This window comes from Anguilla anguilla, chromosome 16 (genome assembly GCF_013347855.1).
Source record: "Anguilla anguilla isolate fAngAng1 chromosome 16, fAngAng1.pri, whole genome shotgun sequence".
Taxonomy (NCBI): Eukaryota; Metazoa; Chordata; class Actinopteri; order Anguilliformes; family Anguillidae; genus Anguilla; species Anguilla anguilla.
In genome coordinates, this window is record NC_049216.1 from 19,979,344 (window position 1) to 20,123,522 (window position 144,179).

The following is a 144,179-nucleotide window of genomic DNA, read 5'->3' on the forward strand; positions in this document are numbered from 1 at the left end:
CTTTGGTTGCAGCAGCATCAGCCGTTTTCAATTGTTCACTCGCTCACATCATTCTGTGCCTGAGGGGCATTTCTCTCTTACTGCCCCCTCTCCTGGGACCCCAGATTTTCGGGGTTTATCCATTAGCTGTGAGGTAATCTCAGGATAGAGATACTATCTTCCCTTTCCGCTGAGAAAGCCCACAGGCCTCTTGAACCGATATCTCCTCAGCTGGGGAGTACCACGAGGTGCAGGGAGGGATAGCCGGAGGGTGGGACTAGGAGGGCCTCTGTCAAATTATGAACTCATTCCCAAAATACACAGCAATGCAACTCTGAATATGTTAACTTACCCACGACAGCCATAATTCTTGGAGCCGGGCTATTGCATGACAGGAAAATTCTGGGAGTTTTTACTGGAAGGAAAAATGCAATTACAGGAAGTGATTTTCTGGACACTATTAGGGCTTTTCAGCCAAATAACTACCATGTCCATTCATACCTGGTCAGCAGCAGTATTGCAACTAAAATAAAAATGAATTCGACCAGAAATACTATTTTGTTTATAAAGATATACCAGATCACATATTTTTTGAACATCTTTCTCTGGCTATCTCTGTATGTGTGGGTCATACCATTTGGGAAAACCAGTTATATTCAACAATATACATATGTGACTATATATTGTAGTTAACTGTTTCACTTGGAATGGCCTGACTCTAAGACAGTTTTGAGTGTGGCTCAACCTCATTAATACATTGCACTTATTTAAATGCTTTCATACAGTGAGCACTCTTTCATAAATGCATTGACATATTTATTTAAGGCCTTGAACTGGAGGACTAAAATTGCACCTGGGATGCATCACGTTTTGTTTTGAAGAAGTAAAAGTACTATAGTACTCTGTGGTATGAATGCTTATTTCGAGCTTGGAACTGCTTGTGAAATTTAAAAGTGATGTGAAACTACAAATTTTAAGAAATTGAGAATCCTTTATTTATTGTGGTCATGTATTTCAATTACAGTAGCCTCATTTTAAAAATAGGCTACTCTTATTTTGTAACTATAAAAACTAGTGTAAGCGAATAACCAATAACATAACAAACAGTTATCAGAAACAATCAGCGTATCATTGGAGCACTACTTTTTTCTGTGTTGGCAGATTGTCCAGAGGATTCGGTATTTGGCTATAAGAGGAGACAAATAAAGGGGCGCACATTACTGCAATAAGAGCGGTTCAGTGATATATACCATGGAGCCTGCAGTTGCTGATTTTATCATTCAGGAGACTGCAGTTGGTAATTTTTGCAGAGTTTGCAAATCCCACAAGTGCTTTCCTTGACTTATAAAATGATGCCTCTCAACTTTACTACCATGAAGGCTTGGCTACAGACACTATATATATCCATAGGCTACATATATATGGCAGTCTATAGCCACAGATTCGTACAAAGGTATTTTATTGCGACTCAAAGACCTGAAAGTTGATGTGAAATGCAGCCAGTTGTTGGAGAGGACAGGAGACCCATGGGAGAGCTCTGAGGTGTTCCTCATAAAATGCAAAGACCTACAGTCATCACAACCAATAACAGGTCCAACATAAAAGATACACAACACCTTAGAACCAGAAAACACCTGAATAAGCACAGCATACAAGTGTTTATAAACATGAATGCAAACTTATATAGCCTTAACATTTCAGAAGAAAACATAATATAGGAGTGATGGAATTTATGATATGGATAGGGTCATACTGTACAGCATCGTATTCCAGTTGATACTGGCTTGTGTAAGCATTTATGAAGGCTGATGTAGTGGTTTTGTCAGTGTTGTGCAGTTTTCATGTGGAACACTTCAGAGAAAGTAAGCACTTCCACCCTGATCTGCTTTTAACATTGAAATGCAGGCACTGTGCTGTATATAATGTACAGTAGAAATTATGTTAATTAGCTGTGTGTTTAGTGACTCTGCAGTTGTACATAATGTGATATACCACCATCCTCCATGTTGGAGGATCTCAGCGGATTAAATTAGTTCTATATATAACTGTGACCAGTTCCAGCAAAATGAGGTGCAGCTAGTTCTGATCAAAAATGGCATTTTTGAGATGACAAATTCCAGATATCAGCAGCCGTGAGAAGATACATTGTTGGTTCCCACGTTCCTTATATTTCCATGTATGGTACCAAAATGTTCAGAATAAAATTCCTTTTCATGTCAGTGAGTCATAAAGAAAGTTAGTTTTGAAAAGTTTTTTATGTTAAGGCATTCACCCTTTGGTTAGGTTTTTCAGTCTTTGACTGATAAAAAAAAGACATGGGACAGTGGGGAAGGTTGTGAAGTTGTCTGTCCTGAACTCAGTCGAAATCCAATGCACTTTGGGAAATGCTGTTCATGGGAACATTCTGCAGGAGAACAGGCCAATTAAAGGGGGATCGTGGGCTGGTATTGTGAGCCAACTTACATGAAATGTACGCTTAACAAGACCTGTTAAAGAAAGAATGTGAAAGGCCATATTTAATGTGTGATAAGGTAAATCTAACTTCTGATGAAAATATGAAACACCTGAAGCCTTAATTCTGTGGATTGCGGCTGTTACTCAATTTTACATTTTGCCGTGTAATATACAAAGCGGCTCTTAATGTTTTCAAAGAATAATCAATTGATATCAATAAATTATCTATCACAGTCCGGATTAAGTTCTATGATCACATTTTTGACCACATGCCTCATTTTCCCAGAGGTGCTCACAGATATAGCTGAATTCCTACCTTGAGTATTTCTTTTATAATCTGCTACATGATGTTTAGTACAGTTGCAGTTGCAGAAAGGGAAAAAATAGGGATAGGGAAAAGAGCTAATAAAAGCAAATGTATTGTATGAAGGTCTATCAGCAACTTAAACAGCATTCATACTGAGACAGTAAACCTGAAAACTCTAAGCTTTCATAAAGCTCAGTTTTCCTGAAGGTTCTTTTCCTCACAAACCCAGCAATTAAAGGAACCAACCAAAGTGGCAAATGTGTCCATAATAAAAAAACACTAAATATTGCCTCATGGAATTCTGTGAAAAGAATATAAAAATAATTTTCTATGTTACAATTGACCCTTGGCTTGTAAACTCCCAAATGCACTGTAGAGTCACATTCTGTAGTCCACAAACAAAAACACACAACACCGCTCTTTTTTTTTTAACAATAAACTAATCTTTTTTGTTCTTTTTCCTTTTGCTATTTACATTGGTACCTAATGTGCAAATTAATAATTTAAAGTAGTGTAAAACTGTCAAATGAATACAAAATAATATTTTACATTTCTAATGGTGAGAGTCCATGAACCTGTTACATACGACCTGTCGAGTAGAAACATGGAAACAAACTGAAAACACAGCCCACATCTTTGGCCAAAAGGCAGGCGGTTAAGGGCAGCATGGCACTCAAGCATATTACAAGTACAAACACAACAGTGCAAAGATGGGATGCTATTTTACAGTGATTACTGTTTTGATAAACAACAAGGTATTCAAATCAAACACGGTTCGCTTTTTCATCGAGGAGCGGCAAGTGATATGACAAGTTTGTGGTGTTGGGAGACTTATCTTCTCTGAAATGCACCCACATAATTCACAGGCTTCAGCTGACTGAAAAACTGAAACGGGGAAAGAGATGAACAGATTTCATCACAGGTCGGGACCGGTGAAACGGCTGCTCGTCCCTGCATGCTGTTTGGGCCCGGGCCTTGTTTTTTACGTCAGCGAAAGCAGTGAACGGTGAATGGCACAGCGAAAGACTGCCAATGAATGGCGATCATCCCTGACTCTGACGTCCGAGCCATGGCGGACGGAATGTACTACAGTGTGTCTGCAGTGGGCAGAGGGAATGAGGTGGAAATCTTTATTTATTTAATCATTTCTGCTTTCCGTGGTCATTCCGACTTCACTGATTCAGTCAGTTATATTCATTTTCCAAGGAAGCTGCTTCTCAGTTTTGAGTACCTGAGAACGATGGAGGACATTCTTTTTGTCTGCCTGTTTATTTTTGGTTGGTGTTTTTGGCACATCATATTTTTCCTGTCAAAATAATTTTGGCTTGATAAGCGGGAACTGTGCCATTGTAGATTAATGCCAGCGTGTGAATGCTAGTGAGTGAGGAAGACATCTTATTACAGCACATATACCTTTCACCACAAAGTCCTCTACTCGAATATGGCCCACAGTACTGAGCTATGGGATGTTAACCCACAAACAAGAAACTAAATGGCTTTGACTTTCATTCCAACAGACTTGCATCTTCTGCAGAAGATTCATAAGACATTTTAACGAAGCCAGTTAGAGGCTGTGATTCAAATCCCTTAATCAAGGAGAAAAAACACCCAATTGCGCAAATGCATAGACAAATTTAGAAAAAGTTTGCTGACATCGATAAACTTATTGCTTTTTTAATGTCACTCATTGCCTGTGCATTTGCCTCTGTGTAACATTTTTTGGACAAACAGGGGAGCAATATTTTTCTATTTGGAGACTTTAAGGTCTGGTCTGTACAGTATTGCATTTCATTTGATTAGAACTTTCTCTTTATTTTGACCCGTGAGAAGCCGTGCATATGCTTCATCATTTGATCTTTCCTACAACGTTATGATTTTGCAATATGGCTTAAGGGCAACCAGCAAAGAACTGAGCTCTCCAACCACTTAAACAACTGCATTCAGGTAAAAATGTGATGATGGGTAGTGAAAAACCTGTGGCCAAAGCTGTGGGCTGATTTCAGTCTGCCCCGCCCTTGTTATCAAGTAACATTGACCTTTCGATATTGAGAGAAAGGTAACAATAATAAAAGCAAAACTGCTCTTAAACAGGAGTAGGAAATTTGTTCTGGTCTATGCTTTGCAGTTATCTGGTTATTCGTGGAGCGAAGATGGTCGTCTTTTTGTTTCTCTCTCCGAGGACATCTGCGATGGTTGCTGAGGGCCAGCTGGTTAGCCTCTCTCCGGCTGGCAAGGCGGCGTGGGCTATCCAGGCCTCTCCCTCTCCCTGCGCTTCAGCTCCTCCCTGTAGCAGTAGGAGCAGTAGTTCTCCGTTTCGGGCCGCCCGTAGAAGGAGCAGTTCTCCCTCCTGCAGCGCTTCTGCTGGGGGCAGTAGAGGGCGCTGCGGCCTTTGGTTTTGTCGTGGCTCAGCCACCCCCGGGGGGAGTCCTCGTCGGCGAACGCCAGGCAGTCCCGGACGTCGCTGGCGTTGAAGCCGTTGGTGTAGGTGTGCGACTTGTGCTCCCCGGGCATGTTGTAGGACAGGGACTCGGCCGTCTCGGCGGTGCGGACCCCCGACATGCGGGCGGGGCTGTAGCTCTGGGAGGACAGGGAGCGGTTCTGCTGGGGGTAGGTGGCGCAGGTCTTTAGGGTGCCCACCGCGGGCTTGTAGGGGTCATCCTGGAAGTTGGATGACTGCAGGTTGACGTCTCGCAAGTGAATGACGCTCTGCCTCTGAATGGGCGGGGTATGGCTGTAGTGGGCGGACACGGGGACGGGCCCCGCCCTCTTAGCACCATTGCTTGGGGAGGAGAAGGGGGCGGGCGTGGGGCTCTGCCTCTCCTGGATCTTCAGGGCCAGCTGGGAGTTATGGCTTTGGTGCAGGACCGGGGAGCAGCCCTCATTGGGGGAGCTGTCTGACCTCTCCGACCGCTCCTTTTGGATGGCGCTCTCCTGCTCGGGCTTCTTCAGGGTCGTCCCATTGGCTGGGGGCTTCTTCTCCGCCTCCTTCCTCTTCTGGTCCTGCTCTGCGCTGAAGCGCTCCTGGGCGCTGCTCAGGTAGAAGCTGATCATCTCCTCGTGGAACTGGTGTCGGTGGCTGGTCAGCAGCAGACCGGCGAAGATGAACTTCCTCTCGCCCTGCATGGCCGCCCGCAGGATGTTGAGGCTCAGCTTGACGTCCGTGCTGTATTTCCACTGGTCCGTCGCCTTGTCGCCCGACGCCTTGCCCGAGCCGCCCTGCTTGTCCACGGGGGAGGAGCCTGACGCCCTGTCCGTGGGGGAAGGGCTTGTGGCCTTCTCCGATGAAGACGTGCTGGCAGACTGCCCCGACTCCTCCTTGCTCCCCTTGCGGGTTTTGGAGTCCTTCTTCTTGACCTTCTCGCCGCTGCCCGAGTTGGATCTGCTGATCTTCCCATGGACCAGCCCCCCCAGGCCCCCCATGTTCTTCTTCAGCTTGATCCCCAGGGACTTGCTGAGGGTCCCCAGCTTGTTGGCCACGGAGTCCGTGCGGTTCTTGTCCTTGCGCTGCTTGTCCTTGTCCTTCTCCTTGCCTGGCTTGCCGCCGTTGACATTGGAGTTGCTGCAGACGGACTCACGGTCTGAGTCCATGGAGTCAGCCAGGGACTGCACGTCCTCTCCTGCCGACGCCGTGGGAGACTCAGGCTGAGCCAGAGGGGCCTGAGAGAGAGACGGGGAGAGAGAGAGAGAGGGAGGGAGGGAGGGAGTGAGAGAGAGAGAGGGAAGAATAAGTAGTGAGCACTTTGATTTCTTTTATATCTTGTACAGTATACCACAGAGAGATAGAGAGAGAGAGAGGAAGAGGGAGCAAGAGAGAGAAAGAAAGAAAGAAAGAAAGAAAGAAAGAAAGGGAGCAATAGAAATAATACAGCTGCCTGAATCGCATGTATAGAGACTCAGCTGCCAAACCCAGCAGAAAAATAAATGTTTCTAAAGTAATATGTAATTTATTATAATGAGCTTGCCACACTTCATATATCTTTATGTATGTTGACTTTTCACTCGTGATATGTGATATAATATCTATAAGTAGGTTTTGTCTAGTCATTAAAATCTACCCTTCTAAAGAAAACAGCTAAATAAAGTTTTTAAAATACGCTGTAGTGGGGAGGTATATTTAATACAGAATAAGAATTCATGTACAGACTAATTATAAGAGCAATTAGTCATTAAATATTCAAAATATCTCTCCCATTATAAATTTCAGATATTTCACAGTATTCCCACATTAACAAACAAAAAATACATACTACAAGATTGTTAAACTGTGACTAATGGGTAACACAGGCCAAATACAGTCAGCACAAGACAGCTTTTTCCTTAAGGGATGTAAAAAAAAATATGTACCCTTGTTTCCGATGGGATTCGAATCCATGTTACATTCATGTAGTTGTGCAGAAGGTTGAGTTTGGCTTCCAAGGACAGGATGAGACTGAAACAAAGGGGAGAGAGCATCAGCACACCACAGTATTGAAATTTGATTTCATTCCCAACAGCAGAAAATCTATGCAGTGCTTTCTGTGTCCTGTGCCTGAACACACTCTGGAACACACAGATCCACTACAGGTCCATCCCCAGACATCGCTTGGGCTAACCCCCCCCCCCCCACACCCCCCCACCCCCCTGCAGGAGTGACTCTACAGGTGTCTTCCTGCTCATTTGCATCTGACATACCCTCATATACAGCTGTTTTTGTCTCAGAGTTAAAAATAAAATTAAACCCACATAATTGCCACGTACAGAGGCTTTCACATGAGTCATGTGAGCAGAACTGCTTTACTCTAATGTGCGTGGCAGATGAGGTTTTACAGGCCTGGTTTTAACACTGACACTCAAGTGAGTGTACTGTTCCTACACCCTCCCCCTTCCTCCTCTTCAGCTTTTCTATTAATTTCATTACAGAAAAAAAGCTTTGCAAGTATCACACCTTATCCCAAATATGTGATTAGAATGTTCTAATGCTGATGTAACAATCAGTACTGTTGCTGTTGATTCCTAGAACACTTGGAAATACTAAGAATTTTGAAAAAAAAAAAAGCCAAAAAACCTACTCTTCAAAGTGTCCAAGCAACTCTGACTCTCCAAACCCCTGTCTGCTCATGGCATATACAGGCATCTCACAGTAGGCTCATACTGGCATAGTCTGAAGGGTGAGCATTTTAATTGGGGGTCTGGGGGAGGTGTTCTACACAAACTACTTGGGTAACAGACGGACTGAAGGATGCAGAATCTGGGCGTCTGGCCCTCATTTCCTCTGCCTGTGTGAGCATGTGGGTGTTTATGGGCGTTTAGGAGGCAGACGGGGTTCAGGAGGATCTGCTGTCGACCCTGAATGGGGTTCTTTGGTCCTGTCCCCTGTGTGACTGAACCACCTGATGTTAGAGAGTACACAGCAGCACGCTGCCCTCCATCCACAGAGCAGGGGACAGGCTTGAGGGCTAGCAGGCAGAGAGTAGAGTACAGTGTGTAGAGAATAGAGGATAGTGAACAGAGGATAGTGGGAAGAGAACAGATGATAGTGGAGGATAGGGGTAGTGGATAGTGAATAGAGGATGGGGTAGTGGATAGTGAATAGAGGATAGGGGTAGTGGATAGTAAATAGAGGATAGGGGTAGTGGATAGTAAATAGAGGATAGGGGTAGTGGATAGTAAATAGAGGATAGGGGTAGTGGATAGTGAACAGAGGATAGGGGATAGTGGAGGATATGGGTAGTGGATAGTAAATAGAGGATGGGGTAGTGGATAGTGAACAGAGGATAGGGGATAGTGGAGGATATGGGTAGTGGATAGTGAATAGAGGATAGGGGAAAGCGGAGGATAGGGGTAGTGGATAGTGAATAGAGGATAAGGGTAGTGGATAGTAAATAGAGGATAGGGGTAGTGGATAGTAAATAGAGGATAGGAGTAGTGGACAGTGTACAGAGGATAGGGGAAAGCGGAGGATAGGGGGAGTGGATGGTGAATAGAGGATAGGGGTAGTGGATAGTAAATAGAGGATAGGGGTAGTGGATAGTAAAGAGAGGATATGGGTAGTGGATAGTGAACAGAGGATAGGGGATAGTGGAGGATAGGGGTAGTGGATGGTGAATAGAGGATAGGGGATAGTGGAGGATAGGGGTAGTGGATAGTGAATAGAGGATAGGGGTAGTGGATAGTGAATAGAGAATAGGGGTAATGGATAGTGAATAGATGATAGGGGAAAGTGGAGGATAGGGGAGTGGATGGGGGTTGTGGGTAGAGGACAGTGTGTAGAGGATCAGCAGGACTTACTTGGCGAGCTTGGCATTGTCATTATCATCCCTCCCCCACTCCCAGTCCTTCCCTGGGTCCACAGCAAAGTGAAGGGACAGCAGCTTGTGTTCAGAGTCAGTCAGAGGGATGACAGCTGGAACACAATGTAAGGGACAGGATCATCTGTATTAATCTGAGCTCACACATACACACACACTCACACACACACTCACATACACACGCACACACTCACGCATACACACATACACTCACACCCTCACAAACACACACGCACACATGCACACACACAGGCTCACACACACTCTCCGTCTCACACACACTTGTACACACATTAACACACACTCACACACACACACACACATACACTCACAAACAAACACACACCCAGACACACATAGACATACAGCACACACACACAGCTCAAATCTGATAGCTCAAAATAAGTCAACAACAAAACAAGTAAAAGAAAACTCCCAACACGATATGATATGGGTTGTTGCTTCTTGTGTGGTTTGGCTGACATCCTCGTTCCAAAACAGAGTATGAGAATACCTGCTGCTTTAATCCACTAAAAGACTCTTTCACAGACAGAGAGGAGAGGGCCTCCCACATGTCAGCTGGGCTGGGAGACAATGGGGGACGATCCAGCCTTGGCTGTCTGGAACTGAGGGTACAGGCAGTCTTCGCTGCTCGGGGCCCTGCCAGCAGCACCCGCTCTCTCCGGGGTACACAATGTACCGAGGCACTCAATGTGTGCTCACAGTCTATGCTGAGCTCTAATGATTACTGTTTCTCTGTGTGAGGGAGAGAGCATGTGTGTGTGTGTGTGTGTGTGTGTGCACTAAAACCTAATTGCAGTCTTGCCAAATGAGATGAGCAGTCAAATGAAATAAGCCATTTTAACTGTATTATAGTTTAACTATTATATAATACTTTAACTAAGACAAGGGAACACTTCAACAGATGAAGTTCAAGGTGGTGGTTTTCTTAAACTGTGTGTGTGTTGATAATGCAAAGTCATAATGTACCTCCAACAGGAAAATCTAAGGTCAGATTATTCTAGACACGTCTGTTCCTTTTAATCACTATGTAGCACTTTTGTGATTAGTTCTGTGAGTCACTGTATTGCTGCGTACTTTCTTTTCTATTTCAATTTAGTATCGTTTAGCATTCTGTCTGTAATACATGCTCTGAAGTGATGTCTTGGTTTAGAGGACAATAGTGCGTCGAATTCGACTGAATGATCAATTGATGGTTATCCAGCATCCCACTCCAGCTGATTTCAGAGAGGCTACTCATTAAAAAGGGCTTGGCATCTCCTTTAAAATCAGCAACTAAGCCCTTAGGGAAAACAATAGAATACCCAGCGGTACTGCAGCACCAGTGATGTCATCACCAGCCCCCTGCTGAGCCCATCTTTAAAAACTCGTTGCCACAAATTTAAACTGATCGCAGTGCTTTTCCATCTATCCTAGACACAGAAAAGCCATCAGAGTTGCAGAGAGGGTAGGCACTGAGAAGGTAACCTAACCGCTACCCAGTATTAAAAAAAAACAAAACATGCCAGCTCCAGCCGTTAAAATCAAAGACTGGAATCCTTTCTACGTGTTTGTGTATGTTAAACCAAAAAAAAAAAAAAGACCCGGGCTTCGACTGGAAAGGTGAATAAACATGCCTACTGCCTAAACGCAGTCAACACAAGGAACACATTTTCACTTCATTCTGCTGAAGATGCATTTTGAAGTGGGCAATACATGTAACCAATAAAAGTACAGAGGTCTGGCCACTGGCACGAATGTCCTCCAGGGGAAGAGGTCACGTACCTGTTTGCTTTCCGCACTGATTTTGGTTTCCTGGAATCTATCTGTCCAGAGAACAAATGAGAACTTACACTACCAAAAATACAACCCCCCTACCCCACCCCAACATCGCACCCTGAAAGTGCTGTGCTAGCACCGGGGTGGGTACAGGCTTGTGCCTTTCAGCAGGGAGCTAAGCTGGGCTAGAGCAAACAAAGGCGCCAGGGAGCGCCAGGCGACGGGCAGAGGTGTGTGAGCACACAAAGCCTCAGACAGGTGTGCGAGAGCGTGGCAGCGAGGGCCGCGGGGGTTTGACGGGAGCGTGTTTCCCCCCGCGCCGCGCCGCGCTGCGCTGGCGGAGGTCTGAATCAGACACCGCTCTCCCACACTGCAGCTGTCTCGAGCTCCTCGCGGACCCAAACCCGCCGCGCACGCCCCGCTCCGGCTGCCTCCCGCGCTGGGATTGGCGGGAACCTGGGAGCTCCGCATTCGCGCTGCGCGTTGGCAGACACGCGCTGCTGTCCTCGGATGACCTTCCCCAGTGGAATTAGCATAGCCCGTGACATCACAGGCCCCCCCCAGAAATGCGGCAGGGGTGCCAGTTGTGACTTGGACGGCTTGTTTGGAAAGGCCAGGGGGTGGGACTGAGGAAGAACTGATACAGGGAGGCGAGGGCACTCTGTGTGGTGGGGGGAGGGGTTTTGAGGAGGAATAAAAGGCAGAGCTGAATTGATAGGGGTAAACCAGTCTCATCTTGCTCTGGCATGTCGTCACAAGCACCACTTCCAGTTTCTGAGGTAAAGACGGCAGGAAGAGCTCAGGCATTCCTGGTCGATTGATTGTGTTGGTCACAAGACCAGACAGACAAAACAAAGCGCGGCTGCCAGCGCAGTGATCAGCACACTCACACGCCATCCAGTCCTGAAGAGCAGTTGCCATAGCAAGCTTCTTAGACAATACACAATAACTCCACAGAGGAAAAGACCCAGGCGCACAGCGCGACCGCACCCGCACCCACACACACGCACTTACACACCCACATAAGAACAGACAGGCACACACACACACACACAAACACACAAAGAACTACATATTCTAGGCGCACATGCACACACACCCACATAAAAACAGACACGCACACACCATAATGCAGATAGACATACAAACACAAACACGCACACACACACAAACACAATCACACACACACACACACACACACACACACGCACACAGACTGTCCAGGCACACAAGGTTCATTTATTGAGCCTTGCTTCTCTTTATTACTCTCTTGATAAAGACAATTCATACATAGGCAGCCTTAAACGATTATATGTGCTTTGATCACCATGAAGTTTTCTAATCCTCTTACAGCTCTGGTATTGAAGGTTTACATACCACTGACCCATGGTACACACCACAGTTTTGCACAGGGGCTTTTAAAAAGGAGAACTAAGCTAAAATTAGGGTAAAGGTACAGATACCACCACAACCTGTTAGCACTGGCAACTGCCCTAAAAATAAAGAACACTTCTTCTCCCTGACAATAATGCAGATGGCAGTTATTTCGCACATCCTCATTGTTTCATACTACACTATCCACAGCTCCCCCTTGCAGTGCTAAATAACGTGACATTGCTTAATAAACCATAAATTGTACATGCATTTGGAGGTAACTAATATTAAGCAGGTAATAAAAAATATTGAAAATGTATGTTATAAAAATCTTTTTAGATTTGACATTGCACCAAGGCAGAGCACATTGGCGGGCGCTGCCCGTTTCATGTAACTCTAGACAGTGGCGCCCACTGGTGGATATCAGCCAACATGACATTCTCCTCAGTGAAAGGGGTTTACTTCAGCTTCAGCTCCTCAGCTTGAAGCAGCCTGAAGGCTTGCTTTGAACACATAATGACTCGTTTAGTACCAGTGCCCTCGTCTGTTTGGAAGATATCAAGGTTAATATCCAGGAGAGTCCACATATGTATGCACAGTATTTAAAGGGGTATTTAACATAATTGAATACATTTTCATGTTTTTATAACAGGGGTTCTCTCATTGAAGTCCAGGGACCCCTAGATATCTGTAATGCCTGAAAATTGTAAAACTTTTTGTAAACATATTTTGTTTATATTTCCATATAGTATGTATTTTATGTTTTCGACTTTCAGAAAATTTTAACAAATACTGGGTTTACACATCCTTTCTAATATTGCGATGATTGTGGTCACTAAATATTTATATTGTACAAAATATGGATCCATGACATAATGGCATTAATTTATATGTGCGTTAAATAGTCACTGAATTGCAGCCTGTTGTGGGTGTTGCATAAAGTATCATGGGTCACAGGGTGCACATGTTAGAAGACCTTGAGATGAAAGTTTGGGAACATCTGTTTTAATACAACGTACAGTTACATTTTTTACTAAATTTGGTAAGTGTTGAAGTGCTACTGTGTAAAAATGGCTCTTTTATACAAGGTTGAAAGGGCCATTATGTGAGCTCAGTGAAAACCCACGGAGGTCTTTTTAAAAGTGGAAGTAGACCTAAAAATAATTCTAGACATTTACTTGGCCCAACTCTCCTCATGCTTAAACCACAGCAGCAAAAACAAGCATACTGAAACCAGCTCTCCTCCCGTTCCACCAGAAAGCCAGGTCATTCAGGTAGAGAGAGCGTTCGTCAGTCTGTGTGTGTGTGCGTGTGTGTTTGCGTTTGTGTGTATGTTAGGCGGAAGAAGGTGCGTAGTCTAAACAGTGCACATACTCTGGGGGACTGTAGAAATGTGATACCAGTGAAAAAAGCTATAATCTATATTTTAAACCTTTTTGCTCCATCAAACGAGCTGTGTGCTATTAAAGCAAACTTTGCAGTTCGCCTGACTCTATACCTAGCCAACCTTTTTCCTGTTATACTGTTTTTACCACATAAAATAAACTGAGCTAATATAACTGGAATGTGGATTCCAGCAGTGAGATGTCACTGTGGTTTAAGTTCCATATATCAAACACCTGGCGGCATCTTTAAGCCCAGTAGTTGGCACATAATCACATACTGTATACACACATACAAACACAGGTGCACACATGCACATAAAACCTCACACATGCATAGGCTCAGACACGCAAACCCACACACATGCGAAAGCACAAACAGTTAGAGCCTTCCGGAACCTTCCGGGTCATCCGGTGCACAGAGAGAAGGGGAACAGGCTGGTCAGGGGTAGGAGAAGGGGTGTGGCCCAGCTGTGGCCTGACAGAGCAGGCGGTGCCCAGTTAGCTGTAATTAGCAGTGGCAGAGTGCGCCTACTTCCCTGAAACCTGTTCAGAATGGGAGGGGGGGGGGGTGGTTGGGTGTGTGAGTGTGTACTTGTATAAGTGCATGTGCGTGTGTTTGTTCATGTGTGCATACACAAGATCTCCACCCACCTAACGGAGGAGTTCTAGTTGACTCAGGGCCTGTAATCAGTATGATGCTGTACTGCTTAGCTTTAAGGTGCTACCACCAAGAGACAATCCAGTTTATTACACACCCCTCCAAAACTCCCCCTGGAAGCAGCACAGCTGGGGGTGTAACACCATCCCACGGAAAAAAAGCCGGGCTCTCAAACTCTTAAACAGAGAGATGACTACAGATCACTTTATATTACTTAAAAGAAGAAACTCTCCACAATGGCTCACATATCATCCATGCAGACATGTTAGATATGAAGAACATTTTTAATAACACAGCAGCACAGTGTCAGGGATGGGAATCTGTACTCTAGTTAAAAATTGAGTTTCTTTACTGCAGTGACACATAGCTGCCCTGTACGCAGAGAAACAAACCAATCTGTCTGTTTTGCACTGTTATCTATTGATGGAGCCAAAGCAAGCTGACTCTGACGCTCATAATTCAATCAGCGGTTAATTCCAAAGCACAGTGGCTCCTGATACGCTAATATATATTGGGGAAATAATCTCACTGCTGCCTGCGCCTCAGAGGGGAGTCAGAATGTTGTGCTGTCGCAGCTGACAGCCGTCAGTTCAGGAGGTCTCTGTTTAAACCCAGAAGAAGTGGATGGACAATGCTGCCTGCTAATCTGGGCCCTGATGGCAGCGCCTGTGCCCACAGCGCTCACATTACCCACGCTGTGTCATGCGGGGAGGGCCGCGCTCTGTTGAATGAAGCGGTTATCATTTGTCCCCGAAGCGCTGTGACATGATGGCATGCAGATGACTTTGCCTGTAAGGGAAATCCATTCTTCAGCCCCTTTCGGATTTCCTCTCATAGCCCTTAAGCTGTTGGCCGTTGCGGCTTTGGCGGTAACTTGACAGACGCTATTGGGAATGGAGCCGACCCAGACCGGGTTGTCCTGAGAACACCGGGGCCCGTCCGCTCAGCCAGCAGCACAAACACCCCGGGCGGAGGGTTTGGAGCACTGCCCACACTGGCAACCGGGGCCCTGGGCTGACCTCAGGGGACTCCTATTGGCCAGCGGCAGGAAGAGGCGTGCCAGAAAGCCTCTGCTCATTCACCGTGCTTAAAGCGGGAACTCCTTCAGATAACTGTTTCTAGGCTACATGGAGACTGGACTACCAGTCACATGTTCGTTGACTGCCTTTCCTAAATTATCACCTTATTAGGTAATTAGGGAACAGATCTGAAAATCTGGTTTTGGTAGATGTGTGTTTGAGCTGGGTCTGTGTGCCACTCTCAGCCCTCTGAGTCTGTTAGACCTGTGAATCTTTAGTTTCCATCACATCTCCTGTACACAAACAGAGCTGATCTATATGCTTCAGCAGTATTCTGGACATCTGTGCCAAGACTGGTGCTTTTCAAACTTCACTCTGCCATGTATATCTGCTTCTGTCTGGCTCCAGCTTTTCACTCTGATTGAGCACTCTATACTTTGCTCTCTGCTCTGATTAGTCAGTTGGTATTTTTCTCTGTGCTCTGACTGGGCAGTTATACATTATACTTAGCACTATATTTTTACTAGTCAGTCCACAGCTTGTTCTTGGGTTGTTGGGCACACTCAGTAATTTGTTCTTTGCTGTTGTTTGGCACACTCAGTAATTTACTCTGTGCTGTGATTAGCCCGTTCATACTCTCTAATGTGCCTTGACTGTACAGACTGTACCTTTCTTTTTGCTGAAATGGGTCCAGCTTGTACCTGGCTTGTTCTGTGTTGCAATTGGTGAAAGAGTACCTGGGCCTGTGCTCTCATTGTTCAGTACATACCTTGTTCTCTTTGCTGGTCCTTCTGCTCCATGGACACCAAGGCGGAGAAGTGGGCCTGGTCATAGGCCAGGACCAGAGGAGAGCAGTGGCAGCGGTTGGGGGGAACCTCCAGTGGCAGGTACAGGCCTCCGAATGGTATAGGAGCAAACGCTGCAGTATAAAAACCAAACTCCTCTTAAATGACACATAAAGAATGAAACGCAGCTTAAATAAAATAATGCACAAGAACAATAACAACCCCAATTCTCAAGACAGCCTTGACTTTGTGTTCCAGGTGGATATTCGTAGTGAGGCTTTTTTAGTGCAGTTGGCAAGCTGTGTAACAACACTCCATCTGCTGCTAAACACTGAGAAGGTAAGACCGGAACTGAACCCGGCCCTCCCCATCACTGTTCACAGTGAGCACCCAGGGGGAGAGCCTAGCGACTGGGGGACAAGCTCCGCCTCGGTCCGCAGACGTTCGTCTGGATCTGGGCAGACAGCAGCATTCAGTGGGACGCCATGCGCTACGTGTGGCTCTTTGGGAAAGCGGTCTCGCTGCACCAGGCCATAGCTGTGGCTGGCGCCAGCTTGTGCTGGCCTGATTAGAGCAGGACTGTAGGGCAGGAAAGGGAATTACCCTGCACCACAGCCATTATACCAGCCACAAAACTCAGCTCCGAATGCTGCCTTCTCCATCTAGTGGGAACTGCTGTGCTGAAATTGTGTGGCGAGGAGGAACCCTTCTGCCATCCAGCTGGAGCATGATGACTCTGATCATGGGACTTGGGAAGGCAGTTACAAGCTGATGTGCTTTTAATATCTGCTTCCATTGAATTATTAGGAGACACAACACAGTGTTTCCCAAAATTCTTAGATAGTAAATATATATATGCACACTATTCAGAATAATAACAACTGTTATTGGCACTGACCACTGCCAATTGTTGATTATGTGTCTTTGGAATGACTGGGTACTGTTTCAATCTTCAACATAAAATGTAAATTACACTGGCGGTTCATGTGCAGGCAACCATTAAAATAAACATGTACCCCAGTCTGAGTATACAGAGATCTGTTATTCCTCCAAACCACTAGAGGGAGCACACTCAGTAGGTGAGTACTGAGATGCTGGCCTGTGCTTACCCTCTCCACCGGAGTCTCGGAGCATGGTGTCAGCCACCACCACAATGGGCCTGCGCAGGACGTGGGCCAGAACGAACACATGGAACTCCTCCAAGCTCTCATAAACCGGGTCCTCCGAGTTATCCACACTGTAGGAAACATATTCACTCATATTGAACCTTACCATCAGAGTGATGTAGTCACCACAAAGTTTCTACAAGCACACTATACCACGATCAAAGGAGATTCCAGAAGAGATGAGAAAAAAAGGATTTCAGTCTGGAAAGGATTACAAAGCTTTTTTAGAGGCTTTGGGACTCCACCGAACCACAGTCTCCAAATGGAGAACAACTCGAATAGTGGTGAATCTTCCCCAGAGTGGCTGACCTACCAAAATCTCTCCAGGTGCACAGCGACAACTCATCCAGGAAGTCACAAAAGATCCCAGAAGAACATCCAAAGAACTGCAGGCCTCTCTAGCCTCAGTTAAGGACAGTGTTCATAACTCAATAATAAGAAAGAGACTGGGCAATAAAGGGATTCTTGGGAGAATAGCAAAGTGGAAACCACTGCTAACCAAGAGAAACATCAATGCTCATCTCACATTTGCAAAAAAGCACCAAGATGATCCCAAAGCTTTTCGGGATTATTTTCCATGGACAGGTGAGTCGAAAGTTCAACTTCTTGGACAACATGGGCCCAATTATGTTGGGTGTAAAGCAAATACAGAATTTCACAGCATGGACATCACACCAACAGTCAAACATGGTGGTGGTAGTAAGATGGCGTGGGGATGCTTTGCCTCAGGACCTGGACAACCACTATATGAATGTCTCCTTCTGAATTGCTGGAAGAAAGTCCACATCTGAGTGACTGAAGCAGTTGTGCAAAGAAGAGTGGGCAGAAATTTATCCACAGCGATGTGAAAGACTGATATAAAATTGTGTTTTATGTTTTTAGTGTTTTATACTTATTTAGGTTCCCTTTGTCTAATATTACATTTTTTAATGATCTGAAGTCATTCAGTATGACCATTTCAATAATAGAGGCAATCAAGAAGGGGGCAAATACTTTTCAACAGCACCTGTAAATCCACCATATCCCACAGCCTGGGAAGAATTATCCAGAGTAAATAAAAGCTGGCATTGATTTAGCTCCATTAGTATAGAAGAAAACTGCAGGAAAGGTACATATGTTTACACACAGTCAGATTTGCTGTGAAGCAGATTTATAAATGCTTGGGTGGATCAAAAAGCAGGATTTTCTGAGATTTATTTTGTAGCAAGAACCACCATGTGGCCCTTCTCCCCTCAGGCTGACTGACTGAGGACTGCTCTGTCTGGACCCTCTCAGCTACGGCTGGCCCTGGGGCTCGTCTCCTCATGGCCAGGGAGGGGGCAGGGAGCTCTGTTCCTTTCACGGCTGGTGAGCGGATACGCGTGTCTGACTCAGGCTCCCCTCGCTGCCTTTGTGAGCCCCCCGCGTGCCGCTGTGCTCGCACCGTAGCCGCAGATGTGTGCAGTCATTTCTGCCGGCTCGCGGTGCCAGGCACAAAAGCAATTTGCCGCTTTTTTCCCGGAGGCCGGTGGAGCGTGCCACAGCCCAGCCGGGGCTGCCTACCCACCAGGGAAATACAACAATGAAGTCTTCTCACGCACACAGCCTGCATGCCAAATCAATGCTAATTAAAAGCTTTTTAATATGCCAGTTCTTCTTTAGCCCTGTGTACGGGCTTTTCGCTGACCAGGACCATGCAACAAAGCGCTGACAACTCAACTCCTGCAAAGGGGAGGAGCACAAAATGGGAGCAGACCTTAGAACAGAGGAGGAGGAGAGCATGGGGGAGAAGAATAGCACAGGGGGATGAGCAGTACTAGGGAGGAGCACAGCACAGGCGAGGGACATAGCACAGGGGGAGGAGCACAGCACAAGGGAGGGGCATAACACAAGGAACGAGCATAGCACAAGGGAGGGGCATAGCACACGGGGAGGGGCCGAGGACAGAGAAGGAACATAGCACCCTACCAACAGCACTCAATTCTTTTTAAACCAAAATGAATGTTGTCTCTGGCAAGATGACCTTAGGAAGGAGTTAAATGGATAGTTTTAAAAGGCCATCAGATTAAAGCAGCAAAATAATTACATACAAAGCACACTTAAATATACGTATGTAATATATTTATTTAAATAAATGGTACTAAAATTTCTAGTATATAGTAATAATATTTTCTATGAATTAATACCAGTAGACATTTATTGTTTAAAAGACTGCCTTTGAAGAACTGAAAGATTTGAGGGAAAACATTTGCAGTCATGTGCTGGGTAACTCTCTGTAAGCACAGTACAACTGAATAATTCAGGTTGAGCATCTTAATCCGCTTTTAGATTAAACGCTTGATGAAACTCTTGGTGCCCTAATGATCAACTACAAATCCCAAACATTTGTAATTAGTAAGTGGGTCAGAGTTTCGATTTGATTCCAGTGTAAACCTGCCGATGCCGGAAGCACAGGGTATTGAAAATTCCCTGGCCACGGTCAGTGAATTGCTGGGCTGTTTTTGAGTAGGGGATAAATTCTGGTATGAATACATCTGCCTTCTGTCATTGAAGTGAGTGTGGGATTTGATTAGACTACTGTGACAAGGGGGTTTGTGCTTGCACATGCAGGCTTCAGACAGTGTGTGGGTGTTAGGTGGTGTGGTCCCAGTAGATGCGACACACCAGGATGTTTGGCAGACAGCAGTTACACACAGACACATCGTCAATGGGTTGCCTGGCGACTGGGTTTCACTTTATGCGGTTACAGTTTAGGGAAGTGCGCTATAACGGTAATTTTCTTCTGCTGAAAACTTCCCAATAATGGCACAGAGGGCTGTTCTGACAAATCACGACTAGTTTATCACATCGTTACCATTGGGGCTAGGCTGTTTATCGAATCATAGCGCAGCATTAATTAGACGTTTCCAGTAAACAGGAAGCAAATGCAACGTACTGCAGTGGTGAGCTCAGTTCTGGTATAGACACACCCAGCTGTTTCCTCTGAGAAGCAGATTCAGTTGAGCGCTTTGCCACAGAGGCCAGAAAGACTGTAACCGCTGCACGTTTCGCAGTGCGCTCGAGATTTGCAGCGAGGTGGAGGAAACTGCAGCGGAAGAGGTTATGGTTTCCATTCCTTTATCTTTTGACCTGAGATATGAGGTCATTTGTAAGCGCGGCAGAATGTACACTGACACAGACCTCTCCTGTATATCATGTCCATGAAATGAAATTTAAACAGTACTGCTACTCCTCCCAAGGCTCGCTGACCTGCTGGCCTTTTTCACACTATCCTTGCAAGCAAACGCCAAACCGCTGACAAGGTTATCAGAATGATCACATGGTTATTTTCACACAGGTGAATCTCCATTTTACCAAATGTGCTAGTCCTTTCTGCATGAAAAGTTGGCTAGAGCAACATAAGGGATGGAGGTGGGGGTTGAGTAGGACAACAGGGTCCCTGTTATTAATGAGTTCCATGAAAAGGTCAGGGGATTAATTGAGTTCTCTGACTCCAAACACCTAACCCCCTCACCCTGTGCTGTTAGCCAACATTGACTTAAAATAAACTCAGTGATACACTCCAGTCTGGAGCCTAGTGGTGCTGGAGCAGATGCTGGGGGCTGGTTGTACTCTGCCTCTGACAACCCAACTGAGAGAAGCACGCTATTGAACACAGGCATGATCTAAAGGAGTCATTTTCTCTCTCGCTCTCTTACGTACACACACTGTAAAAGCAGCAATTGATCACGACCATGCTCCGAACCTTAACCCTCTCCTCATCTTTCTCTCAATTCAAACAGAGTGCTGAATAAATACCCAGGCCCCAAGTCACCCAGGCCCAGCCCACACCCACACTCCCCTCCGTGGCACAGCTTTCTTACTCTCCTTGTGTTTTTACTGCTGTTCTTCTCTTCCTTCTTTTGTGCCTGGCCCGTGGTGTATCCAGAGTCAGAGAGTGAGTATTGGCTTGGCTGCTGAAGGCGGTGCGGATTTGAAGTGTGCTGTTTTGGTGGCGTGGCTGTGTTGGACACAAACAAGAGTTACTCACCCCCCACTGGCATTGCCGTTCTTGCTGAAGTGTGTGCGTGGCTCACTGGACGCCAGTTTCAGAAGGTCGTTCCACTCCCTCTCCCACTCCTCCTCCGTGTACACCAGCCCTGACTGCACAGAGAGAGAGACGTTACACATATACACACACTTTCACACAGGCCTGCAGGCTTGCACACTTACACTCTCACATACACATCAACACACTATCCCTATCCCTGGTTCACACACACTGTCTTTCATTGCACAGACAGCCATTATACTCACTCACTCACACACACACACACACACACACACACAGGAAATCAGTACACACCACAGCAATGGTAGCATCTGCACACATATGGCCTGAAACTCTTTTCCCCCATTTTTTCCACCTCTCTGAGCTTGTCTTCTGATGTGCACACTTGCTGTACGGGTGCAGTGTGTCTTGTGACAACTGATATGACTGCCAGCTCCACAAGCAGCTGAACTGAATGCTATGCTTCCTGAGCATCCCCGTGAATGGACCCCTCTCTCGCTCTCATGCACACACCACTGCAGGTGCCAGAGTGGCGTTCCTGGCTGCTCTGCTGGATTGTTCCACAGGTGCCTCAGGGGCTAGAGGGGAGTCCGTCGTAGCGGGGCAGGGCGAAACAGGGCGCGGCAGAGCAGGGCGTGAGGGGAAGAGGGTTTCATTCCTGAGGGAGGACCGTTCCCCCAAGCTGACCCTGGCTTGCATCACAGCACTCACAAAGCCATAACTCCTCACAAGCTGCATTCACTGTCTCCCATGCAGCATAATGGCTGTCTCACAGCTCCATTAGCGCCCAGCCATAAAGCCTCCCCAGAACTCACACTCAGGAAGCCCGGAGCCCAAGGTGCTGAGCTCCTGACATGTCTGTGGTAAGTGAGGCATGAATTATAAAACTTGCTTTGGAATGATTTTAACTGGACTCCACAATTTCTGGTGTGACGACTTACAAGAACATGAGTATTACGCTCCGCAATGTCTGTCGTGATGCTCCTGCCTGCTGTTTTTCAAGGATGTGGATGGGCAGTGGGCTGTGTAGGTGTGTTTGTTTACAGTAGGTGTGTAAGCGCAGTGTGTGTGTCTGGCAGGCAGGTGAGAGGCTGTGTGGGTGAAGAAGGATGCTGACCTCCTTGTTCTGCTGGGTCTGCTGCCATCTCCACCTCCTCTTCAGAGCCTCTCTCTCTGCCCCACTCTTCATCATCGCATACAGAGACTTCCTCAGAACCAGGTCCCGGTCATGGAAACCCCACATCCCTGCAAACACACACACACACACACACACACACACGCATGGTTTTGGATGATAACACAATTTCTGTTCCATCTGCGTCATTCTTTCGTTTATTACGGCCATTGGTTTTTTTATGCGCCTTTTCTTCAGTTATTACGGCCATTGGTTTTTTGTGCGCCTTTTCTTCAGTTATTACGGCCATTGGTTTTTTATGCGCCTTTTCTTCAGTTATTACGTCGATTACGTTTTCTTCATTTCCTTGATTGAATTATACGCGTGCAAATCTCTTTTTACTATTTGCACCTGTTGGCTTTCTATTTAAACCCCCCAGCAAGCCGATAAACTTTGCTTCAGTGCTACGTTACACGAGAGCCGGTAATATGTCAAGTGTGGTAAAGGTATAGACGCTTTCATCGGACGCACGCGCGTTGCCGAGGTTGTGCGCTTGGCCCTAAATTAACTTCCGGTCTGTGTTTGTTTATTATTGGGTTTGTGTTTACTGGCTAATATGGCACCGATTACAAACGGAGTGAAAGTTAAATCGATGAGCAGACTGACGTTGGGCTCAGGTTGTTGTGCTGTGGGGTGCAACCTGGAACAAATGCCATTTCGAAAATTTGTAAAAATGCATTATTTAACTTTGTAACCCCACTAGGGAATTGTGAAACGAATTGCTTGAATCCCTGCGATTATTATAGCTGGTGCTTGCCCATTGTTACTTCGTATTTTTGAGAAATAACTGGACATCGTTACCTATTAAAATGCAAGTCCTGTAAAAATACACAAACTGTATAAATAAATAAACCAACTTCATACATACACATTTAGTAATACTAATACAGGCCTATATCAACTTTAAGACAAGCAACACGCTCGTAATTATCTCATCGTGACCCATTAAAGCCAACGGCGCAGACGTTGCTTCATACTTTCAAACTGCTTTCCCAACGACTATTTTGCGTCCTGCGACTTGAGTTACGACAGTGAATATGTACGGATTCCTAGACGTGCTGATAGCGACCACCCGTTCTCATAGTAACCTCAAATACGCAGGACAGGACACTTATACAGTATGCTAGCAAATGTATGTTAAGTTCCATTCATTTATATAGGGTTGTAGATACACGTCCCCTTAGCAACCAAAAGCTAGCGTTGGACCACTTATTTGCCGGCACAGAAAAAAGAATCGTGAAAGTGTTGAAAAAATAACCACGGGAGGATAACAAGGACATTTTTTCCTACTTAACTAGGTACAGGTTGTTAGCGATATTTCACCTATTTCATATATAGTTGCAAATCAGTTTACGTTTTCCTGTCTGTCGAACGAAGGTGGTCGAATAGGTGCTCTCACTGTAGCACTGACATTGTTTCAGGTAACAAACTCATGATAAGCGATAGCTAATAGCTAGCTGACCAGTAACAAGCCTTCAATAGTTATGAACGAGAATTAGCTAACTAAATTGACTGTAGCTAGCTAGCTAGCTAAATGTAGCTAACATTGTATAAATGAATTATACACAGAAACGTTAGATCAATGCTAGTAGTTGATACGCTATAGCTACGTTTTGAACGAACGCTATGATACCTATTTCCAATGACTTGACAAAGTTACACTGCCGGATCATTTTTGTTGTGGTAACCTAGCAAGATGACCCAAACTATTAGAGCCACGATGTTTTTCCATCAATGCATGCTATACAAATAAATACCTATAGTAATTGCATTGGCTACACATGCTGCCCAGCACTAGCCCCATTTTGTGTCTCATGTAATCATCGTTTTTAAGCAATGTAATAGAAAGAGTGCACTTTTTACACAAGATGTGCATGTAACCAGAAGAGTTATGGATTATGCAAGGAATGTATGATGCTCCGCAAGGTGCAATACTGTCAACAGTTATGTTTCTGTCGCTTGTTTTTCTGGTAGTGGAACGTTATCGCATTTAAGTTTGGCCAAGTAACGGTTCTTTTCTTCGACTGGTAACCCCAAATAATACTGACTTGACATAGTTTTAACTAGCTAGCTAACATAATTTACTTGTTATTTATTTTGCTTGTTATCAGAAATAGTCTAAAGGGACTCCGTTGTTATTGATTGTTTGCGGAAGTCTGCCGGAAGTTAAGTTAGGGCCAGAACAACGCACACGCGCAGTAACGTTAGTTTATGTTGTTACCGTTGAAAGCGTCTATAGGATTAAAAGTTTGCGATATTGGATTGTTGTGGCTATAAAATTAGCACAACAGTCTTTAGCTTAACTGGTTGTTGGCAACAAGTTAGTGCCACAACCTAAACTCAGAATTCTTATTTTAGTGTTACTTTTTCAGCCTCGGTTCGAGGTCTGTTTTCTTTGAGTTACCCCGTTTTCTGCACAGGCAGTTTTATTTTCAGAAAGTTCATACTCCTTAAGCTTTTGTTTTTTACCCAGTACGCGGGTTGTTTAGAGCTTTTCTTTGGTATACTCTCCCTTAGGAGTATTTTTCTTTTCGTTCTTTTTTTCCCCTGTCCTTGTCTTTTTCGAGAATTAGTGGTTATTCTACCTCAGGTGAATGGCTTAAAGAATCCCTGTTCAGTTGCATTTGGTCTCCCAAAACCTCATACACCTTTTAGCATTAATCTTGAGGTATTCATCTTGAGCTGAAAAATCATGAAGGACAGGCTGCAGTAAGCTGCTCTCAGCACTAGAGGGACCGTTTCTCCCTATGTCTGCCTCTGGGACCAGGCTCCCTGCTCTGCTCTGTCCAGCCCGGTGTTTGCAGTGCCTGATGAGGCTCACCCAAGGATGCAGCGTGCAGTAGGCAGTTCCCGTCCCCCGTGGTGGCCAGTGGAAGAAGACGCTTGCAGCTGGTACACATGGTGGACCACCAGTTCAGTCGACCTGAAAATAGGGCGAAAGCATTGAGCTTTGTCAGCATTTGCTCTCACCCTGTATGCTGCTCACTGCTCAGAGAAAGAAGAATGAGCGTGAAATGGGTTAGGATGTACCTTGTGCTCAAGGCTCTGCCTCTGTACGATAAAGTGCCCTTCAGGGAAAGAACTGGACCAGTAAAAGGTCTTTTATTAAGGCTGATGTAAAACCTGCTTCCTGGAGCTATCTGCCAGGCTATTAATCATTTACCCATGTGCTCTGAGAGGGGCTGCCTCTGGGAGAGCATGCTGGGAATGCAGCGGAGCGGGAAAGCCTGGGCATGTTACAGAGCAGGGGTGGACAAAGCACAAACTGCCCAACCCGTCACACAAACATGAAAACCAGCCACCTCGCACTGTGCGGGCTATGGGCCAGAACACTGCTGACACTGGGTCATAGTCGGCACGCCAGGTTAATACCAAAGCGGGCCTTCAGACAGCCAATACTGCCCCCCAACTGTGCCTGCCTATGGAGAGCGGTTTACACACTGTAAACCTAATGCTTAGTGAAAAATCATATTGAAGCTTAATGAGCTTACTGTTAACACAAAAGGACAGCTGTATGCTTCTGGATGTCTGCTGGGACAAAGATCCCCTTTCTCATTTTAACTTAAATGTCTTTTTTTTCTCAAGCTCTAGGATATTCTCTGATATCTTGAAGATATTGTGTGTAACCGACCTGCTCGGTACAATGAAACACATTTACATTCAGTTTCTTAACATTTGTGAAAATGCTATGCTTTGTTATAGAGAAGCATGTAACCGTAAACATGGTTTGTTCCAAATGTAAAGCAGCAGTTTTTATCGTTTATGATACTCCCGAGTTTGAGGGAGCATGTGACTTACGACGCTTATTCACACACACCTGCGGGGTGAGATTTTGGTGGGTCTGGTGATGGGTCTAACGGAGGAATATAGCTGGGGAAGATGAGCAGAAATGTGCAGTGGGAGTTCTGCAAATCTCCTGAACAACAGTCAGCATAAATGAAGGAGGTGCCTAGGGCCTCTCAAGGGCTGTAAGACTTGTCTGGAGACTAACATGCAGTTAGTGGGTTTAAAAAAATATATATATATAGGTATTTCAGGTAACTTATGTTCCTTGGTGCTTTAGCTGTTTACCCTTCTGACTGATGGAAGTGCATGTCTTGCTTTGCATGGACTACTAAGCATTTGTGATGGTGTACTCATCAGTAGTGGAACTTGCACACACCTGAGCCCCACGAGAGGGTATTGTAACCTGGGAGGCTGGGGTGGTGAATCTGAAATGTATTTTGAGTGTAATTGTGTAAGTAATGTTTGGTTGTTGGGGTGGAGTGGCTGTTATGGGTTATGGGCTAAGTAATAACTTTGGCTGCATGTGATGAAGGGTTATGCACTTACAGGTATGCCCTGTGTGCTAGAGGGGTGAGTGACATTTTAGGGATAATGTACTGCATGCGTTTGATTAGACTCAATATGCTGTAGCCTACTTGGCCAGCCTCTGGTGGACTGGAACCTTCTTGTGATTCCACTTCTCGTAGAGTTTAGAACTGGTTCTTCATGTGGTACAACTCATGAATGTTCTTCCCAAACTCATAAGGTGCTACCGTTAAGTTAAATATCTCAAGTGTAGCCTACCTTCAATAAATGAATTTACTTTTCCATTTTTGTGGTGATGTGGCGTACTCTCATAGACTCTGACTCTGGACCCAACCCCCTTATTTTATTAAATTTTTTTTGTGTTCAATAAAGTACTCAAACCTCATCCAGTGCATTCAGATCATTCTTTAAATATTCAATACAGTTTGTGCTACATATTTCAAATAAACTTTAAATCATGGTAAAATAAGGTGGAATAATTTGCAGGGCCTTCATGAATGCAAGACATGTGATTGTGTACACTGTAGGGCAGACGCAACTCCCTTGGCTGCAAAAACGCAGCTGAGCTAATGAGCGTTTGTTATTTGCTAACTGACGTGATTCCTTATGCCCAATCGAAAAGCCTTTTTAATTCCCATCTTAATCTGTGAAATGTCACTGGAAGAACCAGCTCCGAGTGTTGCTGCTTTGACTTGCTTGTTTTGACAAATGAAGAGATTGGGCCTAAGCTTATTTGTGAGCTGAGTCACATTAGCCCCACGTCCCTCTGCGGAGGGGGATTGATGGAACATGGAAGCGCATAAAGGGAGCGATGCCTCTTACAAATGGAAGCAGATGCTTACTGCTGAAGTCCTGGGGAAGGGATGTGAAACGGTCATGTAGCCTGTGGCCTAAACTGCCTGTTCAAACAAGAAGAGACTGGAAATGTGACGCCGGGTGCTAAAAGCTCTGCAAAGGCCATGTTTAAAAGTCTCTCTTAAGCATCATCTAATGCCTTCAAAGACCCCTGAGACCGCACCCATGCAGATATAGCCTACTGCTAGTGTAATGGGCTCCATTATCATCCATCCATTTTGTAAACTGCTTACTCCTTGTCAAGGCTGAAGCCTATCCCAGTATGCACTGGGTAAAAGGAAGGAATACACCCTGGACAGGTCACCAATCCATTGTAGGGCCCACACACCATTCACTCACACATTGAGTAACGGAGTACCCGGAGGAAACCCATGTGGATATGGGGTGAGCTAGAAAACTCCACAGAAAATACCTTGGCCGGGATTCACTCAACACCTTCTTGGCTTGAGGCAAAAGCGCTATTCGCCTCCATTATCATATCAAAAGGAAATCTGGGAAGCTTGGTTTGGTCTGTCACACTCTTTTGGTTTCTCATAACAGAAATGCTAGGATTGCTGCAGGCGGAAACACAAGCGCTGCATGTTAACACACATTTCAGAAAGAGAGTAATTGAGACAGTTTTTTCTCTCTGTGTTAGAATATGGAGACATTTACAGGCATGCATTCATTACCACCGTTAAACCTCTAGGTACCATTTACCACTCAGCTGTAAGATTCATTACAGGTGATAAATCTGGCACACATCACTGTCTTCTTTATGAAAAGGTTGGCTGGCCCTCTCTGTCTGTGAGACATTGTCAGCACTCTTGTTTTCATCTATAAAGCCCTGCAGGGTAGGCCACCAGCTTATCTATCTTCATTTCTGAATTGAAATTATCACACACGCTCACAAGACTGGCTTATACTCCAGGTCGCCAAGAAAAAGTCTGACCTAGGACAGACCGCTTTGTGCCCCTCATATTTGGAACAATTTGGAAAAAATAAATAAATTTAAAACTTCAAAACACTTTCAGACCCAAATATTAAATTGTATTGATTTTGAATGTAATTGTTTTGATTAATGTTTTAATTGTTTTATTACTGCTTTATTTATTCATTTATCTGTTTATTTGTTGTAATCTTTTTAACATTAATTAAAATTAAAATGTAATTAAATATAATGTGTCCGTATGGTTGGCTTCCATGCCTTATTCATCGCCTGCACAGTTGGTTAGAGCGCTCATGGTCTCAGCATACTGTTTAAATGTATGAGCACATGACACAATCATGGCTGTGTTAATCAGTGGATGTCATCAGCAATGTGACGTGCACCGCACACGGTGAGGATGGGCGTGGCCCCGAGGCAGCGCACAGATGGGAAGGAGGAGAGAGATTCTTCCGGAAGCGGTCGGTGCTCACCGGCCTGCTCCAGGGCCACCATGGTGGACTGCTCGATGAGGTCCCTCTCGATGAAGCAGCGGAAGTCCTCGCTGTACACGCTGAGGTCGGGCAGCTGGAAGGTGTAGATGGGCATCTCCAGGGGCAGCTGCTCGCTGTTGCACTCGCTGGCCACGTGCGAGCGCGCCAGGGACACGATGGCCGAGCTGGCGTGGGAGATGCCCCGCGACAGGCGCTTCTCTGGAGGGAGGAGAGAAACGTGCCGAAATGCTCGCGTCAGAAGCAGCCAAGATGCATTCTGCTGCTGATCGAGGACATTGCAACGACCGGTCAGCAGACCCAATAACACCATGTTGTCATCATTGGAGGAAAATAAAACGCGGATACAGAGCTGTGGGGAAGGAACTGGCCGAAGCGCAGGTGCACTACCTTGAGCATTGTCCTCCTGCCTCTGGCACGGACGCTCCACCTTGGCCAGGTGTTGGGGCGTGTCCCGCTCAGGGGGCTTGTAGTAGCGGCCCTCGTTGAAGACCTGTGGCAGGTTGGCTGTATGAACCTGCCGGAGCTGCTCAAAGTCACTGAGAGCCGCGCTCACATCCCAGTTTTTACCTGCACAAGAAAAACACATGTAACACAGGTAAAATGATTAAAACACAGGTAACACACAGATAAAACAATGAAAACAGTTACAACGCAGGTAAAACAATGAAGACACTGATAGAACAGGTAAAATGCAGGTAAAAGGTGTCAGGATCAGCAAACCTTTCTTCACCACCATTAGCTGTCCAGAGCTTGCGGTGTGCCCTTATGCAACTAGCACCCTGCTAGCCTACTGCCCCGACTGTGACTGAAGCAGAGCACTGCAGAAGTCTTTTACCAAGCCGTCACTACGCTCACAGAAAAGAACACCCCAAATAAGCTTTGGGTTAGCCTCTGGATGCCATCCATTTTCAGTTCTGACAAAAGTCGACTAAATGAAAACTGGATTTATAACGCAGCTAAGCACACGTATTGTATAACATTAAGTCATGCTGCATGGTGATCTGTGTAAACCTGGTTTAAAACACCTTGTGAAAGTGGTCAGGAGATATTCTACCTGCGAAGCAATCTGATTAGAAACAAACAGCAGGAAACTGAACAGTGAAATAACATCCTTTCTGTGGTTGATACTCTGGCTGAAGCAGAAAAGCTGTTCACAGACAGATATAAAAGACAAGCCAGCAAACAGGCAATTAGTTGCAATATTTCTGAGTTAAAAACTTCCTGCTCATGGTGGTAAAAGTAGGCCCATATATGACTAAAATGGCCACAAAGCAGCTCCTCCCCCAGTCAGCACATAATGCAGGCCTAGCCACTGTCACCCTCGCGAGGTGCGATTGTTTTCTGGTTGCCCGTTTGCACACTCATATCAGAACATCATTGGCCAACAACAACTTCTCCCATTGAACCACCAGGAAACCATTTTACTTTTTGCATTTTATGCTGTAAAAATGGGATGCTAGCATCTGTGCTTGTCCTTTTCACTTCTCCCACACACTAAGCCAAATACAATTCCACAGTGACACAAAGGAAAGGCGTGAGGAGGAAAGATGCAGCTTTCTGTCGTGCTGTATAGATTAGATACAATCTGTACAGAGAGGGAGAGTGGGAGGGAGAGTGAGAATTCTGAAAACAGATTCACTATATAGTACAACAGTAGCCAAACCATTGATTTCCTGAAGTGCAGTGAGGATGCATAAAATCTTCCGTGAAGCACCACGTATGTCTGTGAACCCCTTTGAAGAAAATAATATCTGAAATCTGTATGGTATGGAAAAATGTGAATGAAATATCCTTCCACTGCAGGGAAGGCATATGTGATGGTTGTAAGAGTTGGTAGTGACAGAAGTATAGAAAAACTGTTTCTATCAGATATTTAAGATTCATTTATGACAAGCGGGTCCCACATCCCCACAGTGAAGGGCCCGAAGACTGGGGCGAATGCAAGCACTGTTTACGGCCACTAGATGGCATGTCTTTCCACATATAGCTTTCACATTGCTTATTTGCTCAGTCGGCACTGTCGTCCAGGGTAGCCAAACTAAGTCCACTGTTTTTACACATTACTCAGTTATACAGCTGGATATTTAATAAAGTGTTTGGAGTAAAGGGTGTCACTGACGGGCACTATGGCATTAGCAGTGCCTCACCCAGGATTTGAGCCTGCAGCCACCCATGACTCATATACTATGTCATATTGCGACTCTCACACAAACAAGCTCACACACACACCCATGCACATGACATACGGAATCGGACAGCCTCTCATACGCATACGTACACACTTGAACAGTGACACGTATACACACGCAGGCATGTACAAATGGAAATACAAACATATACACGCATGCAGACATGCACACATGTATACACTCGTATGTGCATGTGTATACTTTTGCGTTGGGAAATGCAAACATATTTATGCATACACACATGTCTACACATGCACATATGTACATATACCCAAATACATACACACACATATATCTAATCACACACTGGCAACAGGTCTAAAGCAGAAGTGTTTATGACCACACTTGTAGACAGTTAATGAGCCTGGCCTTTATCATTCACAGTGAGGGGGGGAGGAGATTACTGCACTGAGCTCTGGGAGAGTGACAGCTCCTCAAACAGGACATGACCACTGCCTCAGGGCTCCTCCAGCTGCCATCTGCTCTCCCTCACCACTGACCTGAGATCAGCCACCCCCACTACATCTGGTCATGAGACCCACCATCACCACTGACCGGAGATCAGCCTCTTACTTTATCTGTCCATGAGACCTGAGGATCAGCCTGATTCACCAGATTCTCACTCTTCCCCTCACTGCACCAGGCAAAACTCCCATTAATAGTTTCATGTATAATGAAATAAGATATATATTCGCATTGAAAGTATTAGTAGTATAAAATGTGATTGACAGGTGGGTAAGCACTAGCCAATAAGATTTGAATGAACAAAAGGCTGCCATCATTTCAGATGACGGAAGTGGCGATCAAGCTAAATAAGGGGCAGTTACGCATGTTTTCCTAATGTCACACTTACGGTAAAGCCTTACTCTGCTTCACATCGAATTGATTTGCGGGATTAGGCTGTTGGTGACGCGCTTTATTTCCACAGTGCTGTTGACGGAGTGTGAGCTGGCTGGTGAATGGAGAATGGGAGGGTGGCGTCTGGTTTGTCTCCAGCTCTCCATCAGTGGGGCTTACCCTAAAGGCTCCTCAGTTTGCTGACTGCAGTAATTATCAGTCGCCAGCTTTCCTGTACACAGTTGGCAGGAAGCTGGATGTATAACTAGCGTAGACAAAAAAGAGCTGAGACATTATGTCAGCTTCCCAACAATAATATTACCTCTGGGCGTACAGACGTAGTGCCTCACTCGGTGCATTGTTGTATTTAGGGCTTTTACGTATGTTTGCTTCTTTATAAGTGGTGAGTTATGATGGGGGATATCACCACTGAGGATCAGAGCTGAGGGAGACATACTGTACAGTACACAGAGACACACACACACATGTTCACACGTACCACACTTACTGCAGACACAAGTACGCACATTAACGCCCACACACGAACACCTATGCATTACAATGACAACTTTGCGCGCACACACACACACACAGTCTAATTACTGAAAAGCAACTATCTGTAAATGCTGCTAAATTAAATGATGGAATCAAAAGTCACAATTAAATGGCTACTGTGTGGGTGGATCACAGGAAGTGAGGAAATAGGATGTGTGTTGAATTGGCGTTTTCATGCTCTGCATCATGTGACTGAGGTGAGCATCACCACGGCATCATCCTGCCAGAACAAATGGACGACAGGTCCTGAACTTTAGATCAAGGTTTCCACCTTGGTTTCGAAATGCCCCCCTCCCTTTAGCTGGGAGCGAACACCGCTCTTATCCTCCCCTCCTGTTTTTGCCATTCGTGCCAGTTTTCTCATCCTGTCCTTGCTTTGTTCGACATCAGATCAACCCCCCCCACCAGAGGCAGCGTACGCTACCACGCTCAGACTGCGAAACCTCAGATCACGCGCGGCAGTACCTCTGAACAAATCGATGCAAATCGTATCCACTACATTGATTACCGCGTCATTTAGCGGGCCAAATCTGAAATGCAATTAACGCTTTAATCCAATGGCTGCTCTGTACAAATCTGACACACACTATCTGTGCCAGATTAAAGCAAGCATTTCCTATTTCCAATCAGTGTCCACAAGTATGCACAGCACGAACAGTTTCTTACAGTCCATCGATTTTACTTTGACGCATTCAAAGGCTCTCACACCAAACTGAAAATGACAATTACAAGCTCTTTCTGACTATTTTATTTATTGCTACACAAATACCTAGCCAACGATACAAAGCTTTTGTCAGTTAAAATTATAGAACTTTGTACTATAACCCCTTTATCTGAAAAGACTTTATTTTTGTCTGGGCAAAAACAGAGCACTGATCCAGGTGTGTTGGACAGCACTTGAGCCATGCTTGCTCAGTCATGCTGATGGATAATTGAATCATTTCATCTGAATGAATCCTTATGCACAAAAAAATGAATAAAAGAGAATGTGGTGTCGATTTCTGAATTCAAACTGGCCCTATCTCTTCCTCGCACTGAGCCTGACACAGTGGCAGTTGCCATGGCCACCGTGATGAGTGTCCTTGACAGGTCTGTGGAATGAGCGTGGCTCTAATTCCCCCACCGGTTTGAGTCTGTTAAACCCACCCAGATTTGTTGACAGTGCTTTCAGCACTTGCAGTGGCCCCAGTCAGCGGCACATTTCTACATTATGCTAGCTTTGTACAGGCCACCACCTGCTGTGAATCAACAACAGGTTTTTGAAGCTCATGATTTTTTGTTAATAGCATTGCTATAAAAGGCCTTTTGTCAATCAGCTGGAGTACTTATGAACCTGATTTACATCATATCCACCCTGCTTTTTTTGCATGGACATTACAAATGGGATTTGGAAAATTATGCCACTGTACATAGATTTCAGAGGTGCACAAACTCAAAACCAAGTATCTTCCTGCCTGCAAGTGCCCTCTGTGATTACTATGCAAATCCCACTGTTTTGGCTGTGTGTGCTTTTCCAGGAGATAGCCTAATCCATGAGTGAGCTTGTCAACCCCTGTGTCAGTTACATTCTATAACCACAAGAGGGCTCCCAGGGCAGTTCCCTGAACAATTATCTGAGAGAACCGTCTGAACAGATGAACTTGATTTTTTTCTGAAGAGCATCAGCAGAGAATGAGGCTTCTTAGCACTGATGGTGCTAGCGTGTGCATTTGAAGTGCAACACGCCAGATGTTCAGCAGCGTTCAGCAGTGTTCAGCAGCGTTCAGCAGCGTTCAGCAGCGAGCTGCAGAGCCAGCAGTGTGGCTCAGGGCCCGCGCTCCGAACCTGAGGAGGAGAAACCCCAGCGGGAAGACAGCGCCATGCTGATCCACGCCAAAGGGATCCCGACCCCTCCAGCCACAGACACCATTCATCAATCAGCCGGCCCTGGATACGAGACCAAAACCGCCTGGGAGCTCAACCGCTGTAGCGCCGCACGCGAGCAGCAAAACACCTTCCACACCCACCTGGCAACGAGCCAGCCTGCACGTCCCACCCCCCCTCCCCGTCACATTCTGAAGGCTCTGTGAGACATTTAGGACCAGGTCACCGACCACTTGGGACGCTGTGAGGGGGCTGTTAGTAATTGGGGTGTGTAGTGGGGCGTGGGCGGGGCTAGCGGAGTGAATCATGTGCTGGGGCGAAGCCAGTGTTCTCTCGTCTGCCTGCGAGCACCATCAACAGGAATCAGTGCAGCATACACAACCAGTTCTGCGCTTTGTGTGAATGTGGAGTCAGTACAGCACTGCTGGTGGACTCCGGGCGGCTCACAGCTTTATGAAAGGGAATGCCGACCTGCATAGGCACACACAGACAGCACATGGGGTGAGAGACTACTGCGGGTTCTTGAACCTGCGCACCATCTCGGATCAACCGATCAAAAGAGTGTGCTGTCCGTAGCGGGAGTGCTTGCAATTGGTTCAAGACGGCAAGTCACCGATAAGGTAGCTCCACCCATGTTGGGGTTCATGAAGAACCCGCCCTCCCCCGGGCACACCAGGCGTGCGTGTAGCAGAGGTCGCGTAGCGGTCATGCAAACAAAATAAATCCCCGTTAAAGCCGCGGGGCGTAGCGCCGCTCCGCGACCTTGAGAATTCTTCTCAGCGGGAGGTGGAGAAGCAGCCGCCCGGTCACCGAATTTTGACCCGGCGCGTGGAGACGCCCCTCAGTGGCCGCCCCCCCCCCCCCCCCCCCGGCCTGCCATGATTTACATCAGTCAGGAAAAAGCACCTTGCCTGCTGCAGGCACAGTACAACCCCAGTCTGATGAGCAATTTCAGTTCTATTGCATCAATGTGTCTGTCATCCCAAATGCTGCTGCAGCTTCCAGTCCTTTGTTCACAGCCTGCTTCTACACTGACAGTGTATTCCTGCGAGCTACTGCAGGTTTGAGCCCCATCACAGCCACTGTTACCAGAGACTTCACAGCCTCATACATGTAAAGAAAACTCCCATGTAAAAATTCAGGAGGGAAAAATAAGAAACAGAATGTTGGGAGTATATTTCCCTTCTGCAGACTTTATGAACATGTGCGTTTGATGATAACAATAAATCGGCTTTTGCTTTCCTGGAAGCAGCCTAGTTCTTGTTTTTTTCACCAGCCTTGTGGGCTACAGTACGTTACATAACCGCAAAGTGAAAACTGTTGAGTATTTCATATGGAATCTAAATTAGAATCCCAAGGATATGATCTCTAAGGGTGCAGAGATTTTTTAAAGCAGTCTGCGGGGTACTCTTTATTAAAAACATTCCTGTTTTGATTTTGCAAGGTGCATGGCAGAGGGGAATGAAGTTTGAAATAATGGCCTCGTCAGTGTGCGTCTTCAGCTGAACGACAAAGGCATTGCTCTGAAATCTCTTTTTTCCCCTTATTGAAAGGACAATACATTTCCAGTTTTCTTAAAAAAAAAAAAATAAAAAAAAAAAAATTAATCTTCACCTTATTTCTGTTTTGCGCACCAGAATTTCCACCAGACCCGCCTGGGCTGGGAAGCACGGTGTCTTCACCCCTTAATGTGTGAGCACAGCTTGGCGTTAGAGACAAAGTCCACCATCTTGAGCTCATTCTCTCCTTACAATATAAGTGAGCAGGTTTCATTAAGGCGGGAGCTGCTCTCTCTCCTGTTCCTCGCGCATGGAGTGTCGGAGCGTATGGCGACATGTCCGCAGAGCGCACGGCGACATGTCCGCGGAGAGGGCCCGTTAAAACCCCGTTAGTGGATGACCGGCGCTCATCCATAACTGCTCCGGAGCAGTCGGGTTGGCGCAGCTGTTCAGTGAAAGCTCTTTCACGCTGCCATTCTGTGCGCTTGCCTATTTACAGGGAAGCTCTCGCGTGCGTGTGCACGGTACGGGTACGGATACGGGCAGCGCGGCCGGCACAGACCAGCACGTGGAATGGCCGCTGTGTAAAAGCACTGCTGAAAGGCCTGATGGTGCTGGGCTACAATGCAGAAACAGTGGCTATAAAGGACTGTGATTGCACTTATGGACTTTGAATCCCAGGCAGCAGGGCACTTTCCACATACCCACTAAAGCAGGTACCCAGCTGGAATTGCTTCAATCAGTATTTACTATTACGAATGTAATAGACCTTTATTTAACCAGGAGGGTCAATTGAGAAAAAAATTCTCATTTACAATGACACCCTGCATAGTCCCAAGCTGCATATCTTTGGACTGCGGGAGGAAACCCATGGCAACATGGGGAGAACATGCAAACTCCATGTAGAGAGGATCAGGGTCGGTCGAGACTCCAACCCAAAACCTCCCCCTTGCTAACTACTGTGCCGTCGTGCTGCCCAACGTAGGAAGACGATGTGAAAAACATAAGCTGCTGTAAATCCAATGAATATGGTCAACATGTAGGAACGTGCAAAGTGGAATACTGGTGACTGTAATCACCCGCAGTTAGGCTTTCTGTGTGTTTTATGGGGTGAGCGGGCCTTATGAGTGTACTGGGAGGGGCCCTGATCCTAAATTAGTGCTGGAATTGGGAACAGGGGTGCCCCTTGGCGACGGAGGAGGGTCGTGCGTAAGCTAGGCAGGCCCCTCAAAGTGCAGGCAGGCCCAGGCGGACGTAGCCTAGCACCACAGGAAGAGCTGTGGAAAGCCACTTCCTACCCACAGCCATGACAACGGTGGCCCTGACTACCAGTATTTATGAGCTGGTACGCTGTTCTGTTCTGCCATTTGTCTCATCAATGTAATGTCAAACACGACAACACGTAGGTACAGTTCGTACAGACAAGACAAGGACTTCCTCTTCCTGTTCTTCATTATTATGGTGCATTTGATAAAAGACTGGGATTAAGAGTCACGAGTGTCCTGGCACAGGCAGACAACAGGCTATTATACTCATGTGCACGCTTCCTCCTGTAACAGAGCTTAAAAGGCACAGCTGATGACGGTTTGCAGGCAGAGAGAGAGGCGATGTACAGCAGGCGATTTTCAAGTAAAAATATGAGCCCCTTTGGTCCCCCGTGCCTGTTTTCCAGACTAAATTGGACTCTGGTGTCAGCTTAATGTGGTAATGCCGTGAGATTAGAGGCCCTCGGCGAGTGCAGACGTGCTCGTCCGCTGCTGCGCTTGTCCCTAACGTGCTCTTAAATGGAGAGTGCTGCACAGTCCTCATTCTGCGCGTCGGTGAAACAAGCCAGTGAATGGCTGAGAGGTGCAAGAGAGATCATGCTAACAAGTAAGCCTCGCCCCCTTGCTCAAGCCCCACCCCCGCTTACTCGCCTAATTGGTCTCATCGAAACTCTTATGTCTACCTCCCCGAGGTGCTGTATCTTATTGAATGCTAATCACCACATCAGACTGTAAGGCAGAGGTGTAATACGAACAAACAATGGAAAACAAACTGCGGCTGGCCAGGAAACAGGACAGGTTATGCCGTTGTCATGAGTTATTATGGGGGGGGAGACATTGAACTCCCGCAAATGACTGGTCCAATCTGTCTGGACCCCAGACTGGATTCATGATAACAACAGACTAAATTTATATATAAACAATAATCACAATTTTTAACCACAGTGAAGGGGGGAGAGGGCTAACCTAGCCTATACCGCCACTATGCATAACGCCCAGCTGAGTGATGCACCAGAATGCTCACCATACATCGGCTGAAGTGGACCGAGAGATGAGGCGGATTCTCACTCTTACCTTCCAGCAGGTCTCTTGCCAGACCAGGTTCTGCCCCTGTGGACCGAACAAAGTCTGACAGGACCGCGTCCATGTCCAGAGTCATGTGACCATGTGGATATGCTGCCCAGTGAGCAGCCGTAGCCTCTGTGGTCGCCAGGCTTTTACTGGATCATCTGCAAAGAGAGGAGGGCAGGAGAGATGGTCAACTGCGCAATTAAACAGTCAAACACACCAACACCTGCACACAAACACACACACATGCACACGCACACCCACGCAGCAAACCACAATCCACAACAAAAGGGACTGCAAAGCACAATGCACTAGCTAAATATCAAAGAAAACTGTTAGATCATCTCAAGTGCATTCGGGGCTGTTCACTGATGAATCATACCTTATAATATATAACATGTCAGTTTGAGCTGGAAAATGACTCATTTTCCTCCCATAGTCAACCCCAGTGGCTTTCACTCCCGTACCCCACATTCAGAATGTTCTCCACCTGCATTCCACCAATCAGGCCTCCGCCTGCTACAGCCCTGGATTTAGCTTGCCCCCGGGGGCCTCTGACACCCGCTTGCAACCATTTGGTATTCCTGGTAGGGCTGGAGAACCGTACTGTTTAGTTTCTGTGGCTGCTGAAACTACAATGTCGCCAAGAAAAGGACAGTTATTGTCCCTTATGTACAAAGACACCCTCAGCCCACTGTGCCCAGAGGTCAACGGAGCCGCTGTGGATGCAAAGAATGGGATAAACATGAAACGCTATGAAGATGTCTCCTGCGGCTCCTCGTGTGCTATAACAGCAGAGCTCCCACTCACCAAACAGAGTACAGGCCCATTAATGGCTAGATATCACGTGTGTACCTGATTGAGCACATTCACATTGTTCAAAACGTGCACTGTTTCATCCACATTTACAACACAGGCAACAATGACTATTTTTTACCTGCATGCAGAATGTACCTGAGCTGACCAGACACACAGACAAAAAAAAGACAAAGAGATAGAGAGAGAAAGGGAGGAAGAGAGTGAGATTAATGAGAAGAAACAGACAGCTGCAAGGAGAGCGCGAGAGAGAGAGAGAGAGGCACCTTGATAATTCTGCAAAAAGAGAGAGAGAATGAAAGATTCTCTGAAAGATAAACCGAAACAAATTTATGTGAGAGAGAGTGTGACTGGGAGGCCCAGTCAGGAGGCAGACAGTGCAGTGCAGCATGCCCTTGCACACCTCCTATCACCCCCCCGTGCCTCTGTTCCTCTCCCCATTTGCATACTGCCGACAGCGCCGGCACACTAATGACCTCCAATCAGCTGCAGCCACCAGCCACGCTGCTCGTCTCACTTCCTGGGTGGCACACAGTGCCGTCTCGCACTGCCCGCGCCCTGACTGTGCAGTCCGCTCTAACCTTCCCCCAGAGGGCATGAGGGCTGAATATCTGCCTCTTATCTGTGCGTTACGGACCAAGCCTGACCCATTTTAACAAACAAAAGGTCACGCAAATTCTGTTCCAGAGTCACGCAACCGTTCCTGCAGTTTGGCCGTCGCTTACCCAGAAGGAACAGGGGCGTGAGAGGAATGCCTGAAACGCACTGGCTGCTCGTGCAGGACCGGAGCCGCGGTTTCTGCTCCGCCGCACCAGAGCGATGGCGGCTGGCGGGCCGCAGCTCGGCAGGGTACACGGCGATCCGGAGGCCTTTACTGCCCTCAGACACGAAACAGCTCTCACAACCCGGCCTGGAATCCTGGCACAGCGTCCCCCCCACCACCCCGTCCTGCCCGGGCTCTCCCCGTCCAAACGCACATCTCTCTGGCACTCCAATCCAAATCAGCACAAATTTAATCACTGGCACATTAGCGGTTCCCGCTCACAAGCTGAGTGCTCACCATCGCAGGAATCCCTTGAAGTCTGATGGGCCGGATACATTTATCTGCCTGACGATACGCGCGGTGGAACTGATTACTGCAGTTACTTACATTGGCCAAGCGGGCAGTAGCGCTGTGCAGTGGGTCTGGGCCTGCAGGTTTGAGTCCCTGGGAAGGCACAGCTGTTGGACCCTCTGACATGGCACATAAACTAAATTGCTAGAGTATATATCCAGCTGTGCTAATGGACACAAGGTCCAGTAAAAGCTTGTGTAAACTACTCTTGGTTTTGACCCAAGTGAGATTCAGGTCAGATGTGGCTTTTTGATGACTCTGGATCAGGGAATCAACAGCTGGACAACATTTCTAACAGTAAGACTCCAGGGTCAAATCCTGAGACAGTCTGCTGAGGACAACCAACGTGACAAGACACTGTGGTGACCCATTCCTCAAATCCAACGGACAAGAAAAGAGACAGCTTTGATGCGCTTGATCTGATCACAAATATTCACAGCTACCTGTAGCTGTCTTTATAAAGTGGAAGCGTACCACTGTATTACTCTGTAGCATACAGCTATCAGATCAAACACCCCCCAAATAAATAAATAAATAAAACATAAGACAAAGCCACATATCACACATTGGCTAGTATCATTTCTAAGCAAACTCTGTCTTCATTTAGCAGCAAGACAAATATCTCTGTTCTGAACAAAAAAGATATTACATGTATAATTCTCTTCATATGAAAACACCAATCAGGTTTAGGTGACCTACATACTGCAGGTAGTTAGCATTTGTTAACATTGTGTTGCTGGGGCGCATCGTATCTTTGCCATAAAAAATGGAGGAGTGGACGCACTCTGACCATTACAGACATGGTCAAAGCGACACTTTATGTAAAGCTGCAGGGATAAGTCACAGGATTACAGAGTCAGAGGGGATTCAATATGGCTTTGCTTTTCTTTTTTTTTTGTTGAGTTTTTTAAAGTTATTGTCCCATTTATCATATTTTAACCTAGTTTTTGAAGAGCTCACTGCAGCATTACAGGAACAAGAGAGCAGTGTCAGGAAAACCCGTTTTCTAAAAATAACTCCTTAATGAGTGTCTGAAATGGGGACTTTGCATTATGGGAAAAAATATTACATTTTCCCTGGTTTGAGATCTCACAAATGTATAATCCCACAGAGACCTACCCATATTTCTTGAAGATAGCAAAGGGATGAGACAGAGATTTATTACCCCTGGCTCTTCCTAACAACAGGTACATCTCTCACCAAATAGACATAAAAATGCCTGGGTCCAGCCATGTAATGCTAGCAAGGCTCATCTTAATTTGAATCATGTTCCATGGCAGCAGAGGTGGCAAACATTGCAGAAACTGTTAGTCACTCAAAGGCAGCGCTTAATTCAAGCCGTTTTCCAGTAGCCCAAAGGGTGTGCATTTGTGAGAGGTTGCAGTGGCATGACTCAGAGATTCCTTTGAGTCGTGCGTATTGCCAATGGCATATGCTAAGAACGGGCTAAAGCAGCGTCCCACGTATTAGCGTTAATTTCCAAGGAAGCCAGGCCTCCTCTCATTAAATATGGCCTGGCTGCACACCAGCGACAAAGAAAGCAGTTCTTCCGTTTTCCACGGCAAGACCTTTGCAGTGTCAACGGCACAGACCAGAGGGGGGGTGCGTCGAAACTGGCTCTGCCGAGGAAGAGTAACTCAATAACAAGCTGCCTGTTCCGCCTGGTCAGCTAGAAAAAAAGCTAGCGGCCCAAAAGAGAAAAGGCATGCGTAAGAAGATTAGAAGATCACAACAGAAAAGATGATAAAAGGGCGAGTCAGGGGCAGGCGCGGTGTTCACTCGGCCACATGCGCTGGAAAGCCTCAGGAGAGCCCCCCATGTGATAACAATTACAAAAGTTCTTAGAGAGTCTGCAGTGCAGAGCTGATCCATAATTGAGCATCTCGCTGTTCCCACTCATCAATCAATGGGCGCGCTGCGGTCGTTCATTTGGCCTTGATCACCGGGGCCGTAACTGCAAGCTGACCGGTCCGGGCGGGCGGGCGGGCTAGCCCGGGCCACGCAAGAAACCGCTAGGAAGATCGCTGCTGGGCGTTCCCATGCACTGAGACGTGGTGACTTTTAAAAAGTAACCAGGGAAGGGTATTGCAACATGTTTTTTTTGCCAAATAAATGTCAAAAAAGTGTTATTTATTTGAGGACTTCCTGACCCTCCTAAAATGAGTTAATTCAGCATTAGACAGTCATTGCAGTTCACCTCACACGGTCTGACAGTGGTGGGGAACCCCCTACTGATTTCCCCGTAAAAACACAAAAACAAAACGTCAGCCCCCCCACTCCTGAAAGAGCAGTGTGCTTTTGAAGAGATGTTTACTATAGTGAACTACACCACTACTATCAATGCTTTAGATATATTAATAACAATAGCTTTAGTAAGCATAGTGACAAAATAAAATATATAAAAAACATTAAAAATGTGGAAAAAAAAGAATATAATAAAAACATATAATTAAAACAAAAAATTAAAAATCGAATAAAATAATAATTTAAAAGAAGGCTAGTTGAACTCAAAGCATTTTCCAAGCATAATGAAATAAAATAGATAAAATATAGCAAGCATAGAGTACAATATAATATATATATCATATTTGAAAGACAGTCCACGCTGACTGATATACAGTAAGTGATGAAGGAGAACATTATCTTCTCCAGATTTTGGGAGCATGGTTTCCAGGTCACTCTTCTCCCACAGGGCTGATGGGGATTGTGAGGACAGAGGACAGAGCACTTACGTTCCCTTTATTCACTGAGGGGTTGTGAGCTGCCTCCGCGCAGGCATGGCTGTCTCTGACGTCAGGGCGCTCTCTCTAGTCCATAGTCCCGCAGATGAGGGCGATGCAGTGCAGAGGACTGTCCCTGTGTGGCCTGAAATACAAGAGGAAAAAACGATAATGTCTCTGCAGACAACAAAATGAACTGCGAAATGAACAATTCATTATTAATAATAATAATAATCTTACTACAGCATAGAAGCCAGCAAAGATAAAATGTGAAGAGTTAATTAAATCCAAATCAATGAAATGGTGGTTACTGTACAATTTATCTGACAGTCATCATGCTAGAGGAGGGCAAGACCTTCCAGTACAACACCACTATCAGAGGCTGCAAGCTCATTGGCTGCCTCCATTGAAACAGCGAGTGGGCAGAGCGAAGGAGTGGGGACGCTGTGGAACGGAAACTTCAGTCAGTAGTTGTCGCTCGAGCATCCAGACTAAAGTAAAGTCGCAGGAAGTGGTCAATGCACGCTGCCCGACTAAACAGGATTACTTCTAAACCACACGCCGTGGGCGCTGGTAGATGCGGGGACAGGGTTACAGCCTCATAAGCCATGTTTAAAACACCTCTGGGTCCTATTCATAATTCAGAGAAAGAAACAAGAATGTCACAGATGTTAAACTGTGCACATCATTTTTCCATTGGGTAAACTGGAAATGAATGCCACCGTCTTAAATGAATAATATATCAACTTTGTATATTGAGGGCAGGGCATGCTATTTCACAATGAGGTCAACAGTCGTGGTGCAGGCTAAGCAAAAATACAGTATGTGGTGTTGTCCAGGGAAAAGAATGACAGCAAAAACCAGGAGGGTGGAACCATATAAGGGAAAGATACAGGAAAATGCTCTGTAAAATAACCTGGTCCAATTATAGCAATTTTGATCAAGCAAACAAAATGTTATGAGAGTATTGTCTCCCTGAGCCGCTCCTTAAGGTTACTATCACCGAGCATCACTGTACTGTTTAATAAAAAACACGCGCACACACACACACACACACACACACACATTTTGTGCCCAATGCTCCAGAGGGTTCTGTCTTTGCAGTAGCTGAGTATTTTGTGGGCTATGAAAAGCCGAGAGCTGGAACGTAGCCTTGTCTTGATGAAACCTCGTCAGGCTTCATGCACTGCAAGCCCCAAAATCAGCGAAACGCAGAGACACCGCGTCCTCATTAAGCCTCAGCTGGGGCTGTGCGACCAGCGGCCAGAGCCCCGCCATCCATCACAACTTTCCCACCCAGCAGGACCTCATTCCACTACATTCACAGCGCTGTAACTCCCCAAATGCACTGTTTGTTTGTACATCGGAAATGGCTAAAATCATTATGAATCTACATTGACCGATCACCAGGTTACTGTAAATGTACATGATTCTCTGTACTATGCGGCCCCCTGGTGCTTGTTTCTTCAGCTGCCGATAGCGTTGCGATGGCAGTGGTGTTTCTGCTCGGGCTGTGGTCTTGCAGGACCACCTGCAGTGGAAATGGCATGCTTTGTGGAGCAGAGGCTGCAGCTAGGGCCCTTGAAGTGAATCCTTTCTTGTCTTTCCAGTCAAATTTCTAAACGTATACAGGTCACCCTCTGGTGACGTAACATGAGCATCAGTGACTCAGTGGGGGGGAAAAAACGTCTGTTAGTCAGGTGTTATCACAACAAGACAGTTGTGATGGAACATTCCAGACTGCAGCATAAGAAAGTGATCATTGCAACCTACATGCTCACAGAACTGCACAAAGCACATTTTAGAGGTGAATTGTTTAGGGTAATTTCTTTCTTTGGGATCAAATATCTCATTTAACTGGCCTCTCTCTGTCTTTCTCTTATGAGTGAATCACTGGGACACAGGAAGCATTAATATTATTCTGTAATAATGTAATACATTATTACATCAGATAGGAAATGATTCAAACTCAAAGCCATTATCTGTACAGTGCATTCTTAACATAGAATTCACACTCTCTCATCCAGTCATGTGGTTTGCTCTGAGCATGTGACCTCAGCCATTCTGAGGGGAGACATTCACTCTGACTACCTGCTTGACTATGACTGCGGGGCTGGGGCTTTGCCATTCTGCACACAGTTTCCCTCAACACAATTCAATCAGTTCCTGAAAAAAAAGATCAGCAAGTGCACTCTCTGAGCGCAATTTTCAAACCCTGAACCCCTCAACCATGACCAGCTCAGTAAACTAATGTTTAATCTCGACATGTACAAACCAAGGGTGTTAGCTTATGATTTCAGGAATGCCAATTTGCTGCTGCTTGTTCTCAGTGCCAACTTGGGTGTGCCCTCAACAGGAAGTTAACCAAATCAGCAGCAGAAACTAAAGCAAAGCATTTTTTACTTCATGACATACCCTCCCCCCTGTCTACTGTGAGTACAGAAATTCACGTGCAAAGACGAGCAAGAAAAAAGAAAAAGAAAATGATGCTGGTAAGCAAAACACAACAGGCTGCTGTTGTTCTGGGGCCCGCAAGCCGCGCTATGGCTGACCTCGGTGCCAGGCACACGTGGGGGGGGCATAAATTCACATTACACTCGCTGCCGTGCAGTGCTGCTTCTCAGGGAGAGAATAAATACCCCACAAAGCACTCAGCGGACACCTGGGCCTTTCAGGTGGCCACCCTGGTGCATCAGAGGGGTTTTATTTGTTCAGACTCAAACCTGGGATAAATGGGAGCAATATAATTAGCTACATTTCCTTGTAGTTTTCTATTATTGTTGCCAGCGGTGCTGGGCTTTCTGAGAGGTTATTATCTGGAAGGCTCCCAGGTCACAGCATCTTCTTCATGCACGATGAGATTCTGCCATGTGAGTGGACCAGAACCCCAGCCTACCTCGGAACACACAATTCTTCCTCTTAAAAAACAGGATTTTTTTTTTTATGTGGACATTCAGCCTGGGCACATCAAATTTTGTTACTCTCAGAAACTTAATTTGATGGTATTTCTATGACGTCCATCGGGGTTAACTGATGCTCACTATGCAGGCAACGTGGTACCATGAATTGACAAGAATGGTGAATCTACAAGTCCAAGATTTCACCCAGGTTCTAGCACGCCTGATAGTAAGGAATGCAAACCAAGAGAACTGCCAAAATGCATTCAAGAACCTTTTTTGTCATCTCCTGCAGCAGCCAGGAGACATACATAAACATGCGACGCCCACAGTTTGACCTCTATCTGCCACTGTTCCATTAGCTGACTCAGCACTAATTGGCCTCACTTAGCATAAAGCATCTCTGCTGAAATGTTTAAAACAGGGAGAGCCATCTGCCTGCCTTTCCGCAATCTCTCCAGAGAGCATTTCATCGATGAACAGCCCTGCCTTTCAAAGGGCCTTCAGTGATATTCACATAGGTGTTGCGTGTGTGCTGGAGAATTATGAAAGCAGCTTGAGACTAGCAAGGATGGAGCAGCATTTGACTTCACATCAAGGTTTACTGCCATCAGTTGGTGAAAACTATTTCTGAGCCAGGTTGCATATTAGGTAACTTCTGCTGAAGCTCACTGCTGCCCCACCAACAAGGTATAGAATTATGTGCCGTCTCCACTCTCCAGTGCAGCCACCGAATATCCAGGGAAACATAATATCAATTCAGTTACTCTGTGGACCAAACACAAGAACCAGACTGTTCTTTACAAGTCTTCTAGAATTTGTGTCAGGAGCAAAGAGCTGTTAGATTCTATACATAATTTAGACGTTGAATGTTTTAGGGATTGCATTTTGGGCCTACTTAGGCTCAAATACTCCATTCTTGAAAATGGAAAAATTATATGAAAGTCTTCCTGCTGACAGAATCCAACCAACACATAGGTGCTTTTGTCATATTTTACCGAAGGTCTGAAGAATTCCTTTATATGACTAAAGAAATGCCTGTGGCAAAACGTATGTGCATAATAAATAAATAATTAAGTGAATGAACCCTGATTTCTGAACAAGAAGACAAATGTTTTTACCTGATTGAGGGTAAGGAAAGATGCTGGCTTTTGCATGTGTGTCTACATTTTGTCTGCAAATAATGTGCAGATATCCTCCAATGTTTTTTGTACCAAAAATCTTGCCAAACTCTTGTTTCACGAAAAATATGCATTACAGATCCATTATAAACCGTCCGCAACAGCTCTATTTGAGATGTCTTCAGACAGGCGAGAACTGTAGAAGAGTAACTTCTGAGAAACTACCATGAAATATCAGTGATGTGTGTGCTGGGAACAAGCTGGCATCCAATTTCTCGGCCAAGAAAATATCGCTTGTGCCCTAATGAAGTTGCTGGTTACATTGATGCAATAATACTTGGGGCTTTTTGGATGGTTCTCAATGCTAATTAGCATTTGCCATCTCCTTGCCTGTTCTAAGTAATATTCAGAAGTTAGTCTATATTCTGTAAAAAAAAAAAAAGCAGTGTAAAAGCTACTGACTTAAAAAACTGAATTTGTGCCCAGAAGGTTACAGGTTCAAATCAGGTGTGGGGCACTGCAGTTGTCTCACTCATTGCAAGTACTTAAGTCAATAAAATGTCTTGTTGCCAGCCAACTGCACAGAAAGGATAACATATTAGACATGTAAGCTCTAAGCCACAGTGATTGATGGTATTTGATAAACAAATTAAATAAATAATGCAAAATCTGATTGCATCTGTCTCTCTCTCTCTCTGCAAGTAACCGTGAATGCAGCTCTGTTTATTTTTCTTAATCAGCTGTTCCTTTGCATAAAGAGGAACCTCTTGTCCAAGACTGCAGCATTCGAGGTTAAATAGGGTTTTTTCTTCCCTTTCTTGAATACTGCAGGACAGGAACTGGACAGGAAGGGGAAACTGTAGGGCTCCATGCCGGTACTGAGCCACAATGGAGGCCGTTAACTGGCAGGTGTTAATCCTGTGGCTTTTTTAAGAGCATCTGCCAGTAAGCATCAGGTCTCCTGATAAAATGAGTCGTTTTCACACCTTGTAAAGCACATGATTTGACTGATGGTCTTTCTTGAATGGAAGGGTTTTAGTTACTGTTCATAAGGTGATAAATACTAAACATCTCTTTATTCACATTAACACATTTGTGTTTACCCTGAGAAACTTTTATATAATAGATCTTTACTGCTGAATATAATCAGGTCAGATTCATTTGGTTAACATTTTAAAAATCTGTTTAGAAAAAAAGAATAGGGTGGCAAGACCTGTTCTATAACTGTTGTATGTTGAACAGATGGCCTTATATTTATCAGAGGCACAAATAATGGGATAATAATAATAATAATAAATGGGACAATATCAAAACATTTTTGCAATACACTGAAAATGGTTGGTGGCTACATGTTCTACCCAAAGGTTCAAGCATCAAAAACATTCAACTGCACACCTCTGTAAAATACATGCGGATAAAAAAATAGAACACAGCACAAAAGTCAAAAGCACAGCATAGTTAGCATTTTTCATCCAATCTGCACAGTCTCTGCACTCTCACTCACGCCCACTGCGTCAAACTGCTCCAGAGAGAGCTGAGGATGGTCCTCACACCTCTCGGAACCACAGAGTTTCCACACTAACCAACGCTGATCCCTCCCCGAGTGGCAGGTCAGTTGATTCCGAGCTTGCAAAAGCACGCGGCAAGGCACAGCTTGCACGCGCGTGGATGCAAACTCACCAGGGGCTCACACAACAGCGAGGCACACTCCTGGGGATTTAGGGAAAATGGCCAGGTGCTTCCGTTCCCCGGGGGGCCACAGTAACACCAGTCTTTCCTTTGCTATTCTGGCTCAAAATCAGCGCCTCAAAAGAAAGAAGCTAAAAGGTGCCTGTGCATACATCACTGTGCTGTATGGAGAAGGGCCCAGGTTCACACCCCGGCCGGGGCCTTTCTGTGTGAAGTTTGCATGTTCTCCTTGTTTCCGTGTGGGTTTCCTCCCACAGTCCAAAGGCATGCAGGTTAGGCTAACTGGAGACTAAATTTCCTGTAGGTATGCGTGTCTGTGAAAGGAGTGTGTGTGTGCCCTGGGATGGATAGGCGACCTGTCCAGGGTGTATTCCTGCCTCTTGCCCAAGGCATGCTGGGGTAGGCTCCAGCCGCTCTGCGATCCTGACCAGGAATAACTGGGTTGGATGATGGATGGATGGATGGAAGTCTGTATGGGCTCTCTGGACAGTGACGTACCTCACGGCCCATGATTGAATTCTGATTGTGACAGGGGTCACCGTGGCCTGGGAGTCCCATAGGGGGACAGGCCTTTGGGTTGCCTAGGGAGGGAGATTTGGAGTCTGGATGCTACTTCCTGCTTTACGGTATAGCCACAGAATAGAAAAAAATGTGGGACTAAAGCTATTAAAAATAGCAGTGTGCTTATTTTCTTGCAAAAGGCAGCAGTATTTCTCTACAGTTAGTAATAGTATTGGCTGTATTCAGAGATTGACAATGAGTTGGCATTTTGATGATTCAAATCCAGACCAGAAAAAACGCAGAGAGAGAGAGTGAGAGCAGAGCCTGAGATGTTGTTTTCTGTTGGACGCGTTCAGTGAGTGCTTCCCCCACCTGTTTCCACCACCCTCACTCTGTGCAGTCTCACCAGTGGGCGTAGAACATGCGTCACCCTTGACAAATTTGGCCGTCCTACAGACTGGTTGGCGATAAGAGCCAAAAGGATTGTGAAAAAAGTAACTTGTAACTCAAATGTGTTGCTCAACATTTAAGACTAAAGTGTTCTGTGGCTGAACTTGATTCAAATCTTTTGGTGTGAGAAGAACTTCACTCAAGAACGATGACAGATAAATGGAAATTTCTGTTGCGCAATTGTGGGGTTTAGGTGACTTTTCAGACTGCATTCAATAGCAAATACTTCATACGAATCACCTGTTAAATGTCCAAAATTACTTTAATAATTTCAATGTTTTTCCGGAATCTTTTATACATTTTAAAATGATATACAAAGCATTTGCTAAGGCAGTACTTATTGATGTACCTCTGTTTCTTTCTCTTTATCTCTCTCAGACACACACACGCACGCGCGCACACACACACACACACACACACATATGGACAGCACTACGTATTCCATAACACTGTCTGTTTACCTCTGCTGTGTGGAGGCCTGTCAGCAAGCGGAGCTATGAGAGGACCACGCGTGTTTCACGTGTGAACGCTGTGATATCGCTCCTTCATTTCTGCAAGATCAACCCCATTTTAACCTGACGATGTGAAAGAGTCTGTCAGCTCTGCTGAGCAGGGCTGTGCAAGGCTGCTTTTTAAAGTCCACACTTCGCATTGTGGGGAGGTGCCGCTGGACCTGCTGCTGGTAACCCATCTGCTGCTCTTATCCCTCCCACCCAAGGGCTGGGCCCTTTTTCCCACAATCCTTTGCCAGTCTCCTGTCTATTGGAAAAAAAGCAGGCACTGCCATGCTGTCACCATGCTGAGAAGACCATGCAATCACTAGCTCTCCAAGGGAGTTTGGGGGGGGGGGTATCAGTGTTTTGCAAGAACACTCATGGAGGATTTCCCTGCTCTGCTTTATAAATCAGAATGGTTCGGATCTCTTCATAAAAACCTTTGCAGCTGTTTCAATCATGCCATTTTTTTCTGAAGGTTAAATACACTATATGACCAAAAGTATCTGGACACCCCTTAGTCTAGGATTTTTCTTCATGGTCTGGGCTAGGCACCAGTGAAGGCAAATCTTAATGCTACAGGATGCAATCACATTCTAGATGATTCTGTGCTTCCTCAACAGTCTGGGGAAGGCCTTTTCCTGTTTCAGCATGACAATGCCCCCAGGCACACAGCGATGTCCATATAGAAATGGTTTTGTTGAGAACAGTGTGGAAGAATTTGACTGGCCCACACAGAGCCCTGACCTCAACCCCATCCAACACCTTTGAGATCAGCTGGAAAGGCAACTGCGAGCCAGGCCTAATTCCCCAATCAGTGCCCGACCTCGCTAATACTCTTCTGGCTGAATGGAAGCAAATCCCGGCAGCAACACTCCAACATCTAGTATTAAAGCCTTTCCAGAAAAGTAGAGGTTGTTATGGCAGGGCGGACCAACTCCATATTATATAAGGGTGGACCAACTCCATATTAATGCCCATAATTTTGGATGATATGTTGGATGTCAGGTGTCCATATACCTTTGGTTATACCTGGTATATGATTAAATATATTTATGGCTTTTATTTGCTTTGTCCCTCTTTTCACCTGCACCTTCAAATCTAAGAATAAAGTGGTGTCTTCACATGGCCTTGGAATTCAGCAATACAGCAAAACATAAAATAATTTGCAGAGCCTTCCACGAAATCCCCTTATATCACATAATATCACAAAATAATCCACTCTCTCCTCAGTTTTCCACTGCAGTACACAAACTTGTCTGGATGGTCCCATTGTTCTCCTGAGGCAATTTGTACCTTACTCTGACCAGAAGCCCATAATTCCTTTTAATAGACATCTCAAGGGGACTGCAGTTTGAGTTTGAAATAAGCACAAGTTGTGGATGTACTGAAACGATCACCTTGGGATGATTGGTAATTAAACCAGGAGGAGAGGGCAGCAAAGGGGGGCTAATAGCATCTGGTCTAAGCATTGTCAGAGGAATCGGCTTCAGATGCAAACGCATTCATTATCGCTGCCCCATATTTTCATTTTACTTCTGTGTCAGTAACAGTCTTTGTGGAACACCTAAGAATCTAAGTAGGAAGTAATGCCAGATCTGTTTGGGGGTATTATTATTATAATTATTATTTTCCCTAGTTACCCATCATATGTTAGCTATAGGTTAATTGTGATGTCATGCCCTGTGTTGCTGAGTTTGGGGTAATCTAATCGTGTTCTTTTTAGAAGAGAAAAACAGACTCCTCTCCTTCCTGTTTTCATATATGAACTACATCCAGCAGCTTGTAGAAGGCCTCGGTCACAGTCCCCACCTACAGCCAAGAACAGCAGATGGGCTATCTGCAAACCCGCCACGCCAGCAAAGGCTTCTGACAGAGGCAACATATCCCATTTCTTTCATATTAAGCCAGAAGAGAAACCTCCATCATTCCTCGACCTCCTTTCTGCTTCTCTCAACACGGCTCTCTTTTGCCCACTCCGCTATCCATCAGCGGGGACAGATGAATTTAAACCACCATATTATTAACCACCAGGGAAAAGAGAAACGGAATCTGTCGACACGCACCGCTCAGCATGGTATGAAGACACATGCCTTTTAATTGGACATTGTTCTTTAAAGAGAGGCTCTGGAACGTATGGAAAAAAATGAATGAATTAATCAAATTGCCAGTTAATTACAGGAAGGGGGAAACCAGAAATGGCTAAGAGGAACCTGGGGTTTTAAGGCCATTTCACGCTTCAATACCACAGCGACTTTATTAAGGAAATATTTAGCATATCAAATTATCAGTAACAATACCAGATTTGCACAAACGACATTAGAATGCCAATTTGCATTTTCTGTACCATTTAAAATGTGTGACTTACAAATAGGTTAATCGAGTCATCACATTTTGATGGAGAAAACGAGGAAAAGGAAATTTGCTTAGCTGTACATAAATGTAGTTTTCTGTTTTCTAATTTGTTACATTTCGTCAATAAAATGAGTGCATTGATTTAAGACATATAGTTAGATGAATTATGTAAAATATCCGGCCTATTGCTGATATTCTATCCGCTGTCATACACCCCTAACAGCACCTGTTTTGCTTGAACCAGATCAGTGCATTCCTTTATAACCATCATGGACCCCAGCTCTCCCTTTTCTCTCAATTTGGGATGTCCAACTGTTTTAGTTCCACTCACAATTTCGGACAGCATGCACTCTCCTCCAAAGCTAGCTTGCCTTCCTTCCACTCCCAAAAAACGACTGCTGACATTACAAAAAAAACTTTCTCTGGTGAATGCACTCTGAACACAGGAACCGGCTTCATGCATGAATGCAGTGGAGCCAGAACACTGTAGCTATTTGCAATACGAAACACACCTGACTAGATATTGTCATGCATTTGAAGTCAAATTTATTTTTTCGTAATGTATTCCCAAGCAAAAATATGTTTTACATACCAAAGCAGAGACATAGACAAGACATACAAGACATATGATCTGAACTCTATAGTTAATTGATTAAAGCAGTTAACGGCTCTACTAAGGTTATGTCTTCTTACGCCCATTCGACAGTCCCCCGTACCTAACAGCTAACTGCCACGTGCACCCCTCCCCCAGGGCCCTAAATCACACACATTGGACTTTGCCAATCTTCAGATTTCTGCAGAATCACAGAAGGGGACGAGTTACCTTCTCTTTATCCTTCAACATTAAAGTTCCCAGCAGTAGTTAAATTAATCAATTTTCAGCTACAGTTATGTTCTGTGATGACAAAGGTAAAAAACACTAAAGAGTGGTTTACGTAGCCAAGATGAAGACACCCCAAGACAGTGATGTTCTGCTTCAGCCGGCATTCACATGAGCTTTACTGAGGAGTGCTAAGGCATAAATAATTTCAAAAATAAACAATGACTCACTGCTTTAACCTCGTGCTCATTTGCTGTCATTATCAGGATAAACATGTACCGTCTAACGGGCTGTCACCTCACCGAGCAGGGAAAAGAGAGCGTGGAGCGACCGCGTTTCACACGGAGCAGGCTACGCGCTTCCGCAGCACCAGGCCCCCGCGCCCTACACTCCTGAATTTCAATGCAGGGAGAGCGGAGGAGAGGAGGAGAGAGGGCGAGGGGGAGAGAAAGCCCCGCTTGTTTTCAGCCTCAGAATCAATCTGTCAGTCTGTGCCAGTCCGGCTCTCCCTCCCTCTCACAATGACCTGCCTGTGCCTGTTCTGGGGGAGGAGGCGGAACCTGCGACTCGGGCAGGAAGGAACTGGCGGGGAAAGGGAGACGGTGGGGGGTGCGGAGGAGGGGGTGAATTCAGGCCTCTGCACCCTACTGCTTTTATCCTCTCTGGCTCCCTCCCTCTGTCCGACTGACCGAGGGAAGATCAGAGCTCGTTTCCTGGCAGGATGGTGTGTGGGGTGGGGGCGGTCAGCCTGGGTGACGTGAGGATTTGCAGGTGGGGGTTTGGAGGTCAGATGCTGTGTGAGCACGGTCCTCAATTCTGAATGACACTCAAAAGAGAAATGACTTCAGGTCATTTTTCTCCTTGTATGTGCACAGGAGTAAAACGTGCACGCTGCTTTTCAACATTCTCTTGAAAAACAGGCCCAGTTCAATTCAGTCTACTTTAAACAAGGACAAGGAACTTACATTGTCTACAAACATGCAGTTGAAGCTTACATTTGATGTTTGACCCTGTTACTCAGAGTAAACTTCAACTCTACAATCTGAAATCATTCCCTTGAGTATAGTATAGTTCTGCATTTAGAGAATAATTGATTTAATTTGTTTGATATATAGTAGCCAAGCTGGGATTTAATTAATTCATCATTAAACTGTAATGAGTTTGCCAACACTATACCTTATGTAACAAGCCATTTACTTCAATATACTTTACAGTATGATAGATATAGGCTATTTTCTATACACATGCTATACAGGTTAATACAGGAATCCCCAGGTACTTTGCATAATGCATGTGTGATGCATGTACCACGGAAACGTGCCGTGTTCTCCATGGGAAAACGAAGCTCATTTCAGGGCCACGCTGAGCGCTGCATGTAGAATGGCGAAATAATGCACACGCAGCCAAAATGCTGTTCTAGGCCATGAAAATAATGACTTCACCCCCATGCACTTTGGAGAACAGTGAGGGATTTTAAGCTGAAGCGACCAGAAACTATACTTCACTTGGAGAAACATCACTGTCTGAATATTTGATTCCCGCTTAAACGGTGGAATATCGGAAATGGATCTATACATTTTTTATGCTCGCCAGTCGCATTAGTCACAGTGGAAGCTTCTTCTGCTCTAATGAAAATATGGAGCTTGATGGGGAAGAAAGAACGGCGTGGAGGTCTGCTTTCAGAAGCCTTGCTGTGGGAGATGGTAAAAATTGATTTTTTAGGCCTAGCTCCTCCACCTGCAGAGGCCTGAAATCCCAGCATGCTCAGGCTCAGATTAATAGACAGGCAGAGCCACAGAGGATTTCCAAGCAGCGAGGAGCAAGGACAGATTAATTCATGGATTGTTTCACCCCCTTGCCGTGTCAGTTGTCACACACAACCAGATTACCTTCCGTATTTTTTCATTTAACATCACTTTAACATTCTTAGTCATAAGTGGAATGCTCTGAAAAATAGAGAGTTTGTAAATTCTCTCTTTGGAGATACTCAATAATTAGCATTTCTGTGTATTGCTGAAACTGTCCCTTTGTGCTCCATAACTAGAAAATCAAAGGAAGACGTCGAGATAATGTAAAACAAGCTGGCTTGTATTCTCTGTTACATTATGCAATCAATTAAATCAACAGCCCACATTGAAAACAGCATGTTGCGGCACTGAAAGGGTTTAATTTAAAAGTCAATTGGTATGAGTCATATTTCACTGTAACACTTCAGAAAGAAAAACATGGTGGCGCAAAGAGTTTCTCTTTTGTTGGGTACGATCTTTGTACAGGGGGCTGCTGGTTTTGACACTTTGAAGGCAACTCAGCAAGGAGCTGGGAACATCAATATTGAAAGAACATTTTTATTATTTTACTGCTGTCTGTCACTGAATTTTTGTGTCCATGCTTGGATAATACTGTACTTTCAAACAGTAAATAGACCATTCCACTGTCATTCTCAAGTGTCCTTCTCATCCCACTGTTGCGCTGCCCACGTCCATGTAAGAAGCACCTCAGCTAAAGCACAGGCATTGCCCAGATGCATTTCTGTAAACTAGCGACTATTTCCCACACAGTACTACAGGAGTGGTTTTGGTGATAGGAGACGCACGTCTGAGAGATGTGTCAGTGAGAGATGCCAGGGAGAATCCTGCGCATGCCTGGCACGCTGCTACGATGAGCTCATTCAGCAGTAGCCTTTGCTCATTTATATACACCTGGCTGGACCATGACAGTTATAGCCCACTGCTGCAGACTCCTGGTAATAGGCGGCTTATGGCATTGCCCGGGTTAAATCCTGCAATGTCTATACTATAGTGTGCCAAGACTGTGCTAACAGTCAGCACTAAAGTGCCCGTCATGAATTTTGTTTCTTTTGGGGGTAGGAGTCATATCTTGGCTACTGCAAATCGTATTCAGTTACTTGCCCATCACTCCCCTTCTTTTATTTCTGTTTTTTTTTGGCTCTGCCTTTTAGACATGGTGATCAAGTCTGTGGCAAGCTTTAGGTAAAAGGTAAATGTTGAAGCCCCCTGTGGCTGGGAACAGAGAAACCCAGACCAACATTAAGGAGACAATGTAGCATATGCTGCAACTGCAGAGGTTTAAAGGGGACATATGATTCTGGTTAATTTCCTTTTTACCTTAGGTAAGATATGGCACTGCATTCATATCTGAAATTGGCCCGTATTTGCAAGATAAATAAAGTATGGTTTGTCTCTGCCACTCAAGCTATTCCTCCTACCAGAATTGCTGACTTTCAATGAGCTCAACGAGGAATCTTGAGGAAACAACAAAACACAGAACCCAAGGAGGGTCCTTTTGTATTGCTCCAGGATGCTCAAATGAGAATTACTGAACAAAGCTTATTAGTTCTCACAAATTCTCTCTTCTGCACCACTGGCTGGCTGCTCTGAAAAGTCCACCTGTGGTCCAAAAAAGAAATCATGTTCATCAATGACCCCTTCACCTGCGCTATCTGATTTAATGATACAATGGTCACTGCTGACTGCGGACTCCGGTAGAATCTTAGTTTACTTTTCTAGCAAATACAAGTCACTTTCAGATTAGAATGCATGGCCATATCTTACAGTACCTAAGGTAAAAAGCAAATGAACCAGCGTCATATTACCACTGCTTAATGTCCCCTTTAAAAACAAGCATCAATTATTAGGATGATCAGAGAAAAAGGTTCCCCTAATAAGGGAAGGCAAATATATCCTCTGGTCCAATGAGACTATGGCATATCACCTCTTTCGGTCTGAGAATACTATGGCCTCCACTAGCATCAGAAACTAGTGAGACCTAAATAAACCCCTAAATGTTCAGAGCTGTCTGTTTTTCCAGTGTCTCACCAACTTCAACAAATCCTCTGTGCTACAGTAATTTGATTGGTTCACGTGAAGTGATTCACAGAGCATGGTAGCTCCACCAACACGAGTTAATGAAGCCTCACTCTCCCATTACTAACTATTCACTGAGTACCAGTTCAATGTCAGTGCCTTCTCCATGTATTTCAGGTGGAACCCATTCACACCTGGGCACTGTGGCGGACTTGATTAGCAAAGTGTGTCAGGAGCACGTCTGGAGTAGAACAGCTTAGTCCATTAACATTTATCTCCAGAAGAGAACCTGCAGCAGTAACACAAATGCACAATACTGCTGGCAGTAGAGGTGGGACACAGACAATAGCATATTAGACATTTTATGGGCCATTACAACAGGAAACAAGGGCTTTCTCTTTCTCAGCCTCACTGCAATGTTTATGAGGAAGTGAGGTCATTGGTTCTGACACAGATCTCACAAAGCAGAATTAGGATTTTTCCAACCGTTTTGTGCTCAAAAACGTAATGCATTTCCAAGGGTACGCAGTACCTGAATGCCCCATTTCAGCCTCATAAAATGTGGATACATTAGAGACACTGGCCAGGATAAAATCAACTTTGCATTTGCAACTAAATGCAAGGGTATGTTCTGAACTTCACCAGCAGTTTGCCAAGTTTAGCAATCAACAAAATTAACTCAACAAACTATGTTTATGAAACTATGTTTATGTGAATTGAAGTTGCTTGTCATTCCTGCTATGTCGGTAACCTTTTCAGAAAAACAAAAAACACACACGCACATGCACAACTGTCTGAGAAAGGTCAGGATTTACATTACCAGGCAAGAAGTTCAAAAGAAGGGTGAGCTATGACTCTTGTTTTCCATCCAGTGCTAACAGTGTAGAACAAACTCCAAGATCTGTATGTGATAAAGGTCAGATTTTTCAGCCTCTGCAGTTCCATCTTCTCTGCTCGCTGAGCACAAAATGGATCGGAAGCGAGATTTGGTTGAGCCTTCAGGTTAATGTGCATCTGAAACAGTCCACGTGACTGACTGACGATGCGGCTATGGATATAGCCTCTGAGAATGGCGGCCATGTGCCTGTGATATAAATAAATGAGTAAATGTATTAAAAAGGCCGTTGTACTTCAAAGAGCAAAAGCTGGCTGGTCTTTTTCCACTCTGCGACCAGATCCATCCACCTAAATCCAAAAAAAATGCCCATGTGTGAGCATGTACGCGTAAGAGGGCATCGTGTAGGGCAAACCGATTGTGTGAGCACTGCATTGTGGGCCACCGATGATGTAACCAGCAGAGGCAGTGCTGAGAGGGGAGCTGCCAAGTTTCTTTCACCTCTAATGTGGGTGGAGGTGCTAGTGGAGGTGGGGGGACTTTGATGAATGGGATTTTCTGCCTCTCATCTCTCCAAGGAGGGAGTCCACCTCTTATTCAGGCCAAAGAAACAATCTACAGCAGCAGCAGCAAAGAAGGAAGCACCAGAATAAAGGAGTCCAACCCATTTTCTGAGTAGCGTAGTTGCTGGGGTTTAGCCATGTTTAGCATTCTTAGGTTCGACACACAACGACACACCAAGTCAGACATGAGAATGAGCCATTTTGTGTGTTTTTAACAGTGACATTTTACAAAAGAAGGAGAGAACCTTTTGTTTTGGCTTACATGGCTGCCTATCAGAAGAATCTAATTTCTTGCTCCCTTACTCTCCCACCCCAATTTCTCTCTCCTGTACCCACTTTCACAGATGATACCAGTATGTTTTACACCACAAGAACTTTAAGTGAAAAGCTCTTACATTGTTAATGCGATGGTGAACGTCTCACAGACTCATAGGTTTGTCAGCCACTGTAATCCCCACGCAATAAAGGCTGAGATTTTTTGGAGCACTGTCAACTTACACTCCTCAGAACGTCTTATTTTAGCAGCCCAATGTTATTGGCATTGAAAAGGCGTAAAACACTTGGGACAACAGTGTTTCTGTAAAGCCACGCTCCTTTTGTGGCTCCAGCTGGAATGTTGTGGCATGCGGTGGAAAAATATGTTCTTAGAGAACAGTGGTCCAGTGGGTCTAAGGGTCACGACCTTCACGAGGCCAAACTTCAAAAGCAGGGTAAAGATTCAGCAATCTTGATTCTGCAACACACTGAGTTTTCCAGTCTGGTTGAGTTGAACCTTGGGAAACATATGAGAGGTGCAGCACAAATGTGGCCAGCACTATGGTTGACCTCGACGGGGATGCATGAATAGGTTTAATTTAACAGTAGGTAACCTCAGCTGGCCTGCACCTCTTTTAGAGGAGACAGCAAAACAGAGCATGATTGAGGGCAAGCAGGAATCTATCTACACAGCAAATATAAAATAAAATATAAATAAATAAAATGGACAGTGACAATACATCATATCAAATGTGTCAGGATACACATATGAAATTTGTAATGTGTTGGCACCACATTATAATGCCTATTTCAGTTATTCTAAAATAATTAACACAGTGCTGTTGCAGAATATAGCAGTGTAAAAGAAGCCCTTCACTAATATGAAATCATTAACCTGAATTCTATCATCAATACCATGATTGACGGCTGTCATTCCATCAAGACATTCTGTCTGGCATTTCATATTAATCAAAAGTGGGGGGTAAGCAAGGCCACTCTCGCAAATGCTCATACTGTGGTTTCTAGAGGTGTGAAAAAGAACCTGCTTCGTGTTTATGTTTACCTCCCACATGCTCTTAGCTTGAAATCTGTGGATCCTACAGGCCTTTCTTGCTGTATGGTTTAGGGGCCTTTCTTGCTATGTGTGTAACAAACGAGTTAGAGATTTGCCTGAGTCCGAGGTGGTTATTGAATCCAGACCTCTCACGCGTCCATAGATTTCTTAGGCAAATGCCTTACCAAATGGCTAAAGGGAAAATCGACCCTGGCCAAGGGCAACATTGTCAATATTGAATCTGAGGATTCCGTTGTCAGATGCTGTCACGGTAACCTGCAACAAGACCTTCGCTTTACCGCACCTTTACTGTGCTTCACTACTGAACTAGACAAGCTACACCCCTACATATGGTTTAGAGGTCTTTCTTGGTGTATGGGTTAGAGGTCTTTCTTGCTGTTTTAGGTTAGAGGTCTTTCTTGCTGTATGGGATAGGGGTTTTTTTTCCTGTTTTGGGTTAGTGGTCTTTCTCGCTGTATGGGTTAGGGCCTTTCTTGCTGTTTTGGGTTAGAGATCATTCTTGCTGTATTGGGTAGGGGCCTTGCTTGCTTATGGGTTACTTCTTGCTGCAGTACACAGCCTGTATGCAACCAATAAATAATAAAGATAATGGAGCAAAAAGTGTGTGGCTCTCTGTAGTCATCACTCTGTGCCGTGGTAACTGCAGTTTAACGGCATATCATGCAGCCTTTCCTGCAGCCTTACTTTGCAAAGCAAGCCACAAACCAGGAAGGTCCTGAATCCCATCTCCTCTTAAATCTCCTTTTTCTCTGACAAAGTATGTGATTGCAGTACTAACTCGCTTACTTCAAACATTAATGTCAATATCCTACAATATGAACTCTGCAAATATGTTAATGTAATTGCATTTTCATATACCAATAACCAGGGTATACAAACAGGAATCATAATGTAAAATCCCAGTGGGAGTAGGAATCAAATCTTGTATAGGAATAGGAATTTTGTATCTATGTGCAATAGCACAATGTGTTACTTGGAGATCATATGAAAACGGGGAGAGGCACAGAGGAAGAGAGAGGTAACTCCCAGAAGATTTTTTTGCACTGAATATAATAGGAATAAAATAGGAGAAGAGATAGGAAGTATGTATGTCAATATCCTACAATATCCTTATATACACATGCACACTTAAGCGCACACACTCACACACACCCCAGGCCACACTGAGAATAGAGGGGGTTTGGGGAGAATCCAGCCACAGTTTTAACATGGTTCAGAATCTTAGACATACTTCCATTTTTGAGTGATGAACAGTGACAGTCCCTACCTGCCTGGGTCTCTGTGTCTCTCTCCCTGTCACTCCCAGCTCAGCACAGATTGCCACTTTCAACTCACTGCATATTTTTCTAGCAGACATGCCACATTAGATTTAGCAGCAAGTAGCTCAACTGCAAGTTGCCCAAATAACATTATGCTACAGAGTGTGCATTGGTGCACAGTGTTCTGTACAATTAGTTGAGGTGACCAAAAAAACGGATTCCAGTCCAGGTCCAGTACTCACTGCCAAATTTTAAACAGAAGTGCAGTATCATTGAAAATTATGCACAGCGTGAACTCTGGTGATTATTTATGCAAACACATATGAGTATGACTCACGTGTATGTGAAGGGCAAACCTGAAGGTCGATGAGACGAAGAACCACGGCCACGCACTCACATCCTGTCACGCATGGGCCTGCCCCCACACCCCAGCCCTGCATTCCCCCTGGGAAACAGCTGTCACGGTGACGCCGGCCAGGCCCAACAGAACCCCCTTTAGCCGTTAGCCATTCTAATCACTTTCCATCTCACCTCAGTCTTCCACAGTCATACTGTCCTGTCCCAGGTGGCTCACAGTACAGCCTGACCTGCAGGCATCCTCTCACTCACCATTACTACTGATGCCTCTGTGTTGGTCTGATACCAGCCAATAATGCATAGATCACACTGATGCGTATTTGTATGTGATGTTCAGTTAAGCATATGTGACTGCATTGACTTCCGTAGTTTTGCAGGATCTCTGTATAATAGATATATTTATTAAAGCGAAGTTGCGGTCCTGTTCCCACCCTACTTCACCATTAATGGAGTATGGGGTATGAACTGGTTAAGCATGCGCTAGCATATAAAATTCTCAGCTGTCTTTTGAATCTGAAGTTAGCGCCAATGCGAGCATCTCGTGTTGTCGAGTACTATTGCAGTTATCCATTTGATCGGTGTGATCGGGTTTGATTGCATCCTGTCACAGTCAGATTGCAAAGGTTACAACTTTCATGTGGGAGAAGACACAAGCCCAGATCCTGCAGTAGCTCTAATCCTTCATGTCATCTCTGTCTTTGTACATCTCTGTATCTTCTGTCACTGTCCATTTCCCTCTGTACATTGTTGTAATTCTCACTGACGGAGCAGGACTACGAGTGACACAGATACCTGTGTCATGTGGATTGCCGAATGGCGGCCATGGATTATCACTTCAACCTATCCGTACACTATAAAGGTCACTGGATCCAGCTCCATAACTGTTGTATCAAAAACAGCTAAACTTGTGTGATTAACATTTCTTGCCCAATAACTGGAACCTAGGATTCAAAATGGAGAACCATTTTTGGAAGCAAAGGAGATTACTCCATTCCCCTCTGTGGTGCACCACTGTTTGTTTGACACAAATACCCAACACTGAAAATACAAGTTATAATCATTGTTACCCTCACCTTTCAGGTGTATACTTAAACAAGTCCTCAGGATAATTGATGGTTTCTGACCTAAATTAATTATTTTCGTACACTAGAGGTAACATTCGAAGCATAATGTGTGAGAGAAGTGGCACTTGAAACAATGGACCCTACTAAACCAAGCTCTTATAAAAAAAGTGAATCAAATTAGGTCACTGATAAGCAAGCGGGTGTTTGCTCCAGTTCTATCCAAGGGAAAACTTCAACTTCAGCAGAAGTTAAAACACTTATGGTTTCAGATGCAGGTCACTCAGTCGAGTCAGGACATGGGGACTGTAGTAGAATACTGCAGCAAGACGACAGGTTCGGTGTTACAAGCAGTATTCCATTACACTGGATACTGACAGCGCTGCATGCTTGAGAGAGAATCTACCTCAAACGGAACGCCAAGGGCTTAAGGTTCCATTATTCACTGCTAGAGAAATGTCAGCCGAGAATGTTGTTTCCCATAAGACAGCGGGGGAAGTGATTCATGTAGCCATAGCCTCAGATGTCATGAAGTGATCTGAGACAGGGAATTTTCTTACAAAGGCCTCAGTGATACCACAACATTGCATATTTTACATGTTACCAACAGTGGACTGACACTAAGGACTTTGGATAGAGTTTTTAATCAATTTCTGTGAAATGAAGGTGGTCCAGGTACAAAAATAAAACTCATGGACAGCAAAATCATTGTCCAAATCCAGCTCTGCAACACTGAGCATAATACTAAGCATAGAATAAGGGAGCAATTTCACACCCAGAAAGCCCAATTGTTAGGGCTTTACCCACAATCCAATTGATTATTGTCACAATTTTCGTTATTTTATTCTCTAGATTTTTGTGGTCGTTTTCATGACTAAATTTCATGGTTATAATCAGAATCTTCATTATGAATTAGGTGAAATGCTGTGTTATTGAGTAGAAATAACCATCTCATAGCAAAAGACCATAACCCTTAACCCCTATTGAACTGGCTAGATTATGAGACATATTTATTCATTGTTGCAGCTTAATGGTGTCATTAATAATCACTGCATCATAAATAAGCAAGCTATGGGAAATACATTTGTTAAGAAAGTAAAATCTATTCTTCTGTGACTGTATGCAAATACAGTGACTGATACAGAGATAGAAATTGTGATACATGTTTCCGTAACTGCATGATTTGGGAGCTCCTCCACTGAGCAAGATGTACTCATCACTGTACTTGACATGACTCATCCTGTGCCACAGCCATGAACAGTGGGTCCTCATATACTGGTGCTACTGCCCTGCCTTTACCCCCCCCCCCCCCCCCTCCCCTCCACACACACACCCAGGTGGAGCCAGGCAGAAACAGCTATTACTACTGCTGCTAATAATAAGAAACCTAGATTTTGTTGCTGTTGTTATGATCTCAAGTAATCTGCAGAGGAGCATGAGCTTATTTTAATGGGACATTTTCTTTAAATGTGCCCACGACAGCCAATTCTTCTTAATGTAAATCACAATGGATAAACTCAGTAAGCAGTGTGCAGTTGTATAAAAATGACCGAGGTCATTACCGAGGAAACACACACAGGTCTTTCTGAGCACCAGAGACCGTCGGTGGCTCCAGCAAACGTCTTCCACTCCCTCCTTTCCCATTTGGCCTCTTCCTGCTAACAGTACTGGCACGATCCTTAAAAGGCCATACTCCACCATGTCAGGTGAAATGCGATCACAAGCCACAAACTGCTGCCTGAATCAGCATGTTCCGGGGCCAGCGTTTTTTTATTTTATTATATTGTACCTTCATGCTTAAGTGCTCCTGCTTTGCTGAGGCAGTCCATGCCAGCCACTCACAGCTTCCCCATTCAAGCTGTCTCCCTCGCTGACGGTTAAATTTCTCCATGTCATTGCATGGAGTCTCTGTGGCAGGTTGTCTACAGTGAGCAGAGTACACAGCTTTGACTGGGAAAGACTCCTCAAATCTAATTTATATATAGACACAGATACACGCACATGTACACATATACGTACATGTGCACATACACATACACACACACTGTGCCCATGCTAAACTTAAAAATACCATAACAGATTCAATTCCTTAGCAACTACACAGTTCAACCACTGCTGTATTTCCATAAGACAAATTTTAGAAGTTCCCCAAAGCATTTCCGGACCAGTGCTGGCGAGTAATAGCCAATCCCATGGGAACGCCTCGTCTCCACATTACTGGTTTAGCCCAGCCCATTTTTTATTTGCTATGGGCTTGGTATGATTCTTGGTGAAATCTGCGGCATGGATGTTGAAACTGCACCTTGGCTTAATGGCCTTGATGGTGTACACAGCTAGGCCCTGAGAGAGAATGTTTACCATGTAGGAATAACTACACTTACAATGAGTCTGCTTTCACAGTAGTCTGGAGGGATCAAATCCAGGGTCTTCTAGAATTTATGCCCCCAATTTACAAAAGCCAACCGTGACGATGTCAATCCACAACGTCTTCATCCCTCTCTGAGTTGTACACACAGCTTCAGAGAGAAATGACCCCTCTCACTGTCCCTCAACCCCAGACTCCTTCAAAAACAATTGTATTCCAAACCCTAAATCCTGGTTTTCACAAGAACAGGATTTTACATAGCAATTATTTAGGTTTCCTCTAATGTGCTGGCACTGTCTTTACAGCACAGCTTTGATTTTGTACCATACTAGAGTGAACACAACAGTTTAAAAATTGACACTCTCAAATACCCTTCTTGTCATTTAAGAGTGTCAATGTACAACTATGGCTTGCCATGCTCAGTATTAGTCATTACCCCCCACCATTGTCAATTCTGCTCTGATAGTTCAGACTGGTGTCTTTGGGGGAGGGGTCTCTCTCTCTCCTGTCCTTCTTGTGTTTCTGCTTCTTTCTCTTGCTTGTCCCCTTTCTCTGCCTCCCCTCCTGTATACTGTATATTCATCTCACTCTATTTCTCTCCTCCCTTTTCACTATTTCCATTGTCACCCTCTCTTCTCTGTCTATTTTCCCTGCCTCTCTTTCTCTCTCTTTCTCTTTCAGCCGTCCTTCATGTGTGATTGAAGCCTCTCTCTGCCGTCTGTCTGACCTAATTAAGGCGCTGTGGCTGCAGACAGAGTTCTTGACTTTGCTCCTCCACCTGTGGAGATTAGAGAGGAGCGCAAGGCCTCAGCGTACACTCAGCTGTGATTGGCCTCGGCCACTCCACCCGTCCCACCTCATCTCTGCCACAGAGATTTTGGGGGGAAGAGCTGACCATAAAGGTGCCTTTCACTCTGAGAGGCTTCCTTCCCTACTTTATTATGTTCAAGTTGATCTTTGCAAATAACAAACTAATTCCTTTACAGACACACACACGCACACACACACACATACACACGCGTGCACACACACACACACACACACGCACGCACGCGCACACACACACACACACACACACACACACACAGGTTGATTTATTGAATGAAATCTGCAACAAAACTCTTGATATGACCTCGTTTGTGTGTATTGAGGGTTTGCATTTGTGTTATTGTAGCACAAGCAGAGTGGATTAACAGACATGTCATTGGCTATTCATACAACAAAATTTGCAGTGAGTGACAGCTACCAATCTACAACATGTCTTAATACCTCATGTTTCCTGCTCTAATATGGAGAACTTTAATTTGACTGTAGCCTTGATGGTTTTCTGGATTTAGAGTCTGAGGACAAATGGCTTTTGGGGCAGTATTTAAATAACAGCTTCGTACAACATCTCTGTTATAACTTCAGCTGATAGGGATCTCATTTTTGTTTGAAGAATGTCAATAAGCCTTAATGAAATTGTATATCCTGGTTCCATCTGCATGGTAATTCAAATAGCTGTCATATTTTGATTCAGCAGACAGCAGCCATCAGTTTGATGGAGCCAAACTTTCTCTTTCTCTGGCACGCATAAAGCAAAAATAAATGCATTTAAAAGGCAAAGAATACATTCTAGTATCTTCCATAGCAACTTTGGCCACATCTTAAATATAAAAGCTTCACCTGCTCATGTGTTGTAGGTTAGAACATATGTTGGCTGATCAGTTTATTTATCGCCTTATACGAAAATGTAAATCTTAGTTGCGATAGGTGCTGTGGAAACTTTTAAGGAACTGCAAGAGTCAGTTCTATCCTTTTCACCCAAAGGATAAAAGCTTCTACCTCCCACGTTACAAAAATTAATCCCGAAAATGTGGCATCAACTCCATTTATCTGAATACATTCAAATGGAAAATTGTAGCTTCAAAACTCCTATGAGCATACCTTAAAAATCATGTACACATTATCAATTGGAGGTGATCTATTCTGCTCACTGCATGAACATACCACTTAAAATGATTTTAGAGCAATGATTTGAGAACAACCATGACCATATCCATGATCAGTAGCATGCTTATGCACCCCCCCCCCCCCGCATTCACAAGGCAACAAATAAACACAGTGCAATCTTGCATTCTGAAGGCTCAGTAGAGCCCTATTCAACCTGCGACAGACATCTTAATGGCTGACTGTGTCAATATGCTTGACTATACAAATATATTATGAACACCACATGAAGGGCACATGAGGAAAGGGCTAAACCAAGTTTTTTGCTGCTTTTTATTGTATGGATGCACAGAAAAGTGGTCTGTAAAAACCTTTCTATCTTGACTGTCTAACAGCTTCACCCAAGAAAATGGCTATAAAAATATGTCTCTGGTGAACATGTTTCTCTAGGAATCCACACAAAATGATCCCGGATACTGTGTCACACTTTCCCTCTCAACAGGTCTCATGAAAGTCCTGATCAAATTACCATGCCCCACAAAAAGAGATTCAAGTTTCATTGCTGAACCTGAGCCAGATGAGCAGTCTGCCGGGGTTGAAAAACAGTGGTATTTGTCCGGCAGGTATGCATTTTGAAAAGGCCAACAGTGGCACAATTCAAGGTTTCAACAGATCGGAAGCCAGAGCCAGTCCCTGGCGCCCCCGTGTCCGAGGGACCGCAGAGCGACCCGTTCCCAACTTGCTGCCTCGCCCTGGACCCCTACTCTGATTCACATGAAACCCGCACAGCGAAATACATTTACAGAGGGACAGAGCAGAGAGCTATGACAACGAGGCTAAAGTCATCTGCACAGAGGCACAATCTGTGATTACGAATTAGGAGAAAACCAATTGGGGAAAAGCAATTATGTTTCAATTTTTCTTGACAGAAATGTTTATCTGTGTTGTGGTCAAATATCTGCTAAATGCCTGTAATGTAATGTAATGTAATGTCGAACAGCACAAACATGTTTTAAGTAGGGTTAATTTGCAGTCTGTAATCCAGGGCTGGACTTTTTTGTGATGTAGGATTGCACTGAACGTTCTTCAGCCTTCAAACTGTCACCATGCCAAAGCTGGCACATGGACAGCTCCAAAGATTACAAAACATTACATCATTTTAAAGCATCAACAAACTTCTTTTATCCCTCTCTAAATATGGACACATCTGAGAGGATTGACAAGGATGACAGAATCCTAAAGGAACCATTTTGAAAATCCTGGTTTATTTGGATGACACCTTAATACACATTTTTAGGATTTGGCAATGAAATCCCTGTGCAGTTTTTGTTTTGCTTTTTCATTTTATATTATTGCTGTTTAAATCACAATAAAAAAACAGAATGGATTTAATCATGGATTAACAAAATAAAGGAATAAAAAAGTTAACTTCTATTATACCAGTCTAATGCCCCAAGGACAGAAGTTTACCAACAGCAATCATTGATATCAGCTCCACAAGAATTAGGTACAACAAAACTACTATATTAAAGTATCCATTCTGTTTCCAATAACCCACGAAAATGGGTTAATATTAGTCTAACCCATCAAAATGGGTCATACTAATATTAGATTTTCATCTTTCTACTTAAATAGGAATATAGGGACACAGAGCCATTAAGGAGCAGTTTTCTTTTAAGACAGAAAGGTTTAAAACTGCTCACAAAATACAACCACAACCAAACCTGCAATTCCATTCGCTAATGGATTCTATTTTTCTGAGAAAAGTCGTTCAGGTACAGTTTACATACATTTACTGTGTAGCATATGAGTATGCTGCAGAAAATCTCTATAGGGGACCTGCTTTTCTGTGATTGGACGCAATAACTGCCACCATTTGTGTGGAATCCATGGTCTGGGAGGTAGAAATAGATAATATGGTACTTCAGCATGCCATTGAGATAGCACCTTGTTCAGTTACTGAATGTGAAGGTTAGATAGACTACTTTCCAATAAGAATTTGAATGTACTAATCAATTGCCCATACACTTATCACAGCACTGTTCTTCAATTACGACTTTCTGGAGGCCAGATTCTACTTAAATGTGATATATGCAGACCAAATATTTTTAAGACTCAGTTTTATAAAACAATATGTGAGTAAAATACACTGCACACGCATACAAACAAAATAGATACTTTCTTAGAATATGCATGGCTGTAGCTCATTCACTAATCACTAGTGGGAAGTATGCTGACACTGTGCACATGCATATCTGGACACCATCCTGCAGACATTAACTTTTCTTCTCGATAATCAAAGGGAAATGACTATGTCCAGGGCAAGCCACATTTCACCCCCAGGCTGCTAAGTTGAATAGTCTTGCTCAAAAGTAAGGTCGGTAATTATTTCTAGCGTTGAAAGTGCACATTACTGCACTGCATTTGATACCAACCAGGTTTTTTTTGTCACAAAATTACCAGAAATCTTACTTTGAGACAAGTTAGAGCTTACAGTGTATGTGCACACAACTTATAATGCTACCATTGACATAAACTGAAAAAAAATAAGGTTGGATAGGATGGACTGGGTTTTATTTTTGGAAAAAGCATACATTGCTTAAAAGATAGCATGTGTATTTGGGCCTACATTATAGCCAATAAAACCATTACTGAAAACACCTGGAAACAAATAAATAGATACAGATCTGACAACACTGACATAAGAAGTTGAACACCACTGTGACCATATAAAGCACAACCAGATTTTTTAGCAACTGGATAGTATAACCACTTAATCACCACAATATGATTTACCCAAAGATGACCAAGTACCTAAAGGTTTCCTTTAAAGTTTAAGTTATTTGTTATAATAAGCAGCTATTGTGCTAGTCTCAGGGTCCCACCAGGAAGACCCGTCAGCCCGTCATGTCTAACCTGGAACTTCAGCTGGTTGTTGTAGTTCTCCTACCACTAGGCTATGCTGCTGTCTTGGTGTGTAGTGACTGGGTTCAGAAAATGAGGAGTCAAATGGTTCCACCTGGGACCCTTTTTATGAGGGGAAATGCTCTCTCTCACTGGGGGACTGGGAGATGTGCCACACAATGAACACCTCAATGTCTCTGAAGTCAGGAGAAATGCTCCATCATGGCTGCTCTAATGGGGAAAAACAGTAGACTTAACTTGGCAAGGAGAGAGATAGAGAGATAGATATATAGATCAATAGACAGATATACAGACAGATAGATAGAGAGAGAGAGAGAGACCAACAGACATTCGGCACAAATGGAACAAGACGGAACTAATGAAGCCTATTCTCATTGGTTATGGGTGAAAGGCAGCCTCACAACATCTCACAAATTTAGGTAAACACAAGTGGACAATTTTTAATTTACTTGTTGGATGCTTGTTTTTTAAATATTACGCCTGGGTCAATTTTAATATTGTATTGCAATTTACGTCATTGGACATCATTAGAGACTCATCTTTCCTTTATGAAACATTTAAAAATCTTCTAAAAGTGTACGCTTATCTGTTGTTGCTATAAGACATGTCTGCGACCTATGCTATTTAATCCAGTGCATCTTTCTGTATTATAACTGGGCCATGGATGATTGGAAGAACTCTGAGCGGTTGTCAAATGGGAGTCAGATTTAGAAATCCAAGATAAAAAGGCTACCATGAGCCGAAGATATTACTGCGGAGGAAAAAATATTAAACCATTGACTGGCTTAAGAGCACACTCATCCTGTTGCACCACATCACAATATACTACAGCTTAATCCATACGATGGGATAGACTGAGCTGAAATGATTATTACGAAAGAGAAATAGAATAAACATTTTCAGTGTAGTGACACATCCTACATCTGGTATGACGACCTGGTTGTGCCAGCAGCCGCACATGGTGTCACATGATATGCAGGGAGGAGGGGCTTTGTTCAGGATGGTTGTCTCCTGTCCTGTCCTGACTCTTCTGGTCATTCGGGATCTGCAGTCTGGCTGTGCTGGCTGTACAGTGCACCCCTTTGATACAATGACTGTGCAGCTCACCTGTGTCAGACTGAAAGTTGAGCAGAGCCGGTTACTGACATCACACGCCTCAGATGAGACACGTGCTTGTCAGTGATTGGATGGGCCACAAATGTGATCTTTCAATATTAGGATAAATACAATCAGGACTAAAAAATGGTAAATGAACCCTCCCCAAAATGGGGAATGGAAAGGCTCTTGGGTCTGCAGGCTGAGGCCAGTGTGTCTGTGTCATCTGATACAGAGGGAGGCATCATCAAGGAGAACCAGCTACAAATGCTATTTGATCATAAGCAAAGGACACTACAGACAAAGACACCCCTACAGGCAACCAAATCAGGACCCAGTGGCTCACAGATGAGGTCCTGCATGGGAGGAGATGTTTCCAGGGTTTATTTACTGCCTCCTGCATCCAAAGGAACTTGCAACCCTCAAATTTTTACAATTAACATATACCACACGACCTGTTCATGCAGCTGTATCTTTCAAACTGGAGTAATTCAGGTAAGGCATTCTGCTCCAGGGCAGAAACAGCTGGAATCTGTGACACAATTTTCTACTCCGCATTCACAAACTTGTGACAGCACACACAGAGAGGCCAGAGGCACCACTAACTGCCGTGGATGAGCAAGTCAGGCCTCATAAAAACCTGACTGGACCTGCGATGCATTGTCAATCGATGGCTAATGAGAGCAAAGCCAAATGGCTTTGATCCCACTGCCCACACACTTTGATTGGTCCAAATTAGTGAGTCAGACAGTAGGCTACATGAGAACTCCTCCCACTAGTTATCTTGCTTCTCAGAGTTACTGAACATAGTAATCGTTTCTGTGAACTGCAACCAACATTTCTGATTCTTCATTTCTCTTGTTGGTATTTTACCAGCTACAAGAAACCGTTCTCATTCACTCTAACATGCATATAAAATATGGATACGGTTATACACAAAATAATGGAATTGAGATACTATATATTAACAACTATATCTGGAGGGAAACAAAAACATAAATAGAACTCACTTTCCATATATTTTAGCACTGTCAATATGTAAAATAATTTTGACAAAATACTATTGCACAATATCAATACTTAGTAACAGGAGTTATATAAAAAAGATCACTTGATATATCATGAACATTTATTTTCAAAGCATTTTCTCTACAAATTATACACCTAATGCATCGAAATCTAGAGAAATACAAAAAAAATGACCAAAATGGAAAAATAAAACTTCAGATAGTTCAAATAGGTGTTTGGATTGGATATTCAAACTGGTACTCCTTTTATAGGAAAACGTTCTCAACTTTGACATCATGTGACAAGCTTGTTTCCATGTTTGACTGCAATGACACGCACTTCAATGAAAACAGATGAAAAGAAACCTCCTTAATACCAATAACACTTCAAGTCAAATTTATTTTAACGCCTATTTCCACTGTCTTAAATAAAGCTTATGTGCTTATGTCACCATGCTGAATGCCTATCCCGCATGCTTTCATGAATTCACCGCACGGCAGGCAACATTATTACAGACGGAAAACTAAACAAAGCGCAAATGCACCGAGTCATATGCTGGGTTAATGTTGGCCGGCGGTAAGCAGACTGACTGAAAAAACATTGTTTATGGTTATAATAGCAGCGGGTAGTAAACAGGTCACGTTAACGCCATCATTTTGGGGGTCTGATACACAGGAAACCAAGCCAGACACGTATTTGAGGTTTTCTTTAGAGAACACATTCTAGAGAGAGAGAGCACACATGTTCATCCCAACGCGAAGTGTCATGTTGTACAACAAGAGGCTTTGCGCCATGCCAGAACAATAACAATACATCTTAATCGCGTTACTTTCGTGTACAAGATGAAAACGGAAATAAAATGAAAATGAACCTCTGAAATGGCAACAGGCAGTGTTACATATGTAATACATCATGTTGTTTAGCGTCTATGCAAAAATAATGTATTTCAATATCAACCCGTGGCATTTTCTGTTGAGATCGTTATCTGTCTACATCTAAGTACCTTCGCATTCTCAAAATTACTACTCCGCCAAATATTGCATATATTTTTGTCCTAGGTATCTGTGTTTACATACTTTATCAAACGCAAATATCTCACCTGCAAGATGCAAGCAGACACGGGCACGTACTACATCTAGAAGACCAGGTGCACCTGCCCCAGGTCTGCAGTGATTTAAACAGTGGACAATATGAAATGTTTAATATCTACAGTATTACACACGTTTATATAGACGTAAACATATGCTTACCGTCGTGTATTCAGTCGTTCCTCCCCATTGTTGTTTTAAAATTCCACGTCCCTTTCAAAATGCTTTATTTCGCCCCTATAATAAACAAGCCTCCCCGTTCGCCTGTCGCTATCTCTCTCATCCTCATGTCATTCTCCGCTGCAGCAGAATCACAAAGTCACTCCTCCCCCTATCTCTTCCACACCATGACGTCAAGAACCGACAGCATCCATCCACCCTCCTTTGCTATGCCATTGGCGATCTCAACACCTGGCGTCTCGGTCGCTGAAAACCAGCACCGTCCTCAGTTCGTCTGGTTTTGCGTCAATAAAATTCAAGAGGTGGGTCTCTTTTTCGGAAGGAAGCGGTACTGTTAAAATGGCGCAGGGATGCATTGCACTGTAAGGCTGCAGCGGTCCACGTCGGTGGCACGCCAGAGGATGGCGCTTGGTAGTTTCCTGGAAAAGGAAAGTTGGGCCGTGCCTTAGGTTTTCGAGGGCGCTTGTGAAATTGTTGCGCGGGCGTCTAATACAATTGTTTTCTTTCTGAGAGTCCGATTAATGAGACGTTTAAACTACCGTGCAGAACAGTCAGTCTCAGATAAACATAGTTACAATCTCAACATTTGTTTTGAGTTTTAAACATTTAACTTGAATAGGACTACATAAACACAAGATTCATACGAAAATTCGCAAATTGAGACACTGAAAGAGTTAACCAAGAAACGCATGCATTTTGATGAAAATATTTTATGTACACACATTCACACATGCCCAATTCTAAGAATGAAATTGTATGATGAAATGAACAAGTCATGTTATTGATCTGTAGCTGTAGGCATATTGTGTGTAAGGCAAGCAACTTGATGTGTGGAGCATGTTTAATACCATAAACATATCATTTATATTCAGTATTCAAGTATTATAAATGCGAAAATAACAAAATTAGTGAAATGTCTTATGCATTATTATAAACTCAGCTGATTGGCAGGTTGTTTTCGGCAGAAAAGATATCTATTCAAATGGCCCTTCATTTCCAATAGTCTTTGAAGACTGGTGTTTTCACAAAACAGCCGCTCAGTGTGTTTCATAGGTATAATCCATCTGAGAATGCTCAGTGTGTTTTACATGTATAACGCATCTGAGCATGCTCAGTGTGTTTCACAGGTATAACGCAATTGAGCACGTTCAGTGTGTTTTGCAGGTATAACCCATCTGAGCATGCTCAGTGTGTTCGACAGGTATGACCCATCTGAGAACGCTCAGTGTGTTTCACAGGCGTGACCCACCTGAGCATGCTCAGTGTGTTCTACAGTCTTGACCCATCTGAGCATGACAACAGAAAGGCTGTAACAGAGTAGTGATATCCTGAGTGAAGAATGAAAAAATTCCAGTAGAAACCTGTCTGAAATACACTGCCAGTCAACACAGCTCAGCATACATGCGGCTTGTCAAATTACTTATGTTTGTCATGTTAAAGTGACGTGCAAACCTGCCTTTCTCTACTGTCCCTGCATGCGAACTCCATCTTTGACTGACAGACTGACCTGACTGTCATTTAGTATTCTATTTGCTTATGGCTTTTTGTGCTGCTATAGCATTTAAGCTTGAAGCATGTAACACCTTGTACTTGTGTATGTGTTTTTGTGTGTGTGTGTGTCTGTGTGAGAGAGAGAAAGAGAGAGGGGTTGGGGGGATGTACATGAGAGAGTGTGTGTACATGTCCACTTGAGCTAGCATTCCAGTGTTCTGTGAAGTGCCTATCATTGGCACGGTATCATTGTTGGTGAGGAGGGAGGCTGTCATTCCCTGAGGTGGCTGACTTTATAGTGTCACCGTTGCACGTTGCTCTCACATTGCGGAGGTGTCCACTATCAGTTTAGGAGGGTAAGGACCCCTCAGACACACTTAAATTCAATCAACCGTTTCTTTTCCTCTCTGCAACCTGACAGAAGCTACCTGGTTGGCTGAGGCTGCTTGCACAGGCACATTACAGGTGACCAACCAATCAGAGGCTGGCACAGCTCTAGCCTTTCTTCTGCCCTAGGCAAGAATGGATGCAACCCCCTTTTTTCTCTCCTCTTTTGTTTGGCGCCCCACCCCAAAAGGTTGGCGCCCCTCCAGATGGATGGTGCCCTAGGTGATTGCATATGCCACCTAAGCCTAAAACCGGCCCTGACCGGAGTTGATATTGAATGAGGTAGCGATATCCTGCCAATGAAATGCACTCTCCCTGGGTGGCACTATTATTGATAGTGGGTCTCTTTCTGGAGCCTCCAGCCACAGTTGGTCACTTTTTGATTAATCGAAAACCTTCTAATTGATTTCTATCATGTAACTCTTATCTTTGGATTAAAATATTCAAATGTATTGAGATGCACATGGTAAATGCAAAAAAAGGGGTCACAGCTATTACATTATCTATATATCTATACAATTCCTCTACAGTCCAGTACTTTCAGTTCTTTAAATTATTTTTCTGTATTACTTTTTCTATTGTTATATATTGAAGAGCCTTTCACTTATAGTTTTACTTTACTGACATTCAGCAGAGCAGCACAAGTGTAAGAGGAGGGATCCAAGTGCAGTAATTCCATAGTAGTTCCAGTTGTTGCTGTAGTTTCTCAAAACTACACCAGTGAACATTAAATTACATTAAAGCAGCTCCTTACACTAATGCAGTTGAAAAGCACAGGTCAACCGACTGGTAATTATTTATTTTACCAGGTTCATAGAATTGCATTGCATTTTCTGAATAAACCCGTTTTAAAAGCCAACAAATCAAACCATTCAGCAGTGTATCTGTAATCATGGCTCCCATTGTCGCGTTAAGTCATTTGCTCTGCACCAGAGACAGTACACACTGTCAGCTTTTATTTCATGGTATTTACATGAATATATGTTTTTACCATTTTACAGAAGCTGTTTTTATGTTGAGTCTCCCCATTCTCAGCAATGCAAAAGTAAGTGAACGGATGACCTTAAAAGTAAATCAAAGCAAAAAAAGTCTAATATTTGCTTGCATAGCCCTTAAATGCAATAACTGCAGCGAGTCTACAGTCAATTGACATCATCAAACATATATGAAAATATAACAAGCCACTGTGTGCAGAAGACTTTGAGAGCAGAATTATAGAGGCTACACTGCAAGATGCAAACCTCTCATCAGCACAAAAAAAAAAAAAAATGAAGTTGTGTAAGTCGCTCTGCGTAAGAGTGTGTGCTAAATGCCTATAATGTAATCAGCAGCAAGAATTGAAAGGCCAGATTAGAATTTGCCAGAAAAATACAGAGGCAAGCCAGAAGAGTTCTGGATCGAAGTTTCGTGGACAGATGAGACCAAAATAAACTTTCACCAAAATAATGGAAAGCCAAAATTGGAAGGAAGGAACACATGGTGGAATATGGAGAAGGCAGTGAGTGTCATGGCTTGAGCATGTATGGCTGCTTCTGGAACAGGTTCACTCATCTTTGTTGATGATGTAACACAGGACAGGAGCAGTAGAATGAATTCAGAAGTGTGCAGACAGATTTTGTCTGGCTACTTACAGAGAAATTATTCCAACCTCATCGGCCAGCACTTCATCCTGCAGCAAGATAATGACCCCAATACACTTATTCTGCCTAAAATTAAGTTTTGTTTTTATGGGCTGAATGGTTGTTACTTGTTGGTGCCCTCTGCTGGTTCATTTTATTATAATCTTAAATGCGACCTTGATAGACAAGTGGGAGCTAGGGAGGGTAGTGCCAAATCTGGAGGTCTTGTTGAGTAGGAAGGAAGCAAAAGGGATAATTAAAACAGCAGTAAGGACGAGGTGGCAGGAAGAGTGGAACAAAGAGTGCAGGGGTCGACACCTTTATGCAATGCAGAGACATGTGGGGAAGGGGAGGTTATCTGGAAGGGATAAGAAGGAGGAATCCATGATATCCAGGATGAGGTTGGAGCATACGAGACTGAGTGGTACACTGAAAATTATGGGTTAGCATCTGACGGGGCTGTGTGATTACTGCCGGGAGTGGGAATCAGTGACACACGTTTTGGAGGAGTGTGATAAGTATGTGAGGGAGAGGCTTTGTAATGCCCTGAGTGAACATGGCATTCAGAATTTAAAACTGGGAGCACTGTTGAAGATGCCAACAGGAAATGTGGTATACAGACATCTGTTTTGCTTCCTTATGGAAATGGGACTAGTTAGGAAAATGTATCATTAGTTATTTATGTTATAGTGTAGTTGCTTTTCTGTTAAGATTACTGATTGCTGATTTAGTTGATTTTGGGTATATTTATTCAATTAAAAAAAAACATTATTTTCTTTATTTGAGTAGGATATGGTGTTGTTTTGGAGATAGTTTATTATTATTATTATTATTATTATTATTAAGAATTGATGATAATAATAATAATAATAATGTATTTAGGTGCATTACCGCCAGCTCATTAGGTGGCGGTAATGCACCAATGTTGATTTCAAATGGCAAAAAAAAAGAAAACACACAAAAAAAAACACTCCAAAGAAGAAGAAAAACACGGGAAGAGCGGGCGCGTACTAACTTCTTTTTCAGGTCCGTAACATCTCTTGGTAAAGTACTGTGTGAGTAATCAACTTATTAGAGTTGTGATATATGCGCATTTTCCTGAGTTTTATTTTGTTTACAGATGTTTCATGAACGCTTTTCTGTTCATGTTATTAATGTCATTGTACGTATTCGCGGCTGTTGCTATGCTAATTATATCTACTATAGTATAGGGTACAATATGACTACATGAGGTATGTTAGCTATGTTTGGCTAGCTGCATTGTCCTGCCCTACTTTGTGTTTATATTACGTTAGACCGACATATTAAGAAATCGCTTACGTATGATATCCTTAATACGTTGTTGACCAGTACTGTGTTTGTGCGCAGGCACTGGTGTTTATGGTATATGGGGGCATGCCCCCGCCAAGGCGTAACTTGGCGGGATGGCATACCTGCCATCCCAATTGCAATTGACCATTGTTATGAAATGCATTGTGTCTGTCTCATTGTGGTTTAGCAGTTTTACAAATTTGCTTCCTGCAAAGGAAAACGCTGAAACTCAACTCCTGCTTCTGGACCTTTATTAGAAGTGTGTTCAGCTGGCTGCATAGCTAAGCGTACACATATTGAGGGCAGCACCACACTGCTTATGCAAGCAAGTATCCATCAAAGGTGGAACGTTTTGGATAAGTGGAAAGTCACCGGGTTAAAATCCAGTCGAGCATGCATTTCACTTGCGGAACAGGAAACAGAAACGCTCTTAAACAAAGACAAATGGAAATATTCTCCAGTGATGGCCAGGAAAGGTATTTCCAAATAAAATACTAAGTGATTGGTGATGTCAGTGGGTCGTACACTTGATGCAGTTATTGCATTTAAAGGCTATGCAAGCAAATATTAGACTTTATTGCAAGATTTACTTATAAGTTGATCTGTTAATTTTGAAAATGGGGGGGCTCGAGACAAAAACACCTGTTTCTAAAATGCTAAAACACATGCAAATACCAAGAAATAAAAGCTCACTTTGTGCTTTTCTCATATTCATTTTCACTTTTGTCTCAAGAATTAAAAATAAATTTCATGCACAAATGTATGACTGTGAATGCAAGGTGCTTAGTGAATATAACACTAACCTAAACTTGGTATGCCAAGGTAAAGACAGCCCACTATGTGAATAGGCTGAAAGTAGACCTTCATCTGTAGTCAAGAGTAGAGGGGGACATCTTCACGGTTTTTTTTTTTGACTAATAAACAAGCCACTGAAAGGAAGTTGAGTGGATCCTGCCACAGCATGAACTGTAGCAACCAAACCTTGCATTGCAGAAGATGGTGGTGTTCTATCAGATTGATAGTTTCAATAAAGAAGAAATCCAGTCACAGCCTTTGTGGTTTGTTTCTGTGGTCTTTGAAAGGCTGTTGAATGAGGACAAACTGGACTACACATATTCTCAGAGACTTTTCTACTCCTCAAATTTTTATAGTCTTACATTAAGTGATTAAAAAAACTTTAACACTTTCTATTGAGTCTTTTGACCAAAAGACTCTCCCACAACCCATTATCATTCTTCCTAAAAAATGGTTTCCTTTATTAAATTTATTAATTTTGAAAAGGCAAGCCTGTCCCTCTGACTTTTTACTTTTTGTTTCAGTTGTTTCATACTTAACTCATTTGCATGTCACAAGGGTGCTACACTGTCTCTGTTGCCTGAAATTTCAGACTGTACAAGTCTTGTGATCTGTGTTTGACCATTGACAAACCGTTTAGCTAGAAGTTAGTTACTTTTAAGAAACATTTAAAAACTCACCTCTTCACACTAGCTTTTGCCTGAACAGGACATAGCTATCCACTCCCCCATGGCACTTGTATTTATTATTTTATTTTATTATTATTATTATTATTATTATTATTATTATTATTATTATTAGTAGTATTATTATTTTTTCAAACTGTTTTTAATATCATGTATGTATCTGTAGTGTCTTGTCATTCTTCTGTCCATTTTAATACCATGTAAGGTGACCTTGAGTGTTCAGAAAGGCGCCTGAAAAATAAAATTCATTATTATTATCATTATTATTATTATTATTATTATTATTATTATTATTATAAGGGTGTTGATGGGAAGTGTGCATTATGCATGACCTTGTACCCCTTTCAACAGCTGTTACTGTTCTGTTCTTTCCAAGAGCAATAAAAGTAATCTTTTTTTCATCGTGGTCATAATAAATAAACAAGAATTACAAACCAATCAAATTTTTTAAAAGAACAAATACAACAAAAGTTTTGAAATGTCCACAAGGGGGCAGTCTTGTGTTGAGCATTCCTTTGTGTGTGGTTATAAATGAAGGTCAGTAACTGCACTGTTCCACACATTAGTGAGACCAAAAAGAAAGTTTTAATTACAGAACCAAAGAATCACTTTAAAGATGTACTGTGCCATACTGTTACTTCCTGAACAGTATTCTGTACTCAAAAAAAATAATTAAATTTGTTACCAATTTTAAATGGAAATGCTTACAAACGCCAAATGAAATATGTTCTTTTTGGCTTTAGACAGAATGTTTACAATGATGGGAGTAACAGATAGGCTATATATTGAATTTTGGTATTGTGGTGTAGAACCAATGTTTCTTCATACACTGTGTAGCACTTTTTGTGTTGGCATATGTGTGAGCTGTATGTATTTATGTGGGGCTACTCTTCAGCTAGCCGGGCATATAATGATTTATATTCTATAAGACAGTCAGGATGGGTGCACCAGCACCAGGTTTCAAAGACATACGGAGCCATATACAATGATACAACTGTAGCAGTAACCTTTTGTATGTGTGTGTATATAAATATGTGTTTACATGGTACATGAGAGAGTATCACACACACTCACTTGGGCACACACCAAAACATACTAAAAGAGAAAAAGAAATAAAACGCATTCCTGTACAAATGGACTGAATGGACATTTCAACAACTCTGTTGGATAGGAATTCTAACAAATGGCTGGCATATATTAATGCACTGACTACAAACTGTGAGTCATTTAGATTCCAACCTTTAGTGCAATTATAATAAAAGAAAAAAAATAAAGAGCAGTAGCCCTTTCTGTGTGTCTGAGAGAATATTTGACCGGATGAAACCTCTATTGGGCCCCAGTTAATTCCAATGACGTTTCCACAATCAGTCTCTGAAATGCAATGGACAGTGCTACACATTGTGTACATTCTCATTACTTGGTGTCAGACATGGTAAGGGATCTGCTTAAAGACTCCAGTGGAATTTACAGTAGCCCTCTACTGCCTATACAGTACATGCGAGATGATTGGAGCCAGTGCATCTCACACAGCAGAGTTGACCTAATTCTGACAGACCATCTGAAAGATCTTTTTAAAGCAGTATTACAGTTGGTTATGCCTTTTCAAGTGTCAACTTTGCAACCCAAATCTAGTCAAAAAAGAACTTGACTTATAAAAACTGTATTTGAACCCAGCAATAGAAAATCTGGTGTAAATAAACCGCAAATGCTCAATAACACAGCTGGATCTGGGAAATTAAGACATCAAGAGCAATGTTCAAAATATTTGTTTTTGTCATGTCCATGCAGTGTTTGTCTAATTGTGTTTCTTCAGCCCTTTTCTGTTCTGACTTATTTGCGGTATTGCTGGGAGAATTTCAGTGCAGTCGTGCCAAACCGTCTCCTTCTCCCGGGTGCATTATTGGTGTTTTGTGCAGAGGAATCACACACTGCCCCAGGATAACTTCACTGAAAGAGACGTGCTTCCCACATCCGGTGAGGCATGCAGCGCAGAAGGTCACAGATCAAGCTGCCTGATCGATGCAGCTGATACAGCCTCCGTTCTCCCGGAACACCTCTGGGCTTAGCTGACCTTTTCGCTTCTCCACTCCTGCGCTGCAGCATTCAGCCGTCTTCCAGAACGTTCCATCCCTTGGACAGGCAAGGGCACTGAAGGCTACACGCAATTACCATGTCCATGAAAACACCTATACACGTTTGCACCTCACACATTACTTACTGCGTGCTTATAAAGGCTGTTGTGCAAATGCACATAAATGGCTGCACACGCTGTTCCGTCACAACATGTGCGGTATTGTCAATATGCATGCCGCACATTCAGTGCTTATGCTCTGTACACAACCACCATCATCAGGGCAAAAGAGTGGTGTAGTGGATAGCACTGCCACATCACAGCAAGAAGGGTTTAAACCCTGCTGGGGCCTTTCTGTGTGGAGTTTGCATGTTTTCCCTGTGTCTGTTTGCGTTTCCTCCCACAATCCAATGACATGCAGGTTTGGGTAAATTGGGTGGTAAATTATAGAAGATTACAGTTCCCACTCAGAACCTTCTCTGTCATATGAGTCTTGATTGTGACAAACACAGATCTGCGACACTGGTGCTTTAGCTTCACATTGCCACTGTATGGAGGTGCAACAGAAATGAATATAGTGCTTGTATAATAATATGGGATAAATCCACTTTTTTTCTTTAGTTTGGGAGCCAAAACTGCATATTTTATACTTTTAGGCATCTGCTGCAAGATGTGTAAAATGGGAAGTGAAGGCAAGTGCAAAGGTTTATTTTATAATTTAAAAAGTAATAACATGAATGAACAGCTGTTACTGTTCTGTTCTTTCCAAGAGCAAGCAAATTAATCTTTTTTCATCATGGCCATAATAAATAAACAAGAACCAACCAAATTTTCAAAAATAACAAATACAACAAAGGTTCTAAAATGTCCACAAGGGGGCAGTCTTGTGTTGAGCATTCCTTTGTGTGTGGTTATAAATGAAGGTCAGTAACTGCACTGTTCCACACACAGCCAAATTCCAGTCATTAGTGACTTTAATTATTTTTTAACTAATTTTAAATAGATATACTTATAAACACCAAGATAAATATATTATGTTAGAATGTTTAGAATGATGGGAGTAACAAATATATCTTGAATTTTGTTTTAGACGGCATATATATGAGCTATATGTATTTATGTGGGGCTGTTCTTTAGATAGCCAGGCATCTAATGATTAATATTCTTTGAGATTGCCAGGATGGGTGCATCTGCACCGGGTTTCAAAGACATACGGAGCCATATAAAATGATGCAACTATAGCAGTAACCTTTATTATGTGTGTATATCAATATGTGTTTGCACGTGAGTGTGTATCTGAGTATCACACATGAACACTTGGGCACACATCAATACATACTAAAAGAGAAAAATAAATAAAACATTTTTACACAGACACGCATATACATCATTATGCATTCACACACACACAAATGCAGTCCCCATTACGCGCTATTGGCAAGACTGAATAAAGACAGGATCGAAGACAGAAGGAGTTGCATTTCTTTGTGCACACTGGATGGATTGGGAGGGCAGTAGTCAGCAAGTTCCCTGACCAGCTGGGCTGACAGTAAGAGAAAGGCATGACAAAGAGAGAAGACGGCCATTAAAAACATTGATAGCTATAACAGAGTAATGAGCAACACTGAGATGTCCCCAGGGGAAACATGGGCACCCAAACTATGTTCTCTCTCATACATGCACACACAAAGATAGCCATCTTTTAAACACGCATGTGCACGCGCGCTCACACACACACACACACAGTATAACCAAAAAACAAAAATATCAGAGAATGACATTTTAATTAATGAGTGATTATTTTCTCATCTTTTTCCATCACAAAAAAATGTAAATAAAATCCAAAACAACCAGCCAAATTAAAAGGAACAAATGGGATCTGTCAAAGGTTTAGCATTCTCATAGTGATCTATTCTCCCAAGAACACATCTCAGATCTGTTTTGTTTCACAGTGCTAGTGGTACCCTAATGAAAAAAATCATGTGACATTTGCCTTTTCACATGTGAAAATCACAGTTTCACTTATGAATTTAATATATCTGATATTTGATATTTTTGTAAGGGTACACTCAACCACATAGCACTTTGTTTAATTTAAGATTGGTTAGGTACTGTAGTCAGAATATAAACATAAACATAACATTAGGCAATACAAACATACAGGTGAAGAGGACAAGATACAGAGGAGAGATTCAAAAATGTTTTCCCATATACCTTATGAAAATATTCAAGAAAGAAAAATAGATGGCAGCATCAATATACATATAAAATGGGAAACCCCTGTTGCACAGTAACACACTAGCAAGCCTTACAAGATTTGTGAAAAAATGTCTACTTCCAGTTCGTCATGTACAGTACAGTATATTGTCCTTCCTTCATATCATTAATCATGCTGATAGATGCTTGACATTGACTGGTGTTTTTGATTATGTAACATTAATGTGAACACCATCTGAAATTTACAATAGAAAAAGGGTTTATCATGGATTAAAATAATAGATTGATCATCCCATTGTCTGTGTGCTGATTTGCTTTGAAAATCTAGGGCAGAGAGGATTTAAACCTGCTGGATAATAAAACCAATGCAGGAGGCCTTGGAGATAAGTGAATACACAATTTCTCTGTGGAATGACCATAGCATTCATAGTTCACATGTGCCTCTTGTTAGACAAAAGTGACAAATGTTTAAGGGTTTCAAAAATGCTGTGTTGATTGGTACTGAGATGGTTTTGGTAGGAAGTCTGTACACAGCTTGTGTATGCACACATTACTGAATAACAAGCCACAGGGGCCTTGCAGTAACAACTGGATGACCACAAAAGGAGCATTCAAATGTGCTATATTGTGCCAGATTATAACATTCCTTTCCTTGAAAGATATTTAGAGAATTATGACAATGGGGAATATTTTCAGTAACAATCATCAATTTAATAAATATGGAAATTACAATGGTATAGCTATAGATCTTATAACCTTTTCCTCCGAATATTTAAAACCTTTTTTGTGGCCTGGATAATTTCTACAATATCCTCCTGCTTCTTTCCACTCTGCAGTTCAGCAGCTGAGCTGCACCATCAGTGCTATGAGGACTATGCTTCATGCACTAGGGGCACAGTCAGACTGCAGGTGACAATCAGCCAATGGAGTCACTTGTGGCCAGTGAGCCTGAGGAAACCCTGCTGATCGTAACTCTCCCTCCTGTGCCCGTGACAGCATGACTGGGGGCATCCTGCGCCACCCTGCTGGGATACTAGAGCTGACGCAGTGAGAATGTGATTTCCACACTTCATTGAGAAATAAAATGAAAAAAAAAAAAAAATTAGTTTTGGAGAACACAGAAGAAAATAAAGATTACAAAGATTTTAGTCGAGGCTCCTGTCCTCTAAGATCAAAAATATTTCACTATCTGACACCTGCTTTTATTAATGTCATAAAATTTAATGTTTAATATAAAATAAATCACAGAGTATGAATTACCCAGATATAGAATTCTATTGTTATTATTTTTTGTATTAAATAAATAATTGTTTTTTTATTAGGTGCCAGTATCTCTCAGAATAGCCAGACCTTTAACAAAACACCAGAACTATGAGAAGAGCCTTTTCTGAGAAGATGGGGGAAGAAGCTATTTGGTTTGTGGATGGTTTTTTATAGATACAGATAAGCCTGCAGATTACCATATTTCAAAAAAAATAAAATGAATGGCTTTATAAGGGGGGGTTTAAATGATAAACTCCCTGAACGGTCATCCCCCCTAAAGCCGCTACAAAAGGGACTATCTGAAAATATACTTCTACATTTGTTTGGAAAGAATGTATATTCATACCCGGCTTAAAGCAGACGGCTGATCATTTAGTCTCCAGCTTTCTCTGGGCCTCTGCTGCTGTTGAGCAGACAAAAGCACTGCTCCCTCAGTAAAATGCCAATATTTCTCTATACAGTCATACTGCCATTAGCAATGACCTACTTTCCATGCAGCCAAAGCAAAGGGTGAATTTTCAACTGCCATTTTCTAATACAAAGCAGGGCGAGTTTATTAAATCAACCTATTAGTTTCAGCCAAATTCACTTTGCAAATCCATTTTAAAAGCAGATAAAAATGGTGTCACTGAAAGGTCAGACAACAAACGAGGAGGGAGTCATCTGCTGTTTAAAAAAACAAAAAAAAACAAAAAAAAAAACGTGGTCTGTTGAAATGAAACTATTACCCTCGTACTTTTTCCTTCGCCAGTTCCCTTTGTGTCTTTTTCCTGATGGTAAGGGAACTGACTTTCACATGTAATGCTTTTTGGTGCACTTAAGCTTCTGCCATGTCAGCCTAATAATCAATATATGATTATGTACATCAGTATGGGTGTTGTTTTTTAGGCAATATGTTATCATAAATGTTGTGAAGGAAATGACAAACACTTTCTTTAAAGCAATCAGACAGGTATGTTTCTCATAAACCCTAATGGATGTGCTGAGAAAAATGAAGGGTATTACTGGAGATGCAACACCAGGCAATAAATAAGATCAAAATTGCAATGCAATTTGCTGAGCGGTGTAATGGACCGTGAGTGCTCCTGCATTCTAATTCAAGGGAAAGTTACACAAGAGAGGACACCGAAAGGAGGGGGTGTCTATGTTATATGGATGCCTTTGGATACACAATGAATGAGCATGCCACGAGCCCACAGAAACTCATGAAAGCACCCAGGCCTGCACAGTGTAACCCCGAGGACACGTTCACATGCAGATTCAAATGCTGTCTCTTCTGTTGGCCACGACAGTTTACCGATTGATAAGGGTAAGGCTGGCTCTCAGCCAAATTAGATCGTTTCGGGTTTGATCCCCATCCCTCCACCCTCACCGCCAAAATGCTGGTGATATGAGTAAAATAAGTGGAAGTTGATCGCAGCAGTAAAAACTCTCATGCCTGTTCTAGAGCACCGCCATATAAGGAGATAAGCATTCAATAGGCATGAGTATGGCACAGTACTATAGAATCCATTTTATGCACACCAAACTCAAGTTTCCCATGTGGGTTCACTTTTGGGTGCAGGTGTAAGAGCTATTCCAAATGCACTTTTTAGTGATTGGGTTCTCCATTAAATCTTCTAAATCTTTATAGAAATTGGCCCAACTCTTCACTGGCTGTTTCTTTAAGCCTTTTACAAAGCTTTCAGCTTCTAAAGGTCAGCATTAGGTGGGTTTCCTCGTTCTTTTCTGGACACCCCTGATCTGTGAGAAATTTCCCAGGAGGTATATGATCGCTTAGTGTCATAGGAGATCAAACAGTAATAATGTTTCTCTGACATGGCATCTGACGGTCTTTGTGTATTACTTTGATTCAGGGGCAAGTCGATTTTTCTCTTGAAAGGTTTGTGAGTGGGACTGTAATCCTTCTGTTAAGGTGAGCCAATGTTGAGAAGTGTAGAGAAATAGGATTGGTAATGAGAAGTAAATAGATTATAGACAGGAAAATTCAAGGTTAGCGGAGAGTAAGCTAGAGAGTAATGACAGGAAATGGGATTAGAATGTGAAGATTTTCTGCCCTCTCTCCTGCCTCCTTCAGTCATCATGAGGCAGACTCAATAGCCAGACAGGCACAATACACATAAAGTGCACTTGATGCAAGGATGAATTGAAATCATATCTAGCGATCTGGCACATTTACATCACATAATAGTGATGTTGATCAATGTGCATTGTCCCTGTCAAATAAATAAATAAATAAATAAATATAACCAGTGATTTGAATACTTGGTCTGAAATGTTGTTGATTTGCATCTCTTTGCCAGGGCCTTCCTGTCTTCAGGTTCCTTTAGTAGCACGCTGTGTTTTCATAATTTTCTGACATACCATACCATATGAAATAGGAAACAACCGACTGAGGAGGAAAGGGTTTGTTACATCGTCCCCGTGTGCATTATTAATGGTGTTTTGAAAGTCAGCTGGATAAAAATCAATTCCAAAAGATGCAAGCAAGCCCAGAGGATCCCTAGTGCATGCCAAAAGAGTCAGAGATCAGATGAGCATTAAGCTCCAGTTTAAAGGCTATTGGATTTCTTTGCTTCATATTTCTAAAAGCACAAGGGGACATTTCATTGCTGTCTTTAAAAAGAATTTCCAGCTACATGTACTGTTTCTTGCAATGTAGCTTGTGCTTAGCCAGTGAGTGCATTATTAGGCAGGGTATATTTGTGTTGTATGCATTTTTGAGAAGCTACATACTCTTACAAGCTCACTGGAATATGTGTATTATAATGTCGGTATGCATATGCAGAAAACTATAGTTTTCTCTCCATGTGCAACTTCATTTGCAGAACTGAAGTTTAGCATGCTAAATTTAGCCTTCATTTTATTTTCACTCTCTGTGACCACTGTGTGTATGTATCTGTGGGTTCTGTATTACAAGATACATGTTCTTATTTTAGCTGTAGGGTTGACAAAAGAAGCAGTAGACAGGGATCCTGTGCAGTGCCTGATGGACTGTAGGAGACTTTAATAATTCAAAATTCCAGCCATGGCAAAGTCAGTGAGCGTGAACTCTGTAAAACTTCATGGATAAATCAGGAACAATTCAGGAACCATGTGCAAATAATGCAGCAAAGCAAGTAACACTTTGATCAGACGATTGATAGTACTGCTACATAGAGCCAAACATTGTGTTGTTCCATTTGTTACTGATTGTGGTATATATAAGTGTGGCACCTGATATGAAAATGCATTATGCATGTTGTGTTTGCAATTTCTGCTTTTTACCCCAGCCTATACGCACTTTTTGGCTTTACCGCACAGGTCCTCCATTGTGTGAGAGCACCAAAGGGCAGAGGTGAAGGCCAAGACTAAATGTTCTTGCCATTTTTTGTGCTTGTTAATTTGAATGTAAAATGAATCATATTTTCTAAATTCAGGAGCCAGCTTGACACAGTTTGGGTGCAAGCGTTGTCGCAGATACTTCAACAGGCAATCCACAGCCTAATCAAAGGTATTGTTCTCATTGCTTCTAATAGTGAAAGCCTCTGTTGTTATGGTACATTGTTGAAGGGCTACTGCACAATGACAATAAAAGGAAATATTGCTCATTGTTCCTGAGAGGGACCACCAACCACGCTGTGCACTCGGAGCTGTTAAAATGGCTCAGGCGTTGTTCTGGTTGCAGATTAAATGTATGCTGGCTTCCTCCCAAATGTGATTTTGAAATATTCTGTATTGCCTCTCTGGCCTTCTCCAGTAGTATCTGAGAGGATAAAATTAGCCTTGGCCTCACGTTCACTAGCAAAGTGGAGCTCTGGGGAAGTGGGAGATGTGATTGTTCTCTAAAACACAAATCTGATTCCGGGACTTGAATGGACGGACCTGTCTGAGAGATTACAGTGCTAATCAGCGAGACGCTAGAAAGTGACACATGCCAAGGCTGTTGCCCAGCCACAGGGACTAATTGAAAAGTTTATGAGGGCCAGATGGGGGAACAAATGGAGGATCAATGGATACCAGATAAATGCTTTATTAATGCACCGCACACCACGAGGGTGCAGAACTTATTTTGGACTTTTTTGCCATAGAATAAATGTAGGCTATCATTTTATTATATTTGTGGCTTATCATTCTTACTATGTAGAATAGTCTGCTTATTTTGCTATTACTCAGGGCCAACTGAAGGTCAATTTATTTGTTTGGGTCTCCATGTTTATTAGACTACTTGATGCACGTACTGTAAATTAAGTACATATCGATTTTTCATTCATTTTACATTCATGTAGCACATAGAACATCAACCCTCACACACACACACACACACACACACACACACACACGCACATGCACATGCACACCTTAGAGACAGCAGTAAACCTCTTGACTCTATCAATGCTAATTCTGCCTGGGAAATTAAATAAACTGAAATTAAATTTCAACAGGATTTATCCAAAATCTCATGGGCCAGCTTGAGATTTTAATAAATGCACACAAATGGAAACAAAGTAATATCCTCTTAATATTATATCTCATTAAATGCTTAATGTAGGTGTGTGGCAATCCATTCCCCAGAGCAGCTGGACAAAAAGATGGTGGTGGTAGATGCTAGATTGCAGAGAGCGGGAAATGAAAGCACAGTTCAGGGCACAAAAAAGAGCAGGAGTAGAAAGAGAAGGAGGGAAAGGGAAGGAGGTGCTGGTTCAAGAAAGGGAGGAGTAAACCAAACAAAAGATGGGGGAATATAATTAAAATATGGGATAAATGGGAGGGGAGAGGGAAGAGAGAAATGGCAAAGGGCGAAGTGGAGGGGAGGGAAGGAGAGAGGGGTAAAAGTAATTCGGAACAGCCATTATTTGGTTTGGGAACCCGAGATCAGCTCAGTGTGGCTCAATTCCACTTTAATTGCAAGGCTGTATATTGCATATCTGTAAGGACCACAGCTGGTTAGTATGCAGAACAACTTGTAAAAGTAATAAATGTGAACTGCATGGTTCATGACGTCCCTCTCTGAGACGCCTCTCAAATTGACTGCTTCAATTTGGTCCTGCGATATTAATCCTGCCCCCCTATTGGTGACAAGTAATATAACTAGTCTGTCCATCTTTAATGATCCTTCCTCTCTTGTTTATTTAACTGATTTTGTAAAGTCTAATAACAATTAAATATATATATATATAAAAATCACCATAAGACAAACATATTTTTTATGTCAAAATTTCTTCTATTTAAAAAAGTGAAGAAAAAAATACCAATTTATAAATAAAAAAATAAAATAAAATAATGCTACACAACTGTCCCATTTCTGCTAGATGTTTTATTAAAAAAAAAAAAAAACAGGGACATATTTATGAAGGTAACGTTCCTCAGAGAGAACCTGGAGGTTGATGGGAGTTTTCCATTAAGTACTTACTGAGGGCTCTTTGTGCATTTGTCTGGCACTAATGATCGGAACGTCCTTGTGTGGCACATCCACGCTGCTTCGTTTGGTGCCAGGTGGCTTGCTCAGAACCTGATACTGGGGACTGACGTGGCTGCTCGAGAAGCTGGGAGGTAACAGCTGGCATGGCCTTGATGTGTAGCCTTTAAATGAAAACATTATTCAGAAATACAGTATAATAAAAAGACTGAGGATTCATATTGGTACAAAATATTTCTCTGACATTTATCCACACCCACACACATACAAAATATATATTTATGTTGACAATTTATTTATACTTAACAATTTTATATTTGTAATCAAACAATTCACACATGGCTAAAGAGCATTCTCAGCTTTTAATAAAGGGAAATTGCAGCACTTTATAAACACAGTTTCCCATTTCAGAACACCGTGATGTTTGTGACATATCACTTCACAGGTGTTTCTGGTTAGTCAGGTGTATTCAGTTGCTTTCTTAGTGCAGGTATAGGAGAGCTAGTATCTAGTCATCGATTGCCTTTGTTAAATTGTTATCAGTTATTGGCATTTCATTTTATGCACAAACAATTTAGCTACACTTCCGTCTGTGTGTGGGGAACTTTTTTGGAATTCTGTTTCAGCCATTGTTTTCAATATCAAGTGTGGCATGTGCTCATGATGTTCACCCACTAAGAATCATGTTACAATTCACTTCACACCTTTGTTCTGTGCAGGTAAGCTTTGTGCATGGCTGAACTTGAGTAGAATATTTAAATGTTGTTGGATTACAATGCTTTGATCGCCTCCTCAGCTTGGAAGCGGTCTTCCTTTAACCTTAATCCTAATCTGAGTCACAGCAAAGGGTCCTGTCACCTTCACTTGATGAATACAGTCAGTGGCACTGCCAATGTATTGGTTGATTTTGCCCCACCACTGCACTCTCAACAACAAAAACAAAAAGAATATTTGCCTTTTTTTTTTTTTTTTTGCCTCTGCAGTCATTTCCTACTGTGACGTGCTGTAAAAGTCAGGGCAAAGTTGGCTGGCTTGCCATCATGTTGTCACCCGGGGACTCGGGTGCGATGGTGTTGAAAAAGCAGGAAATCTGGCGGGGCGCCGCTGCTGTGTGGCTGGGGAAGATACCGCTGTGCAAATCTGACTGCGGTTCAGCCGCTGCCACTCAGCCGCGGGCGCTGCGCTCCCTTCCTGTTGGGCTGCTTACGCTCACGTCGTTTCGCTTTTTAGCGCCGTCTCAAAGGGACAGCAGGGGGAACAGCCGTTATCGGCCCTGACAGCACGCGCCATGTGATTTCAAAGGTAATGCAGCGCTTCCCCCCCCGCCCCCATAGCAGAGTCACGGTCTGCCGTAGCTGCGGGTGTGCCCTTCAGGACAAATCTCAAAGGATGACTTTTTTTCTGGTCGATCACTACTTATACTTCTACTCACGACAATATCTTAATGAATATTTGCAAAGATTCATATTTGGCCTTTCTTCCCGGCATACACACTTAAAGCACTAGCCCTTTACGTTTAACTCCCACCCCTCAGCTCAGTCATTTTTGTAAATCAGGCTTAAGGGACTGTTGGGGGCATTTTCCTGCTATAGCCCAGGTCCTCGATACAATGACATGTCCCACAGTCTGGAATCAAATCCTGATCTTGCCAATGGCAACTGTGGCCTGCAGGGTAGTGCACACTTGGCTGTAACATTGCACATGAAGGTAAATGCCAGTGCACAGGGCTGTGGCCCTCTCATTGCATAAGACCAGCTCCTTAGGGGTGCCTGCAGCACTGTTGGTCTCAGTTGTGCGTGAGGTGTACACACCTGTGCTAGCTGACTGCTGAATGAATAGAAATGCCAGCTGGCTCATACTCTGTGGAGTAGAAATGAACAGAGCCCCCCGCAAGGCACCCCAAATGACAAAAAAATCACAACGTGGAAATCCGCAGATAAATAAATGTGGAAATACTCTCAGTTTTGTTGTTCGTACACTCGGTTTTCCAATCTGTATGCTCAGTTTTGCAATCTGTGCGCATGGTTTTTGAGTCAGATCACTCTGGCTTGCAATGTTGAATCCATTCGTAAGTAAAGGGTTTACTGCAGGAAAGTCAGACACGGAAGCATCATAGCTACAGTTCACACTGAAGGAAAAGGGATAAACATTAAAGTGATATGGTACCTATATCATGAATTTTTGCACGGCTAGGGGCTGATGTTAGGCATAACTCGACACAAAGAACCCCAGCCAACCACCTAGCCCTGCCAATATTCATAATATACCACAGGTTCGAGTGCCATATCAATTTCATACAATGGTGTCTATCTCTCTCTCTCTCTCGCTCTCTCTCTCTCTCTCTCTCTCTATATATATATATATATATATATATATATAATAAATAATTCATCAAAGACAACACTAATTTTTTAAATAATGTTTTAATAGATTGTGCGGTGTCTCTCTCTGCTGAATTCATTCAGTTACTAAGCAACTACGATATTATTTGTACCTAACATTACTTTAACTGGCTACATATAAATACGTTAGCTGTTTAGCTATTTAATTGAAAGATGGCTAACTCCTTTTATAAAACTGGGTGCACAGATTGCAAAACCAAATGTATGGATTACAGAACTGAGAGTATGGATTTCCACATTGAGAGTTATTTTTTTTCCATCAAGGGTGCCGATCGGTGCGCACGGATTCCAAAACCAAGAGTACAGATTTCCACATTGAGATATTTTTTCCCCCACTTAGGGTGCCTTGGGGGGCTCCAAAGATATATTCTTGTCTATGTGCTCCTATAATGTAGCAATAAGACAAGCCCATAAATACAATTGGCTATTCCAAACTAAACACATCCCGAAAAATCTGTTTAAAAAGGAATAGAGCTCACAATGATTCACACTGTTCAGGAGTCAATGTTGTTGGTTAGCTGCTTTGTTCATATCCATAACAGTGCTTCATAGCCCAGAAGTTTGGATATGGTCCAAACCTATGATGGGGCATTCAGGCTCAGACATGGTATTCATTACAATATGGAATATAAAAAGGCAAGTCCTTTGTGGAATAAAATATTTTAATATTAACAGTCTTCAAAGGTGTGATGAAGATGTTAACAGCAACTGACAGGAATAATCATTTTATGTTTTGTTTGTCTCCTCTTGTACAGGAGAAGTAATGTATTATGCAAACAAGTCATGTTACATCTGATATGTATCCAGTACTGAATGGGTCATTGAACACATCTAAGAGTTAAAGGAAAAAGAAAATAAAAAAATGTGCTTCTGTAACTCACAGGAAAACTAAGAGCACTCAGTTCCCTATTGGATATTCTGGGACAGAGTAGCACACATAAATCTCAAATACTCACTCCTTTTATGAACAAACACATCTTCACTAGGCAACATAAATCCTGGGCTTGTATCCTAGAAGTGTCCGGTCTGTTGTGGCCCTTTTATTTTTCTATAAAGAGAGAATAAGTACATTCTGCTCCATGACGTGATTGAGAGAACAGGGAGGATAAGCACACAATGAAGAGAAGGTGTTTTTGCTCCAGTCATGTGGAGTGGTTTACTCGTGCATTCTCTCAGAAGTGTTTATTGAAAGAACCTCACACGAGAAGCAAGCTGAAAGGTAAAACAACTGATGGGTTCAAATTGAAATGGGGGCAGTCTTGAATCACCAATATTATTAATACAAATGCACATGTGTAAGAAAAAGAAATTTAATTAAGTGATGGGAGTCAGGGTGTTATTCTCCAGTTAAATACACTGAAATGTACATTTGATAAATGAAGCGCAAACATGGCGACCAAGAATTGTGCATGTTTTTAGTTAGCTGGTATGAACACGCGTTTGAGTGTTTTTCCACCGTGTCTGTATCTGTTTAAATGGAACGTACAGGTCACCCCTCAGTGCGCCCAGCTTTGATATTCCACAGACTAAAGGCCAACATTAAAGTACTCTCGTTCCTTGATGAATTTTACACCTGATGCACAGACTTGTTCTCAATGAACCCACAAAGATTTTGTTCAGTGAACAGAAGCTCATAATCATGGAAACTGTGCTCAATTTTTTCTCGTGTTCCTGGAAATCTCTGAAGTCCCTGATTACTCAGTTATTTGCAAGACATTTAACATTAAACACAACATTTACTTATCTGAATAATTTTCTGTCAGTCAGACAATAGACTCATAACACCACACTTGGGAATGCTGAGTTTATGAAAAAAGAAAAACCCTTTATTTCAACTGCCGTTGGCAACATACCATACGTCTTATAAATGATTGCACCTTGATCACCATATCGTTAATAAAAATAAACATTATTGAAGGTGATTGACAACAGTTATGGTAGGGTGTGCCTTATTTAATCAAAATATATAAGGTCATATTCTTATACATAAACATGTGAAAAATGGGTACGTATACCTACATACAGTATCCATGACTGGACTGGATGCATATGGACCCTGTTGTAGATGTCTATGAAATGTAATGGAATGCTTAACTGCTCAACAGTTCGTGCAAAAAAGACAAGGACATTTTTCTTTTTTGATTCTTTTTTTTTTTTTTTACAAAATAAACAGCCAATAAAATAAAATGAAAACAAAAGATACAAGAAAATGTATGGCTGCCATGCACACAGCAGGGCGGACACTATTATTTGGAAACTTGATTCATTGTTTTGTGGATGTTGGTTGTGTGTATAACAGAAATGTGAAGCTTGTATTCACATAAATTCCTTTATTTTTTGTCATGCTTCTTATACAGTCCATTTACATCCCAGCTATAAGACTAGTCTTCTAATAAGTCCCAGTTAGAAGATCGTCATTTCTTCACTTCTCCAAAGTCCTTTTTTCCCCAACCTCTTTAGTGGTGTGCCATATGGGTTTATATATACGTATATATTTCCCTTTGTCGTTTGGTATGTTTAGTGAGAAAATTGCAGGGTGTGGTTTGGTTGAAGTTCTTCAGTTTGCCACCAGAAGGGGGAGAAGCCTGTGTAGGATCAGTAGGCAGATGTAGAGGAGGGGGTCGGTTGTGGTGATGACTCCGGAACCTGGTAAAAATGTAACATAAAAGAATTAGCATTAGATCAATCTATGTGCTCTGAGCATCATCTAAAGTAACTTTATACCCTTGACAAATTGTGACAAAAAAGATTAACAATAACATTAACAGTAATATACAATAAATTAATGGGCAAGATTTTGGAAATAAGTCAGTAAAATGTGCTATTTCAATAGCTTTTTCTATAGCAATAACTATTAAGGATTTAAAAAGGTTCATATGTTGTAATTATCTTCAAATTCTTAAATGTTATCATCTGCCAAGCTTATATACCTAAACACAATTTTCTCATACCTGTGTTATCATATATACCAGGAGGCTGTGTGCAGGATTAAGTAATTCAACTGAAGTGAGGTATAGACATTTCAGATATTAAAATCATACAGCTCTCTGAAAATTATAGGGAAAATGTGTTTGATCTTCAGAACATGACTGATCTTATACCAAGTTCATTATACCATGTCAAGAATGGAAAAACAAAACCTTTCACACAACATTCTGTGAGAAAACTGGTTCATAGAAAAAAACTAAATGCACACAAAAACCAGAGATATTTGCACAATTGAAGATTTACAGTTTTTCCTTAAATTACAGTTTTTTCAGACTTTTAGCGGAAAAAATAAGCTTAACTGGATACTCAGTAACCTGGTTTTGCTTAATGTGAACACATACATTTCCAACATGTCTCATGTGGTGCAAGGTCTTAAACAGTATCGGTTAGCCTGAGCATTCACATGTTCTGACTGGTGAAATGTGGACCTCCCTTCCTAGCTAGACTGATGCTTGTTTTGTGGCACAGCACAGTGTGTATCCCTCCATATAAATCCTTGGAGGTTGATGAGTGGGAGCGATAATCTGCAAACCTCACTAGGACGGCAAATGAGAGCACAACATATAAACAAGCAAAGCGATGGTCCAAACAAAAAGGCGTCTGTTCGCTGCAGGTCTCAATTCAGAGAAAGAAAGAAGCAGAAAATTACACTAATGAATTGTTATTTAAGGAAGGACTCCAAGTGCGAGGGCCGCTGCTGGCATTAGCTAAGCGAGGCGGCCTTCTGTTTGCGGGCCCACGCACTCCTGAAGCCACGGCTGGCTAAACGCATTTCAAAACTGATGTCTAATCACCTCCAGTGGGTGGAGAAGCAGCAGGGCGAATGGACTTAAAAAGCTATGCACAGCACACACCTTCAACTGGATCTAATGTAGCAGACTCTTTCTGAGGGGAGGTACATATACTATATGAGCAATGGCCCTAAATACTGTATGGCAGTATGGCACACAAACAAACATGGTGTCTGAAGCAGGTTAGAGAAGGGGAGCATAGTGCCCTCCCCACCTGCAGTGACCCTGTGACCCATGGTTAGAGAGAAGGGGCTGTCTCATCCTTGGTGCGAGAGCTTAATTTAAAATGGCTCTCTCTAGCCAGAGATGACAGGTGTTTATTTGAAATGCCTGAAGACACCAGAGACTGATGGCCTCTGTCCGTCACCTTTGCCTGGTGATGTGCTCAGTGTTCAGCTATGCAGTGCGAGCACCACCATTTGCTTCCCCAGCTTCCATGTGGAGATCTTTTGTCTTTAAATCGCAGGCAGAAGATATCCTTCTTCATTTACATTACATTTCACCATTTAGTAGACTCTCTTTAGCCAGAGTGACTCACACAGATTGTATTTTTACATACAATCCATTTATATAGCTGGACATTTGACGGAAGCAATTCAGTTAAGTACCTTTCTCAAGGGTACAACAACTGTGCCCTGACAGGTAACTGAAACAGTTCCCATTTCCGAAACTGTTATGTTACACTGCCACCATGCCTTTATCAGTGTCTTTTTACCTATTTAGCCATGGCCATTAGTTACATAGACAAATAACTAACTAACACTGTCCACCACAATTTTGGTTATGAATCCCTGTGCAATAAGCCATCTGGTGAAAATATGTTGACTTCAGTTGTTACACTAATAAGCTCTTTACTTGAGCAGAATAAAAACATTTACTGCAACACATTGAGTTCGCACTGGTCTGTGGAATTATCTTGATGCAGTCTCTTTCAGTGAAATAAAGTCATGAATATGGTTTGCTGAAAATAAGCACTTTCCTATTCATCCAAGGATGAAGATTTAGATGTCTTCCACAGTACATCATGTTCCCTATACCTTTTTTCAATTTTGTCTTACCATTTATCACAGTGCAAAATAGTGTCTTTCAATGTGGCCTTTTCAAATTTGTGCAACACCTCCTTTAATATGCACCCACTGATGAATATTTCCACAAAAAGCTTGCTTTTTAGCATAACCTCTCTGCCCACACTGGCTATTTCTGTGTTCAGTCGCATTCTTTCAAACAGCGTGGGAGGACATTCACAGAATATTTCAGTGGGGCAAATTGAATACTTCTTTTAACAATTATGAAATCACACAACATTATGTTCCCACTGGAGGTCCAAATGGATGAAAGATTATGTTTAACTTTGTTGCCTGGCAACAGTATAGACTGTGGAGGAACTGGTGATATAAGGTTTTCACCTCGAAGATGGCACACAAAACAAGAAATATCATCCTTTTATCGTATCTCTGTTGGATTTTCCCACAAAGTAAGAAATAATGGAACCCATTCAGACTTAAAAAAAATCTATTCAGGTTTATACTGTGACTGCCCCAAGCTTCAGCAGTAAAATCATTGGAACTACGTGACAAAACGTGGCCACAATATCAACTACAGCACCACATTACGTCGCTCCACAGCATTCTGAACTGACTGGTTCTGTTCCATGACTAGTCTCTATAGAAAACAAAAAAATCACGTGTGTGCTACAGTGTAGATCATTAGATTTGTGACTACATGCTATAGTCATCACATTATTTCAACTGCAAACCATACCAGACTTATTCATGGAAATGCACAGTACACTATTCCTCCTTTAGTAATTGGCTCCCCAGAACCTCAGCCTAACTATCCTCAGGACAACAGTTCAGTTAGACTTTCATCACTGTCTGACTTGAGGGTCAAACAGGAGACAATGGCAACTCACAGCAAATGACAATGGCAAGACTGCAATCTGCTTGCAGTCTGTTTGCAATAAATAACTGCAAATTCATGTGCTTCAGACTGATTCCTTTATGACACATTATGACAGCTCAGACATGACTACGTTTACAAAAGCATGTGGACACCCCTTCTAATTACTGATTTTGGCTATTTCAACCACACACATTGCTAACAGGTGCATAAAATCAAGCATACAGCCATTTAATCTCCGTTGACATTGGTAGTAGAATGGATCATACAGAAGAGCTCAGTGACTTTCAACTGTCATAGGATGCCACCTTTCCAACAAGTCAATTTGCCAAATTTCTGCCCTGCTAGAGGTGCCCCAGGCACTGCCCCCAAGTGCTGTTATTATGAAGTGGAAACGTATAGGAGCAACAACAGCTCAGTCGCGAAGCAGCAGGCCGCACAAGCTCACAGAACAGGACTGCCGAATGCTGAAGCATGTAGCACGTAAAAATCATTTGCTCTACAAACTACCTCTGGAAACAACATCAGCACAAGAACGGTATGCCAAGAGCTTCATTAAATGGGTTTCCATGGCCAATCAGCCATACACAAGCCTAAGATTACCATGCACAATGGCAAACGTCAGCTGGAGTGGTGTAAACACACCACCATTGGTCTCTGGAGCGGTGGAAACACATTCTCTGGAGTGACGGACGAGTCTGGGTTTGGTGGAATGCATAGTGCCAACTGTACTTGCCCAAATACTGCCAACTGTATGATGGAGGAGAAATAATGGTCTGGGGCTGTTCATGGTCTGGTCTAGGTCCTTTAGGTCCAGTGAAGGGAAATCTTAATGCAACAGCAAACAATGACATTCTAGAGAATTGTGCACTTCCAACTATTGTAGCAATAGTTTGTTGAAGGCCCTTTCCTGTTTCAGCATTGCAATGCCTCCAAGCACAAAGCAAGGTGTGTGAAATGGTTTGCTGAGTTTGTTGGAGAAGGACTAGACTGGCCTGCACAGAGCCCAGACCTCCTGACCTCTACCCCATCAAACACCGTTGGGATGAATTGGAATGCTGACTGCAAGCCAGGCCTTATGCACAACATCAGTGCCCAACCTCACTAATGATTTTGTAAGCGAATCCATGCAGCCATGTTCCAAAATCTACTGGAAAGCTTTCCCAGAAGAGTGGAGGCTGTTACAACAGCAAAGGGAGGTCCAACTCCATATTGATACCCATGGTTTTGGAATGTGATGTTCAACAAGTACATCAAGTACATATGGGTGTGATGTTCAGGTGTTCACTTACTTTTGGAAATGTAGTATATTTCATCGCATCAACCAATCAACAATCGCATCAACCAACCCAAAAACTCCTTTCCTGACATGCCAATCCAGTGGCACAATGGCACGTTTACTGTGGGATGTGCCCTCAGGTCCACGTTGTCTTTAAATCATTTTTACCTGTCCTCCTGGGAACAGGAAGAAGCAAAGATAATGATAGGATTCCCCTTAGTGTGACTGAACCAGCAGCAAAGAAGAGGCTCGTGGCAAAGGCAGGACAAAGGAAGAAAAACCATAAAGAATAACTGGATAAAATTGACATTGAAAGGATCTGAAGGAGAAAGAACAAAAAGAAAAAATATGGTGTTTTGGAAACACCAAGCTTACAGACACGCTGCCTTCACATTGATGGTTTATTGCATTTCAAGCAGGAATATTAAATAGAAAAAAGAACAGATTTGTTCCATTTTAAACAAAGCCCTTTCATCCTCCTACTCTGTGGGTTTGATGGCTGAATCCTTCATGGGGAGGAAAGTTGGCTGCCTACAAGCTTCAGGATGAGCCAGAACACCCTTGCGTTTGTTTGAAAAACGTGAAACAGCGAACGAAAACCTGAAGTCCTCAGCTTGAGCTCAAATCATGTTCCATGTAGAGCAGAGACCGCACGGTGTCCTCCGATTATCCGGTCTGAAGGAAAGCAATGATTTGAAGGGTGCCCACAGTCCACTGGCATTGTCTGGGGATCCTTGTGATCCAAGCCATTGTCCAATCACCCTGAACTCCCCCAAACAGAGCACACTTTGGCACTGGCTGATGACTCAGCCTCCTGCACAAAGGCCCCACGCTCGGAGTGCCAGTATTCCCCTCACGTGTCTCTAGTCTCTGCCACTTGTTACACTGAGCACAGTGGCTGGCAAAGGCGCAGCCGTGGACAAACGGCCACAATTAAAATCAGGAGAGAAGGGAACAGGCATGAGAAGAGCAGCGGGAATACACAGACAGAGGAAACTCCCACCAGAGACATTCCGATAACATCCTCACAGAGTTCAGGCGCAGACCGAATTAATCCTCACTAACATTTGTATACCTTTCGACAGTCTAAATGGAAGGTCTGAGGCAATCCACAAAGGTAATAGCTATTGTCTGCATTTCCTATTTTCTGCTGGTAAGAACTTTCAACGTCTTTCCTCTGGTATGATCATTATGCTGAGTACCTGTCTTTATTCACAATTATTTAAGTGCTTCCAAATTTATTTTCTCCAGCACACTCAATATTGGGTGCTGAGTGAGACAGAGCACCATTGAGACATAGATGGAGTCAAAAAATAAGCACACACAAACAGCTTTCTCTACACCCATGATATCTCACCTGCATAGCTTCAGAAACACTGGAAAACAGAAAACTTCTTACACGTAGTTACATATAAGGCACTTTGCTTTTCGGGAAACATTTTTTTTTTAAATTTTATTTTAAACAAATCTTCCAACCTCATGTTTTGCTGGAAAATACACACAATATCAATATCAAACATAAATTCATAAACTTTTCAATATCTAGTAATTCCATAACCTAATTCCAAAATAAACAGTGTCACTTGTATTGGACTGGCACATTTCATCATGGTGAATCATAAAATTCTATATTTTCCATTTAGCTATGGCAGTGACATTTGTATTTACATGATAATTTATCAAGGGAAATATTAGAAAAAAAAAGAACTGAGTGCATTTTAAAATGAATAACCTTATGTATCCATCATCTTATAGGACACAAAATACTCAAGGACAGGACTACACACCTTAGCCACAATAATGTGGCCAATTATGCAATCCACAACAACCATTAGTGTAAAATATTACATGGTCAGGATATGTTCAGATAATTGATTGAAGAAAATTTTTTAAACATAGTTCATGGTTAAAGATGGGAATATTAATACTGACCTTTCTCTAGGTACTATTATGCACTGTAAAACTGGCCTTTAATTCCCTGTAGAAAAGCTGAGAACTATTTAATTTTAATTGTGTGGGCACATAGAACAACACCATATTCCAATGAGCAACGAAATTTCTAATGAATGTTTCCAATGTGAGTGTGAATATGAAAAACCCAACAGCATTCTGGGGACTAGGCCTCTCTGCCATATTTCCTTTTTAATAATAATTGTTTCTGCCACTCAGTGAAATGACATTGCAGCAAGCGTTTTGGAGGGCTGTTCAGATTTCCTGGCGCACTCGGCTGAAAAGGCTTTTAAAATTGCCAGGTGGCTTTTTAACCTTCAGAAATTGATGACAAATACACAGAAGGCTCAGTTAAAAGCCATAACAAATTCTGCATATTTTTGTCAATATGAAAGTGTCAGGTCACCACTTACTCTATTTGATTTACTTTGGTTACACATCAAGAGGACCTGCCACATGGCAAGCACTCCTTGGCTTGTCATGACTGATACTGCGCATGATGTCATAGAACATATTTGTTACACCAATGAAACACAAGTGTGTGTCCTGCACCACAGGAATACAGAGCACACACATTAATCTGTTTGGAAGAAGTGAGAATCTTTCTATAGAAACTTCTAATGTGATCATAGTTTGGTCATACATAATGATAACTATAGAACTGAATTGAGAAATTAAATACTGAAACCCCCTTTCTATGTTCAAACTTCAGCCAGTATTTGAGAGGATTGAGCTGAGTTGGACAAAGAGACACATCAATTGAACATGTTGAAGAGAGTAGTTCAGCCTCACTTAGAGAAGTGAATGCAAATTCATGATTGGAATCATAGTAATGAATCACTTGGTCATGAAATGCATATAGTGTGCACTAATACAGTATTTGCTCAATGGGTGATGTAATAAGCAGTATTAACTGTAATATATTGCCTTTGATCTTCATGAGCTCGATTAATTGTCAGCAGGAGTCTTCCTCAAACCCAGAACCCACATTCTTCACATAAGAATGCAGTGTTAGAGTTATTAATCTCTACTGAAACAACATATTCTGAGTTACAATGTAATATCCACAATAGTAGGTGCTACAGTCAGTATACATTTTCATATCTGGAAATGAAGACTCCTTTGAAAAGGTTGAGTTGTGTTTATGTGAAAAAATTCTGCAGTTGTCTAAGGGCTCACCCCCTACCATGAATTATGACTTATGAATTATGGGAATCTCTGCCCCCCACCTCCACCCCACCAAATCAGACCAGTCTGAAAACCACATACCATGACAGACAAAGATGCTGTGCTGTGGTGAAATATCCACAGCAAGTCTAAGTGATGCCCTTCCCTGTCTCCCTACAGGCCCCACTAACACCCAGCACACTGCTTCCCTGGGCTGTAGAAACGTGGCTCCTGCTCTCGAATGCCATGCACATCCCTGTCACTCTGCCTCCTGACCACACTGGTGTGGAGGCAGACACGCATCTAATCCAGAAGAATGGTATATTAACCATTCCTGCAATGTCTGTGAAATGCAATTATTCTGGGACTTGCTTCATTGATCTCTGAAGGAAAAAAATGGTAAAGCTCGTCTGATGCTAATTTCCCAGTAGCAAGATGGCGGACCTGATTTCAGAGCCCCAAATTCTCCAGTAAGAGCACGAGAAGTCGTGTCTGCAGCACAGGCGTGCCCATTGTCCTTGAAAGCAAGACGTCCTTGACTAATCACACACTACATTAATACTGAAGACTTGTGGCCAGCCCAGAGTCAGACCTGCTATAGGACATGGATAATTACTGAACCTGCAAGCCTTCTGCCAAATAACACCCTTTTCTATAAAAAAATAAAGCACTGCCAAATTCTCTACATGTGAATGCACCATAGCTCAATTCAAATTTGGTCTCCATGTTATCAGCTTTGCACTATGCTCCAACTAGCTAATCCATCATAGATTCAAAAAAGCAACGGTATTATCAAGCTTTAGTGCTCTGCTTTGAAACAGTCACAAGAGTGTTCCATTGTACTGTGCTTGTGCAGGGAGGGATGAAGAAGTATACTGAAAGAAGTAGGCGCTGTAATATTTACTCCAAAGATCATAGGTATTCTCATAACAATAGCCTCTCCATATACAAAATGACACACGTATAAATTACAATATTTTATAACTGCAGATAACAATCTATGTGTCAGGCTAAGAAAGTTCAGAAAGACGGTAGACACCCACAGGCAAATGTATGCGTACATGCATGCACTCACACATTCAAAACCCTAACTGTCCACATGGCACCGCTAGGTGTCACTGTGGCTCCACCACTCACCGGCTCCATGTTGCTGCCGAAGGATGGCTGCGTTGCCAGGGCAGGGGGAAGCCGACGACTTTGCTGCAGAGGCCTCCGCTGTCGTGGAGTCGGGGACGGGGCCGGGGCCAGCAAGAGGGGGCACGCGGGGCTTTCCCTGGCCCGGCACAGAGGTGGACCGGCCCCCGGCCGCATTGTTGCTGTTTCTCAGGGGCCACCTGTTCTGGATGTGGGAGACGGCCTCCTCGGCCACCATGCCATCGCGAGGAGTAACCCACAGAGTGGCCTGGGCTTTGTGTTCCTGAGTCTCGTCGGCGTTGTTGTCCGACACTCGGCACTCGTACACTCCCTCGTCCACCTTGCGCACGTTGGAGAGGTGAAGCCTGTGAGAAATGGCATTGCCCTGCACCCTGACTGTCTGCGGCGGGGGAAGAGGGAGAGAATTGCATCACATACACATTAAACCTTAACTGCTGCTTCTTGAGTATACCAGGGCCCTCCTGTTTTATTTCTACAGCAGGGCAGCATTGTTTGCTTGTTATTTTTATGTGAAGCAATGCATCGTGGGAAAAAACAAATAATTATGCTTTTTCAGTCACACCAGGGTTAATGTTCTTTATTATGGAGGAGATTTAACAGTTGGCAAAGCTCTGGCAAAGACTGTACCTTTAAGAAATCTGTCAATCAGAGCTCAAAACAGATTATTATTTTCTGTCATATTAATAAGTGATGAAGATCATTATCTATCTTCATTAAGTCTATAGAATATTAGCATTCATTAATATTCATAAAAACCACCAACATGTATAAGATACCAAATGACAAAAACAGTGCACAATAAAATTTTATAAACATACTATTTATAAAATGATACTATTCATAAGTAACCCAACATTGCATAATGAATATAATATATAATAAAAATGTCTTGTTTCATTTGGTATCTGCAGAAATGGGCAGATATAACTGAGCAAACTAAATACTAAGCATCAGTTAATGAATTATGAAAATGCGTTTCAAAAATCTAGAAAAATGCACAGTCCAGACTGTCTCTGAGAACGGTTAAATAATTTTGTTTACCATGTGGAAGAGTTCCCAGTTTTACGATTGTAGCACTCACCCACCCCCCCACCCCCCAAAAAAAAAAAAAAAAAAAATCACAAAGAATAACCCAGAGGTAAATCTCTCACTTCACGAAGGTAAGAACGTGATGTCATTTGATTGCAAATTTCCCTGGTGCTTCACTGTTGCCAAGATTAGTATTTGCTTTCAAACAACTGCACAGTAGTGCAAAAATGACAAGAAAACTGAAACACTTACACTTATTTTTGTAGCATCCCTGGGAGCAACCTGGAATTAGAATGCATAGAAAATATTACTGCCGACTGAAGACGTGATCACACCGTACCCTAACATTTTGACATAAGGGCTATATTGTACCCATTGTAGAGTATATAACATGGATCGTTTTAAGAGACAGATCATTTCACCGTAATAAACCTTTAACAGTGAGTAAAATCGTATAGGGTTATACGCACGCAGCGTTACTTAACCAATTGAACTGGTACCATGGACAGCAACAGTTTGACAGGAAATGTGAAACGTGCCGTGCGTCCATGTGCTAGCAACTGTTTTCAGCAGGGCGACTGTTTGTAGGCTTGAAAAAATACACTATTAATAGTTGAATTTTACACATCAGTAGCACATTTGACATTTAAATTGCAGCACAGCGCTAATATTCCAGAATTGAAAGAGCGCTTAACACAGAATACACAGTCCGCCCACTCATCCCTGCATCCCCTTCGACAGAGGTTTGTAGCTGGCACAGTTAAACAAATCCGTACCACGGATGAAAAAAAAAAAATCCCATTGCATTTTACCATTTTGAACCACATTTAGCTACCAAAGCCTACCGGCATCTATTTGCTTATAACTGAGCCAAAGAAAACATGAGAGGGCAGACATTACTTCGCGGGTAGTAACTTTACCTTTGCTCTGTTCGCGGGTGCACTAATTTGCAGTTCGTGTGTAAGCTCTCTTGGGGTTGCCTCCTTTAGATACCACCACTGGATCTCCAAGGAGAACGGCGTAGATCCGATGGCCCGAAATGCGCACGGCATCTCAATATCTTCTCCCTCACCGACACTTACATCTTTGGGCACTTCAGTAAATGTGGCTAGTGGAAGAATAGAATAGGAGAGAACAAGCCAGTGATTAAGAGGTAAGACATGTCTGCCCTTGGTTTTGTAGTAGCCTATGTGCTGCAGTGATCTGTTGCCTACCCATACGACATTAGGGGACAAACAGTAACAGAAATATTTTAGTTATTTGCATTGAACTTTATGAGTGCCGCATTCGCTGCTCGGTTTACATACATTTTGATTAAGACCATGATCGGATGGTATATTTTAACATAACGTCATTCACAAACTGTACCATTATAGGCTAGTATGAAAAAAAGGTTAAAACACAAACATTCACATGAATTCAAGACATATTTTGATTAGTTGGGGGCGTTTGTATGTGCCTTGTTTTATTGTAACGTTTCATGTAACCTGTTGAAAATGCCATTACCATATAGCCTATTCTATAAATCTATAACTGTATTAATTCATCATGTTAATAGTAAAACATAAAAGTAGTAGGTCGGATTATGAATGTAAATTTCAGTCTGTCGTTGTTGCTATTATTATTGGAATTACGGTAGTGATTATTATTGTTATTATTATTATTATTATTATTATTATTTAGCAAATGTGCAATGTATTATCTTTCACGTATTACATTTTTCAAATTATTTTATTTGACCATACACAAGTGCTAAATCATGCTCAGTGGATTTGGACTGTGACAGACTTATGCAATAAAACTAGGTTTTTTGTCCAATTTTCTGCATTACAAGCATTAAACAATTAATTGATAAAAATATTTTTGTTAAACGAACTTTTAAACAACACCACGCCTTTGCCTTCGATTTATAGCTATAGGTATCCGTGGAAAATTCAGTCTCAAAGTTAACTCGTTTGACTGCTACGCCAAAGCACCATAATAAATGTATTATTTATTTATTTATTTGTACTTTGTATTTCTCTATATAGGCCACAGGTAGCTTTCAATATTGAAGAAGTCAAACTGCAACAACTGAACAAGCTTACTTACCATTTACGTAAAACAACAAGGGCGCATTTAGCATCAGGTAATACAGGACGCCGTGGAGTCCCCGTTTTTCCATCTCATAAATACAATTGGTAGATTAAGGAACAGATGAAGATGATCATTTGACTTCGTAAGCTTATAAAACGTGCATTTCCATTATGAACAAAAGATAGAAGAGTCGCATTTGTTTTTGTTTGTTTTTTTCCCTCCTAGATGTGGCTGATTGCCTACTCTCCGAAATCCAAATAACGTACTCCCAGAGCTGTCCTTAGCGGGACAAACCACGTACAATCCAAAGGTGACAGATGCAAAAATTCCTCTGTCGCGCAAAGATAGGTTAAATGTCCAGCCGCTTGTCCTTATAATTAGTTACTCCTTTGATTCTACGATTGCTTAATTCCGGTTTTGCTTAGAGTGGCATCGATACTTAATTTCGGCGGTAATAAATCTATACCTCTTGATTTCCACTGGAGGGGAATTTTTCCGGGGCTCTTCTCCAACACCCATCACCAAAACATCCCTTGTGTCAGCTCCCACAAGAACACCTACCGAGGAGGAGTGATTCCCTTATTTTTCCAGAGACCTGAGGATCAGTCAATAGTTCCCGCTTGCCCGACCGGATCCTTCTGCTTTGTATGTGAGTGCATAGCAGTGAGGAGGCGCTTTGGCATCTCCAAAACCAACGAGCTCAGTGTGTGCTGTGCGCTACACAAGCAGCAGCTAGACGAGCGCTGGAACCAAACCAACCTTTTCGTCCCTCAAATCAACGCGCGGCTCAACCTATGAGGAGAAATTTCACAAACTGACGTTCTCGCGAAATTCCAGCCCTGAAAATATATAGAATCAAGATGATTCATGTTGTTTTCTCTCCAAGATCAACAAGCAGCCTTTAAAGCTACCGCAGTACTGCTGTAGGCAGCAGTATTTAATACGACATGAAACACTAAAACACCAGGGATTATACTTTTTGTGGTATCTCAGTGAGCAACTCCATAGCTTCTGGATTTAAAGCACTGAGCTAATCGGACAGATAATGCAGTATCCCAATTCAGATAGAAATGCACGTACTGCCTTTTACCGGTAACATTTTGCCAGCCATTACACTTGCTACCGGTTTGACGCATTTCGTTTACAGTAAGCCTTTAAAAAAAAATCATATTTGGTGTATTTTGTGTGATCCAGTGCCAAAATTAAATCTGTGGTCATTTTAGGTTTTTGTACATAACTAAAATAAGCATAACTACGACCATAATCCTTCAAAGGATACTTAATATGTGTTCTAATGTGATTTGGATATCATCTCTTCATTATTAACGTGGCAGACATATATTTAAATGCAACAAGTCAAGATCCAGGAGGAAGATTCCACCACGGTTGGAGGAATGTTTGGAGGATTGTCTAATTCCGAGTATCCAACAAACAGTTATGAGCCATTTGCAACAATCTAAATGGAGATATTAATCTTTATTTCATGCCACAAGATTTCTAAAATGAATTTTTCTAAAATGAATTTAACGAAGAACCAATAATTTCACAACAAACAGAGTTCAGTAGCCAGATTGTCATAATACAAGATTTAAACTGTTGCTATGGTTCTTGCATTTCATCCTAAATATTTTCCCTATGGACTTATTCAGGGATTGGGGATGGGGTCAGAAACTGAACAATTTTTTGGATTGTTGCAGACCTTCAACTGCGACATGGGCAGACATAAACAGAGTAGGCCATAGCTCTAAAATACAAAGAAAGATGCACACATTAAGACAGGCTGACATGAAAATCTAAGGTTCACAGGGACACTGGCGTACGCAGATACTCAGAGCTGCCAGGGGAGCAAGATTGTGCAATATGTAAATACAGAGACATGTGTGCAACAGTGCTAATGAGGTAGTTGTGGCTTGACGTGCTGCCACATTATTACTCTAATCCAGCACTCTCCTGAGACACTCAGTTGGTGCAGCCGACTGATCCCCAGGCTGAATCCTAAAACGGCCTCCCCAGCTGTGAGCCAATAAAGCTCTGCTTGTTCACTAAAACCTTCTTATTAGCAGTTCAGCCACAATAAGTATGGGTGAGAGAGAGAGAGAGAGAGAGAGAGAGAGAGAGAGGGCAGGAAATGTGGGTATTTACTCTTTATCTTTATGGGGGAAGTTTCTACTCAGTCCTATGTTTCAACTATATCTCCCAATACATTTGGATGAGGTATTATTGATCCTAGGTTAAGTTCGTGAGTGGGATTGTACATCGGCTGTAGCAACAGGGTATGCTGTCAATGTGGAGGAGGTGAGAGTGTCAAAACATTTTTCTACCAGTGCTTTTACCTTTTTTAATATAACACCCTTCTACTTGAAACAGCCATGAGTGCACTGTATATATACACGGTATATCTCCCTTACAGGAACAAGTCAGTTCAGATAATCATTCAATGGGAACTTTGTTCAGCCTTTATTCAAAACAAATATGTCAAGGTAACCAACATTTATCATAGCTGTATATCATAGCAAGCATTCCAAAAGATTGTCTTGGAAAAGGCCCATCAGAATGTTTCAATGGAATATGAGAATGCTATTTAGTAGGGCAACGAAACTATTTCCATTATGATCACCACAATCAAACAATGTACACTATGTTCTTGGCGGAGGCTGGGAAGGGTGAACATTCACTGAATGAGAAACATGGTACAATATTTTCCTTTGAAGAGTTAGAGAGAAAAAATAAATTTAACTGTTTGTGATTGCTTAGGAAAGACAGGCCATACTGAAAGGCTATATGAGGTTTCTCATCTGGAAATTGATTTATTCTCAGATCCAAAATTGTGCACTTAGCCAAAAAAATTGCAATTATTTATTAATGAATTTGCTGCATCAGATACAGCTGGCTGTATGCAAGGAGAAAGATGCTCAGGCATGCCTCTGAAAGTAGTGCCTGTGTAATTTATGCAAATTAAACATATCATCATATATATATATATATATATATATATATATATAGAGCCATGAAAAAGTATTTGCCCCTTTCCTTATTTCCTCTATTACTGCATAGTAGTCACACTGCATGCTTTCAGATCTTTTGACAAAATATAATACTAGACAAAGGGAAACTGAATAAACACAAAAACACTTAAAAAAAATAATTATCAAACACCATAACACTTGTGTGAAAAAGTATTTGTCCCCTTAGTTACTTGAATCCAATTAGCCAAATTTAATTTATAATTAGATTCAGCTGATTGAACACAGACAGGTTTGCAAACCTGCCTTGTTGAATCTAAACCTAGCTCTTTATTGAACCTTACCATAACAGTGAAGTAGTCACCACAAAGTTTGTACAAGCACACTATGCTGCGATCAATGAAAATTGAAGAGATGAGAAAAATAAGTTGAAATGTATCATTCCGGAAAGGTTTAAAAAGGAATTTCTAAGGCTATGAGACTTCACTGAATCACAGTAGGAGCTATTATCCCCAAATTCTGAACACTTGGAACAGTAGTGAATCTTCCCAGGAGTGCCTAGCCTGCCAAAATTTATCCAAGGGTACAGTGACAGCTCATCCTGGAAGTCTCAAAAGATCCCTGAACATCCAAAGAACTTCTGGCCTCTCTAGCTTCAGCTAAGGTCAGTGTTTATGACTCCACAATAAAGAGACTGGGCAAAGAAAGAGACTGGGCAAAAATTAGATTCATGGGAGAGTAGTGAGGTGGAAACCACTGCTAACCAAGGCAAACATCAATGCTTGCCTCACATTTGCATAAAAGGACCTAGATGGTCACCAAGCCTTTTGGGATAATGGCTCTTTGGACAAAGGAGTCAAACACATTTTAGTAAATAGCTCATACTATCCTTTCAGTCACCTCAAGCTTAGGTAAATTCCACATTTCTTTCCCACAGCATGTAAAGTGTTTCTTCTACCATTCTCAGAGGTAGTACAAGGAGTATGCAATAAATAAATAAATAAATAAATAAATGGACTGTTCAAACTAACATTGCAACTATGTAGCAACAAAAGCAGATATTTCACAGAAAAGATTACCAAACTAGCCTGTGGTTATCCTCTTAGAATAATTTAACATAATAATGTTAAATGACCTTGTTCAAAATCATATTTTTCACCAGTCTGTGAGAACAGTGCATTATGAAATTCTCAGTCCTTTTGTATAAATATTGAATGAAAAAGGCAATCACTGTTATTAGGAAATAGAAGAATCTATGTTTCTATGAAAATTAAGCTTTGAGTAATCTTCCAGCCTATAATCTTTTAACCTTGAATTTCTCCATTGAATTAGCATGTAAATCTTGCTTTGAGAATTGTTACATTCCACCCCTACCTTTCAAAATTCAGTCCATTTAGATCATATTGGACAATAGAATTACAAGGCACTACTTCACAAAGCTTTTTTGGGAGGTGTTAGATTTATGATAAAAAAGGAAACAAAAAGAATTTTAAAAAATTGCGTATCCACCTGTCCATGTACCATCTTTCCAGGAGGTGTGTCTCATTCTGAGAAACATGTCCTTGTTGCTATGCAGAACTGAACAACCCCCCATGGACAGGCCTCGACCCTGTTGCTTTTCCTTAAGATCACAGCAATGGCATTTTTGTGTGTCCTCCATTTTAATGTCATGAAAATTGCCTTGTTGCTTTTGACCTGGCATTGGTGCACGTCAGCCCAGGATCCCAGGATTGGGTTGATGAGGACACCAGCCTGTGATTCTGCTGCAGCTGCTTTCACGCCACATCGTGAAGAAAGCAGAAGATCCATAACACCTCCAGAGTGCAAGTGAAGAGACTGAGCAGCTGCGATGGCCATCTTTAAAACCCTCCTTATCGATCATCATCATGATAGTGTTTAGCAGATCCATTTGTTCTGTCTAACTTACACTTGCATAATTGGATCATTTCAATGAAAATGGATAATTAGATGAAAGTTCTAGTAAAATTATTAAGTTTAGATTTGTAATAATAACAATATGAAATGAATTCTAAAATAAGGTGGAAGGAAATCAAATGTATACAGGGGTGTAGTATGACCAACTCTATTATTACTGCTGTGAATGTCTTTATGAAGAGTACCCCAGTTACTTAAATGTGGCCGTACCTCCTTCAGGCAAACATTCATAAGCAGTGCAATGAAAGTGAATGCATGATTACCTCTGGTGATGGTCCTTTTCAATTGGTTGACAGCTCTGGAGAATTTGCTGTGGATATGTTTTAAATTGGAGAGAGGAGGAACTCATTACTCTAATAAAGCCTCATTATAAAACATGGACACATTTTAAAGCAGGGAAAAAAAGTCACGTCAGTTTTAATGAAATAAACTCTTTTTCTCTCATGTCTTAAAATACGCCGCTCGTTCTCAAAATAATGAATCCCCTTTGATTAGGGAGAAATATGGGAGTTATGATTTTAATACAAAAAGAGCCATGGATTTTCTAATGAAGCTGCTCTGTGTAACAGCAAAGCCACCCTTTCTCTCTATGCTAAGCTTGCTTCTCACAGGCTGTAAATTACCACAGCAAGCAGAGGAAAAGGCCCTTCCAGCGTCCGACTGTGCAAATTGACTGTGTGCTCCCTAATCACTGAAAACGACTCTTGCCGAGGACTGGAGGTAGTGAAAACAGCTCTCTGACATTAACCAAGGGAGGAAAGGGAAACAGAAAGAAGGCTGCAGTCCTATGACTTCACTATGAACACAACGGAATACACAAGTTTACGGGGAATAATGATGTTGCTTGACGGCTGCAGGGTCTAGAGTTCTGTCAGTCAGCTTTGCATGTTCCCAGTTCCTGTCTAGAAGAGTATTCTCTGAGGACCGTCCAAAAAACGGGGGTCAGGATGAAGTGGAATCACTAAATTGAATCTTGTATGTGCCCTAGAATGGACTAGCATCTTATCTATGGTGTGGGTCCACCTTGTGCCTGTGCCTGCTAGGCTTTAGCCAGCTTTGGCTTATGAAGGATTATCTGGAGTATTACGTTTATGAAATGGATGGATGAAATGTCACCTTTCCTTCTTTGCCAGAACTTAATTCTAGTTTAGAAATATGGTGCATGGAGAAAGCATTGGCATCAAGAGTCACTATTAGAAAGGGAAAGATTTGACAGCAATTCAGAAAAGGAGACTGGTGCTCATTTGAGCCAGGCAAAAACATTTGAAATGGTAAAATATGCATAGAACAGCTTATGGAAATTGTATGTTGCGCTGTGGATTTTTAACTGAATTCTTAAACTGACCACATGACTGAAGATTCATAAGTTCCTGCATTTCCTCTGAACTCAAGCTTAATTTCTTAATTGGAGATATTGATTATATGGACACTTGAATTGCCAGCTGTTCTAGGGGCCAATCAGCTGCTGGGTAAAAGGCATCTTTAAAACTGTGAGGGCCATGGATCTCCAGGCAAAGAATGATCCCCATTACCATGATAAATGCATAACTGTTCATAAGTAGCATGTTAAATGTTATTATGGTTACAGTATGCCATTAGAATCCAAATGTGTTTTGTTCAAGCACTTTTCCATCATTTAAAGCAGTATAATAAATTAATTCCTACTTTTTTATATTTCCAGATTCGTTTAGCGATACATCCATCCATCCATCCATTGATTAGCCATCCCACTTATTCCTGGGCAGGGTCGTGGGGGGCACTGCAGCCCATCCCAGCATGCACCGGGAGAGAAGCACAAATACACCCCAGACAGATCGCCAGTCCATCACAGGGCACACACACCACTCATACACTGATTCACTCACACACTCATACCTAGGGGCAATATTTTAAAGCCGGTGCCATTTCTGTAACGGCCTCCAGCAGTTCACAAGAGTGCAGACTTCAGAATTTCATTCTGCCAGCTGTTATTTTGCATCGCCTTCCAGCACACAAACAGCTCTGCAGCCAATGCTGCGCAGACTACATGAGTGGTTCTTTCACCATGAGGCAGGGGAAACTCTACCAACTGAAGCCTTAGTCAGAGCACAATTGTGCATTAACCCAGAGGACTTCTCATCCCGTTATTCAGATTTGAATTCAGATTAGATTTTTCATTGTGAGGCACACCACTGCATCCTAATACTTATGATTTAAATGTTTTCCCTGAAAAAATAAACATATATTATAGGTCTTTTTATAGTCATAGGTACCAAGGCTACTAGAGAACCCTAATTGAGCCCTCAATCATAATTGAAATTATAGGTAATGTTAAAAATATCTGATTACTAATTTAAAATTAATGAATAACAAAGAAAATATCATGAATACAATAATACTATTGCAAAATATGTTTCAGCTACTATTTTAAAGGACTAAGGACTAATGCTTCAGACTACCCAGGTGGCCACAGTTATGGTGACATAAAAATAATGCTTGGACCATCGAAAACAGCACAGCGCTGTTAAAGAAGTGAACTCAACATGTAAAAACATACCGTTAGATTATATACATCATCACATGAAAGAACAAAACAAAAAACTAATAAAGCAGTAACTAACATATAAGATATAAATAATATGTCAATTTGCGAGACAGGCTGCCATGGTCTATATGTTCCTTTGTGTAGAAACATTGATATGTGGGTGTTTGTTTTCCTCACAACATCTCCATGTTTATTTTTACTCAAGAGGAATTGTTTGCTATTGTCTGAGTACAGCAAGGACAAAGGAAATCAGCAGACTGTAGATACTGTGTGTTAAATGATAAAATGGAGCTGTGAGCTGGTTCTTCTTTAATGATGAAGACCTGAGTGAATCACTAAAGCAATGGACCTCATTTATGTCTTTAATCAGATTTTATTGCATTTCACAGAATTAAAAGGTGACTGAAGGCACAGCAACATAAGAAAATATCTGACTTAATGACAACTGGGAAGAATGGTTCATCTCTCCTTTCTTTACTACTCCCCAGCTGGGTATTGCGGGAGAAGAGGGGGGTTAAACAAATCAGAGGGAGTGCCGTTTGTTATCTTCACTGGGCTGGTGAGAAGAGAGAAGAGAGGAGATGCTAGAAGGGGGGAAAGGAGGGGGCGGCAGTTGTTTTCTCATTCGAAAGCAAAAGAGTCTATTTGGTTTCCTCATTGTTCCCAGATGATTACTGACTGGGCCTCAACAGATGAAAGCAAATGGCTATGAAAGTCCTTTCAGCACAGCACGAAGCCCCTAAATGCGATCCCATCACGGCCGTGTGGTGGCAGCAGCTGTGTCTGTGAGGCCCGGGTCCACGGTGCTTGGCGATGAGGAGGAGAACCAGAAGGCGGTGATGAAGATGTTGACGGCAGTGATGACCAGGATTAGCCCAGTCACAATGTTATTCAGCAGGTGCAGTCTGTGCAGAGGGAACATAAAAGGGCAGAAGTGTCACATGCTGCATCTTGTTATCCCCTTCGTACCTTTTTACAAAGCTCTCGTCCCTTCCACCCAGCGCTGCCACAAGCTGGCAGCCCAGTATAAATAACCCTGCTCCTCCCACTGAGAGCCCAGTCTGCTGCAGCCAGGGCTGTCATCGCCTGTCCTAATGACAATGATGTCGCACCAGGAGAACTGCTTTAACCCCATGGGTGTCTTGCATGCAAAGACAGAATGTCAAACTGTTATTTTTCAGACTCGTTTGAAAGTAGTTGGAATGAATGCATCATTTCACATAATTTCACTGTTAAGAAATCAAGATGAAAGGTACCAAGAAATAAAAGACTTGACAGTTTGATATCCCTCTTTTGTTGGCAAGTTGTTGATCATCAAAATAGTGAGAGAGGAAGGCTTTACCACCCTTCTAATAACCATGTCATAGCCACATACCAGTTACACGCATGGTTTGCGTTCGGCCTTATGAAACTGTGCACAGCCACATGTGCTGAGGTGCGGAATCAGAATGGAGCTAGGGTTAGGTGTGGTCATGCGGCAGTGTTTCGGAACAGTGGTTTAGGAATGTGCTGAGGTCTGGCAACTGGAGCTGTCACCGCTTTCAGATCCCATGTGTCCTTATTTCTGCCATACCCTTGAGCAAGGACATTTACCCTACGTGTTGCAGGACATACCCAATTGCTTAAATCAGCAAATGTACCTGAGCACCTCTAATCACTGTGGGTTGGAAACTGTTTTACACCATATACATTTAATATGCAAAATGCTTACCCCAAATTCAGCTGATTGTATATACTATAAACTCATATCCATTCCAGTATAATCTAATATTCTTGTATGTTTAATTAATTAGAAATGTAAACATATTCCACCCCTTAATTGTTTGAGAACATTTTATTACACATATTCTTATCCCTAATTTGGAATGTCAAAACATAATAAAAGGTCTTTTCACCATATTGGTCCTCTGTACATTCAGGAGGGTGCGCACAAACACCTGAATCCCAAACATGTGTAGCCAGCCACCGTTTCCTTTCTCTCTGTAGTTCTGAGGAATTGTGCCACAGCATGACAGATGCATTGGGCATAGGCAGGTTGCATGTATCGGGCTGATCAGAGGAGGTGCTATTGAGTGATGAGGCTGGGAATACCCTACCAACTAAGGCCCTCCCTCCAAATATGGCACCATGTCCAGTTTTTTTCAGTAACGGTCCTAGCCACAAATGGCATGAGCAAGGTCAGACCATTTCTGGTCTGATGAAAAACTGTTTTTCAAAAATGCCATGTTACTCACAAATTCAAAGCACTGCCCATAAGTTATTAATTAAAATGGAAAAATCTGGGCCTGCCATTGGAAGTATAGATATCAAAATTAGAGCAAGTTATACAAAACAATATTGCCTATCTTACTGTAGCTCACACAAATTAGACAAATTAATCAAGCAATACTACCCAATGTTTCCTAAATTATTTCAAGTAATGAAACTTGATGTTTTTTCATGTTACCATCTGAAGAGAATGTGGTCATTCAAACTTTGTGTCATAAGAGACTGACACATAAACATTCTGATACATTCTAGCTCAAAGAAGCACGTAGTCATGGATTTAGTCATTTTATCTTTACCATGAATGACAAATAAATGAAAGTGATACCCCTGCTAAAACAACACTTTCCAAACATGAACCTGTAGTCTACCTTGTTTAAGAGAAAAGAACATGCCTTTTTTATTGCAATGGGATGTCACATTGTTTGAATCCTTTTGGGTAAAATACAGGCACACATTAGACATCCCTCACCACAAAGAATGTGCCTTGCTGGATACAACACCCAGCATCCCTATGCTAACCCTTCTTATAAAATGTCACCCACTCCAAATGTACACAGAATAAACCGTGTGTACATTCATCTTCACAACAATTTTATCTAACGTTTGCAATAGGTACATTATAACCTACACAGTAAGCACACAAGGGCGCTTGTGCTTATTTATAGCCAAATGTTCCCACCTTATGCATTTATCTTATTTTCCATTATTTATGTTCTGTTCTCTCTGCAAGGTAATCAACATGGGGACCCATAGTTCTATGATCTCAGCTATAGAATCTATTCTCTTTTCATGTGGCCTCAATTCAAATGAAATATGTCAGATCTTCAAAGCTAAGTCTCATCTGCAGCTCAATGGCTGATTTGTACCTTTTTGTTGTGCGAATAATATTATCATCACAAAGCTTCCAGATGACCTCAATGCACCGTAACTCTCATTTGCGTTTATATTGATTGCAGGCTTTGCCCTGCTTGACTCACAGCAAAGTTTAATTCCAGAGCAAAAAAGTAAAATGGAGTGCTCACAAAGACGATGAATTGCTTGCATTTGCTAAAAATGGCTTTATAATGAAGGCACAACAAGTAAGTACGTTGACATTCGAAAGCGAACATATTTTTAAAATCATATTCTGAAAACCTTTCCTTACAGCAGCAAGCAGTACAATGTTGGTTGATTTTGGTAAGCCTAAGGTATTTGGCCTATGTCTCTGTTTTAATCTTATTTCACAGCCTCATAATGGCTTTCTTGACTTTCATTGGCACAGCTCTGGTGCTCATGTTGACAAACGCCAATAACAGACTCCAAAAGCAATCAAAAGTCTAAAATCAAGACTAGATACTGGCAGCTCTCTGTCAGATATCTAATGTTTAGATTATGGCCTTAGAGAAACAGTGAATTGGATACAATATTATATTGAATGAAGAATGAAGCCTGCCCTCCCCTCCACAAATATCAAAGCAAACGTGATTGAGGCAATTTAAAGTCTGCCGATACCCTAATCTAGGCAGGCAATCTATGGGTCCAACCTCCTGCAGTGTTGCTTCCAACAACATAAGTTCACTCCAATCAATAAGTACATGGTCAGATTTTAGATTGGCCAGCCCTTGTCAAAAATGAGCCTGACCCTCAGAGGGGTCTTATCAGGGCAAACATCCTCAAGCCATGCTGGGTAAGGAATTTTAAAAGTTGCATGTTGTGTTGCAGTTGGCTTTGGGGGCTTGAAGAAGAATGGTCTTCCTCTTTATTTTGGTGGTGGTTCCTTGGTTGTGTTGTAGCTTGATTCCTTTAATCCTGTGGCATTGAAACTGGAAGAGGGTAATACTTTGGCAAGGACTGGTTTATCCACCTCTCTCTCTTTATCGGATGAATTGTTTAATGTTTTGTCTAAGGTCTCCTGTTTTGTAATTTAGAGGTAGTGAGCCTGCATTCAGTAAAGAATGTATGATTTCAATTAATTATTCTAATTGACTGCTTCTTATTTAATTCAATTATTTAACCTTTGAGTTTGTTATGACTTGTTGGCTGATTCCACCAATTGGCTGTAGAATGACCTATTAATGAATTCAGCAATGTAATTGATAATTTTCATTTTCAACAATAATTATTTAATTAAATCATGCAAAATATATTTATATGAAGGTTAAGTGAGGGTTTCTAGCATGCAATTTCACTTGTGTTCGGTATTCGGAGTACTGAACCTTTCAACGAGGGCATTGCCTATTGGAACCACTAGATACAGAAAATAAACATATTTTTATGTAATCCTTGTTTGTCCGATATCTCGTATACCTGTGCCAAGAAAGCAATTGAACACAACCTAACTAATCAGAGACACATGTGTAGCCATTATGGTGCCCTAGAATGGAGAGGGACTATGTATAAAAATGCTGAAATTGTGAAATCAGAATGTATAAAAATACTTTTTGATAAAAGCTGAGAATATGCACTTTAACCACAAGTGAACTGTTTAATTTCAAAAATTTTAAAGTGTGGAGTACAGAACCAAATCAAGAATATGTCATTGTACCAGACATTATGGAGCAGACACTGTATGTTGCAGTATTCTGTTATCCAATAAGCTGTGGTAAATATAGATAGATGGAGGACTGCATGGAATACTCTTATCTTGATTAATAACTGTTCTGAGATGATTACATGAAGCATTTTTCTTTGCTCTGATATTTCTCTTTGTATGTTTTGGAGGGAAATAATATGTGAATAAATTCAGCATGTGACGCAGAGTGAAAAAAAGGCAGATGCAAAACAGAATGTAAGGAAATACTTAAAAAAAACTAAAATCACTGTTTCAAATGACTTGACTAACTGTCATGCTTAAATTATTCCAGCTGCTAGATTCTTGAATACACTCCCTGTGCATTAGATCTCTCTTGGATACCCAAACTGAAACACGCAAACCAATGCGTAACCGTGCACACAATACCTGTCGCTGAGCCTGCGTTCAGGATCATCGTACTCAATGTTCTTTGAGGCTTTGTAGATCAGCAGTGCTGCCACGATGAGCTGAAGACCAATGGAAATGCACTGTCAAGAAAAGAGCTTTGCATTTTCAAATGCATCTTGTCATGTGCACTCATAATATTCTCATTGCATTTACATCTGACTTCATTTGATTTTTCTTAACATTTACATTTCACACCTTTATTTTTGTGCAAGAGTTGTCAATAATTATGATCTAAAATGAAAAACCTTATCTTGCAAAATATAAAAACTCATCTAAATCATGTAAGACATGTAAAAATCATGATATGTGAATATGATACATAATACATTTTCATTTCCTGATATTCACGCAGAACACATGCAAAGCTTTTCACATCATGTGAAAGAATTGCTCAGACCACTGCATTGAACTTGCAGACAACATTCACACTGCTACACATACATAACACATATATTCCAGTAAATTCCACAATTCATTAATCCCTGTGCGAATGGCTGGCGAGAGTGCTACAATAGAGTATAAATCCCTGCACGTATTACCAAATACACAGTATTTCATCTCAGGCCTCATTACTTGATCATGAGCATGGAGGGCTGGAACAGCAGTGCAACTTTGTTATTTGTACTGCAGTGATAGAGGACATGTTACAGAAAATTAAAAAAAAAAAAATCTGACAGATTAATTAGGACTAAGTCATTGCTATTTGATTCCCTTTTTCTGTTTGCCACTCCGGCAACACCTGATCCACAAAATGGTGATAGGGCTAGCTGTGGTTCAAACACAAGCCTGTCACAGTCCACGGTCCCTCTGTTCCAGCTGTGTGGTAGTTCAAGCAATTTGATGAAAATGATGTCATAGAAATAACCATTTTCAAAAATGAATAAATAAATAAATAAATAAATAAATACCTCCACACTGTTTACTTGTTTTCACTTTCATTCATCATATATGCTGGAGCCTATCGAAGCATGCAGTGGGTGAGAGGCAGGAATGCACCCTGGACTGGTGTATGTATATGTATACAGTATACGCAATTCTAGGTTATTAACACATTTTCATAAGTATATTCATAATTATAAGGCATTTCTCATAAGTATAATGACATTACTTTTTGTAAAATGTGTGTTAAATGATATTCATTTTATATCTCTGCTGTAATTATATTGATTTTTCTAGGCCAAGTTTGACAATACAAAATCTCATTGTTCCCTTAAGATTCTAGGCCCTTATAACCAATAAATATTATTCAGCAGGGACTTGGTGAGCAAAAGAAATGATTGTACACATAATTTTTGATTTTGTCTTGCCAAAACTGTCACGACACAGTTTATATCAGCATCTAAATAAATGACATATATCCATTACATGAATAAACTTTCTTGATTAATCATAATAAACTATGGCAGATGGCATGCTGTACGTTTGATGTCAGTGTGTTTTACAAAGTGCCTGCTTCTGCAGCATTTAAATAGCTGCCCTATTCTGATTATCCCGCCATCACAGAATTAGAGTTTATTATTAGCACGGCTTTAGAGCTAAAATCTTGACCATGTGCAGTTCATACATTAATATTTCATAGAGCATGGAAGGGGCTCAAAGAGCATACGAAGGATGATGATATTGAATCCAGAGGTTACTTTCAGTAGCATCAATGTAGATTCCTGTTGGTTCGGCAATTTGATGAAGCTGACAACATTGCATGAGTTGAGCCAGTGCACCAGTAATTTGACTTATGAGCACTTTGGGCTACATCCCTTTATATTCAATAAGATGCTGTCCCATAAATGTGTATTCCCAGCCCCTGTGTACATACAAGGCAGACAAAGAGGAAGTAGTAGAATTGCGTGTCAGGGCCCTGTTGCACTAGATATTTCATCTGCGAAGCGTTGGCGGTGAAGAGGGCCATATCCAGGAATCCTTGAGCCAGAGTCTTCGTTCTGGTGTAAGTGTTGATGTTCCTTATTACCTGTCATTGAGAAAAGAGCAGCCCTGTTATTACCCCGCCAGAGCTGGCAGGTTAGAGCACAACAACCGCACGGCCAAAAAACAGCCCACAATTATGTGTCAGAGAATAAACCTGCTGGTAATTACCACCCCCGTGGACTGATGGACTACACAAAACAAGTGTGCCACTGGGGAATACAGCAAGCAGAAAAGAACGCCCCATGCTACACATCAGTGACAGACATTGTGTTGGACGCTGAAGCATCCTAAGTGTTGAGGGCACAAATAAATCATATTATTTTTTGTCAGAAAAGAGCTGTTTACAATGCTTGCTACAAAGACGCCAGATAGATTTAGTAGGCTTAGTCATTTGTTCTCATTTAGATTACCTTTTTCAATGATGTACAGAACAGGTAATGCTTTGATTACAGATTTCATAACAATGACCGTCTGGAGATTTATGAAACCAATATTTTCGAGCAGAACAACTATTCCAGAAATGATATATTCCTACTGGCCAACCTGGCTTTTTAAAATGGTTTGATTACGCTCTTCATCTGACACTCCAAAATCCACCTAAATCCATTAGAAACAGCAGTTTAAAAAGATATGGGAATCTCAGCCAAATATAGCATGTGGAATTTAATTTATAATAGCTGTCATTATCAAATTGGGTGTCAGTGTAATAACTGCATAGCTCAAGCAACTTCAGGGTGGGTCTGTGTCTTGGACCATGAGGACAAAACAGATTTATTCTCTTGTACAGTATAAATTGGCAAGAGATGTAACATTAATCAAACAAGCAGAGAGAAAGTCACTGGGCAAAAGTGGGCCACTGTAGAATACACCTTTGATTATAATAGAATATCACTTTTTGAGAACCTGTGGTAGAAAAGTCATTGAACTATGTCGTCTGCCAAGTATTCTGAAGCTTTAAGATGAGCTCCATTTATGCTCAGGTTAGAATGACTGCACATCTCTTTCCAGGGTAAACTACAGTATGCAAAGAATATGAATATGTTAACATTTTTCCTGTGCATAGAGGTCAGGACATAGTGTAAACTACACTATACAGAGAATATGGATATGTAAGAGTTTTCCTGTTTGTAGAAGTCTAGGCATGCACACACTCACACACACACTCACAATACACAGTATAGTTTCTCAAAATGAAAACCAGTTCTATGAGCTCTCAACACACAAGTTCATATTTTTTTCATATACAGAAACATATATTTTTTGGTATTAAGACTGAAACAATGTGGAAGAATGAACATTATATAATGATGCCAGCACCTACCCTGAGCTTCAGAGCATTTTTATATTACAGGCATGCAGCAGACACTCGTATCCAGAGCAACTGACACAACTTCTTTTAACATAGCATTTACATTGCGTCCATTTATACAGCTGGATATATACTGAAGCAATGCAGGTTAAGTACCTTGCTTGAGGGTACTACAGCAGTGTCCTAACCCAGGAATCGAACCTGTGACCTTCAGCTCACACAACTAGTTCCAAAACCATTGTGCTGGGGGTTATTATGTGCAAAAGAAACAGAGCAAAAAAACCCTGACAAAAATAATAATAAAAATGATTATGAAATCTCATGATACCAGTTTCAAGATATATCCATAGCCAAGTGATAACCATCTTAATTTTCTTTATATTGCATAATTTATATAAGTACATGCATATCTAAGAGGAACATCTCATTAAAATTCCCCTTGGAATTTTAATTTTACATTGCTCTTTCAACTCTTATTATGGATGGCTTATTGATTATGGTGAAAATACTACATCATTGTAATCAACAGAACAGCATCACAGTGAAAGAAAAGCTGGTTTGGCATATAGAAAAAACAGGATCAGTTCAAACTGGGCACCCTCTTTAGCATCTTTTGACTTTTGATTTTTTCAAAGAAAGAAGAAAGCATGAATGAAAATCCACACAGGTACAGGTTAACAGGGTGACAGAGCGATACGCTCACGGCTACCACCGCAGTAGAACAGTGTAATATAAGGAACAAATAAGGGCATCACTGGGATGGCTTGTTCCATCATGGTGTGTGTCAGGAAGGGCCACCCACCACATCTAATCAAGACCAGATTATAGATGCAATCCTATTACGCGGAGTTTAACTGGGATTGCTGGAGGATGAACAAGTGATCCTCCATCAGATATTAGAGCCTCCATTTTTTGCCTCATCATCCACAGAGGATTTAGTTTCCCCAAGGCATGAAGGCATGTAATACACGGATCCACACTCAAGCTTGACCTGCTTTTATTGGTCACAACACCAAAGAGTGTCCTTATTAATATTTACTGTAGAAATGGACTGGTCTACATACTACCCCAGGAAATACACAACATAGCAATTTAGAAATCACAAGATGAAAATTCTTATTAGAGCATACCTATTTAGTTTTAGGATTTTATTTATTTCAATAATAATTTCTAGTTTTCTAGCTTTGTTAGTTTTCCCTTTTGATGGTCCCTCAAACTAATACAGGTGTGTTTTTAAATATTATATGCATTACAGTCACTTTGAAGATTATAGAGTTTGATGATTAATGCAATACTTTGCAACAATCTCTCTTTTTGGCATAATAAAGTAAATAGTAATAAACGTAATATCAATGTAAAACAGAAATGTAGAAATGATTCGCATTTTCTCTTTGTCAAAATGAGTATTCAGATTTCTTATGAATGGAAAATGATCAATTTAATGGTCACATTTCTGCATCTCCCAGACAAGTATATCAATTTTGACCATGTATCATTATTTACAGGTACTCTGTGTCTCTTTTTTTAATTAACGTACAGCTTTGCTTATTTAGAGTCATGATCATTTAGTCAGTTTGTAAGAAATAGCATGAAGATCTTCAATAATCTTTCCTCAGTAAGTCCTCTCATCTTTGTATTGGATTTCCCTGTTGGCATCATTTTGTACACTCATACAGAAGCCCTCACAGCTCATAATGATAACACTGCATGCATTTCAAAAACCAAATTATATCTGCCTTCATTTTTTTTCTCCATTGTGGTCAGTACTTGTTTTCAGGGTTGCACCAACAGGCACATTTTTAACAAAGCTGCAGTACCATACCTCACAAAATGATTTCAAACCATCTAAGATAGGGAGTAGTACAAAAATGTATTTATTTAAAAAAGAAAAAGGAAACTGCATGTTTTTCACAGAAGGGATCCCAGCCCTGCTTCTTGCAAAATGGTGTGAATAATCCAATTTAAATATGCATTGCATAGCCCAGACAGCGCACTGTGCTGCTATTGCCCTGATAGTTCAATTGTGTGCACTGTTAATTCAATGCTGGTGCATTGTGAGTCATATTTGTAATTTTTTATGGTACTTGCAATGGTTTAACAGGCACAAAGCCATTATAGTCATTTTATGGATTCCCCTCTCTCTTCCCTGTTTAAGTTATTAAAACTGAGTTAAGGAAACATTGGTGCTGCAGTGGCTATATAGTTATTGCGAAACAGTATTGCCATTTTTAACATCGGTTGTAAAACTGCTGGGGTAGCAATGGTGATACGTATGGGGCCTGGCTTCATTTACCTTTTTTTTACACCAAAATATTTTTAATAGTTCAATGAAGGTAGATCAAAGTCCTTCATTCTCTACCCACCCCCTCCTTCATTCTATGTACCTCCCCCAACACAATCAGATTTTGAATGCTACTTTTATTGTTATTCATTTTTTCATAATTAATTTGATCCCTTAATAGGAGCGTCTATGAAACATATGGTGTGGACGATGCAAAGGCCCCAGGTGAATTGTGCACATGGGGCTGTTTCGGATAGAGCAATTGCTTCAGTGGTGCACAAACTCCCATGACTGATGTCACTCTAGCTTGTTTTCTCTAGTCCGCTGTGCACTGGAGCAGAGAGTAGAATGCATTTTACTCCATAGACTGCTTCTGTATTGAAACTGCAAAACAACAACTTTCTCTCTCAAATCTTTCATCCTGCAGCCATTTTTATAACGTATGTATAGCCAAATACCTGTACCAAGGCCATTGTTGGTCTGTAATAAACCAGAACAGAATACACTACTAATTTGTGTCTCTTTTGTGTCCTTGATTTCTGCAAAAAACAGGAATCTTCATAGAGATTTCTATCAGGGCAGAAGGGGGATGGCTACTTGCTCTTCCATTCCTCAAAGAAAATATGATATTTAAATAATTAATTTTCCTGGAATAGTCTGGCTGAAATGCTATATTAGACTCCTCTTCAATCAAGGGGTTACAGTGCTCACATCACACCCACCTCCCACCCCCACTGAAAGGTTCTGCATAATCATCGGCATTGACAATCATACAATTCCAAGGCATTTCTCTATCCATTCTCTATTTAGTTTGTAATGTGAACTTACAATACATAACAATGATTTTGAAAGCTATTGAAGCTATTGAAACAGCAGTTTAAACAGCTGAAAGATAACAAAATAATAAAAGATAATGAAATGATAAAAACACTTTTCGGAAAATAGTATTTTTCCCCTACCCAGTTACATTATGAATTTTTAACTTTTACAAAGCATAAAAACTTTTATAAAAGCTTTTTTAAAAATAAGTTCAGAAATTCAACATCACCAACTAAGCTATTCATCCATCCATTATCTATACCCGCTTATCCTGGGCAGAATCGCAGGAGCCTATCCCAGCATGCTTTGGGTGCAAAGGCAGTAATACACCCTGGACAGGACGCCAATCTATCACAGGGAATGCATACCATTCACGCACCATTCCGCACACACTCACACAATCAATTAGGGCAATTTAGAGTCTCCAATTAGCCTACCTGCATGTCTTTGGACTGTGGGACGAAACAAATTAAATAAATATATCAAGTGACTCATCTTAACCACCTGAGCAGTCATGACTTGAAATAGTGACCTGACTTAATGAAATGTTTTGGCATAATGTAATATACCACTTGCCCATATCTGCTTAAATATTGATAAAACTGTTGATAAATGTTGATAAAACTTTAAGATGGCAGGGTAACATACATATTTTTATTTTCACATTTTTACAGAATGCAATTCAATAATAAAATGTATGAAAATAAAGATTGACCCTGATTTTTTTTCTCCCCAAATGCATTTCTCAGTGTGATTCTATATGATTGAATTGTCTGTCAGAAGTCTAACCCTCCTGTGGACTATTGATACAGCACCACAGACATGATTGTTAATATTTACATACTGTGAATTATATTTTTTCCCTCTGTATGCACTAATAATACTGTAAGTGAATATGTGACCATACATGATAATATACAATTGTAAAAATTGTTTACCTTTCAGACCTTTCAATGTTTTTGATTGAACCAAGCTGAAATACAAACAAAAAAAATTCTGTGGGTTTAGGTTTTGGAAAGTGCATGGGGAAAAACACAAGTTAGTCAAATTAGGTGCTGCACCATATGTATGAACAGTGCACCGTTGAAGAATCCAGACATCATTGCAGCACCATTGCTTCTCGTGCCGGAGCAGAAGGACTAACAGCAGTTATATCTTGGCGGAGATGTTGTGTGTTATCGGTGGAGGGCAGGTCTGGGCAAAGTCCGATTCCCTGCATAATCAGTGTGGAGATATGGGTGAAGGTCCACGGTCGGCCTCCATTATTCCAGGTTACTGGCGCTAGCGCGGGGTGTAAGTTTTCACTTGGCTCATTTGTCACCGCGTCAGCCCCATTGCTCCTGATATCCCACCCATAATTGCGTGCTCTTATCTCACAAACAACAAACCCCCATTCTAAACCCTGCCTATATATTTCATATTGTATAATTTTATTACCCCAGCGGAGAGTACAGTGGAATAATTTGGAGGAGAGTAAATGCCTTAATGAAATTCTTTCCTGTTTCCAATTTCACCTTGTTTGAAAGTGGACAAGGGTGGCACAGCGTGCCACTTTAACCATTATAAAACTGTTGCATTTATTTTCAGGCTTAAGCAAAAAAGGGTGATTTTGGTCCTCAGGGTTCTTCTTTCAAATATAGTCCATCAGAAAATACCAATGTGCTTTGGGAAATAAAGCACAAATAATTATTGGATTACTTTAGTAGATTCCAAACTGTTAGCTGAGCCTCCCAGTTTTGTATTGTCTGCAAATTTAACTGATGTACTTTCAATGTCCCTGTCAAGGTCATTTATACAAATAAGCAAGAGGGGGACTCCGCTTACCACAGTACGTTGCTCAGATAAGATCCCTCCTACTCTTATTAATAGTCATTGCTTCTTCAGTACAAATCAGATGCACTGCAGCAAATACACATATATGCCATTAAATGCAGTCAACCTTAAAACAGAATCCTGTTCATGATTATGCAGACAATGCACGAAAAGCTGTAAACTTCTCATTGTCACTACCAAAGGTCCTTTTTGGTACCCTGTCACTACTGTCTCCACAGTGTCCATCACAGGTTAACCTTTGATCCATTATCAACATGTATATGCTTTTTCTTATTTAATGTCATTAGCCTTCATTTATAATTCACTGCTGATGAGACTCAACTTTATTGGGCATCTCTCATCTCTGATCTCTTTTTAAGAGCCCCCAACTTCATTACTAAGATGAGTAAAAATGATACTGCCGCAAAATAGCAATACGTTCATGTCACACTTAAAATATCTAACCAGGGCAGGGCTAAAGATCACACAGACCCCATTTACACTGTCTTCCAGCCTGCCTTTGAAGTCTTATCAAGATTATTTTACCTAAAATATATAGCTGTGAATGGCCAAGCCCATCTTCGTTGCCTGATTTCATTTTAACGGATATTACAACTCTGTGCCCTCCGTAAGGCAACACAAAGGCCTGCTAACCATCCCCAGAGGTCACATAAAGCCTACGAGTAATCGATCTTTCACTTACTGGGCCTCATTTTTGTAGAACTCTTTGCCAAGGGCAATCAGAGACTCACCCCTGGATTCAATCAAAACGGTCAAGTCAACTTAATGGAAAGTGTTATTTAAAAAAAAAAACACTTTCAGTCAACCCAGCATTGCAAAAATGGGTCAAAAATGTATGGGAAAATAGAAAAGTGTGGAGATTAGCAGTAGTCATCTTTTTTTAAATTAAAAGCAGAACCTTTAGCTTTCCTAAAGTGAAAAGTGAAAAATGTTCCTATTTTCATAGTCATGGCAAAATGCTAGCCCTAACGCAAGGCACTGGTGAATAAGGGCATGCACCACTCAATTTCAATATGCATGACAATCAAACCAATAGAAGCACCAATTACAAACCAATATATGCATAAATACCAAACCAATAGATGTGTCAGTGCAAACCAATATAGACGTAAATGGCAAACCAATAGATGCATCAATGACAAACCAATACATACACATTTCAAACTAATATATAAACCAAACAGCCAATACATTTGTACATAAATTGATTATTGTTTTCTTAAACGGCACCAAATTCTGCTGTATTGTTCTGAGAGTCTAACACAAATAATCCATTATTACAATACAAATTAGATATTTGATTCCTTCCAATGGGTGCTGTCCAAGCTGCATTTTTCCATGGAATGGTGTGCTCTTAGGTTCAGGCAATGTAATGTCAGTTCATCTAAATGGAGGAGTGCTATTGATCATTTCAAAGGGTACTGACTTTAAAACTGTCATGAAAATGTTTGAAGAGATCAAGATACAGATGCATTCAAACAACGATGGCTTGCAATCATCTCCTTTTGTCCACAATGCAAAGGAATCTATGGTATGCTTAATTTTGGTGAAAGGGGACAGGCATTCAAACACGATGGAGCTGGTCAATTGCTAGTGATGGTAGTATTTTTTTAGAAGTGGATTGGAGGATATGTCACTGAACAGTATGCTATGTTCACAAAAATCCCTTATTTGAACTTCTGCAATCCAAAAAACTCAGTGGTATGACAGAGTTTCATAAGTATAGAACTGTGATGCAAAGATAAAAATCAGGGATTGAAGTGCAGTAATTCTGAAGAGGGAAGAAGTAAGCGCAAGAATAGGCAGACTCACTTGACAACTTGCCAACCAACCCTGTTGAACATTAAATTATAAAACATGAACAAAACTACCCAAATAATAATAAAACTACATTATATTAACAGCAGGAAAGAACCACAGGCAAGAACCAAAAAATATGTGACATCTGATATAGCTGAATTCCATATATAATAACAGGTAAATACAGATATTTCAGTAATATATAAAAACAAACAAACAAACAAAAACAAAAAAAAAAAAACATATTTGAGCCCAAACAGTGCTGACATGTCAAGATTCAGACATCGTTATCATTATTTAATGAAAACAAAATACCTAAGCTGATGTTCAATTTAACAAAGAACAATGTGACCATTTACCAATTTATTTTATTAAAATTGTATTTGCTACAGAACAAGTAAAAATACAAATAAAAATGTTAATATAGTTTCCCTTGCACAATGAGACAGAAATGTTACTCACATTTATTTGACTGTCTTCAGCTATGCTAGGCTGGAACAGTGGCTCCTCATCGCTGGATAGGTCGTTTACTTCCCGGGCTAAGGTCCTGTGCATTGTTCTTCTAAATAATGAGCCCATCTTCAATAACTTCTAAGATGTGTCAAATACTAAACCGTAATTTATTTTCAAACAAAATAAATAAATAATGATAAAAAAACATCACACGAGTTTAATGAAAAAAATGACTAATAAATGTGGGTGAAATAGGATCTCAGAAGGTCAGGTTGCAGACTTTTTATTACGGGGTGAAATAGCCTCAGGGTTGTTTTCATGTGCATGTGTATTGGTGTTCTAGCACTATCCTTATTAGGAGCTGGCAGCAACCATCCCTTTCAGCAACAGTGTACTGGGCCAAAGGGCCAAAGCTGCTGACTCCCCAAAGCCTTTGAAATGCATTCAGCTGTGTTGGACATTTTTGTTTTTCAGGACCTCTGCCGAGAAGGTTCTCATACCTTTTGTAGATGGTTTGAATCACAACCTGCAGAAACTAAGAGCTGTAATGACAACACTTCTTTTTGTCCAACCTCCATTTTCTTATCAAACGTTTGCCCTAAACATGTCACATATTCTCCTTCTTAAAAAATAAAATGAAAATAAAAGTAGTTAAAATTATTCCCCTTATTTTATTATTTTTATTTCCATATTAGGAAAATAATTTTCTTTAGAGTGCAGATGTAGAGAGCAGCAGACTAGATCAATTAATATTGATTCATGTCTGATGATATTTATTGTTCATAGTGGCATTGCTATGTACAGCTGATTGATATCTGATGTTTAAATCTATTTCTAACCTCTATGAATATATTTGGCATGAGTTTGCCAGGCTGATGGAAACAGCTGAGAGTTTGTCTGTGTTGTCTTGTACAGAAAGTACTTGGACATATATTTTAGGTGGCATTAGGCTGCTAATTCTGAACCATTGATGACCTGGGGGAAACATCATATATAACAAACTAAACTTAAATGGATTCACAAACACCCCTAGGATCATCATACACAATACAATTGTCAATATTAAATCTACCTGACTGAGCACAGCTTATCCATTTCAAGAGTTGAATTAATTGAATTAACAGTGACCCTTACACTGTAATGATTTCAGCAAGAGACAAGCCAGGCGGATCACACTTTTGAGCCATTGCGCTCATTAAATCAAAAAGAAAGCTGCTTTGAATTAAGAACAGTAAAACAGAAACTTTTGAGCACAGGTTGTTTGCTTTTTTATAGCATAACCTGCCACACAAATTCAAATGTGGCAAAAAACATAACAGCTAAAAGCCTAACTGGCTATCTCACAGTCCAAGCACGGACGAGTTACATCAAAACAAGTAATTTGTGACCACTACATGCAGGCAGTGGCTGGACATGTGTTCTAAGAAACTGGCTGTGGTATAATTTTTTGATGCCAGATGTGGTGGTTCCAGCATCTCAGAAACAGCTGCCCTCCTCAGATTTTCATGCAGTACAGACTCAAGAGTTTACAGAGAAATGCACGATAAACAAAAAACATCCAGCGAGCAGCAGTTTTGTGGGTGAAAATACCTTGTTAATGAGAGTGGTCAGAGAATAATAGGCAGACTTCTCCAAGCTAACAGAAAGGCCACAAATGCTGCAATTACTGTACAGCTGTTTATAACAGTGATGGGCCGAAAGGCATCTCTAAATGTACATGTCAGGCATTGAAATGGATGGGCTACAGCAGCAGAAGATCATGCTTGGTTCCACCCCTGTAAGGAAGAACAGGAAGATAAGGCTACTGGGCAAGTGATCACCAAAAGTGGATGATTGAAGATTGGAAAAATGTTGTCAGGTCTGAAAAATCTTGATCTCTACTGTGTAGGGTCAGAATTTTGCGAAAACAACATGAATCCATGCCTTATCTAAACAGCATAGGTTGTTAGGGGTTGTATGTATATATAGGAGCAATCAAAATGGAGCAATCAAAATGACTCCACTCCTAAAAAAACATTGACTTATAAGTAATCAATAAAGAGGGTATGGTAATGTTAAAACGTAAAGGGCAATCACACGTAAACACACTCACAATGCACAACGCCAGACTTGACTGCCTTTTTTCCAACATGGCTATTCACATGCACTGCTAATTACATAATGACCTATATTTACCATTTAATGGCAAAACATTCTATAGCAACACCTAATTAAGCATTGATGGCTTTTTTTTGTCATTTTTAGAAATATATTTATTTATTTATTTTAAAGGCCGTACCGATCACAATAGCCAGCAGCATTGTGTTTTTCATTGTTTAAATATGAAGAGCTGTGAACCGAATAGGAAAGATTATTTAAGGCATTTAATTTAAGAGATTTAAATTATGTTTGATTTTTTATGCAACAATGGGACTTCATTTGCCAGACAGCCTTGCCTTTAAGTTGGCCTCCATTACATCAGTATTACTCTCATTAAGTCTCATTAAGTATTTAAATTAGGAGTAGGGTTATTTCTAGACAAGGGTTTACATTCATTCCACATCACTTGTGTCATGAAAACAATGCATTGGTTTTGAACATTCAGTCCAGACACCACATGTGAATTCAATAAAATAGCCAGCATCCACCAGCTTAGTATTCCCTCTGTACAGGGCCGGCCCTAGGATTTTGGTGGCCCTAAGCGGAAGGGGGGTTGTGTTGCATTCTGTCGAGCAGGGGGTGGGGGGGAGTTCGCTTGGTAAAATCTTTCTTACATTACATTGTTATGAAATGTTCGGTTCCATTTAAAATTTATACCACTAATTCCGCGATAGGGGATGAATAACGTAATTGCGAAAATAACGTTATTTACCTTAGATAAACATTGGATCGTGTGGCCCCCCCTCGTGGTCGTGTGGCCCCCCTAGCGTTTGTGGCCCTAAACAACCGCATAGACCGTTTATGCCACGGGCCGGCCCTGCCTCTGTATTATAATATCAAAATATGAAAATATTATTCAAGTGAAGAATTAACTGCACTACAATAGGTTGTTCTGAAAACTTGAACCACTCTAGTCTCTCAAAGGCAAACACTCACTCAACCACTCTCAAAGGAATGTAAAAACAAGGAATATAAATATAATTTTTTATTTTTTTTTGTTAACAGAAATTAGGTACTAATACATACTGCTACACCAATTCAAACAAGTATTTCTGGAGAAGGTTTTCAGATCTGAGAATCAGTAACTTTGAGAAATGTGTGGGATAAATATACATAAATTATAATTAATGTGCAGACACAACCTTCAAAGTGTTGTGGTATGTAGCTTGCACACCATATGGGACCAAGAGACCTTTATCAGCTATCTATTTGCATATAATAATAATAATTATATATATATACTCTAAATAATTAATTATATATATATATATATATATATATATACTCTTGGTGTGAAGTTTGCTTGCATCTCGTCACCCAGTTCTACCCTTCATCTGTTAGAAACACACTTTCCGCTACAGCCATCTTGCTCACTGAGACTCTTGTATCAGTTATAGAGTCCTTAACATATAAAATGGTTGTAGACTGTATCTTGTCTGCTTCAACTTAATTGTGTGATAATAAATGTAAGAATTATACTATGTGCTTAAATACAAATGAATACACATCAGACTCAGTAGGGGAATCAGACGTAGGGGGTTCAAACTCATAGAAAGACATATATTCTTTTATTTTGGCTTCTCTTTCTGTAAAGCACTTTGTGTTACAGACATGTATGGAAAGTGCTATATAAATATATATAAATATATATATATATATATATATATATATATATACTGTAAAACATACTGCACTGTAACTCCACAATACAGAACTCTTGTCAAGACCATTTGGGACTCCTGACAACTTGTCGACTAGGGGTCAGACAGTCAGTTCTGATATAACACTGATAAAGTTGGCAGACTTGCTTATGTTGAAACACATGTGAGGTAAACTGAAAGTGGGAAGGGAGGATTAGACCACTGGTACCCCTTTCCAGTGACCCTGGTCTCAGATGGCCACACATCCATTATGGAAATAATTATCTAACAACTTCTCTCTTCAGTAATTTCTGGAGAAACAATCTGCTTTTAAGACTAACGTAATGAGTCCTAAAATATACAGCGCATCAGGGAGATCCCAATCTATGTATCACTGAAATGTGGAATTAGATTTCCCTCAAACAAAGGAAAGTCAATACAAAAAAGTAAAGTCAATACTGTGCAGTATCAATATTTACCCAGTCCTCAGGAGACAAAAGACCCAGGAACATGTATTTAATAAAGGGACACAAGAGATTCTGGCCACACACATATTGGCCAGCTGCTGCTCCACTCTAAATATCCTGCATTTACAGGGTATATCAAACAAAGGTAACCAATAGCCAGTGCAACATGGCTTTTGATTATGAAATACAGCGAAGCAGAATGACTTTATAATACATTTCCATAATAATTATTATTATCATTTTATGAAAATCAATTTTTTCCTTCATGGTTATTTCACAAATATTATCCTTATTTTCAGGCTTAGAATTAAATACAATTACAGAGATCTGTTCAAAAACCTCATTTGGTCTTTCAGTTAATATTACTTCCAGATTTTTTGCTGAAGTAGCAACTATAGCAGTTCTGTTGCTAAATTATGGGGCAGCAGGGAGGGCTGAGAGAGTTAATACTCCCTGGGCTTCATGGTCTTGTGTGTGAACTATTACATTTCTGTCAGCACTGTTCATATAGAGTTATTATGGATGGAAATAATTCACATATTGCCATTTTGGACCCCCCCCCCCCAAAAAAAAAAAAAAAAAACAGATAAAAGCAAAACTACAATTATTTTCCCTGAGGAAGATGGTTGCAGTCCTTATTATGGACCTGACTGATGACCAGATCAAGAAATATAAATGATCAAAGGCAATACACCCACCCCCATACACCCTTCAAGTTTAATATGCTAATATTTCTTGAGCTGAACTGGAATTAAAAAAGGCAATTATTTTTTAACAGTTACAGCTGTCAAGTGGCTCTCATTTTGACAAAAGAATTGGAATTATATCTTTATCACAAAATGTGATTTTATTTTTCTAGTGTCTTACAGAAATTACCCCCTAATCTTCCCTTATCTGCATTTACTAGTTACTTTCATGCTGAGCAATCATTTGTGGCCTAATATGGATTTGAATGCATATTGTCAGGTGAATGACATACATACTTGACATTTAGCAGAGATTGTGAAGACAAAAAATCCCTTGAATGTCAGTAACCCCTTGGGTATATCAATACAGCTATCCTCCAGTGAGCCATAGGATAGAACCGAAATTGCTACAGCAACTAATACATTTCCATGTAGGCAATGATGAGGTCAAATGAAAATTTGACTTATGGAGTGGTCGATGAGTGAGTTTGTCTTCACATTACTTTGTGTCCTAATGCCCAAATAATTAATTAATATGATCTCTGTATTAATGGAAAAATGAAGAAATGATTGTGGGTTGTGTGTGACATAAATAAATAAATAAATGCAACTTTTCTGCATCAATAAAGCCATATCTTCAAATATTTGTGTTCTATACTTCAGACTGTTACAAGGTGAGATAGGAACCACCCCATAATAACAGAGAGGCCTGTGACCTTTCCAGCAGGGCTGGTTCTGTCAGTGCAGCAGAGCAAGCACATCCACCTGAGCGGACTGACCCTGGGCAGAGTCCCAGCTGGCATTGCTCCTCTCTTCATTTCCGCAGGACTAACAATAACACGAGAGCGGGAACCTGTCCTTCTTACGGACCGTCAATCACCCCTTTATGTGCCTGTGAGCCTTTTTTCTTTCTAACCTTGTATTCAGACATCCCTGCATTCTATGTGTAGGATTATTTTCATTGTTTAGTTTTCTGTAATACTAAAAAATCTTTTTAGAATGTGTGTAGGCCTGTCCCATCTTTGATATTTCTTCTTCTTCTTTGGCAGATATTTATTTCCATTTGTGCTACATTTTTTCTGTTGTGTATGACAAGCACTCAATACATGCAATAAGGAATGCACCCTGGACAGTCTCATTTGAGGAATGAGCTGCCAGCAAGTGTGGGTTTAGTCCAGTAAAGAAAGGGCTTCAGGGTCTCCAGCCTGTGTCTCAGATGGCTCATGCAGATCATCAATGCTATGAGGAACACCAAGAATACTGGATTTATGTGTGGAAGAAAAAATGTTTTACTAAGCCTACTGCTCCCTGTCTACAGGACAACCTCATGCAAATGGGATATGTACATTATTACTCATAAATGGGATATGAGTCATTCCTGTATTTACTCATGTTGTTTTTACTGTGAGGTGGGATCTTATACCATGGCTTTGAGAGATACTTGATCCTGGATGGATCAATGAGCGATCATAATTTCCATATAATTTTTACCACTACGTACTGATTGATGATTTACACCTGATTGTATCCCCTTACGATTAACCCATAGGTCTTGGGTAAAACTGAATGAGGAAATGTATATAAGAAATGCTACAAACTGCATTATTTATAAGTGAGAGGTGATATTTTCAGTGTTAACAAAAATGCAATAATTGGATCAGTACCTAATTTAATGCAGTACTATTTGTAGTGGTCTATGAGCCAAGACATATAACTTGTGATTCTCAAGACGAGCATAAAATCACAACGTCATTTTATATGTTCCTACTACCAAAATTATTTGGAAATACAAGGCAACCACTAAACATAGTCATGGTTGCCTAATGCCAAACATAAAGCATACATATGTCAAGATGTAATTCTGAAATGTTTGCACACAAACACACAAGACAACATATTTAAAATAGTTGTAAATAGTTGAAGAGTCAGGCATGATTCAATACAGATGTAAACACTGTGTACACATTTTTCCAGAAACTCTTGAGAATTAAGTGAATACATTAAGTTATCACGGTCACTCAGTTGATTGATAGATAACAAAAACATGATAGAACCTATCCAAATGCCATTTCTATGATTGGGTGGCAGAGACTAATTATGATGCAGGGAATTGTTTTTGGAGAGCACTTGGTGCAAGTCAGCACAATGATGTTAAATAATGGTGAATGAGCTATTTAATTTGCCAAACTGTTTTTCTTTAGCCTCTCCAGTTGCTGAGCCTCAGTTATGCTCACTATGCTCATGGCTGACATCTGTTTTCAGAAGGGAAATGTTTTCATTACAAAATCACATTGCTGAAGCGCTGTATAATTAATTACTAATAGGAGTGTACAATCATGAGAGGCACGTGCTTTGAATAAGCACATTGGCAGATCACTGTTCTTTAAACAGAGTCAGTTTGTAAAACTGGAACATTGCATTGGCTCATTAACACCTCCATTTCACGAGTCAAAGTCTCCCTTGATATGTCCCATACATTCCATCATCCATCCATTTGTGAACTCAGACACTTTTGTCAGTATGAACCATCTGTTCTTTTTTTCATTTCTGAACAGCTTACCAAATGAAATGGCACTAAATGCGCCAGAGGTGTACTGCAGCCAGTATTCCTTGTTCCAATTCCAGCAGAAAGACTCAGTGACCTTTTGACGTTATCTTCATTTGGATGCTCGAGACTAGCTTTTCTAGACAGACTGCAAAGCACCAGTGGAGATTTAAAGTGTCTGCAACTGGCTTTATGCTGTTGTAATGAACCAACTCAGTGTCTCATAGTAATAAATAATGAATTACCACAGTTGCCTTGTCATCTTATCCAATGCCAGGAACTGGAATAAACTGGATAAAAAGCATAGCATATTTCTTATATGCTGTACCGTAAAGCACAGGTTTGTACAGGGCACCAACATCACATTGCATTTTCGCTTTACTTGGCAGACAGTTTCCCCTATTTTTATTACCCACTGGAGAAGGCAAGTATAGTACATGTATAATTCAAGCTAAAACCCATATTTTTGTCAGAACCTTTAGGCATGGCCTCTCTCTCTGGATACTAAGAGACCCACTAAGCAAGAGGCCTGAATATCAGCAGTTCCTGAGAAAAGACAAAAGGCAGCCCATAGAAGACACAACCATGAATCAGAGCAATCACAGAGTCTCTCAGTGAAGCTCACTCAAAGTCAAACAAATGGAAAACAATAAACAGACCCATGTGTCTGTATGAACACAGGGAAATATGCAGGAGTTACAATCGGAGGCCTGTTCTCTAAACTGCTATATGTAGATTACTTTCTGCCAAACAGGTGTAAATTGGAGCTCGGTATGAATTTGGATCTATCACGGAAAAAAAAATAAATAAATGTCACAGTAATTTAAAATGAAAGGACGATTTAATTGAATGTTGCAAGGACACAAAGTCAATGGCCCCAAATTTATGACTTATACATGCTTGGTAAGTACTACAGAGTATTACAGAACTGCTCTAGGTGCCACTGTTAAAGCTGTTACATAGGAGAACTGGCAGTCAAACACTGCTTAGTCACGGTCTGAAAATCTGTATATCATATTAATTACAGGAAATAAATTCTAAACCACCAGGTTACTTATCAGATAAAAGCCTATTTGATCACATCTAATAATCTCTAGATTATAAATTAAATTAATGCTATTATGTTTTATTTTTATGGGGTATTACGGTTTATCAAATATAATATAAGACAGCTAACCTTCCAATAACTGAAACAAAATTTGACCTTGTTAAGACTGAGTTGCAATCCCTATCTGATTTTGTCAGAGTGCTGGTCACACCTCAAAACTAATGACTATTCTAGCAGATAATCTCAAATGATTCAGGCATTTGTCTTTGTCTTATTTGACGTCATGTGATGAAAAAATAGAGAATACCAACCTTCAGTAAATCAAAAGATTTCAGCAAATTAATAATATGGGACATTCACAATAATCCATTCAGCAGTTTATTGCAATGGTAAAAAAAAATACAATAAAAATTAAATAAATATATTACGCATGAAGTGTATATTAGCATATTATTTTATTTTAAGTAAAAAAGTAAGGGGTGAAATGAGATTGTCATATCTCCACATTTAATATCTAACACCAGGTTATGTCTGGTGGTAATAATAACATGCATTGATAATAAATAAATGAATAAATAAATACAACTGGTTCATTGCTCCTGTGGTTTACACAACTGTGTTAGGCTACCATTGACATGCAACTATTTCTCTCTTTTTTTTGTCCACTGTACCCCTGCTAATTTTTGATTTGTTAGGCAGATTAAAATAGTAAGCTATTCCCTGAACTTCTGCCCGACAAAACTTTAGCTGGCCCTGCCTTTATTTTGGAACCCATTAACTAATAACAGTCCAAAACAATCTAACATTGAAAAAAAAAAACTCAAAAACTAAACTGCAGCCATTGTAATCCTGTCCTAAATCTGCTGACTGCTAACTCGGAAACAAAATGAGTATAATTGGCACAACACATATTAGCCTCCACAAAATGTTTAGGACACAAAAAAACATTTAAAAAATACTCTCACTTCAGATCTGAGATTTTCTCATTTTTCTGCATGAAAAAACGACTTTTCAGACAAACAGATTGAATGTCATTATGCTCGATTGTAACATATTGCCCCTTTCAACTTTTCGGTCACACTCCGATTCAGCACGTTATCATTGCTCTTTTTTCTCCTCCCATCAGTTGTTTCCTTGTACCCACGTGGAACTAATCCATAATGATTAAAGCTGACCTCTGAATGGGGATCTGATGGCAATATTAATGCAGCCACTTCCTGCCCATTCTGCTGAGGTACAGTAGGCTGCGTGACAGGAAAACAAACGACAGCCGTGTGGTTGGCGGACACTGATGAACGTGTGCTAATTAACGGCCCTGTCAATGAAAGGGAGCTTTGAAATTAGCTTTGTGTTTGGGACCCAGGCAGGGGTGTTGCTGCATCCGACGGCTTTATTGATGCTTTTAATGTTCATATGCTGCGATTACTCGGCAAATCAATTCAAATGTTTTTTTTTTTTTACCAGCAATGCCACATTCATTTGATTTGATTTAGGCAGATACAACTTTGATCGTTAAGGCGAAAACAACCAACATACACAATTGAGAAACATGGGTAGGTGATGTCACTAAGATATTGTGGAAAAATAAAATCTAAATTCTTCAACCACACCTTTTGTTCCACCTGGGTTCTGTTCTAGCATAGCCTAACCATTTAAATCCATAATATATTGTTTTTGTTGTGTGCCTATCTCAAATTTAGCAGAACCTTGTTGACCTTGAGTGACCAATAATCAAACTTTTATGTATCTGTTGTTTAGAATTACATCAATTCCAGTGGGACCCAAGGAATAATGTATCAGTGGAATATACATAATGGAGAGAAGTATTCCACTCAGGTAGACCACCAGCAATAAATCAGTTTTAAGAGGAATGGGGAGGAGGGTGTAGGCAAGCCAGGAATAGCTCACAATCAATTAGGAGAAACATAACAACCAATCTCCACTGTAGCTGCACACTCAATTTCAAAAACTAGTGTGTCTTAAAATGAAGTCAATAAAACACCAGCAATGATAGCGGGATATTGATTTTAGGTAGAGCTAGACAGATTGCCAGATTAGGGATCAGAAATTGTAATATCGCTCATATTCATCTGTTACCATGCACATCAATCCCACTCTCTCTCTTTTGCAAAATGAAGATGTGCAAATTACCTTCCATTGCTGTGAACCTGAAACATTACTTGAACTTAATGAAATGAATTACTTAATGAAAGTTTTTGATCTGATGTGAGGCAAATACAGTACGTTAAAAATTATGGCTGGAAAAAAAAATCACAACATCTGTGTCACTAAAATTTATCTCGATGTGAGTTTTACCCTTCAGTCCACATTTGAGGATCAGGGAACTTGTAAGGTACTCTCTACCCTCAATAATTCTACCCCAAATCCATGTTGCAAGATAAATACATGTCTGGAAAGCCCTTCTGTGAACAGAACAAATGGCCATATACAACTGAAACATGTTTGCCCAGGAGCTCCTGGGTAACTCATTCTGTTAAGGCACCACACTGGTGCATCGATGATCCCCAAGGTCTCATACTGAATTCAGACCATGCCAGTGTTGACTGTGACTGGTAGATCCATAGAACAATGCACAATTGCGACTGCGTTGCCCAGGGTATGGGAGTATGTTTGGCCTTTGAGGACATATGTTTTATGCGTTTAATATCATTATTTATGCATAATACAATTTTTATAAACACATATATTATATTTTTAACATAATACATAACTTTGTGAGTTTTCCGAGTACTGATTCTAACAGATTATAAACCTCTAAACTCCCCAGCTAGTAAGAATAAAGCTAGATATAATGTGTTACTTTATCCCCAATATTCCAATTGTTACTCATAGTTTTTGCACTGAAAGCACTGGTTCATCATTGCAGTTTATACCAAACCATTTATGACTATATGTGGTGCTCTACATGTATTGTATATGCTGCAGAATAACACAGATGGTACATTTTGCTAGCCCCAACCTTTTCCCCATTGACAACAATGACAAAATTACACAGATAAATGACCTTTTGGCTTCTGCTGACAGTACTCTCCTCGCATATTTTATGGTTTATTTCAAATAAGAAGAGTCACCTTGATTGCATTTAATGAGGGCTTTAACTGGCAGTCTTGGTAAAAGGAGAACAAAAGAGAGCTAAAATACGATTTAAAGTTTTCATCAGGAAAATAAAACAAGACGCAATGAGGTCTGCAGTTGCAAAAGCACACGACCATCATTTGAATTTTAGACCTAGACTTGATCAGATCTTGGGATCAGATCTTGATCAAATCAAATCTTGGGATTTTGAATCTTGTGGGACCATTGAAAACTTCTATCTTGTACCGTTGCTGTCTCAGCTGTGAAAAAAAAATACGGAAATGTAATTGTCAAATATATTAAACATTATTAACAAAATTCAATCAATAAATGTGAGCATCTTTATAGCTTACACAATTGCTAACATTTACAAAAATGTTCCATTCATCATCCATTAAGTTTCCCATGCCCTTATTAAACCATGAGTCAGCATTCATATACAATTTAATCCAAGAGTCCACTTGGTATTTCATAAATTAAGCTGACTGAATAATTATTTATAATGATTAAGTTTTTGAAATAGAATGCCAGACCTCTTCTCCCATGAAGAAGGACAACTCTGTTTTTTGCCATCATTCATCGTTATTTGTTGGGGACCATGATCCCCACATGGCTGAGAGTACCACAGCCATTGCCTCCAAATGGGATAGCTTGTCAAAATAAATATCTTACAAGGCAGTTTTGCTGAGATGTAGGATTAACTTGGGCTCTTTCTTAAAAAGATAGAATAGCAGGGAACAATGGGCTGTTCTACAATCCAACGGCTATTTCAGGAGCAAGACTGGATGTTAAGACTAGCAGACCTGAAGCCGAACAGATGCCAGTTTAGCTTTGGAGATTTGAGTGTCAAGCTACACAAAACAAACACACAAAAACTATAATCCACTGGGTGATTTTATCTTTGACTTTTTGTAAAAAAATTAGGGCTGTCAAAGTTAACGAGATAATAACGCGTTAACACAAATTCGTTTTAATGCCACTAATGTTTTTGACGCATTAACGCACGTTCTGTTATGATGACCATTTGCCAAACCCTTATGTCGCATTCAAGACAACTCAAAACGAGTAAAACACGAGGTCCGACTTGTGAAAAAAGCAACTGAATGGCCGTAGAACTCGGAATTATAGGTCAGGAATTCGAGCATCATATCTGAGCTCCGACTTCCGGATTGGTGATGTCATAGTAAGATAAATGGCGGCATTTGTAGTTTGTGGTAAGAAAGGAAAATGGTGTATTTAGGCTTTTTCTGCATTTTCATGTGGGTGTGTGATTATGAGATATGCGTTAGTATCGTTTATGTTTCCGATTCATTATAGCAATATGTAGAATTTAAAAGTTACGATATCCATCAGCAACTTTTTTTGCAAGCCAGCTTAGCTAGAAAAAGTTATTTTGCTCAGAAATAAATGCTGCAAATGATATAACAAAACACCTGACAGTGATATCATATTTACACTTCAGTACTACTGCAGCCTAACTAGTTTCACAGTTTCACTCTATTTACTCATTTAATATACTCCTTAACAATAAAATAAAGCAGCGATTTCTGTGGGAATCCATGTTTTCCCGAGTAAAACAGCGTGGACAGTTTTTCATTGTTTGGGCATATTGTTCAGAAGAAGGGAGCTGCCCTGTCCTCCGACAATGTAAACAGGCTTGTCTGTTTAAGCAACTGGCTCGGTACAAAAAATAGAAGTATAACCTAACTGTTGTATCCAAAAACATGGAAGTATAGCCTAACTGCAATATCCTAGTTCGAGTCCTAGTTCTGTATTATACTCCCTTTCCACTGTTTCCTGCTCACTTTATTTATTTATTGTTTGTTTTATTTTGTATCATCCTGTTTTAATCCCACATAGTAGAAGGGGATGTTTTTGTGAGCCTTTATTTTCCCCATGTGAGGTTGGACACAATTACATTGTGTGATTTGCTTTAGAAGTGTGAGGGATCCAGGGAATGATCTTTGAGTAATGGAAAATTTAGCTGACCAATGTACTTGTTGTACAATGTGTCTGTTGTTGCGATGCATTGAGGTCCATTGTTTTGTGTTAATGCTTAAAAAACGGGATGTTTTAGTGAACCTTTATAAGTGTAAAGTTGGACACACTACATTGTGTGAGTACTCATATTACTAAGTAATGTTAAATTGTTGTTGCCTGTTGGGCTTGAGTTTGCCATGTTATGATTTGAGCATATTTTGTTATGCTAAATGCAGTACCTTTGAGTGTTTCTGGACAATATGTGTCATTGTTTTGGGTTACTAATTGATTTCCAAAAATAAATAAACATACATTTGCATAAAGCAAGCACATTTGTCCACTCCCTTGTTGATAAGAGTATTAAACACTTGAAAAATATCCCTTTAAGGTACATTTTGAACAGATAAAAAATGTGCGATTAATTTGCGATTAATCGCGATTAACTATGGGCAATCTTGCGATTAATCACGATTAATATTTTAA

The 144,179-nt window shown here is 41.6% G+C and overlaps 2 protein-coding genes across 2 annotated transcripts; both read right to left on the bottom strand.

The window, feature by feature from the left end:
* Positions 1 to 950: 950 nt before the first annotated feature.
* Positions 951 to 73,418, bottom strand: LOC118215515 (OTU domain-containing protein 7A-like). Its single transcript, XM_035396409.1, has 13 exons — positions 73,037 to 73,418; positions 42,921 to 43,053; positions 38,265 to 38,419; positions 29,370 to 29,549; positions 28,962 to 29,180; positions 25,219 to 25,320; positions 22,341 to 22,468; positions 21,203 to 21,315; positions 17,137 to 17,264; positions 16,012 to 16,161; positions 9,008 to 9,122; positions 7,085 to 7,169; positions 951 to 6,397 (listed from the first exon to the last, which is right to left on the bottom strand). The coding sequence occupies exons 3-13, from the start codon at positions 38,347 to 38,349 to the stop codon at positions 4,985 to 4,987; spliced, it is 2,718 nt and encodes a 905-aa protein (XP_035252300.1). The 5' UTR covers positions 38,350 to 38,419; positions 42,921 to 43,053; positions 73,037 to 73,418; the 3' UTR covers positions 951 to 4,984.
* A 21,076-nt stretch (positions 73,419 to 94,494) lies between these two features.
* Positions 94,495 to 108,016, bottom strand: LOC118214865 (V-set and transmembrane domain-containing protein 2B-like). The gene is made up of 5 exons (XM_035395137.1): positions 107,044 to 108,016; positions 105,873 to 106,060; positions 105,205 to 105,234; positions 103,906 to 104,302; positions 94,495 to 95,340 (listed from the first exon to the last, which is right to left on the bottom strand). The coding sequence occupies exons 1-5, from the start codon at positions 107,114 to 107,116 to the stop codon at positions 95,252 to 95,254; spliced, it is 777 nt and encodes a 258-aa protein (XP_035251028.1). The 5' UTR covers positions 107,117 to 108,016; the 3' UTR covers positions 94,495 to 95,251.
* Positions 108,017 to 144,179: the final 36,163 nt, after the last annotated feature.

Excerpts from the sequence above, each read along its gene's own strand:
- LOC118215515 (XM_035396409.1), bottom strand. The coding sequence starts at position 38,349 with ATGACTCTGGACATGGACGCGGTCCTGTCAGACTTTGTTCGGTCCACA. Across the intron at positions 22,469-25,218 it reads ACTGCACGCTGCATCCTTGG|GGATGTGGGGTTTCCATGAC; the intron begins GTGAGCCTCATC and ends GTGTGTTTGCAG. Across the intron at positions 6,398-7,084 it reads GAATCCCATCGGAAACAAGG|GCCCCTCTGGCTCAGCCTGA; the intron begins GTACATATTTTT and ends TCTCTCTCTCAG.
- LOC118214865 (XM_035395137.1), bottom strand. The coding sequence starts at position 107,116 with ATGGAAAAACGGGGACTCCACGGCGTCCTGTATTACCTGATGCTAAAT. Across the intron at positions 106,061-107,043 it reads CTTGTTGTTTTACGTAAATG|CCACATTTACTGAAGTGCCC; the intron begins GTAAGTAAGCTT and ends TTCTTCCACTAG. Across the intron at positions 104,303-105,204 it reads GGGATGCTACAAAAATAAGT|ACAGTCAGGGTGCAGGGCAA; the intron begins GTAAGTGTTTCA and ends CCCCCGCCGCAG.